General features: G+C 41.9%; 3 protein-coding genes across 3 annotated transcripts; 2 read left to right on the top strand and 1 right to left on the bottom strand.

Moving 5' to 3' along the window:
* Positions 1 to 13,333: 13,333 nt before the first annotated feature.
* asic4a (acid-sensing (proton-gated) ion channel family member 4a) lies at positions 13,334 to 87,672 on the top strand. The gene is made up of 10 exons (XM_062402273.1): positions 13,334 to 13,909; positions 76,301 to 76,445; positions 76,819 to 76,946; positions 77,077 to 77,230; positions 81,448 to 81,501; positions 83,861 to 84,014; positions 85,396 to 85,487; positions 85,645 to 85,724; positions 86,260 to 86,370; positions 87,187 to 87,672. The coding sequence occupies exons 1-10, from the start codon at positions 13,334 to 13,336 to the stop codon at positions 87,310 to 87,312; spliced, it is 1,620 nt and encodes a 539-aa protein (XP_062258257.1). The 3' UTR covers positions 87,313 to 87,672.
* A 4,689-nt stretch (positions 87,673 to 92,361) lies between these two features.
* Positions 92,362 to 101,948, bottom strand: chpfa (chondroitin polymerizing factor a). The gene is made up of 4 exons (XM_062402408.1): positions 101,449 to 101,948; positions 99,130 to 99,694; positions 97,146 to 97,328; positions 92,362 to 96,970 (listed from the first exon to the last, which is right to left on the bottom strand). The coding sequence occupies exons 1-4, from the start codon at positions 101,730 to 101,732 to the stop codon at positions 95,708 to 95,710; spliced, it is 2,295 nt and encodes a 764-aa protein (XP_062258392.1). The 5' UTR covers positions 101,733 to 101,948; the 3' UTR covers positions 92,362 to 95,707.
* Positions 101,949 to 105,269: 3,321 nt separating this feature from the next.
* LOC133967468 (pyridoxal kinase-like) lies at positions 105,270 to 112,308 on the top strand. The gene is made up of 11 exons (XM_062402937.1): positions 105,270 to 105,528; positions 106,505 to 106,559; positions 108,433 to 108,537; positions 108,631 to 108,714; positions 108,824 to 108,858; positions 109,039 to 109,124; positions 109,227 to 109,272; positions 109,382 to 109,493; positions 109,667 to 109,803; positions 109,923 to 109,989; positions 110,761 to 112,308. Exons 1-11 carry the CDS (start codon positions 105,448 to 105,450, stop codon positions 110,886 to 110,888), a joined length of 936 nt encoding a protein of 311 aa, XP_062258921.1. The 5' UTR covers positions 105,270 to 105,447; the 3' UTR covers positions 110,889 to 112,308.
* The last annotated feature ends 1,302 nt before the right edge of the window (positions 112,309 to 113,610 follow it).

Here is a 113,610-nt window from a genome sequence, read left to right on the forward strand (position 1 = left end):
ATTTTATGTTGTGTTTATGTCCCTATTCATCACGTCCCTGTAACCCTTCACACCGAAGGAAGCATTCTGTTTATACACACATTAGATTGACTTTGACCCGACACTTATAGCAGCGGTGGAAGTAAAGATAGGCTCCTTTGTAGAGCCTTCCAAAATTAAAACGGCCAGGCCGTGTGTTTTGTGAGTCCCTGACCTTCATATGCACTGGACATGTCCCTGAGCTCCCAAACTCTCAGAAAGAGCCTGAACTTCTACAGATGCATGATTTTGAAGTGACGACTGCTGTCTCAGCTTGAGTTATAGCTGACTTTGCTTTTGTTAAGATATGTATATGGAAACAGACGGAGCCTTCAGTCCATAGTCTGTGATCATCATTTCTATATGTCTTCTAAACGCTTTCAAATACGGACGAAACAGACGAAACAGATCAGTACAGCTGGACATCATCTGGGGACAGTGTAGCTAATAGTTCCAGCAAGATTAACTCAGGACACAAACATGTCAACCTTTGTGAATTGGTAGGAAACTACAGGCACCAACAGTATATGGTGTAATAGCTGCTTAACAACCAAACCCAAAATACGGGTGGAAGTATCTTTGAAGTGACGGATACATTGTTTGAAATGGACAAATCCCTTTTTGTACGCAGAAGCAGCATAAATCAGCCTCAACATGCTCCGTGTGTCTCTTACAGGACAAAGGGGTTTGAAGAGAAACAACATTGAGCTCCTGTATTCATGTAGGCGTACAGTAGATATGTTAAAATATGACTGGAGAAAGAATACAAGAAGCTAAATGTAGCCCGGACAAGTCCTTAACCATAAGACAAATCTACAACCATCCAGAGGATGTTGGATCCTCTGGATAAGTGAGGTATGAAGATTAATTTAAAAAAGGAAAAACATTAAAGATAATTTGAAGTGAGGTTATATGAGTACTTGAGTAATCCTGCCTGCTTCTCCAAACTGGGAGAGTGCCAACCCAAATATACTGCAGGCCATAAACTGCCTGGGGATAAGTACTTCATGCAACCCCACTTCAGAGAATCCAAACTGTCCTTTTCAGGCTCTTGTTGTTACAACCTTTTGCTAACAGCGTGTCTAATTTATGAATCAGTGTGTCGAGTACTACTCTTTGTAAATAAGAAAAGTAAGTGTTCTTGGTTTCTCCTGCAAGATGTTAAAAAGGTTCAATCTAAAAAGGGAATTAACTGATTATATCTTGTTTTCATTATGATGTCTTTTATCCAATAACGACGTCAGTACCTAAATCTACTCCTGTCCCCTCTCGACTTTCTTTTGGATATATTTTCAACAATTATTTGTGCCATTGATGGAAAGGTCCATTAATTTTGTCTAATGCAAGACTAGTCTCCCAGCTTTGGGTATGGAATTTTTTCAGACCTCAGCGGGTTGTTGGCGCTGTTCGATGCGGGTGGGGGGGGGGGGGGGGGGGGGGCAGCGAGCCCTGTTGTTGTGGGTGGCTGGAGGGCAGGCCCGCTTCCATCAGAGTCAAAGATGGGACGGACCCGTGATGCATGTGGCATGTTGTTAGTTCAGCTGGTGGGGAGGGAAGGGCGGTCAGTGGTACCTCCCAGGCTTGCCATTCTGTCAGTCCCCCCCATCCCATCTGTCCTGGGCTGACAGGCTGTGAGCAGAATAACAAGTCAGCATCTGTCCAGTAGTGAGATCCAACAAGTTATCTAATGCTCACCGATCATGATAACAATACGTTCTGCTCAGTTCAGTCACAGTGATCACATGCTCCTCTATGAAAAGTCTAGATAGTTCAGAATTACACTGCTTGATACAAAACAGTGACCCAGCTAAGTCACCATTTTTAGAAAGATGTAGACTCCTGTACAATTCAGTTTTACTCTGTAATTAATTATTGTCTTCAGACAGTTGACAGTTTTCTGGGGAAAGAATATAAAATACTTTAACAAGCCGCAGTGGACAGCTCTTGCAAAGTTTCAATTAGGGAATAGTTTAGTATTTTGGGAAATATACAGTATTGCTGTGTGCGATGAGTAGACTGATACTACTGTGATGTTTCCGTCTAAATTATATCCATGGTGGTCAGGGGCTGCATGTGTTCACAAATGCAATGTCGCTTTCATATCAGGTTCTCGTGTGTGAGTGACTACACAACTGCAGCTGAAACTATGAGCTCTGATTGTCTGCATTGACTGCAACAACTTTTTGGACAAGCCAGCAAACATGCGGAAATAGTGGTATATTCTTGACAAACAACCTCCTGTGTGACTACAAGATAAACAAGACTTGGTCAAAACGTAGTATGTAGCCGGTATACTAGGCAACTGGCCGGCTACAGGCAGTTTAATGCCTGGTTCAACTAATTTGCACATTTGTGGTGCACAGACTTCATCCGGGAAACAAACTGCTGCTCCCCCTCGACCACTCACTGAACACAGTAGGTGCAGGAGGAGGTGTGCCTCTGCAGGACAGCAGTGGTGACTCACTTCTAGGGAAAGCAGCTGAGGTTTGTCTAAAAGGAGTTAGATTTTTGCCTTAAAAAAACCCAAAGGGTCTTACAATGGAAGGTGACTGTGCCAATTCATTTTGAAAGAGTGACAAATGGTATGACTCACTCTCACACACACACACACACACACACACACACACATTCATTTGTATTTGTCTATTTTAGCTTATTTCAAACAACATACACACTTTATTCATGAATGAAATGTTTAAAACAACATCAGAATATAAAACAATAATGAATCTTCAATACAGTTTAAATATTAGTATAAAAGAGAGAATCAGTCTTAAAATAGTATAACAACAAAAAAACTGCAGAGAGGAGACTATATGCTATAAATACGGATAAATAACAGAATCTGAAAATTTATCATGAGATGTTTTAACTGCAGAAAAAATCCAGTAAATGTACACATGTAGTCACTGTACTGTCTTGACGATACATCTCCAATCTACTGTCAAAACTCAACTCACAACACCTGACACTGTGAACTCTGAAAGAGGAGGCAAAGTGTTGTTATCTTTTCTATGACGCTGTTAGGAAGCTAATTCATTATTCACTATAAACTACATATATTACAGATGTTTCGCATGAATGGTTTTTTGGTCCGAAAAGATTAAACTGGTGACATTTAGCTTTTGTTCCGCTCGCTCGTGGGAAAGAGAAATTTTCTTTCATTTTTCATGCAGGGATCAGTCGAGAGAACCAAAAAAATGCACTTTAGGAAAATAGAAAGCAAGAGCTCGCCTCGGCTACCTGCTTCGGTGCTGTGACCTTCAGGTATAAAGGCAGATGCCTGCTATTTTGCAAGTCGATTATTGGGTGCCCTTTGTCAACAGCCAACTTATGCTATTTGAGAGTTTGGATCAATAATTTTAGGTTAACCTCCGTTTGTTGTGTCCTCATGTGAGTAGTTTCCATCCGTTCAGGAGAAACCATTAATATTCACCTGGTGACAGACAAAAAGACCGGTTAAAAGCCAATATTCTGTGGCCTCCTCCTGTTATGACACATCTTTCCAGCCTATGGAGAAAGCGTGGCATATGCACATTTCACCTCTCAACTCCAGCAAATGTCCCTTTGGTCACGTTCATTGTTTATCTCCTTTCCGTGTTTTGCATATGGTGAGGGTGCGTATTTGCAATATGTTGCATTGCCATGTAGAGTAGCGTGCTGTGTGTGGACTTGAAGAGAAGTGATTCCTCTGGGCTATGGAAAATGGACTGAACCCTGCTCTTTGCACTCATGTGCAGAGCATGGAAATTCTTCAGTCCACTGCACAAGCTTCTCATGTTTCTTTCTCTTCCCTTTGGGCAGAATATGTTCTCACAAATACAGAAGAATTATCACCAATATGGTTCTTCAGAAGATACTACAGCCTTAATAATGAGAGCTCTCATTAGGGCAGTAGAACCTCTGACTTTCATCTACTATTACAGCATGGTAGCAGAATGAGTGAGCTACTGAACCACACCATGTCCATTCCTAACGCAAGCTGATATGTTACCTAGCCTTTTCAACATTTCATACGGATGAAAGCTACAATAAAAAAAGTGTTTGTAATTTGCAATGCAATGGTGAGTGAATACCTCCAAATCCCCTGTTTGAGTCTCACAGTGGTAGCACCCTAATCCCCCCCCCCCCCCCCCCCAAAAAAAAAAAAAAATCAACCGACATTTAGACTGTGCGAGTTCATAAAAGCACAACTGGGCTTTACTTTGATCATTCTTTCTCACAGTGTGTGTAGTCATGCCATTTCATCATCACGTTATCCAGAAAACTTACTTAGAGACTGGACATTACTTTCATTCTACTTCTTCTTTCTCTCAACTTTTAAGTCCAACTACTTCGCCTCTGATTGCTGCTGCTCATTGTTAATATCGGCAAGATGCAGAGTAGTTTCTGTTCCTTGCTTTGACCTCTGAGACTAGTGCCTCTTGCTACTTTTTTAGTCATGAATCCTCCCTGTCTTCCTAAATATAATATAAAGCAATAGTCATACACTCAAGAGCTAGAGTATTGCAAGTTTCCGCTTCAGTTTGTGTCAATATCAAAGGAACAGTTTGGGAGCTATAGCCTAAGGACGGGTGATCTTTCCCGGAAAAAGAAAATCATGCCACAACGTTTTTAATACACAATCTGATTTGCAATCTTTCGTCACAATTTTGAAATATTGTTGAGATTGCCCAGAGTCAAACCAGCCCAGGGACTTATCTCCTTGCTCCATTTAAAACACAATGGTCCGGTTAAGATCCTGGCAGATCAAACCATGCATCTAAAGTGCATCAGTATCTTATATGCTATATTGTCCTTAACTTTGAATTGGCAATCTTTAGCTATATAGATTGTGGCTGCCTCAGTCACTTGTACTATTGTTTTAGCAACAAATGACTTGTACTGACCTGAGGGAAACACTCTCAATATTGGTCTTTCTGATGCTTCTTTTTAAGCCGGTTGAATAGCAGTGCCAATTGATTGATTTCCATAGAAAATGGTAAGATACCTAACCCTGATACTGCCCTTTAAATATAATATTAACACAGCACGCAGCTATGTGTCCTTTCAGTTGTCTGTCAGCATGAGGGGTGAAAAGGTGACCATGAGAGGTGAGACAGAGCTCAGTCTGAAAGAAAGCCAAGCTTGTTTGCCAAGATTAGCAGGGCGCATTCTAAAAAACCAGGTGTTCACATCTACGTAAGTTTTGTAGATGAGGAGAATAATGTTTACATGGAGAGGAAATGCAATAATACGACTGCACATCAAGTCAAGAATGCTCCTCAGGATGTAGGCGGACATGTGTGCTCCTCAACGATTACGACTTCGTAACTTCAGTGAATTCAACACAAGATGCACAAAAACACAAAAACTGAGTCGTGGAACAAAGTCCTATGGATAGAGTTAACAAATGGGGATGATGATGGAAAGAGGAACGTGTGGATGGAACAAAGCCGCGACCTCATCTGTCAAACCAGATGGTGGTTCAGTTATGGCTCCGGCATGTATGACTCCAATGGACGTGGTACTTATTGATGATTTATGATAGAGAGGTAAACATGAGTATTGTCTGTGCTCTGATTCAGCCAAATGCATCAAAGCTCATTGGACAATAATTTATTATTCAGCAAGGCGATGATCCTAAACACAAGGCCAGCAACCAAAGAGGAAAAGTAGTGAGGAGAGTCAGTTACTTGAGATGGGCTGAGATGCCCTATAGAGTTCATATGGCATCTCCTTATTGGATACCATCCATGGAGGATACGCATTATCTGCTGGTGTCCAAGACCTAAGGCAGTGACTTCAAAGGATTTTCCTTAAAACACTAAAAATTATTTAGTTGACCCCCCTGAATATTTCACCAATTACTTTTGAACCCCTAGAGTTCGTAAGCATCCTGGTGAACAGAGAGAGCCAGTGTTGTGCCAAGTTCCGCCTGCTGAGAGCTGTATGCCAATGCCAAGTCCTGGTGTAATGCTGAGTTGTGCCTTCCTGGTGAGGATGTTAAAAAACGTTATCAAGTTCTCCGTCCGTCCACCAGGTCACTGATGTGGTGGAATTTCTCCTGTTGTTCCAGATGGCCATTCCAACAATGACAGACGGGGCGTGTGTGTGTTTGTGTGTTTGTGAGTGAGAGAGAGAGAGAGCAGCTATCTGTCTATGTATTTGATGGAAACACTAGAGTTTCATCTCACAGACATTTCTTTCTTTGCTAATTTGAACCTGCGGAAATCAATTCTATAACACACACTATCTACATTGGTAACTCGAGGGCGATGCATCACTTCTTTTGACAAAAGACTTAGATTTAATTGTTGAACCCACTTTTTCTATTTATATAACGCGAGCCGATTTCCTCCCTCCATGTTTTATTATGTTGCGAACCCCTCTGTATCGAGGATGTGCCGCTCACCAAATGAAGCCACTTTGTGGCTTTAATGTCATGTCTCTGGGACATCATGTGATCTGTAATGGATGGCGTACTCAGGAAATTGTCTCCCAATCAGGGTTAAGTTCAACTCAAGCTATTGCTGTTCATTAATACACATATGACCTATAAAGTACATGTATAGATGAGTTGCAGCAGTGCATAGAGCACATACATACTAGGCACATTAAATCCATGTTCACACAAGCGGCACACACGGAGTTCCTCGATACAGGAGTGATTTGAGTGTTGGACAGTGGTTGTACTGAGGACAGTGCTGTGTGCTGCATGGGGAGAAGAGGGGACAAAGCTTTTGCTGAAGCGAGCCTTCCTCTGCCTGATTGTTCTGTTCTTTCTGCTGGAGGGAAGGAGAGTGAAGGCAGCAGCAGAGCAGCAGGTGGCCGCAGCCTGTTACAACCGTGCACGCTGTCTGTGGTGGAGCACAGGAAGAGCGGAGAGACTGAACAGGTTGGCAGCTGTATGTAGTAATAACGCTGGGGCCGTGTTCACTTTGTGGTGACAAACCAGAACAAGGGTGGTGGGAAAAGCATATGGTTCCATATAATAGGACCAGTGGAGTAGTTACATTGACCATGACTCGCTTTAATTGCCCGTGACACAACCGTGACTTGTCAACCTGTCTGTGTAAAGTCCTTTGAAATTGAACTTTTGCAGATTTGCAGTGGTGGCTGATGCCGTCATCCCTGAAAGTCAGAACTCTTTGTGATTTTGCATGGACACGACAGGGGAGTAAGAGGGTGTTCGGAAATTTATTGTGGTGCCACCGTGTCATTGATGCAGATCAGAGCAAGCTGATAATAAAAATGGGCTTTAGAGGGCATGGATGTCGTCCTCTGAATTCGTCTTTGTGATGCTCTTTATCACGGCTTGTTTACAAATCATTATCATGCCTGCGATTTTATTTTTTGTGAACAAGAGAAAACCTCAAGGATCAGAAACTACAAATATTACAACATAAATGTACTGAAAAGACCTCAGTGATATTGATTTAATAAAAATCATGATAATTCTTAGTGATGAAGAAAGGTGGATATAATACTAAGGATACAGCTTATAGACAGGTTTTTAAGCTTTAATATTAGAGGGAAACACTAGATATCAGATAGAGGTACAGAAAAACCGTAACAGACATTAGTGTCTTCATTATGTTTTAGTACGTATCCTTATTTAGCTGTAACAGTTCATTCAAACTTGTCTTCTCATTGAGCCGAGATCCCTCGTGTTTGCTCGAGCAAAAAACTGAGCAAATATCAGCACAACGTCTGCCGCCCCGACAACTCCACGCCTTCAAATATGAAACATGGAGAAAAACAAGAAATACAATATTTTGTGGCTTTTATGCTAATTTGACATTTTCCCTGCCGGCTCCACAGAGCCAGGTTCTCTGTTGACCACAGATACCTGCCTGTGTTAGTGCTGAGGTGGCAGCCGCCTCTGTTGCATTGAGTCTTTATTATTTGTTATCAACAAATTAATACCTTTCAACTGGAAATTACACACATGCAAGTCTAAAAGTTGAGGTGCTCGTGAACCGAGTTATGGGAAGTGTATGTCAAATCTGTCACTGCACAGGCATATCTCGTGGCTGCACCTTGGGAGCTGAATCGCAGTGCATAGCAAGCATTATTTTTTTCCACTGAGCTCTATCATAAAAAGATTGAGGCAAAGATACAGGATGGTCCTAAAATACAAAATAACAATGTCACTGTGTCTTTAGAGCACACGTTTGTATGACTGTAAATGTGTGACTGGCCTTTTTCTGTTTGACATGTGAGCATTAGCCTAAACTAAATACAAATCAGTTGATAGAAATTCATCATTTGATTAAGAATTGATCCCTGCCAGTATCAATTTCATTCGTTATTTACATTCAAAGTGAGAACCACAGTGTTCAGCATTTAATGATTTGAAATATCGTTGCCAGCAGCTTTTTTCTAATCACATTTGAAAGAATAGCCAAGTCAATCTTGACCAGTTTAGATTCCATCCTGTTCCTATATTTTCCAGTCATCTGTGTAAGAGAGACAACCCCAGCGACCTCAGGCTTTCATAATCGGTAGATCGTCACTAAATAACGTGCAATTAAAGCTGCATTTGTGTAGTTACTGTTATATTAACAACAGTGTTGTATCTGTGTGTAAACTAATTTATTTACAAAATACTGTAACTACACAAAAGTGCCTGCAGAAGTACAGACTTTATAAAGATGAAAAAGATATAAAAGATAAATGCACCGTCAGTTTTATTTGAGGAAAATTGTCAGATCCGTTACTTGAGACCTGCGGGATTCAAATATCTCTTCATTTCTGCATGTCCAACATAGATTGTATATAAAGATGGATGACATGTTTACACTTCCTCACACAATCCAGAAATTAAGCCCAAAAATTCCAAATAGAAATGCTGCCACCTTACAAAAATGACATCATCTGGAGCGAGGGGGGGGGGGGGCGGGGGCATGGTAGGACCTTTATACCATGGTATAAAGGTCCTGCCGATACACACACTCGACCAATTGTGAATCAGTTATCCATGTTGCTTTTACATTATCAAAAAAACTAATAAAACCAACCTTATCCTAAAAATCTCTACTTAAATAAACATCAGAGTGATAGGGACGACTTAAGAGCTCAGAAACCATCTTTGATCCTAGGTTTCTATAGAATCAGACTTACTTTTTGCAACCAATGGAGTTGCCCTCTGCTGGTCATTCAAAAGACGATTTCACTTCTTGGGGCCAGTCTACATAAACAAAAAATGTATACAGTTAACTTCAGTTAATTTTATATGATCGTACTTCTGCTTCCTCTCAAATCTTCTAAAGATATAAATATGTGAGATGTTTAATCTAATACCGAAATTTCCCCAAGTTTCCCCAGCAAATTTCTGACAAAAAGATGATTCAGCTCACACTGGCACATGGATAGATGTTGTTAAATACGTTGAAGGATAACCGAAGCAAATACACTCAAATCTTCTGAAACCTTTGTCCAAAAACGTATTATTCTTGGATTGCTGTAAATTACTTTTGGGGAAAAAACAGGGGTGAATAATAATGTGTATTGATTTGGATCATAGCCTGTGTATGAAAACAACATAACAGCTCCACATAGGTGAAGCTAAATCATCTAGATGGCCCCCTGGAGGCTGGCTGCAGCATTAGTCGTGAACCCTGTTACCTCAATGTTAGAACACCTATTGATGTGATCATGACATGTAGCTCCAAGTTCTGGAGAAAGATGATGAGTAAGCCGCCATTTTTTTGTTTTTGACCCCAAACAAAAAAATTGATTTGGCAGAAAAAGTCACCTTTACCTAAACAAATACATTCTGTTTGACAGAAGACTATATAAAGCGAGACCACATGACAGCACACCAAAAGTGAAGACAATTCATCTTGATCGCCCCCTGGTGGCTGGCTGTAGTTAGAGTCATAAAGACAAGCTGTCCATGGTTGTGGATGAGCCCTTAACTAAACCAGTAAAGGTGAAATACATTTTTAGGTTGTTCTCATCACACTGATGCGTTTCAAGTTAAAGTTTGGTTTTAATTAGTTATTTGAAATGTTTGTGAAACGTCATGATTGACAGCTGAGACTGATTCGCAATTTGTAGAGTGCGTACATTGGCCAGAGCTCAAAATATCGCGGCTCCATCTCCTAATTGCTACTGCGCAGACTCTGGCTTCGGATTATGCCAAAAAAAGCCAGATGGCAGCACCTGTGTTCCTGAATATTTCAGCTTCGATTTTATTCAACAGGAAGAGGCAGAGAAACACCTTCATGGGCCTATGATCTGGATCAATATTTCAACATGTATCGCACGCTCTCTTAGATCCCCCTGTTGAAAACACAAACCTGCTGACTAGACTCTGGCATTATAGCCTGTTTCTTCTACAGGAACCTAACGCTGGTTGACACTAGTATATTTAAGGTGAGGGGTATAGACATTTTTCATTATTTTTACTGATGTTAGAACCAAAGTTGTATTTTCTCTGCCTCCTGACTCTCTCTGAGTGTGATACAGAGAGTGTTGGTGCGTGGACGAGAGAAGGGGGGGGGGGGGGGGGGGGGGCTTGCAAGTGAATAAGAGAAAACAACACAACGGAATAGAACGACACGATTCTGTGATGATGTTGTGTAGTTTGTGGGAATTGTGTTTCCCCCCCACAAAGCTGTTACTTATGAATCTGTTATTGACTGTGAAAGGGGAGGCAGTGGTGACATATAACCTGCAGAACTTAAATGTTTCCAGTTCAGATGCTGAGTTGGATACCGGGGGCTCTGACTGTGGCTTCTGGATTTACTTTGTTAAAAACAAATAAAAGAAGAGCTTTGTCTAAATTACTCAGAGCAGTGTGAGACCTCCTTCCTTCACTTCATCAGCTGCATTTCAGATATTCCCTTTGGAATCGGCCGTTATCTGTCGATTGCCAGATATCTTTAACTGTTGAGCTTTGTAGTGTCCACTATATGTTCACATCTACCCTGCAGCGTTTTACATTTTTTCAATTTCATATTTGGAAAAAAACAAATCTGCAACCAGTCAGGGATAATTTGTTTCTTTTGGTTGTGATGGGCGCCTGTCTTTTCTAACCCAACCCTTTGGACAGTGAGCTGAAGAAAAGCATCAGTTGACCACAGTGATAGACCGACTGTCCAATAGAAGCAGCTGTTGGCTGAGATGATAAGTGTCAGCCTGTCCTCTGATGGAGGACATCATCCCCCCCACACAACTCACCTTTCAGCTCAATGAACTGCCTTTATTTCTTGATAAACAAATAAAAAAGAGCACATTTCAACCTTCCCAGCATTTTTTATTTGTATTTTCTCAACACTCACAGCGCAGCCTTGTGTTTGAAAAGGAGGATAAAGGTGCTCATGGATCAAGGAATTCAGTATTTGTATAATGTGCTGTTGTGTTAGGAGAGACTGTGAGGCCACACAAAATTCCCTGCTGCTGGGTTTTAATGTTTGTGCAAAATTACATGTTATTCACAATGTCCAAAATAACTTGAAGGTCAGCAGCGTTTAATCCTTTGTATTTCATTTTCAGGGCATCAAACACAACACAGGCCCAGGGTTTTGGAGTATAACTGGCTCTGACAAACAAATACAATGCCATCCGCTCCTTGAATTATTTTCATGTGCCAGATGTGGCCGTGTGTTTTTTACTCACATTTGGTATTTAGTCATGGCGTGGACTGTGAGCTTCCATTCCCTCTGTGTGAGACTGTAAATAAGCCCAGGATCCTCTGGGAGCGACTACATAAAACACTGTGGTTAGCAGACCTCAGTGCCTGCCAGGGGCTGAGCTAGACCACGCACACTCCACTTCTATCAAGTAAAGGCAATATCCACCATATCTCTGTTTATCTAGCAGGAGAACAAACCATCCAGAGACAATTCTGCTGGATAGAGGTGTAAAAGGCAGATGTCGGATTGTCCTGACAAAAAGCATTGAGGGAAAAAAAGGCTTTCATATGGACGTTTTTCCTTTGGTCACCAACAAATATGCTGTTTTGAACCATCTTATCATTGCTAGCATTTAGTGTTCAAAAAGGCCCTTAGCTTAAAATGTTATAATATACTTTGAAAAAGGGTGAGGAGTAAAAGAACAAACCTGATTTCTTTTGTATCCGTGTGCATCCATTCTGCCTCTCTGAAGCTCTCTCCGCCTTGACTCGGCACGTGTGTTTAGAGCGGTTGAATTAACTTTTAAATATGCCTTTTCTCTAGAGGTCCCAGCCCCCTGTGATGTGACCCGCATGACTAATTCCATTTAAAGGGGAATAACATGCATTAGGGCGCTCCCTTTTCTGCCTCGCATTTGCATAATTTTGTTTGGCAACTTGGAAAAGGGCCATTAACAGCACCGGGACACACACGCTAAAGGGGAGGGACGGAGGCAGATCAATAGTTTATATCAACATCTTTTCGCAGCATTGATGTCCGGATCAGGAGACGTTCACTGATTCAACCCTGTGCTTGAGTCCTGTGATGCTGCCATTAGCTCCTGATAAGGGAACGCCGTTGTACTGCCTCTCTCAATCTCTGACGGACACGTTCGCAGGATCAATAGTCTTTTACTTTTTTTGGGTTGCAAAGACAAGATTGATTGCCAGTAGTTGCCTCGTGCTCAATTTCTCATCTCACGCTCCTCTTTATTGTTTCAATTAGGGATTCTCTAGAGACCTTATCGGGGGGGGGTTGCATTAAAAATCAACGACCCCTGTGATTTTCATCAAACGCTGCATGTTTGGAAGGAAAACCTTTAACTCCAACTTTATTCAGGTCAGGAAGTAAAAGCACCGTCCAAGCATGTGGATTAAGCAGGAGCGGGGGGGGGGGGGGGATGCTGTCTGCGGGAGGCATGTGGATGACCGGGGGAAGTTGTGACTCGCGTCAGTGAGGGGGAAATAATCACAATGCTACCTTCTCATGAATTATTAAGTGCCCTGTGTCTATTTTAGCCCGTCTCAAAATGCTGCATCTCTTTCCGTGGGTCTGAGGCAGCGTGGAAGCCTCTGTTTTTTGACAGCTGTATTAATGCTGATAAGCGAGAGTGTGTGAGCCGATCAAGTAGTGAGACAAGCGTTCGGAGCAGTAGCAGCACAGCACAGCACAGCACAGCACAGCAGCAGCAGCAGCATCAGCAGCGCACTAGTCACTAGGAGCCGTGGCGGTAGGAGCAGCAGCAGCACTATCAGTCAGAGCACAGGCAGCAGCGGCAGCGGCAGCAGCAACAAACTCTCCCCTGTCTCTTTCTCTTCTTTGTGGAGTTGTTTCCTGCTCGGAGGACAAAAGCCAAGGAAGTGGGAGTGAAGTGATCCGGGGCTGATAGCTGCCATTAAAATAAAAACCAAAACGCAGACCTGGCTGCCCCCATGCCTATCGAATTTGTTTGCAAAATCAAATTTGCAGAGGAGGATGAGAAGCAGAAAAGCAAACAGGATGGGGACAAGGAGAGCCTGATCGAGGAGAGCTGCACGCCTCCAGCCAAGGACTTGGCCGGGTTTGCTAACTCCTGCTCCCTCCATGGGATTAACCACATCTTTGTGTCCGGTCGCCTGGGCATCCGGCAGACTCTCTGGGCTCTCGCCTTTTTGACTTCCCTGGCACTGTTTCTGTACCATGCAGCTAAGTGTGCCATCTCTTACCTGGAGCACCCTCATGTCACAGCTCTCAACGAGGAGGCAAGCCCCGAGATGGTTTTCCCCGCTGTGACCATCTGCAACATCAACCGCTTTCGCTTCTCCGCACTCACTGATGCCGACATCTACCACCTGGCAAACTTCACAGGTCTGCCCCCCAAAAACCGGGATGGGCACAAACCCACTGATTTAATGTATCCTGCCCCTGATATGCAGGACATCTTCAACAGGACGGGACATCAGCTAGAAGAGATGCTCATGAGCTGCAATTTCAGCGGACAGAACTGCTCGGCCGAGGACTTCTCCGTGGTGAGTGCAAAAGTTTCTCAAAGTTCACATGATCTGATAACTCCTTCACCGTCAGTGGTTCCATCAAAGCTTTAGTTGACAAGCCTCGTATAAGTACAAATTCAAACATTTTTACATTTAGCCGAAGCATGTGTGCATAACTTTACAAGGTTGAGCTGGTTCATACCAAACTACAGAGGAGCATGAAAGTAGAATGAACACCAAGGAGTAAGAGGGATTGAAATTCTCTCTGTGCCTGCACTCATCCCCCGGGGCCATGTGGTTCCCACGATACATGTCTACATGCAACATTCATGGCTTCGGCTCAGTCATTGAGCTGAATCTCTCTTCAACCTAAGTTCTTAGCAGCAACAGTGTTGCTCTCCAGCCGAGTGTTACAGCCTGAACCAGAATCTATTATGTCAAAGAACAAAGGCGACTCCCAAGCCAGAGAAACAGAGAGCTGTCACATGTGGTTGGACACTTTTCCTGGGCAAACTGTGCTTTAATGCTGCCTCCAACTCGGTTTGCTCAGAGTGCATCGTGGCAACACAATTGTCATAGAAAATAGCGGAGTCTCGTCTTCCTCTCTTTTCCCTCTCTCCCTGTTGCTCCCCCTCTCGCTCTTTCTGTCATTGCAGAGCAGCTGCCTCTCTCCCCTCTCTCTCTCTCTCCCTCTGAGCTCTTGTACCTTTCAGGAGAGAAGGAGTGATGCCTCTTCAACGTTGTATTTCAATCTTGCTGCTGTTAAGATTAAATATTTAAAGACAGACATACATGATTTTTGCATTAGCCAGATTGACTAAAAGGGATGGAACAATCTCCATCAGAGGGAAAATGTGTGTCTCTGTGTGTGTGTCTGTGTGTGTTTGAGAGAGAGAGAGAGAGAGAGAGAGAGAGAGAGCGAGAGAGAGAAAGACAGCGAGAAAGAGGGAGCAAGGGATCAGGGGAAAGAGGGAGAGTTTGTGCCAGTGTTCTGTGCACTATTTATTAAAGGCACTGTCCTTGCAGGAGATGGATTTCCCCATCTCTCCTACAGGAAAAGGAATATGCAATTGCTTTTGTGATGACAAAGTGCAGGTGTCAAGTCTTAATAGGGTATGTTGAACATTGATATGCTCACCTTCCTGAGACCTAAAGGATCCGTCTCATCACATGGATGGCGCTACATTACCTGTGATGTGCCAAATTAGACCAGAGAAAGACACATCACGGCCTCTGGTTCGGTTTCTCTAACGACGCACGGATGTATTTATTTCTCCCAGTTGTCTTCAAAGACAGCCTCACATAGGGGACATCAAATCACCTGTGACATGAGAATGGATCCCCCTCCAACAAATCCTCAGTTGCTCTATCAGGCTCCTCAGGGCAGCCGGAAAACCCAAAAAGCAACACCATGACTCTAAAAGTTTATAATGTGCTTGGAGCAAGTTTGACAGCAATGTCCTCTGACACTTTGACACCCTGCCCTCCCTGAGTACATTCATTAGCGGGCAATTCTGACATCCAGGAAACGTCTGTCCCCTGTCAGTGAATGAAACGTCCGATCGCTCTCCGTGGACGGCATGTGACTTCATCACAGATTAGGATCCCGTTTAAAGTTCCCAAAGCTGCTGTTTTGTCTGCATTGGCGATGTGATCTGCATTTCCTGGGGCTGTCAGTGAGATTTCTTACAGGCTGCTTGCTGCCTCCGTGCATGACAAATCACTTAGTCTGCGGATGCACTTCTGGGAGTGCATGCGGAGGAAGCACTGGGAGGAAGAAGTCCTGGGAACAGAATGTAAAAGTCACGGTGCAAATGAAACACGCAAACATTTGTTTGCGTTTGCATACGTGTGTGAGTTGTATCTTTAAAGCCCACATCATTTAGTACGGCATGAAAAAAGCCAATATTACAGGTGTTGTGATATTAATCACATGCAAACATGTTCAAGCCCACATACAAAACCCTCTGTCATTTTTCTTCCTCCCACATCGGCTTCTTGTAATGTGTTTTCTTTCCATTGATCAATCTGGGAGATGATGAAATATAATTGAAATATTATCGACATCATAGATTTTCGGTTAATGGACCATTGAGGGCGGGGGGGCATTAGATCTCAGGTTTGCATTTTGCCGTATTCTACTCGTTACTAATGCTTATAATTTAATGAATCATTGCATTTGAATGAGATATGGATAAATGTTTTATGCTTTAAATACCTCAATTTCAAGAAATGCATGTATGAGTTTTTATACTTATATTGTAATATATTAGTTTATTCCCACTATGCATTCAGTCACAGTTCAAAAGGCTTAATTGAATGCTTACAGTCGTCTGGCTGCTCTAATTTAAGGGAGAAAAATACAGAAACCACACAGCAGTGAAATTTGTTTTCCTCTCTTCGGCATGCTGGACTAGCGTAATTATTTGACGTCGGTAATAAGGCCATTCTTTATAATTAAAGATTACATTATTGACTTGGATTAATCACAGAAGATAAAGCTGATTCAACAAGCCATGAATAAATAGATTAATATTTTTCTCCTAGTCTGACTCTGAATAATTGTTCATCTATTGTGCGGTGCTGACGCTGAGATGAGCAGTGAGCCCTTTGGCTTTTTTCTTTTCAAACAGAGCTCTGAATTGGTTTGCTCTGACTCTCAGCTGTGTTTGCTGCTGCATTATCAGATTTTGCTCTCAGCAAGGACAGATCCCTTCTGCATATATTCATGGAGATAGCTAAACAGCTATAGGGAAGCATGTGAGGTGATCTATAAAAACACGGGTTAACGGGGACAACAGCGAGCAGCTCTCCGCCTGCAGTCTGTCATTGTACCGAAGCCCCTGTTGTGTGTTTAATAGATAATTGAATGTTTAATAGTATACGTCACGGATGATGTTGACCCTGTTCAGCTGTCCTGTCTTCATGGCGTGAAATCCAAAACTACATTTATGTGAATCAATACTGTGAATAAATGTCACAAAAAGAGACGTTATTGAGATGATCTCAATAAATATTCTGCCCATTGTGTGGTTCACGTGGGGAAGAAAAAAACAATTGGTGAGCAAAGGAAAAATATTGCACTCAGACGGAGATGAGTCACCGAAACTACATACTGCTACGGTTTCCAGCTTTATTTCCACTGGGAAACAAGTTTTGCATTTGGCTGGCATGTTGACACATGCACACGGGCAGAGGGGGCAAGGTCACACCATTTGTCACGTCTCTTACCCGGGCGTGCCGTGGTGTGTAAGATGTGGTTTTTCGAGCCGATGCGTCTGTAAAAAGATACAAGAGTGTGGTCCTCCCTCTTATGTGCAGATGACTGTGAGAGTGACATCCACTTCCCCAGTGAGTCAAAGCCTGTACATCCCTTAATAGTACACCACCCACCCAACACACACACACACACACACACTCCTATACGCGTACACACACAAACGCACGCTGACACGTCTCGCACAGCCATCCTCCTTCCCCCTGGTGGAGAGCGAGGAGTGTGGGAGCGTGAAAGTGACTGGCTATCTGGACTGGCTTCGTCTCCAACAGGCTGTCAATTACCCGTCTGCAGTTCCACTGCTGTGGGTGTCCCTGCAGCTTAGCATGCTGTCTGATATCTGATCCAAACACCCAACCCTGAGGCCAGCGCCGTGCATTACTACACCACATCCAATAAACAAACAAAATACCTGCTCCTTTTCTCTATTTAACCCTTCTTTACCCTTCCTAATATGCAAAAAAAACAGACCACTGATTCCATATCTTGTCTACGCAATGAAGGCAAAAGGTGGAATGCTGCTTTCACAAGCCACTTTGGTCCCACTCTACTCCTTCCCCAGCTTCTCCTCCTCCTCCTCCTCCTCCTCCTCCAGCGTATCAGAGGAAGATGAATTACGGTGCAGTTGGTCGGCTGCTCCTCCTGATATGCATCAGCACTGTCTAATCAGATGAAACCCACCTGTGACCAGCCGCTGGATAACACCAATATGCAAACAGTTTATATCTGGGGGAAGATTTACCTTTTCTATCACTCCCTGAGCCGGTTTTAAAACCCCTCGCCGTGCCACGCTTTGCACTGTGGGTTTGATGAGGGGGATCTGTGGCTAAGGCATGGCTTTTAACTCCACGATAAAGGCTTCCGATGTTGTGGTACAGCTAAACCCCCTCTCCCCCTCTCTCTCTAACCCCTGGGAGTCTTTTACTCACACAGACATTTGTCTCTTTCTGACAAGTCATACACCAGGCTGTCGGTAGTGTTAATGTGGCTGCACACACACACAAACATGTGTATTCAGAGTGTGTAGAGTGCAGATGGAATGCTTCCCCATACAAACACACACAGGTTTCATCACAGATTGAGAGAGCCGGGCTCGCAAGATTGATCATGACTCCTGACTGGGTGCCCCTCCCTCTCAGAGGGATCAATACATCCCTCAGTCAGATTGCTTCCCTGCCCTTCCTACTCCGAGCCTGGTGTGACTAATTATCCTGTGCCTGTGTTTTGGGCCCGGTCTCAGATGCATTTGTTAATGCCGCCAGAGTTAGTGAAGAATTTGATCTTTAGAACAAGATATCTGTTTGTTTTAGCGTATATCCAGCCCAAATCAATCAATATACACTGTCTACCTTTTCCCTAAAGGGCGCTGAAATTATCGAGCAGCGCAAGATGACTCACAGCCCGGTCTCTGCACGGAGGGATGGGGAGGAATGAGTGTTTTGATAGAGTGAAGTCAAATTTAAAGTCGGAATCCGAAAGTCAAAATGGGTTTTTTTCATATGGGAGTTGATCGATGTCTAGCAGTGCGAGAAATGTATGTTTCCACCAAGGCAGCTCTGCCTGAGTAAGAATCTACCTAATGAAGAACAAACAGGAATAGATGAAGAATGCATTTATTTCCTTGATTAGATTAATCAGACATTTTAAAAAGTCAAATGAATTAGCTCTAATAAAAGAAGTGTGTATGTCGCAGTTTATTTTTTTCCTCCTGGATATAAATGTTTCTGACGTCCTCCTACAGCAACAAAGCTATTAAATGGTTGTGAAGGGGTCATTTTCAAAGTTGCTATATTATCAGTGTGAAAGGTTTCAGTTGCATCTCCTCTGCTTCAGTGACCCAAATACACCCAGTTAAAGCCACTGCCCACAGTCCTGCTGTCCGTCCCGGCTTTCAAATCGACTCATTAGCCAGTGGATGTAGGAAAAAAGACTTTGATCTCTTTTCTGGTGAAGCTTAGAAATTATTTTAGTAGAGAACATGCATTTTTCTTAAAAATATAAATGACTCAAACTTCATTTAGCCTTTTTTTTCCTTTAAATTGTACGTTCGCCGTGCAGATAGCTACGATTATTGGAAAGCCTTCAGCCAAGCACACTTTTCTTCTTAGTTCCAATGTGAGCTTTTTATTTTGTCAAGTTTCTCACTCTCTGAATACATTAGTGGAAAATTCCTCTGAAAAATTAACCAAGCTTGCTTTTAGACCAGTGCCACCATAATGGGTTTGTGCTTGTTCATTCCTCGTGCTCGTAAGGTTTAATTACTTTGGGGGGGATAGCGCATGCAGGAGATGGACAAAAAAATAGAGACACCTTAACGGTGTAATTCAGTTCTACGCAGGAGTGCAAAAAAATAGATACCGAAACAACGATAATTAAATGCTCCGGGTAGGGACGTGAACTGATACAAAGAAAAGTCAGCGTGATTTCTTCTGCTTTTATAACTCTTTCTGGAGTCCGACTGCACAGAAGTAACTCACAGACGGAGGGCACATTACAGATCATGGACCTGAGCCACTTAATTAGAGGCGTCAAACGAGAGAGCAGCATGTGGGATGATTTTGAGTTCAAACCAGAATTACTTACTTTAAAAGCTTAATGTCGTCTTGCAGACAGTTTCTAAATTTAAACTAATTGGGCCCAAAAAAATTAAAAATCTCTGCAAATATTACCCAGCTGTCAAAAGGGAAGATTAGAGATTTTAAATGAGGAAATGTCAGTAAGATAACCAACAATACCATGGTTAATGTGAATGAGAGAAAAGCGGTTAGCTAGCAGTGTAATGTCACGCTTCAATGAAGCTGCTGTGGGCCGAGCGGTCTGCAGAATACAATAGTGAGAGAGTCTGGGGGGGGGGAAGAAGCAGCAGTGGTGACTTTATATGTTAAATCAAGGGTGTCTGCAAGATTATTTGAGTCATTCACCTTCAAAAAGGTGAACTGAGCTGAGCTTGACTGAACATTTACAGTAATAGTGTGCTGGTTTACTGTTACGACCAAATGGAGGCAAAACTGAAGTAAAATACATTTCTGATTGAAAGTCAACTGATATAATCCAGAGAAAAGCTCGAGAGACTCACTGTTAATTCACATCCGGGGATATTTCAGATTTTCATCAAACAACACCTCACATTGTGCTGCTCCGTGTCCCCACGCGTTGTTGCCCCCCCCCTGTGTGTCTGATGTTTTCAATAGATTTGAAATGTAGAAATCATGTCCAGCGCGACGTGGATGAAAATGTCAGTTGGCTACAATTCCGCCGATGGAAATAGCATAGAGCACAAATGTCATAGTGAATATTTACCCCTGGCGTCATCTGAACATGAGGGGCTCGTCTGTCCGCTTGGCTGGACACTTGGCCTTTATTCTGAATTATATCTTGTCACACACTAGGCTGTGGCCCTTGCTGTTTGTCTTTATTTTTTATTTTTTATCTGAGTATGTAACCACACACATTTCACATAATGTTGTCTCAACAAATGTGCTTTTTAACTACCTTTTCTCTCTCTCTCTCTCTCTCTCTCTCTCTCTCTCTCTCTCTCTCTCTCTCTCTCTCTGGGCACTCCTGGCTACGGTTAATGAAAACAGGGTTTGAGCTACAGTACATAAACACTAAAGTGTCATGACAGGTGTGATACTTTGTCCAGATCTGTCTGGCTTTTTGGGGTGAACCACCGCGAGCAGGCCGTCCTCATGATGATGTTTGGCATACCTTGTAGCTGCCTCTCGGGGGGCGTATGCCATGATATGTCAAATGGCTCAGAGGTTGGGTCAGCAGCAAATGTACCAAATGCTTTTTCCCCCTTCCTGCGTGATGTTTGTACAGACGGAAAAACCCTGACATTCTAAATTACTTAATAATGCACACAGAGCTTATGGAACAATATGCTATGATAGAAAGCGTTAAATAATTCAACCTAATGCCTTCCTAATGTTGCTAGCTCCTACTGGGCGTCTTTGAGGCCAGTGGCTGTGGAGAGACCCTGGTTATGTCTTTATACTGTTTGGTAAATCTTAGTAGAATCAATGTTGGGTTAAGAATTTCCATCAGAATTGAATTTACTTCGCCTTTTTACCATTGCTGTTGGAGAGCTACTGCTGTGTTGCAGATAAAGATTATAGCCTTAGAGCCTCTTCAGTCACAATATGACCAACAACATTAGAAGACTTCATCCTGACCAACCAGCGGGCTTCACTTCTCATAAGGCTGAACACTTTGAGAAAATACAGGATTTTTTCGGACCAATATATGATTATTTTTATGATTAATTATGAAAGTTGTTATTTTGTCCTGATTAGTGTTTTTATGCTGCTATGGTGCAGAATACATTCTATGTATTCTGTTTTTTTACACTGGATTCATACAAACAGATTAAGCTTGATTACTTGTCATATATAACTTTACAATATTTACTTAACCAGTGTTATTTCAGAGTTCTGTTAAGCAATCTACACAATCTTCTAACCCGAGTTCTTTTCAAAATAACAGCTTTGTAATTCTGTTTGGTATAAAGCATTGCAGCTACAAAATAAGTGTGCTTTTACTTTGTAGATAAATTACTAAAGAGTAAGTGAGGCTGTCACCGTGACGGAGATCAGCACCCACAACACTCATGAACGTCTGTGTCAGTCCAAACTGGAGAAATAAGAATAATGAAATCATCACAATGATCTGGTGAGACAGATATTATTGCTGGCGGGCCCTTTTTTTATCAGAGAATGTAGAAGAAGATGATTTCAACTCGGTCTGTAGACTGAGCGTTGAGGCCCAGCCCCCCACTGACTGCAAGGCTCTGGTCAATGAGATGAGCAGTTCACAAGATTTACGTTCGTTCCACATACAGACTGACTGACGGGTAGATGGCTAGAATCAGATCCTGGGGTTGATACCTCAACCTGGGGTTGATACCTCTCATCCCCAAAATGAACCAATAGCTCTCCTTTGTTGGTTTTAAAGCTAAAATCACACTAAATTATTCCAATAAGTGACATATCTGCATATTTGCACTTTTGATGTTTTATTTTCTCCTCAGTTGTTTATATATATTTTGATATATATACATTATTTTCTTTTTTAAATTTGATATTCCATTTTATTCTATTTTACACTATTTCTATCTTATTTTATTGTATAGGTTGTAATAACTTGAGCATTGTTAGAAGAGAGCCTGAGACTCAAGCATTTCACTGCCAGCGACTTCTTAATGTTATTGTTGTGCATTTGACAATAAAAATCTTGAATCTTGAAATAAGTCACAACATGAAGAAGTGGTGTTATTTTATTATTGATGGAATCTGCAGAGTGGCCCACGTACGGTAACGACAAACTGCGGTTGAGTCACATCACACAGTGTTGTTTTCATTTGGGCTGGCAACAACGTTGACAGCGCCGCTCTGCATCTGCTGGAGCTGACGTTAGCGTCACAGACTGACAGGAGACACCGTTTCTTTACAGCTCCACCTTCTGAGGGTCCTGATTCAAAGCCTTCAGGGTGATGAAACAAAGATATTGTGTGCTCCAAATCCCCCCCCCCCCCTGCAGATTCCAGCAGCCCTGCCTGTTTCTGTCTCCGACACTCGACAACTCACAGATTTTTAGATTAGTAGCTTAGCCGTGAGCTGCTAATCTGAAATTGGTGTTACCTAAATTCTTTGTGGGTCTTTTTTTGAACAGCAAGAGAAAACCAACAACTCGCCAAGAAAATATAAACCTTTTTTTGGGCATATACAGAGAGCAGCATAGAGACAGTGTATTCAACAGATTTCTGCTTTATAGTTTCACTACTTTACTTATGATTACATATGACTGTGCATAAACTGCTGTCTTTCAAACTGTGCTTTAGATCAAAAAACAATCAATCACTCAAATCTATTGCAACGCGGTTTCATCCCGTTCTTCACTGTTAGTCGTCTCCCTCTATTTGTGTCTGTTTTTACAACTATCAATCTTTTTTTCACTCTGAGATTTAAATTATGCACATTTGCTTTTCACAAACTGAAATACAGAGCATTACTTCCTTTACACGTACACGCTGTGACGTTCTAAGAGTCTACATGCAAACCTCCACTGCAGTGTCAGGGTTCCTTTTCCCTCAACCCCCCCGTTCGCCAGCCTTTTCCCTTCCTCTCGGAAACGTTCACGCCTTGCTGGGATAACATGTGGACAGTAAATCTTTCACCTGATGTTGGCAGCTTTGTTGCCAGCCTCTGTCCACGCTGACAAAACACTTGACCTTCAGGAGCAGTGAAATGTCAGCTGATTTAGCACACCCAGTTTGAATTGCCACCTCTTATTTTGTCATCCGAGCATTTCATTTTGGTTAGGAGGCGTCAGGGCAAATCCATTACGGCGAGATGAGCTTGCGTGAAGGGGGAGAATCACGCGCGACAGAATTTGTGATATAATTTGCACATACAAAGCTCTCACTTTATATCCTGGTCTCTCATTCTATGCGATTTTAAAGAATTTGAACATAGATGAATATCCATTATTGAGGCCTAGCAATTTTTTGGGTGAATTTTTTTTTTTGAAACATCACAGATCCTAGATCAGGAACATGTGAGGTGGTAGTCGTGATAAAAATCAAGATTTTTATCCCAAATGACGAGGAGGGAGGCCATGATGCACCAAGGTCCTGAAAAAGTAAATATGATATTGTGCATTGCTTTATCATCATACTTGTATAGTGCGATGTTTCATTTATATTTAGAAAAACAACTCTTCCTCTTCAGCTCAACTCTTTTTCCTCTTTATTTTTTATTCATGTGTCCCCCTTCGGTAGCTCAGTAGCTTTCTGTCCAGTGTTACATCTGTCATGCTTTATTTACCTGCATCCCTTTTGTCCCCTCCTCACATGATCGCCCAGCCACACCGGGCGTTTGTTTGTTTAAACAAGCGCAAACTGTAGACGTGTTCCCCAATAGTGTTGTCAAGATTAATTACGTGTTTTCCTAATGCATGCTAATGAGAAAGTTGTGTGCGTTTGATTGTCAATAACGTGAAATACGGGCCTGCTCCCTAAATGCTGGCTCCGTTCAATAACCTATTAAAGTTGAATCACAGATAACTTGGCGCGCATCAGGAAAGCAATCTGAAATTTGTGCTGACATTGATCCAGCAGGAAGGAGACCTATTGCTCCGATTAACACTGTTGCCCCAGGAGAGAAGTACCTTGGCCATTAATAGCCCACTGTCCTAGATTTTACGTAGACCATATAAAATACTTTTATTTATGAGGCGTATAGGGGTAAAACATCCTGGACACGGTAGAACGGTACTAACTTTTTTCCCCCTCCTCTGGAAGCTGTGTTGTTGATCACAGGGTGTTTCATTTCCCGGTTTTACTCTAGCGCACACTACTTTTAATCTGTTAATGTAACGTAGTTTGCAGAGTGCACACTATGGTACAACGATTACTCTGGTGCACATAGATAAATCTAGACTGTGCACTTATGATAGCAGCCGGAGTTGTACCTTAAGGTGTGTGTGTAACAGATAGAGAGAGAGGGGGGAGCAAGAAAAATGCGTTGGGGGATATTTTGATGCAGTACTCTATGGGGCGGCACAGTGGTGCAGTGGTTGAGATTGTAACCTCACAGCAAGAAAGTTCCTGGTTCAAGTCCTGGGTCCGGTGGGGTATTTGTGTGCAGTTTGGGGTTAGTGGGGACTCCAGCTTCCTCCCAGGCATGCAGAGTGGGGTTTGGTTAATTGAAGACCATAAGTTTGAATAGTTGTGTCTCCAGTTCCGCACAGGTACATTTTTCAAAACCACGTTGCTCCATACAGGAACTGAACCGTTACCCTACGGTCAAATCTGGACCTGCCTGGACCTGTTAGTAAGTCCTGTGCTATATACACAGTCACTCCCATCACGTGGGTTATGGCCTCCTTGTCCTCTCGTTTTGGTGGCTGAGTTGTGTTTTCTTGAAAGAAAGTGTCTGTGAATTGTTGCAGCACCTGATGCTACTAGCAGCTGTTTTTCTCTACTTCCTCAGTGAATTAAAGGTAATACATTGTGTCTTCATTTTAAGAGCACTAGAGGCACTATGTATGCAGTATCCGTGAATTTATACAACTATATTTTTTACCCGTTACACAATTTTGTCACTTGTTGCAGGACTCAACTCAATACGTCCCCCTGACACTCAAATAATAAGAGGTGTAGATGATGGATGGATAGATGTTCGTGCTCTACATCTTGTTTGTCTCAGAACATTTTTCTCATAATCACAATATGGGAATTTATCTACTAATTGATGTAATTCTAGACAAAGTAATTCTAGACTTTGCAACAAACGTCGTTGCAAAGTACTAAGAAGAAAGTAATAATAATAATAATAAAAGTAATAAATGTCATCATTGTCATATCTGCACATTGTGTTAAAGATTCCTCTTACCCTCCTTCTGGTAAAGTAATAACTGCCTCTTCTCTCTTCGAATAAATTAATCCTCATATTTTCTTTTTCAGCTTTTTCCAGCCTGGTTCCTCTGCGTGTGTTAAATGAACTGTATTTTCGACCTCATCCGCCAACCTCTAAACCCCCACGACAATTGCAGCTCTGTCTTGTTGTTGACGTCTCAGCAACGGTTCCTAATCTTGAGGATGTGGCATTTGAGGTGCCCTTAACACCAGAATGAGCAATTTGAAGTTAGGGGGTTTGGATCCCCAGTCACTTTGGGTGTCATCTCAGAACCAGCTATTCAGTGTTTTGACACATTTTTAACGGTGCACAAGAACATCTGTAAAATGCCAGGGACCCTTTCTAAGCGTGCCAATTATTTGAATACCAGATGCCTGCGTTCTGCTGTAGTTTAATGCCAACTCATGGGAGGCTTCTATAATTAGACCTACTCAAACCGTGATTGTCTGATCTTACTGCGAAATGAAAAGCATATAACATGCATCGCGACCGGAGAAGACAAATAGCTCATCCATTAAACAGCCCCCGAGGAAGTCGGCTGGAGAAAATGACAGATCTTTTCAAAATTGCGGTCTCATCCATTTAATTATAAACACTGTGATAAGGGCATCTCCTCAGAATAAATATGACCAGTAATGAGGTATGGCATTGCTGTTTATCTGTGTCCTTGACATTCACTTTGAGAATAAAGAAAAGGGGTAATAGCATCCTTCTAAACAGATCTTGAAAGTGCATGCGAAGGGAGAAATGTCAGTGGACTTCACTCACAAATCACAGTTTTTCCTCCTTCTCTGACCTTCACTCTATGTTCTCTACAGAGAATTAGCAGGATATTAATAAATAACTCTATACTCCGATGAAAGTGATCCCCGGAGACACGCTGAATATGCCCTCAAACTCACAATTAATTGTTTAGTTTAGGTAACGATAATTAATTAATTAGCGTGACATTGAGAAACTTGTGGGACAGCGTGACAACTGGTTATATGAGCGAGCTTCGATGAGAGCTGTAAAAGCCTGAGTCTGCGGCACAGGCCACATGAATCCGTTGTGTATTTGAAAATCAGCCTAATCTAATTGGTGTCATCATATCTCTCTTGGCGAGAGCTTGGCCTAAGGATACCATTTGGCTGCTCCGCTGGAAGTGTACTGCGAACAGATCAATAGATGTAGTGGGCTTGATTATGTTACGATTATACACTGGAGAGGGCCTTGTAAAGCCCGGAGAAAGGTGATTTGAAGAGAGGTACCACACCTCTTGGCACAGTTCCTGCGGCTGAGGAAGGCTCAGTGGGGAACAGAGTGGTCGGTGAGATTGGCTGTGGCCCCGGCTCCAGGACCAGCTGGCTCGAGAGGGAAATTGCAGCCTCCCCCCTTGTTTCCACCTGGCGTATGCCGCTCAAGTGTTCCAATTCAAGCCATTATTTGCTTCATTTACTTTCTGTCTAACGCAGCATGCAAGTGAGCCGACTGCCGGCTCCTACAGCACGATCTGCCTGCTTGTATCTAAAATAAGAGTTGCACCTATTCAACCAATACATCCCGGGTAATTAGCATGAGATGGATATTTTTTTAAGCAGCATACCAATGAGAACATCGTGTCAACACGAATTTCACCCTTCAAATTTCCTTTCAAATATGAGCACAACAAAGCCAGTTTTTTTTTTTATTCCAATGCGTCTGAATAATTGAACTTACCACTCCCAGAATTTAGTTGTGATGTGCAAGATAAATCCAAGCCGATCCTCATCGAGCTCTCAAAGATACTCGGAAGAGGACACCTTTAACCGGGCCTCTTTCTATTGCCGGCTGTGCAAGACTTTGGCCTGATCTCCTCAGACATTGCCTGTGTACAGAGTGGATGCCACTGAATAAATAAAACCCTCACCCTTCCACACAGCAGCGTAAGACGCCAGGATTAGCATCTCATTAGACCCTTCGTGTGCTCGTGGTTTGTGGATAAAGGGGCGAGAAATGGAGCAAAAGAGGGACTGTGTTAGGTCCTTTTCCTAAGAGGGCAGAGATTTGGGCTGCCGGATACTGTGAGCTTGTTATGAGGCATGATCACCTGCTCGGTTACACAAACTGCATCATTACAGAATGCTGTGGCAGAGACGGTAGTGGGGGGGACAAGCCATCTCACAGAAGCAAAAATTCACCCCTGTGATTGTTAAAATCTGTTCGATAATTGCTTAAAAAAAATAACAAATCCTGGCACCCAGTCAAACCGGTGTAATGGAGAGAATACTTGCACTGGAAAAACTTGGTGACAGACGGCTCCTGAGATAAATTGGCCTCAGCAAAAGTGTCTCCTGCTGGTGACCAGTCTGTGTTATCTGTGCAATGAACATGCAATTTCCCCTTGATTGTGTTCCCCGCGGACAAGTAAACACGTTCAGCAGAGCAGTAAACTACAAAAGACAAGAGCCTGAAAGACAGTAGTAATAATCTGCCTTCAGAGATGGACTCCAACTCTAATTTATGGACATTATGAGGATTTCAGAACGGTCGGGCGGCAGTAAACGTGTGATCCTCGGCGGAGTACCTGTTTATTTAGATAAAGCCCCAAAATACAAAGCAAAAACAAAACTCCATATCCACACTGATTTCCTTGATATCTCAGAGAGATGTGGCGTACCCGACTGATATGAATGAAATATGAAATGTCTGGATTGCCTGCACAGCCCAGACTGTCCCGCCCCGGCACCTCAATTTAGCTGCACAAACAGCACTTTGCAGCACCGGATGGCCGGGTTAATGCTGCAGCCTTGCATGGAACAAAGTTTAAAAGGGAGGTTAATGTCGGTATGTAAATGCCATCCTCAGGTGTGCTGTTCGGCAAGTTGAGCCACAGCGTTGTGTTTCCAATATGGATTGTGAAACAGACATTTCCATATCTTGGGTGAAACCATATCTGTCCCTTTTAAAGATTTCCCTAAATGGAGGCTGCGGTGTGTATTTTGATTGAAATGGCAGTGCTTTGTGTTTTGCTCTGGCTGGTGATAGTCCCATAATCTCTTTCCAACTCCGAAGACCGTTCCTCGTTAGTGCGCCGCTCCATTGGAAGGATCTTCACGTCACTATGAGCGGTGCAGGAACTCACACTGAGAAGTTTACTGAAGGTAAAAACGCCTCGCCTTGTCATTGTGACATGTAGGCAATGTCTGAAATTAACTTTTTAGTTCACTGCCAGGGGCTGTAAACTAAAAGATTATACCTGCCAAGAATACCGGCCCTTATCAGCCAAAATATTTTTTTTTCCAGGGAAATATATTACCCTGTACGCTCTGAGCCCTTTTGGAACCGAATCAGCTATACTGCATGTGCATGAGTTTTAATACTCGGTCACATATTCATTTGTTTACATAGTTATTTTTGCATTTATCTTCTTATGTGCCACATCTGATATGTTCCATTGTGGAGTCGGTAGATGACATTCATTTAATCAACTGTCCAGACAATTGTACTTGATGTTCGCTGAACACTTGGCTTCCAGTTGTTTGAAATGTCTCATGAGTGGATTTCACTGCGAGGCATCCCCCCCCCCCCCCAACCCCCCTTCCTGCTGAAAGGTTAGAAAAGCTTTTCTATTCAGGCACGTTGTGAACAGTCTATTAAAGGTTTTTAAAGCTGGTGCAAAAGGGCAAAAATGACATGGATGTAAGCAAAAACACAAACTGTAGCAAGTGTGAGCACCGCGCACAGTTGTGTGTGTTAAGAAAACCATATACACTGTGATTTAAACATTAAAGGGCATAAACACTCTTACCGGAGAGCAAATAACAAAACACTGGAACCTTTAAACCTGTAAAAAACACATTTTTGACACTACTTTCTTTTCATATGTTGCAGAAAGAGAAATGAGAGGCCTGTGAAGATATACAGCAAAATAGTCAACTGCTAAAATACAACATATTTACACACGCACCAGCTTCTCAGACAACGTGAGGACCACACCACCTTCTCTGCCCACAGTAAGAAGGCCCCAGCTGTGACTTATCGGTTTGAACAACCACAACAAAAATGATGTATCGCTGTCATTGAGTCACGTCCATTTTTTAGGTCAGAGTGACATGGTAGAAACTAAGTGAGCAAAACAGAAAGTCACATAGACTGACGGGTAGCTCCTTCATTGGACAGATTCGGTGGCTTGTCATCCTGCATCATCGGCACCAGCAGGGGGGAAATCAAAACACAGTCTACTTTGTCGAATGGCAGAGAGTCTGTGCTCTGTGCTTTTATTTATTTTCCATGGTGGTCACCACTGAAGTCACAGGGAAATGGATGGCAGTAGGTGTTATTAAAGGAGTGCTGCAAATGGACTCCATGCGTCAGGAATAATGACAAACATACAAAGCTTGCAACTTCAACATTGACAACTGAATCCTCACAACATATATGGGAATAACAACGTCTTCTTCTTTGGACCAAACCATCACCAAGGACCCAGAAACCTCAGGGGGAGCCGCATGTGAGGGATCACTCTCTCAGAACGGACATGAGCACAATAGACGTCAGGTGCAACAGAGCACATCAACAAAATTATTTATTTTATTTTCAATTACAACTTTGATGAGAAATGTCAGAGTGTAACATAGATGGAGAGGTGCATCATTTAGGATTTATACAAGAAAATGTTGTGATGAAGGGAGCAGCAATGATAATTGTAATGATAGTTATTGTCCTAGTTTAAGGAATGATGGTTAAGTAGTCCAATCTGACTCCTTACCTTTGACATTTGACAAATGGTGACCCAAAATATGTTCACCTTAGACTGTTTCTATGTTCAAGATCCCGATGTTGGTTTTTCAAAAGTTAGATCAGCATATATATATCTACACACACATTAGGCAAAGTCAAACACTCTAAACAACCTGAGCAACTCCTCCAGTGAAATATGGAGAAGCGTGTCGGGGAAGCACCGCACCAGCACTCTCCCCACGCCGGAGAGACATCCGCAGCAGTGATTTACTCCCTGTTTTTTTATTTTATATTTTATCCTGTTGATCATCTATCTCAGCCAGGCACACAGAGCTGGGTTTTGCCCTCTGTATTCATTCTTCCAGATTAGAACAGGTTCAGCAGCCTGTCCGCCGCCCACCATTCAGCTGAGGCCTTTTGTGAGGCCTGTGGGACGATCCTGAGATGTTGCTGCAGGTTTAATCCCCACTCTGTGAGAAATGACGTTCTCCTGCTCTTGCTGCCTCTTGCTCCTGCAACTTTGATCAAGCCCTAATGTGATTAGGCAGTGACCCTGACATGACTGGCCCCAGAACTTGTAAAAGAAGCCGGTTGGGGAGGGGGTTGGCTGCTCTGATCTGACCAGTAAACCAAGAGAAGAAAGGAATTATTCTGAAGGTTGCGCCTGTGCCTTGTGGGTAATAAAGGTTTCATGTATTCGTTTTACACCGGCAAAAAAATCCGATCTATAATGACCTGACATTTCTTTTTTTAAACAAGCCAGGAAGCTCATGATTTGAATGTTAACCACGGTTGGACTTGATGTAAGGTGCAGTCTGCTGGGAGGAATCTTCTTTTGAATTCATCGGGATCTTGCTTCCTCTCAGTTAAGTCTTCATGGTGTATTTATGTAAATCTACCGCAGCTTGTGTTGCAGAGCAAAATGGTTGTAAACACATGCTGTCATTGCAGCACATCTGGGGGAATAATAGTCGCGACGGCCACATGAGACTGGGCCTGCACTGCACTGTAACCCCCCCCCCACACACACACACAGACAACTCTTGTTCAGCATCATGCGCTGAGCCTGTTTACTGTGTCGTGCATCGGACTGCTCCCATATGCGCCGCACACATTATTCCAGCCGTCAACTCGCTGGTGATGTGTGGGGTGAAACGCGGTGCCTTAACTTCAGAGGCCAATGTGTCAAGTCTCGATATATTAACTTCGCTCTAATGGACTTTATCAGCCATAGTGCAGAAAGTCGTGGAGATTAGAGTGAGAGGGTGCGGATGTTTGATTATTTTTTTGCATTCGGTTCCGTTCCCCCGCACCATGCAAGCAATTGCTGGGGATACTCAGAATGCCTTTTGGAATCTGTGGAACATGGCTTTATACTTTGTTTTCCAGGTGCCCACATTTTGTGTGCTGAAACAGAGGTCGGGCCACAGCTCTGTAATCCTCACTTGTAATAAGCCCACGGTGATTTAAGGCTTTGTTTTCCCTGTATGGAGCCCAAGGGTGTCCCAAACAATACATGAATGATGGAATATGCAAATAAGCATGTTCAATCACAAAGAAACATGCCTTACAAGTAGAGAAATACATCTTTAAATGTACACCCTGTTTTTAATAAGTATTTCAGTCAGCTACTTGCTTAAGGATCCACCTACGTGTTGCGTATTCCTCGCTTGCTTTGGCAACCCAAAAGGGACAATGTCAAAGAAGAGACAGAATGTGAAAGACGTCCTGTACAATTGGCAGTGAGATGGAAAAAAGAAGCTGCACCACAAGGGATCCTTTGCCATTAGTCTGAACGAGGGGGCTGGTGTGGAATGGGAATGGGCTGATTTGCAGACATGATGGCGCTTTGGATCAAGAAAGATGTGTCGGACCACTTGGCACTGTTGATTCCATCCAGCGTTCTGACCGAGCATGAAGAAAGTAAACAGTTGCTTGATATTATTTGGCAGAAGAAAAGATTAATGGAGCTCTAACAAAGCAAAAGACACTGTATAATTACATTGTTATAATGTTTACCCTAACATCGTGATTTTACTTTCAAATTGAATCATCTAATCATGTTTCTATGACTCTGTAGAGGTATGTGAAGCTGCCTGACAAGAGATAAAACAGCTCAACAGAGATAAATCACTCATTTGTACTGAGTAACTACTGTGCAGTTACTGTAATGGTTATTTTTGTTCTGGGGGGAGGGGGGGGGGGTACATTTACTGTGAAATTGACTCTTAAACACTAAGTGTTATCTGCAGATATGTGGAGAAGTTGACATGCCTCAAATGAGTTTTCATTTTGTAGAGAATGGAAAATGATGAGGGGGAAAACATCTACACACTTATCTCTTCTGTAATTTGTTTATATTTAGTGTAAAGGCGTTAAAGCACATATTTTCATGGTGTTTTTTTATGTTTATTTCACTGTAAGAATTCTTAATTTGCAATCGCTATCTAATCGGTGTTATTTTGAAGAAAATGCATCCATTCTTTTACAGATCTTTCATATTAAATGTGTAAGTGACAGGGGTGACGTGTTTATCACTTTCCTGTAGATAAGAAATCTAATATTTAAGTATGTGTTTTACAAACTCTGTGTTAACAACCAGAAATAGTCACGTGTATCGTTATGCTAACTTATCCAAGCTCAGTGTAGTTTGAACTGTGCTGTATATGTTTACAGCCTCACAAAGATTTTGTCACGCTTGTCTTTTGGAAATTGAGAAGAATGACAGAATGAAACCCTGCATGTCGGCTCGCTCCGGGCCGTGATGATACATTTACCACAAAGGTCACAATACGTGTGCACTGCAAAGCCGTTGTTTTGACAACAGAGACGTTACAGCCACTGTGTGCTGCACCTGATGGCATGTAGACTCAAAACTGTAGCGACTGGTACATTTGCAGATCCTTAATGGCAGGAAAAACCCAGACTGAGTTAGAACTGAAGACTTTTAGCTCTTGGAGGAAAATAATGAGCATTTTCATACTTTTTTTATGTATTTACAGATTTGTCTACACATTCACGATCCGTCTTTGTTTTTTAAAGATTCGTCTCAGTTGAGATATACAAATTCAAAATACTTGGAAATAAGAATATAGATTTAGAGATTTGTATGTTTGAGAGAAAACAAGTTAAGGAACTGGTCGTATGTCATATTAAGACGTATTTTAACCCAAAGCCTTGATCCCCAAACCAAACCAATAATCCAAGACTAGGGACCTCTGAGATTTTATTTTCTGAGGACTTAATGAAAAATTAGAACGGGTATGAACTGTAACTCGAACTCTGGCTCGCTCGACTCGCAGTGAGCAATCGACCGCCGCAGCAACTGAGAAGTGACATTTTTCAAACAGCATTTAAATTAAAGCTAAGAATAGCACATCACTGAAAAATCCATTCATCAGTCAATCATCAATACTGCTTATCCTTTTGAGAGTCACCCGGGAGCTGGAGCAAATCCCAGCTGACATTGGGGGAGAGGCAGCGGGCTCTCTGGACAGGTCGCCAATCCATCACCGGGCTGACGTATGGAAACAACCGTTCACACTCACAACTCAAGGCAATTTAGGATCTCTAATTAACATGTGATTGGGCTGTGGGAGGAAGCTGGTGCATTAAGAGGTAACTGGGAGAACACACCACAAACAGAAAAGACCCTGCCAGCCTGTGTAACCTCAAACTAATCACATGTCCCAGATCAGCACAAACTTCAAATTATCTTCAAGGAAATGATTTAGTTTATTTGGACGAAAGCTGTCATTGGGTTCTATCAACTCTTACCTTGCTACAAAAAGGTGGACAATGGTCAATGCAAATCACCTCATGATTATTAAGGTGATTCTATGGTGAGGCACGGCATCAAGCGATGAAAAGCAGTAGTGCGACTTTCTGACACCGACATCGAGGAGCTTGTTAGTGAGGTGGATGTGTAGTTAGACCGACTGTGAGGTGGCCACAGCATTGACGTCTTTATTCAAGAAAATACACTGATACACGGCTGCTGCGCCTGGTAATAGTGTGATCGAGAGAGTGAGTCCGATAGAAGGTTCGGTGCCTGAAACTAAATCAAATCTAATCCAAAGGTGGTGGCAAACAGATTATAGCTTCACACTATCAGGATGTGAAGGAACTTCTTGTATCGCCTGTATGGATTTTAATAATCTAAAAGTAAAGGATTTTTTAAATTCAGAGATAGATGTGTTATCCCCAATCTATAACATTTAGCAGAAATATTTTTTTTAATTGATTAAAAGAGGCTCTTTATAGAAAAGTAAATATTATACATCTACAGTGTTAACCATACCACACACGTACCTGTCGGCCTCAGTCGGTGGATCTGTGTAACACTGGACCCAGATCAGCACAGAGATATAAGATCACAGATCTATAGAGTCTATATCAGCTCAGAGTCATCATCATGCGCTCAGTGCGCCTGATGGCACAGTCATGTTCACTGCAGCGATTTTACACAGACACACTATATGAAAAATAAAGTCCTACTTGATGATACGGACACATGGTTAGAATATTAAAAACTATTCATGATTGAGAGAAAGATTGAGTCAAATAAAAAGAGAGCTCAAAGCGTCTCTGTTAGTAAGTGCTTGTTGTATTGTTGTGTTTATTTTGCAGTTCATCTCCCAGAGTTCAATTCTCAACCACTTGCTATGAACAGAGGCTTTTATGTAATGTTTCCTGGATGGCTCCTGTAGAGCCACTCAATGAACAGAACAGCTTCAGGCATATTTCAAACCTTCACTAAAGAAAACACACAAAACCTGATGCTCCTCTGCGATCCGGTGATGAAGACCCCTTGAACGGGACTTTTCCTTGAAAAGGATATTTAAAACCATAAATATACAAATATTCATTTAATGTTTAAACCCCGAAGACTGGAGGTAATCTGCCTTAGTGTTGAACAGAACATTACCCAATTTATATATATTTTATGAAATTATAAACTGTCATCATCTGTAAAACAGCTTTGTTTAAAGGACTTATGATCATAAAGGGAAAGGTTAACTTTAGGGTTATCCACACTGTTTTGCATTGATGCTTAGATTCCTGGCCTGTATGAGTCATGTTCCTTTTTTCTCAAAGTGGCTTTGTCTGTCAAAGATAGACCGGAGCAAGAGGGAGCAGTTATTTTGAAGAGATGGTAGCAGATTACTGGAATTAGAAGCGCTATAACTCTCCTTATGTTAATTGAGTTGAGCAGAGGTTCTGTGCTTAGATTAAAAACTACTGATTTCTCATGCGTAGGGCCGGGGCCAGAGATGGACAGATACCAATCACTGGATTTAATGCTTTTTACAAGCTTGTGTGATGAGTTTCCAGAAATTGGAAGATTTCCTAAGCATACATATATAAATATTTACTCACATTAGATTTCATGTGTTATAAAGTCAGAACAAAAGTATAAATGTGTCTCCAGATTTGAGGGTTTCCCTGAGCCGTGAGTAGTGTGTTGCAGCCACTGCTGCAGATCCAACTGCTGACAGTGTTGATAAGCAAGTCAAACTAATGCACTAAAAAACAATTAACCTCCTTTTCCCCTCATTAAATATCTTCATGTTATTTCCTCCACTCCGCCGTGCAACTTTCCTTTTCCTGTGCCCCGCAACGCTTCACAGTTTGAAACTCCTGCCTCGTACAATGGGGGGTGGGGGGGGAAGCTACAGTGAATCAGTTTGACTATACTGTGCAATATTGATTATCGATAGTAAGCATTCTTCATATGGTGTTAGTCATCTCTTTACCTCGTACAAACTTCTATCTCAACACTTTTTCTCTTCTTTCCTGCAACGCTTCTACTTTCCACGTTGGATCTCTCAACTCGCAAGTGGAGCACAAAGCCTTCCACTCTACCCAGAATAGAAAACAAGTACTGTAGTTTACATCCCACACAGAGTGGGTCAGGCTTCCAAGCCTTCTCCTGGGTTGGCCTCTGGTAAGTCTTCTTCTTCACCATTACATACATACACACGTAGAGTACCTGCTGTCCTTCCAGCTGCATCAAGGAGTGCATGCAGTACATCAACAGAGACCTCGAGGTAGATCCAAGACAGTGTCCTCCCCAAGGGAAGTCAATCACAGCCTCCCAGTGGTGTTCCATTTGTCCAGGCCCAGCTGATCATTTTCCCTCTTATATCCCCGGTCCCAGCAGCTCGGAGGCTGATCAATGCTGCTGAAAACCGAAAAACTGTCTGGCAGCGGTGGGGGAAGTGAAAAACACACTGAATTGATGACTTTGTAAACGGGAGCCAGGGTAGACTCCATGACACCCACGGTCCCCCCCCCCCCCTTCTCCGTCGTCCTCATCACAAACGAATTAGCAATTCAGAGCCAGGCCCCGGGGTTGCCGAGTGTTTATGTGGATGCCCGGTGTGATGAAGGCTCACATTTGTTTCCTGTCACTGACCTGTCACTCACTCGGCCATTGCAGGCTGAAGGCAACACTGATTTTAACCTCAAATAGTCGGAAAGATGTTGGCTGTGACCAATCAGAGGAGGATAGAGAGAGGCAAAACAGACGAGAGGAGAAATGTTTACCAAGCCCTTACGCTTCCCCTAATCATCCACACTCACACACACACACACACACACACACACACACACACACACACGCTCAAACAAAACCAATGTTATACCATCAAAGCGTTCAGGGAGCACTGCCCTTCACAAAAGTGGTGAGCTGGCACACTGCGTCTCACAGTAGATTACATGGTGAGAGACGCGCTCCCTGCTCTTTAACATTATTATATGGGATCGATATTCCTCATTAGCACTTCTAAAGGAGCCCAACGTATTTGTCAGATTTTCAGATTATATTTTCCGATGCACAGATCAATTAGCTGTTTGAAGCGTCGTCTCTTGTGAGACACTAATTCTCACCCTTGCAGTCGGGCCGGAAGGTGCAGCGCTGTCTTTTAAAAGAAACCCTAACTTAGTAACTTTGCTTTGACTTTGAGTCGCAAGGTGTGGCGGAGACTCGAGGCGAGCGTCTCCTGTTGTGTGATGCAGATTAGCAGCGACTCAATAGCATTTGATGCTGTACGTCACACTGATCCAAAATACCAACAGCAGGTGCTAAATGAGATTCAGTGCAAGGAACGCCAGTAGGTTGATGAAGGTGTAAATAACGCCTTGTTATGCAAAGGGGGGGGGGGGGTATATTCAGCCCTCACAGAAATACTGTTAGCTTTCTGCCTAATGCATGTTGGACATTTGCCATATGCATAAATAAAAAAAAAGTGGTTTAAGATTATATGTCAGCTTAATATCTGTCATAAATTTTCATAAATGTTTTCATTTTTAAGACACAATTAAATATCATCTTCAACGTATTTTTTTTCTGTGTGAAATATGCTTAAAATACTACAAAACACTAACTTGCACATTTGCCTTGATTTCCAATGAATGCATGGTGGTTGTGTCACATCAATATCAAAATGAATTTGACCCACTATAGTCTCACATCCATATCTCCTGCTAACTAACATTCGAGACAACAATGCACGTATGCATCAAGCTAGCACACACACATGCACACACACACACTCACACACAGGTAGGTGCCCCTGCTGAGGCAGCTGACACACAGTGTGCTTACTTTCGTTTTTTCATGGTTCTGAAAAAAACCTGCAGCCCTAATACCAAGTGAAAAGACAATCAACAACAGAGAGGGAGCGAGAGGGAGAGAGGAATTAATTAACATCTATAAGGAGAAAGCTTCTGAGAGGGAGAGAGAGTTTGCTGAGCACAAACAGGAGAAATAATGAGCATATATTATACCTGAAAGAAATTAAAATTTGATTATTTACACTACATCGTCATATGATTATGTATTTTATGTTTAACAACCCAGTTGTTTCCAGGTGGAAGAGGTGCAAAGAAAACTATTTCTCCATAGTTCCAAAAATTCTACATTTTAAATAACTTATTTTACTTTCATATATTTCAATTGCGAGAGAAAGGGGCGAGTGGATCAGCAGGAGAAGGAACCCGGCAGTGACATTAAGGACATTAAGTCAAGGGAGGGAATGTCTACCGGTGATGTTTATTGGGAAATTAAAGCTGAATATGTTTTGCTTGGGCAGCGGCTATGGAGACAGAGCCAGGAAGCAGATTATTTTTCATCTTTTTTGGGCTCGGATTCCAAGCGGTGGATTTAATCCCTCAACTGTGAACAGGCAAATTAGCCGTCCACATAGAGCCAAATAATGTCTTAATGTTTTATAAATAAAGACCATTTACCATTTTAAATTAGAGCTAAACAAAACTGCAGCAGAGTCAAGAGACGAAGGTGTTTTTTAAGTGCGAGCGACACCCTTCACGTTTGATAAATTATTAAACCGAGCACTTTTATGAAACAATCTGTTGTGATTCCTTGAAAAAACACACAAACTCAACAAAAGCCTCTCCTGAGCACGACCAGAGTCACAGAGCCGGAGCCACTCGACACACATCTAACAGTAAGTCGTTATATATTTTCATACACCACCAATGTTGGATTAGTCAATAACAGAAATACAAATCATGATATTATTCATAATATCACAGTTTTTAATGGTATTTGATTGTATTTGGATTTATTTAGTGTTTAGTGTTTAGTGTGGTATCATTTACCTTTTCTTAAAAAGGTGATTGGTGGAATTGTCCATAGATCAATAAACTATAGGAAAACTCAGTCGTACATCCTACAGTTCATACCTATAACCTGTTCCTACACGTTGCAATAACAGAGGCTTTTACTTGCGTTTCCTGGTAAAGCTTCCCGATGAAGGGGAATGACTGCACGCTGATTTATTTATTTATTCTTATACCGCTAACTAACCACTGACGGAAATTAATAGCATTTGCTGCATGTGGGCTGTGATAAAGCGTAATGACGCCGGCTGCATAAAACAGGCTAATCAGCATGTTATTTTCCAACACATTTTGTATTCACCAGTTCCATATAGGGTGACAGCTCATTGTGGCTGCGTCGTCTTATTAAATTCAATAGCGGTCGCGAGTCAGCTCGGGTTTTATATATGTGGTGTTTGTCCATTGCTGACCCTAATTATTTAAATGTAGCATTAATCCTCAGAATCCGGGGGATTGTGAAACTGAATTAGGGTCAGCCAGAGGTTAATGATGGTCCGAATTATCTGGGTGGTTCTCAACAGACGCTTTTCCATTTAGTGCAGCCGCTGTTGTTCGTGTCCTGCTCTGCTCATGTTTGTCGGACCAGTTTTTTAAATTGTATTGAAATATTCCCTGGTACATATATACACCCACTGTCGAATGTTTTCATGATTTGACTTCTTATGTTTGTCCAACAGTACCGGACAAACAGTGGCCCTATCAGAAAGAGCTGTTTAATAATACAGATCCCAGTGGTTTAAGTGTTAAGGTTTGACTGCTTTTGATTTCTGTCAAAGACTAAGTGTCGGTCTTTCAGTGTGGTGCCGTAGCCCAATCAATAAGAACTTGGGTGGCCACTTACATGTTCTGCATGAAAGCGTTCGCTCGGCGGCAGTTCTTTGCAAACAAAACACTGAGGTAATTGAGTGAAATGAATAGTGGGGGGAAAAAAACAATGAAGGTACTGTAAGTGTTGAAAATACTAACTCAATAGCTCTTGAAAGCTTTTGATGTCGTTTTTTGATGTGAGTTTTTCTTCAGGCTAAACTAGAATCTCTGCACACAGATTACTGGGAAGAAGTCGGGATGTGAAGTACTACTTATACAGTAATTTTCTAAATAATCAGAGTTCTTTTCCCAGATAAAGTAACTGGTTGTCTCCTCGTCTACAGCCTTAAAGTCTGAAGGGGTTGGGATGCAGCATAGACTGTATATAAAGATGGACGACATGGCAGTTCCCTAAAAGTGAAGCCGAGGCGTCTCGATCGCCACCTGCTGTTCATCTGGCTGTATAGAGCGAGTACATTTTTTCTCAAAGACGGTTTCTGCCATGTGAGGTAGTTCTTATCACACTAACGTATGTTCAAGTGCTATTTTTCTTGGTGAAACATCCTGATTGACAGTTGAAACTGACTCATGATTGGTCGAGCGTGTGGATCGGTGGGGCCTTGCTACCACGACTCCATCCCCAACATACTTTCCTCCGACTCTGACTCCTAATGCACAAAATAGCAGTGTTCATATCCGGCATATTTTGGGTTCATTTGTGGATAGTGGGAGGATGTTGAGACATGTCGTCCATCTTTAAATACACTCTGTACTTTAGACTGAATTATCTCAAGAACTATTAGACTGCATTGGAATTTAATACAGACATTCAAGGTCCCCATAGGGTGAACCGTAATACACCTTCAAATACCTTCAAATGTACTGATGATGAAGTGATATTGGTGATAATGATATTCCCATTAGCCTGTGCTTTTGCGCTAATTAGCAAACACCATCATTGAAATAGGTTACGCCAAGATTCTAACAGTGATACACACGGATGCGGTCCATCTTTATATTCAGTGTATGGGATGCACCTCATCAGAAAACACAATGAGAATGGTGATACTAAACACAGTTAATCAAGATCATCCACTTCCAGGATGCAGTCCGTATGTTTTAAGAATAACCCCGTAGAAATGACTTGTAATGAATCATAAATGAGAATCTCCACACTTAAATCTGCAGCACAACTCATAAGCGTATGCGTCCCAAAGTTTGGGACCAATTCCCATCCACTATTTTCTGTAAACACAACCTACAAAAAAACATTGAGTTCAACAAACGGTTTGTCATCAAGGTTTCGTCTTTTAAACTGTGAGGAACCAAAGTTGTGTTTGAACTCGGCTGCTTTCAGCTGCTGCTCGCGGTCGTGTTTCGCTGGCATATCATTACCTTCTTTCATGTGTGTTTTCGCTTCCCGTCGAGCCTACACTTGTTGTTGTCTTGTTGTCTCAGCCCTTGAACTCTGTGTTTTCTGCCCTGATTTAAACAGAATAAAAACAATAATTCACCAGCTCATATTTTCACACAAAAGTATAGAATACACAGCCATTTTGTCAAGAGAGAAATTGCTGAAAATATCATAGCATTTTGTAACTGAATCATTTTTCTCCCTCTTTCTCTAACATGGTGATGTTTTAGGAAAACTCTCAGTTTATCAGGTCAGTGCACACCGAGTGCACTCACCATGCTCGGAATGGGTGAAGGAGGCTGAAGCATCACCTGTGTGTGATCCTAATGAGATCAGGCAGCCTGACAGGGAGGGCTTTAACTTAATTAATAACATTTCATGGCTTAGCTGGCATACATGTAGTATGAGAAGCCCTGCAGCTCTCATCAGGTCTGACATGAAGGCACTGGTAGTCCGTGACTCGGCATAAGCAGTATCTAAGGAGGAGTGCATGGGGCCCAGGGGTGCACTTGATTTGGTCATCAACATAATGAGGTAATTTTAAACAGATTGCCACTGAGAGAGATAATAGGCACATCATCAATGTGCCGGCCTGACCTTTACTAACAAAGCATAAAACTGTCTTGCTCCGGCTTGATGTTCATGTTCTCAGGGTAGTAACCTTTGGTTTCCAGACGGTTTCTACTTATTTGATCTATTTAGAAATCACAGCAAATAATATATATTGATTAGTATTTTCTTTCCAGTCATGACACAGGATATTTTCTTTATTATTATGATGTAACAGACCAGAAAATGCAAACAGAAAGGCAATATAACTGTTTACATGTGGATAGACAGTTTTAAAATACCTAAATCTATGTTGTGACAGACTTCTACATGTTTTTAATTGTTGTTGTTTTTCTCCGTGAAATCCTTGTGTATATGTATTTTTGAAAATACAGGTTTCTATCCTGACCTTATTTGTCATTTTCTATTTAATCTTTTTAAACTGCAACTGCATCATTATGCAGGAAAGCTTCAGAATAGCAGCCTCATAAGTAATTCTTGTACTTCTTAAGTCAAACGGAGTTCAGAACCAAAATGTTCAACATGTTTCAATCTACCACACAGTTATGGACCCACCTCCCAAATTAACTTTCATGTTCACGATCAATCTTTTAAAAATACTTACAATGTGCCCGGATCCTCTTTTCACTGAAGGTGCTGCACATTTAAACGGTGGAACTAGAGCAAGCCAGATATTTACTTGGCGCTAACTGACGGTCTCAAACAGAAACTGTGTCTTGACTGATGTTCTCATCTAACCTTCCTACTCAATGAGAAACGTGGCACTCTATCTGTGGTCAGTGCTTTCGGGCAGATATGTCACCTGTGCACTGTCGAGTCTCTGCCGGGCTTAGACTGATCCGGTGGAGCCGCAGGATTTCATTTTGAGGATCCTTGGGATTTTATGTATCTTATTTATTTATTTAATCTGACCTCATGTGCACTCTCCTGCCAGGGTTCCCAAACTGGATCAATTAAACGCAGTTTGAGATTGATCTGCCGATGGAGCAGCTCATCTCGGACCTTTAGGCTTTGTGATTGATCCCCCTCCTGACTTCAGACTTCAATCAGCATCACATCATGTAAAATAATTTTCCATCGCATAGCATAACTAATCAAATTGCCAGAAGCACAAATATAATAACACAGCATAACGGTCCACATGCATCAGAGGTCGTTACGATGCCTGCTATCAACCTCTCAGTCATTAGTCATCATAGACAAATGTTCACTGTTTCTGGCAGCAGACATTAGTGATGGAGAACAGCAGAATGTACAATCCATCCATTCTTCTTCCAACAAACCTCTGAGTGATGCCTTTTCTTTCTTTGCCTAATTAAACCTTTTAGTTTGTTAAGTCTCAAGAGATGTAACAATTTAAGCTTCTTTTGTGTGAATATGACTGAATACTTTTGCATACAAATGCTAAATTCTTTTAAGCATAATGTTACATCTGAGATGTAATTACCTGCCATCAGTTTGTCCCACAGGGAGGGAATTTAGTGTCGCTCTTGCTAACTTGAAAAAACATTGTGTTTTTTTTAAATGTTTTTAATATCGATGTGTTTGCTAGATTAATGTCTGCTCCTCTCAGACCTTGTCAGCGGTACAGTAGATCACATCATGGGGAGAGGCACTGCAGATTAAAAATGTCAATTTCAAACGTCACAGTCTGCTCCATGATATACTGCCCGGCCCGAGGAACACACCCAGGAATCTGAACAAGGACTTGTGTGCTTGAATGTCACCGAGAAAACACCTGCTCCTTCCACAATCATGTGCACGCGCACACACCCAGGACGTGACTGTCCTGACTCCTGGTGACATTACTACACACCCTAATCTCGGCTGGGGTTCACCCAGTGTGCTGCGCGCCTCAGACTGAATAATGTTTCTTCATCTTCTGCCTTCTAAGCCAGGCTGGCCTTTGACTTGTTTACACAGATTAAAGATGTGATGTTGAAACATGCGCCGGATCAAACAGCGGCTCTGCCGAGGCGTAACAAATGTCAGCATGATGAAGGTGAGGACTCTAATGTTGTATTATCTCTGCTCCATTGTTTAGCGGATAGGAGAGGGGGAAGCAGGTGTGATGAATGTCCAGGAGAGACGCACGTACATGTCTACCTGTCTTCACCTGTCTGTGGTGAGGGGGGAGGGGGGGGAGCAATCTATTTAGCCTGGGGGGGTGTGGTGCGACGGGGGGGGGGGGTTGGGTCAGGCAATCCAATCTGAAGACGTTTGCAGGTTGACAGGCTGGAAGCAGTGAACAGACGTGGCACAGTTTGGCCCGGGGAGATTTCTGTCTGACACTGCCAGGGAGGATCGACAGGAGCGGGTCGAGGACAAAATGGGAAGGTCAGCGCAGGACGGGCAGGTGTCAACTGATGCATTGTGGGTTAACAGTCTCTGAATGATGTCGCCATCGGCTCAGGAGACAAGAGAGACATCTACGAGACAAGGCTGGAGTCTTATCTTTTCTATATTTGTTGATTAATGAAGTATTTAACAAATTTTTCTAGAAAATAAGTGCAAGAAATAATCACAAACAATTAAAGCAACCATTGGATTTAATGATGTGATGTTAAAAAAGCCTAGGGATTTAAATCACCAGCTCAATACAAGTCTTCAAGTCATATCCTGTTGTCCATCGAACCTTCAAAATAGATTTTTTTGATATGAAGAAACCTGTGGACTGTGTTTTTTTTTTTTATGGTTCCCAAAAAAGTAAACATTTACTGCAGTTCTGTGAGAGGACACACACTCCAGGCTCCTGTGTGAAAACCAAACAAGACTCACTCACTCTCTGCCAGGCCACATATAGGACACACTAATTCCTGCACTGGCACAGAACATTGGATTATAATGGGATAGAAAATAAATGCATTAATAAAGGCTTGACACTGTTTGTTCTCCCTTTTCGTTGTTTTGTAGTTTTATTACCCGACCCTCATGATATTTCCTTAAAGGACTTGTTTGATATTCCCTAAAGATTTGTTTTCTTGACTAAAGTTTCCGCTTGTTGCTTAGCAACCCTCACAGGAATGGCATAGGGGTCCCTGTTCCCTGACAAGAAAGAGTCCAGCACATAACCTGACCGAGTGTTTAACTGACCTCATCCTAGTCTCCCCCCTACTTAACCCACCATCTTAATTATAGTTTTGAAACATTTTGGCATTGGACATATAAAGTACTATCACAGAATCATCCAATTATCCTTGTCTAGTGATGGGGTCAGAGCCGCCTCAGCCTGTTGTTTTCCTCTTGGTCACGATACTTCCCGCTTCTCTCGAGCGTCATATCTCAGACGGCAGCTGCAGATCCTTGTCAGGTTCAACTCGCCATAGGTCTTATCTGTGTCTCCTGAGCAAATGACAAATGCTGTTGTTTTTTCCTCACGGCACAGCGTCATACAACAATAAATAATAGTTTCCATTAGTGAAATAATAAAAGATGAATTTCCCCCGCGCACAGCTAGTATTTAAAAAAAAATCCATCCATCACAGAGGTTGTATGAGTCAACAGTCCGTCAAGCACGGTAGATTGCTTTTTCAGACACTTCAGTTTTAGATAATGAATCACATACAGACGTGTGTGTGCTTAAAACTCCCTTCCTCCAATATGAAGCCGGGCTAATGCCACAAAGATTATTGGATCGTGATGGTGTCAGGTTTCTCAGAGAAAATCGGGCTTCGGTTTATAGATGTAAAATAATTATAATGAGGCACACTGACCCTTTCTGTGACCCTCGTTTTTAAAAGGATGTTCCGCTGACAGGCCCTAATTAACATTAGCCAGCTGACCAGTGTCTTCTGGGAAGCAGAGAACAATCCTGGCCGGGCTGTCGTCCTGTAAAACACAGCAAAAGGCCAGGGGTTCATCTGTTCAGCCCCCCCCCCCCCCGCCTCTCATCGCTCGCTCGAGTGAAAAAGACAGCTGGAAAAGATGCTCATTGATGTGCCTATTAGAGAGGCTTTCTCTCTGTTTTTTACATTTAATCTCTTCGCTCCATATTTACAGTCCCGTCGCTGACTGACAGCTCGCAGCGAGTGCTCAAGCATGCAGGGGAAGTGGGCAAGTTCAAACGGTTCTCGGGTGGAGCGAGCAACACGCTGGTGGTTTCACAGCCTGTTGAGTGGTGGTGGTTGAAATGTTGGTTTCAGGCACATGATCATTATCAGGAGACATATTAAGGGAATTGTTTAGAGAATGAATGTCACGTGGCATTTCAGATCAGTTTTGGTAGTAGTTATTGAGATGTTCTTGGCACCTGTTGTTTTCTGTGTAAGCCCACGCACCGGCAACAACCTAGACTCAGTGCCACGTCTGACAGTAGGTTATGTCTTATTTAGTTTTCTATCGGACTTGCGCTCACTATTTTGAGTGCACAAGTGAGTTTACACTAACAACTCCAATGCTACAAGCCACCGCCAAAGTCCAACTGCCAGCCCCCTTATGAAACCCCCTCATAATTGAGTAGATCCAGATTTTTATAAGATCTTCATAAATATCAGTCTCCTAAATATGCCATATTTTCTAAATCTATGAATTGTTCCCTGAGAAATCATGTAGTTGGAAAGTCCCTATCTCACAAAGAAGGTGATCAAGAAAGAGGCCCCCTGATCCAGATCCACACCAAAGTTTTTTATGGGTTGTTTCTATTTCCCCTCCACGAAATGTCATGGAAATCAATTGAGCAGTTTTTGTTTAAACATCAAACCCATCGTTTTGTCTGTCATCCTGAACTAATGGATGGATGACAATGAACCTGTGGAGGGATGTGGCATCTGTGAAGGAATAACCATTTAAAATTTGGTGAGGATTCGGATCAGAGGACGGTTCAAGGATTTTTTTCCCCCAAAGTTTATAACATTGTGAGACACGGCTGCTTTTCTTTTTTTAAATTTTCTTGATTTCTCAGATAATTCATGGATCTTGATGTATAATCAGCTTTTTTATGTTTTTGTTATGTTTTCTCTGCCAACTGTCTGTACTACAGAGATCAGAGAGAGCAACAACACACAATGCAGCCCGTAAGGCCTTTGTGTTCACAAGACAAATTCAGAAATCGTTTCAAATTAAAACCTTCCTTAGTTTGTATATTTTCACGCTATAATTAAGATGTCAAAACTCTAGACTGTTTTCAAAGCAAAGGCTGGGGATCAATGAATGTGGTCCAGTCTCTTTTCCCTCTGAAGTTTGATTCATTAAAACTGAAAAACAGGTAAGACATGGTCTTTTTTCACCCAGTCTCTGGCTAACAGTATGGTAGTTCTGGTTTGCCACAGAAATCCTCTCAATGTGGTTTTGGTGTCGTTAATGTCTGTTAACCCTTACTTGCATAGGCAGTCGTATCGGTGTCACCTTGGAGTCTAGATATGTCTGAAAAGCAGCTGAAGCCCAATGAGCTCTGTGGATCCTTTTCCCTTAACTGCCTGTCTGTGATATTTCCTTTTTTGCTTTTTTCTTTCTCATATGCTGAAGTCATATGAGAAAGAAAAAAGAGAGTGAGTTTTCTAATCTTTGATTGGCTCAGATTTCCCCGTCAAGGTCAACACTGCAGCTCCTCTCGAGGCATGCAGTGTTTTCTCTCCTTCTCTGAGATAAATCCAGCTCCTGTGAGAATACCAAGTACAAACGATTCCCCATACCCTCTGCGATTTGTGTAGTGCCGACAAGTACTCCTTCCGCACTCGCCATTTTTCACAGAAAAAAAATCAATCAGCTGCATCGGGGGGGCTCATTTCCATCATCACTTCATTGACTTTCTCCCAGGCTAAATTTTCTTTTACAACCACCGAGTGATACAGCCGGAGGCCGGCAGGATCACGGTACGTCTTAATGAGCTCGGGCGTGTGCGTGCGCCTCTGTGTGCCCTTCTTTCTCATTTAGCCTTGTTAGCTGACATTTGTGAAGGCGCTCACATGTTGCTGACAAACGCATCCTTAGTATTGCACTTGCTAGGTGAGGCACGTATGGATGGTTCCTTGATCTCAGAGGCCTGATCATTACAGCAGCGGTCCGAAAAACAAACCAGGCGACACAGGAGCTCCCTGCTGGGATCTGGTGCTGATTTAGCCACTTTATGAAAGTCTTTCATGTTTTACTGCTCATGACAGGAGAGATGGAGCTGGATAAAGCATGAAACTACAGAAGTGTCCATGTGGTTGTAGAGTTACTGTTTATGAATGAGACACCGTATTTCAGTACATACACTGAAACTGAAAACTGCAACATACAAAACAAAATTTGTAATGTATGTTAATATCATTCATTCAACTCATGAGTGAAAGACATCAGATACAGATAGAAACTTGCTAATGTTCTTTTGTAAATTATTAAAACGTCCTGATATATTCTACATGTAGGTATCGACATTTAATTAATACAATTATCAGACGGCCCAACTTTTAACACAATCTCCAAAGTAAGGTCCCCAATTTCAAATTATAAATTTATTTCATCCTTTGAAAGTTAAATTATATTTTTAATTATTACAATTGATTAGCAGGACTTTAGAATTATTAGTACAGAGAATAAATGCAATGTGGTGAATAACCCCAAAACATAAAAATTATTTGATTTATATCCATGTATTATATCTACATGTTAGTGCCTTGTTTGTGGACAAGAGGCTCTAATACTGAGGAAATGTTTGTTTTGCATATGATCTGCAGAAGCAGTGTGGGCAGGGTGTCAAACCCTTTAGTGAGGGAAAGGCAGCAGGACACGTGTGAAACGAATCAGGGCTGGAATCAGGGCTGGAAAGACCATCACACAGTCAGATACAGCAGCTCAGACAATGATAAAGGAAAAAGGAGCAAATGGTGACTTGCAGAAGCAGAAACATTCCCTGAGTAAAACTGTCTTTACCCTGGAGGCAGCTGGGGTCATCTAATATTCCCCCGTCTTAACTCCGATTCGTCCTTGTAGCCACTGAAGTCGTCCTCGCTTTTTTGATGTTGACCTTATTCCCAGTAACTGTGATGTGATCCAACATGACATTCAAGTATATCCCCTGGACCAGCGAATGGCTCTTAGTGCTCATCGTGTTCAGAAGATGCCTCGCTCTCCGGTTCCCTTCGCTATCCTACGGGGAACCATCCGATCGTCTTGGGTGTTTCCAAATGGCCGTTATAGGTTTCTTTGCACTAGCTGTAGGAGCACCACTACAGCGCTGCTCCTCAGGTAGACGGGAGAAAGAGTGAACGAATGTCACCGAAGAGAACAAACATGTCAGATTTCTTTAAATATACATCCGTCCAGTTGAAGCGAGGGACACTGAAGTGCACCGTAGGACCATGTGATTTCCTAGTGTGTTAAACAATCCGAGCATGTAAATATCCTGACCAACACGGCCACGGCGTGTCCCAGGGGATGTGACCCACGCTATTGGAAATCAATAAAACCTGCTGGCATTTCAAATGTGGCCTGATGAGATGTGTGAAGTAACCAAGAGAAAAAGGAATACATTGATCCAAAGGATAAATTGATACAGGCTGAAGTGATAAGCCGTGAGCTGCTGTTGTGTAATGTTTGTCAGAGGGATTGGCCGTGAGCCAAACTCGGGCTGGGTGACCTGTAGCAAAGCATCGTCCAGCACAGAAAGGCCCGCTGCTAAATATTGCCATGGGGGGGTGCTCCAGCCGAGTGCTCACACAGAGCTGATGCCACAGAGGTAATCACAGGTACATAACACCAGCGGGAACAAAAGACAAAGAATCAGGGCAGGATTCTGTGAAAACGTTAGTGTGTGATGTTACTTGCCAAGGTACAGATCTTAAATCGTACTCAGGTGGGTGTTGGATGTGCTTTAGAAGGTTGCCCCATGAGAGCGGCGGTGAAAAATGTTCTTTGCCGAAGGGAAGAAAGAGAGTGAGAATATGTGTTTTTTACCTCTTTTGTCATAGATGCGCAGTTCGAAGGTGAAGGGTCTCCTCACCGCCGTCATGATTTCAAAACAAATAACATTCTCGATGAGCAAAAACACGAAAATACAACATTTCACTAGTTTTTTGTCTTTATGTAACACCAGTGATTTACAGTGCAATGCACATTTATCATGCTCATTTATTTTTCAAATGAATGTTTCCTAAAGGCATGTCTGCATCCGAATCTGCTGTTTTTGAATTTCCATTTGAAAATATGCTGAATGAAAAGAGGACTAATATATACAATGCAGTCACATTTCTTTGTTTTGCTCTGATAAAACATTTTTTTCTCCGAGTGTACTGTAAATACGCTGATGGCTGATTATATTAGCAGTCACTCCTAATTATTGAAAACTGCTCTTATCAGCATGTTGCAGGGTCTGAATCAGATAACAGGGATTAATGGATTTCATTAGCTCGCTGATAAACTAATAGGCATCGTGCTTCGCTGCATAAATATGTGCACATCGTTCCCCGTGGTCTTCGGGCTGGAGAAACCGAGAATGGCAGTCTTGTTGAAAGTGCTTTGATAGAGAAATTACACAGTGCCCCTGTGCACAATGGAACAAATGCACTATAAAGTTCAATGTGTAGGTTGTGCAGTTGGTTGAAGAGAATGAAGTCAAAGCACAGAGCTGCCCATTTGGCAGACAGGCAGCTGCTGCTGCAGCTCCCAGCAGCCGTCTGTTAGATTCTGCTTTTGACAGCCAGGGATAAGTGGCCATTAAAGTCTCATGATCACTTAATACACCTGTCATTAGCCATCAACTGTGCATTAACACTGCCAGCCGGGGCCAGCCACACACAGAGCAATACAGTCTTGCCACAATTAAAATCTGAATCACGGCCCCACATTTTGCCAATTTGTCTGGTCTAGTGCTCTCTTAAGTGCTCTCAGGAAGGTTAAATAAATGTGTATGTTCAGGACTTCGCACATAAGTGAGAATCCAACGATTCAGTTGGTTAGACTTAACATATTCAGCCTCCATCGTTTGTGAATAAAAAAAGTCTTTATGCTTGAAAAAGGTCGAGCAGCGGTTTTCAATGCTGAGTTGTGGAAACGCAAACGAGGAACGAGTCGTAGACACCAAACTCGTGAGTGAAAGACATCAGGTACAAAAACACAGATAGAAACTTGCTGTATGTTCTTTTTGTAAATCATTTAAGGACTTAGTGAATTCTATGTATCGACATTTAATTAATACAATTATCAGACGGCCATATCGAGAAGAAATAACGTGAGTAAATCTTTAACATACTAAGTCCTGGGTCAACATATTTCGCACAAAGCTCACGTCAGGTCGATTTTCCTCAGCAATGATGGTGGAGACAAAATCTCCCATGATGCCAAGCTCCTGCAGGACGTTACATATTGTACATTTAAATTAAATTATAAGTATCATTGGTCACGTCTTTTTAAAACAAGATTATGAAAAATGTTTCCTCTGACTTTATTGCAATCAGATTTTGTTAAATTTAGCTAAATCCACAGAGTAAAACCTTTGGGCAAATATTGAAGCGAAAGAGAGTGTTGAACAACCTGGCTGCCGTTCTCAGGTAAGAGCATTGGAGAGGACAGTGTCTGTTTTTTCCCTTTCCACCTCTTCACCTCTTCATGTCTCCTGTCTAAAGAAAATCTTGATGCCTGTGTTGTTGTTGTTGTTGTTTCATCAGGTGCAAAAATTGCTCCTCAGAACATCAATACACTTCAGTCACTTTTTAAGATGAGAACAGTCTCATTTGTCCAATTTTCTGTTTGTAGATGCATTGGAAAGAGCTCCTGAAGTCTACTCCTCCTAGATATGTTTGTTTCAAAATGGACACAGACAGAACCACAAGGGGGGGGGCATATTAAAGTATCTACAAATCTAGCGACTCTGATCCTGTAGCTGTCCTGATTCTGACATTTGGATGAAGTTGTCTGTGTCGTGAACACAGTATTGACTGGGCCGTCCAGAATCTCAGACATTCTGACGCACGGCTGCAGATTTCATTGCAGATCTGCTCTGTAAGAGCAGCAGGCAGTTTCCATCATAACTGACTTTTCTCTCATTTTGCTCCATAAGAATAAACACAATGGACAATAGAGCCGGGGCCTTGGCCAGTCAATTCAGTGTTATCATTAATAGAGTCATTAAAACAATCGGAGGCTCAGAATGTATAAATGGATGTTCGGGTAATTGTTTTTGTTGCCCGAGGCGCGGGATGCAGATTTGTTTAGTTGGTCTGTTTATTTCCCTCAGTATCAAAGCGAAGAGTTTCCCATTTTCTGCATGAACCTGCTGTTTGAAAAGCACAAGGATCGGCCCGTTTTAATCAGGTCCAAAAGTCCAGAACAAGCCACCTCTCCTGCCAACGTTTGTAACTCTTCCCTCTTGTTCTGTGAGAAACCGATATGCAAAATAGAAAGGGCCCATCTAACTGCTGATCCAAACTCCACCGAGTCTCTTAACATCTGGCCGTGGTACAGTTGCTGTTAATAAAAGAAAAATTGCTAAAACGAGCCATGAGTTCTTAATTTCCGATGGTTTCTGGCTGGGCTATTGTCAAAGTTTGAGAAACTACAAAACACAATGACCGTCTGTGCTGCAGTATATTTGATGTGGCGTATTTCAATTTCAATTTGTGGTCTGGGAAGGATAATAATTTACTGAGTGTGTGGGATTTGTTGGAAGGGAATTTAAATATGTGGATTTGAGCTGCTAACACAATGGAAATAAGACCCAACCCAAATTAAGAAAAGCACCACATACAAAGGAAAGACTATCAATTTATTTGACATGGTTTAATGAATTGGTGATTTTAAGGAGATGGATCTTTTGATGTTTTCTCGCTCTGGCTGCTGATTGTTATAATCCTAATGCCAATCAGTGACTGCTGTAAAGACAAAACTCTCTGCTTTTTCATTTTCCTGTTTCTCATGTGGAGCCCTGCAGGGGAGTTTGTTGAGTACTGGGCTGAAGCCTAAATGATGGTTATGGGGTCAAGTGGAGGTCGACATCAAAAGCTGTGTGTAAGAGCAGGTCAGTTGTTTTGTGCTGTTAATAACGATTGTGTTGCTGTAGGCCCAGAGTACGAGCCGCCCTTGTGCGTGTTGCACTGTTTCTAATTAGAGCCGTGGACTAAACTGCAGTGAGATGTGGTTTCTTGATGAATATGAATATGCTTGTTTCTGTATATTTTGTTTTACACGCTTGCTAAGATTTATGCCCATGTGGGATTTTTTTTGCTTCTTTTCCGCCTGGGGGTGTTGGACAGCTGGTTTTCCAACAGACTTGTCAGATTGCAGGCCAATGAGCTGCACCATATCTCCGCCGGTGTCTCCTCTCGCCGCAGTTTCACCCAAACAAATTTGGAAAAGAAGGTTGTCGGTGGCATCTGAGTCTCTGCAGTCATGGTGCAAGGTGTGTGGCAGGCGCCGCTCCTGCCAGGGAGGGGGGGGGGGGGGGGGGGGTAGCATTGGTACTTAATGTGCCGTTAGCTCGCCTTCCCTCTCTTGCTTTCGTCCACCTTACCTCCACCACCCAAAGCCACACCACCCAAAGCCCCATCACCGTCACCACCGCCACCCAGTGCTGAGTGATGTCAGACAGTCAGGGATGCTGGATGCTGAGAGCACAACGGCAGCAGGCGGCAGAGATAAGCCACCCCCCCCCCCCCCCCATACCTCCACAGATTAAACAGCAGGATTAACCTCTCTACTCCACCACTGCCACAACGGTGTCTTTCACCCCCTTATCTACACCCACCTCCCCCCTTTTCTCCTCCAACATTTGCCACTATACATTTGTACAGTTGTCATGATGTGGGAAATTGCTTTTTAACCCTATGTGGCTTTACCCTGTCCTTGGCAAATGAAACATAAGATGGAGCAGGGGGACTGACTTGTTTCCCCACAAATGCTTTGTGGTCTTGTCTTAACGTCGTGACTTGCAATAGCATGTCTGCAGAAATAAGGAGAAAAGTAAACCCTGTTCTCCTGTGCTTCTTTGCACTTCCCAGATTTAATAACTTGGCGATTCAGTTGCAACATTTGAGTTATTCATGTTCAAGAAAATAAGGGAAAGCAGAAGCACCAATAAATACTCCAGCAGATAATGTCCTCGGCTGTGCCACCCTGAAGCAAGTGATTTGCAGATATTTATTCATTTCGTGCTCAAGTGTTCAAGGTTCCAAACACGATCCTGACTCTATGAGCTCAGATCTCAGGTTTCATGGTTATTGGACAGCAATCAAAAAAACATATATGTTTTACGAGTTCAGTAAAATGAAATGACATACTGTATATTTCCATAAATTGCTTGACCCACCATCGCCTCAGCTGGTGTCCAATCAGGAGTGAATACATTACAGCTATCTTTGCCCAGGGCTTATTTTGCAATTACATAAAATCTGCAATTTAAAACACCTTAGTTTTGTTTCTTTTGCTATTTGTATTCTTATACATTTTCTAATCTAGCCTCTGGGAGCAGGATTGAGTTGTCTGGACGCATTTTCCAGGACAAATTGGATTGAATTAGAATTTTCTCCTGTTTGCATGAACAGTCTCAAATAAAAGGAACTTGGCTGTTCACTGAAGAAATTATTCTTTGTAAACAGCACAACGCGTCGAGTGAACATTCCATCTTCACACCTTTAGGCTTTTGTTTGGCAGGAAACAACCTTAATCAATCAAATCAAATGTTTTGCTCAGGCCGAGATGGACGGAATGTAGATCCCCGGCTCTCCAAATCAGCCAATTAGCATAGCATCCCTCTGCCTTAGGTACCTGCGATAAGAGGCTACTGACCAAGTGAGCTATGACATTCCATTGATCCAGAAAATTGCTGCAGAGCCAGCCTTGAAATTAGTTTAAATTGCTGAATCAAAAAACGTTTTCCTGGATTCTGGCGAGGCCAGCGTAAACCTTAGGCCTCTAATCCCCAGACGGATGTGGAAAGTTGTCGCGGATCGTGTCGGCCCCTGTCACGACTGATGGGGGAATCTGGATTCCCTGTGACAGAGAGGGACACATGCAAGCGACTGGGATTTGACTTGGATGGCACTTATGGCTACCAGGGTCGTGACTTGGTTTCAAATCTGCAGGCTTTGGGAATTTCCAGTGTGACCTACCTCTGGCTTTGTGCTTTTCAATTCAATTACACGCCAACACTTTACTCTGGGACAATGTCGGATCTCGAGCTCTCTTGGATGTGAGTAGAGTCATAAATCTTGAGTGTTGATGCCCAGTTCAAGGATTGTGGGGAATAATTTACCATCAGTCAGGTGCCTCATTTCAGCCTCCTTCGATACTCAAAATAGCTTCGAACAGCAGCACTGGAGCTGTAGATTGACAGAAGGAGGGATCAGGCAGGAATGTGTCAACTCTAAACGCCCTTAATGTGGAATAAGTTCTGGTAAGAGGATCACTGCAGCAAACACAGCAGTGGATTTAAGTCAAATATATTCTGTTATAAGCATAATCACTCATCCTCCCAGAGCCGGCTCTTGACCGAGAAAACTACCTGTAGTGTAGGAAATTGTAGATCAGGGGTTTTTTGCTTTTCGGACAAGAAAATGAACTCTGGCTCGAGGTGATGGGAATATTAGTGTGTCAAACTCAGAGGGAAGTTGTAATTTGAATTTTGAGGACTCGCCCACACATTGGATGGCACATAATATTTTTCTCACACCTTTCCCAGATGTGCTGAGAGTGCCCGAGGATGAACAGCACTGGTGCACAGCAGTATGTTGAAACCAGTGCATACAGTGAACAGAGTGGAGTTATATGGTTAAAATACAACACTGTCCACCCTCTGTGGAACATCACTGCAGCCCACTCCTCATTTATTTAATGTTTCTGTCAGTAATTTGTTGGCAGGATAATGCAAAAACGACTAAACTGATTTCTACCAAACTTGGTGAAAGGGCAGGGCCTGGGCCTGGGCCCGGGAAGCCATTACATTTTTGGTACAGATACACAATCAGGGTTGGACGCCAGGTGGATATGTGCTCTACTAAGTGCCATTCAAACTTCTTTATTTATTTATTGTTAAAGTGGACTACTGACGATTTGGTTTCACATTAAAATCGTTTCCTTGTCTCCACCATCGAGTTTTCGAAAAACCAGCTGCCATTTTATCTGCCTCTTTGACGGGGCAGTAATTGTCTAGCCCCTGTTCTTGGCTTTATTTTTTACCTCCCACTAAGTCAGCAAATGTGAAACTGTCCTTTTTTAACTTGGTCTTTTTTGCCTCGTGGAAAAAAGTTAAACTCTAAGTAGGTGAAGCTTTAAGTATTGTACATAATCCCTCTTACGTCTGACAGGAATAAGAAACTCGCCCTAAAGACCACTCACCGGATTTTTAAGTTAGTGTGTGAAAATCCAGCAGGATAAGAGAATGCCCCACTGGATACAGCAGGATTAGTATATCTATTGATTTATGTCATCGTGAGCGACATGCAGTATATTACAAGCACATTAGAAGACAGTATCGCTCCACATTAAAATGTAAAGCAAGGGGAACGGGCAAATAACGCACTTCAAACAGCTGCTTAGCAGCTTTACTGATTTGCTGAATGTGTTGCTTCCCAACAGGTGGGTAATACTGTGTTCTCATTAGAGCTGAACATCAAAGCCACAAACACAAAACTCCACTTATAGTAACTCGTAAGTGCTGAGGACGTTCACAGATAAAACTTTAAAAGCTTCAGATCACACGTGGGGCAGAGATGGCATCTTAGTGACCAGTGCTGTTACTCTTGCAGTCATCAGGGCTTTGTCATTTTTTAAATCTCCCACTGGGGAGCAGAAGCCAAGAGGCCTGACGGTGTGTCGACTCCGCAGTGTGTAGACTCAGTGCCGTGTGACACACCAGCACAGTTGCTGAACTAGTGCAAAAATAGCCAACGATGGCACGGTCAATGTCCAGCAAAGCTAAATAATTACTATCCTCATCCCTGCGCTCCCCATGGCTTGAAAACCTGTTTCATGGGTGACTAACACAGAACACACCAGCACATTCTACTGTGAAAGGTGAGAAAAATGCAAGTTAATACAAAAATACATATGTGGTGAAATAAAATCCCACGCATAGCTAAATCATGACAGGCCGGTCTTCAGCTTGTCCCTAATAGAATTAATACCCCAGCGTTAAAACACAGCTCAAACACTTCATGCATTTGCCCAGTGGCTTGTAATTGATTTACAACTCTGATAATCCTGAACACACACGGTGCAAGCAGAAAAGCCCAAATGTGGATTAATACAATAAAGTTTTGATTGACGTTTTGATTTACATTGTTATGAAAGTGGATTACCATCAACGATATATAAAGATAGATGATGTGTCTTGATCACCCCCTGGGGGCCAAAGTAAAAAGTCAAACTACACATCAAATACATTCTTCTCAAAGTTGGTTTCTGTCATTTTAGGTTCTTCTTATCACTGCACAGTCTGGGCACAAGATGTCAGCATTCAAATTCTACATATTTGGTCCAAAGCTCTGCACAGTGGTAGCAAGTCGAAACACGTCCTCCGTCTTTATCAACAGTCTCTGTTGATGACCCACTGCAGGTTGTTGGTGCGATAACCAAACTGAGCGAACTCAATGTATCTCTGTCCGGTTAAGAATGAGGCTGGTAGTCTTATAAGCAAGGTCAGACTGCGGGGGGGGAGATGTTAGGATGGGAATGTGAGCTCTTTCATATCATGCCGTACCCACAGCCTCAGATAGGCCGAGCTCCTGTGGTGACACCGTGTGTCTCTCTGAGCTCAACGTTAAATCTTATCTGAGAGATATTGACAGGACATCTGTTAAACTGGACTGCTGGAGGAACCCTTTCAGTGGGACTGAGAGCAGCAGGCTGCGGGAACAGATGATGGATGTGTCTTCAGACTCTGCGCTAAAGATGAAACACAAAGACAAGACATTATCACGGTTACCAGACCTTAACCAACCCCCATGGGGATCTAAGTTTTTGTGGGAAGTTACTATCAAATCTGAATGAATCGGAGGAACAGACAGGATGTGGAGAACAGCCTGGTTATAGCTTTGGTTACTCCACAGTCACGTTGAGGTGTCTCATTAAACCTCATAACTTCAGTAAGAGAGCTCTTCGTCAAGCAAGCAGAACAACACAACGCAAAGCAATCAAGCAAGAAATTAGACTTACTTGTCCAGCAACAACAAGGCTAGGTCAGAATCCGTCGTACATCTGTTGGTTTCTTTTAGCTCTGGCCATCAATGTTGTTCGGTTTCTTGCTCTGACTCACTTTCACTTTTCCTCTTCGCCGTTTCCCCCTGACGATGTCCTCTGCAGTTTATTGTGTTGCTCTGCCATGATTCCACACTGAGAATGTCGAGCTAGTTGTCGCCAATGGCCTGCAGCTCTTGTTGTTTGTGTGTGACGTCTGCCATAAAGCAGGTCACACAAAGTGTGGTTCCAGGCGGCACTTTGGCAATGACACCTTCTATTCTCCCTATTATAAGTGAGTGCACCATACACATGAATTTGAAGCTGTTTTTTTCATGTGTAAAGAGCAAAGTGTTGTTTTAAATAGAGACAAAGTTTTTTTTTCATTGTTAATTCTTTTAGTCTGTGGATAAATTGCTTTGTTGAAAATGTTGTCAACAATGGCTCAAAGTAACTTTATTTTCTCTTTTGTTGTTGACAAGTGGAGCCTTACTGATAGGAGAATAACTAGGGTGCCACTGGGAAGGACAACTGCATGAGCACCAAATTGACTGGAAAGTCAGCGATCTGACTAACCTTGGATCTGTTTTTCAGTCACTTCCATTTTTTAGCTTGAAATATCATTTGAAGGCTGTTGCAATTTTCTGGTTTTATGTTGCTTTGACGGCTCTATATGATAACAGCTTGAAGGTCCACGTCCCGGAAGGAAGACAAACTACAGCTGACAAACTCTCCGCACCCGTTGGGCGTTGTGTTGGGTTTGAACCTCATCTTGTAAAATAGCAACTGGAGTAGCTCAGGTGGTTACCCTTGAAGGACAGAGGCGTACAGCCACAACACGGTGTGGAACATAATATTTATAACAGCAGAGAATCTTATCGAAGGCCGAGCTGTAAGGTCTAACAGCAACATAATACCTGTTCCTGTGAGTTCTATCATGGAGCCAACATTGTTATCATGCTTGTTCAATTTGTGTTAATTTAGTTTTTAGATTTCTAAGCATGATGATAGTTCCCTACTCCACCATCAAACCAGCTCATGGATGCAAAGAGCAACAGAGGAAATAAGTCGTGTAGATTTGGGTGATTTGATTCTTTTCCTGAGCTGAAATCACTTTCTTTCACTTTTTAATGTCGGTTGTGTGAAAATCTGCTTATCGCATAATTAAACGTCAAAGAATTACAAATGAAGTTATCAGAACGTGGCGTCTCCGAGATAAAAACCAGTAACGTGTGATTTCCATTTGATAGAAGCTGTGGCATTGATTCAGCAGCACTTGAGTGCGTGTCCCAGCGGAGGGCAAATAGAAGAAAGTAATACACGGCTTTGAAGAAGAGCAAGTGTGGACCATGCAAACAGGCAGACTATATCATGTTAGGGCCAGTCATAATGACAAAAGAAGAAGAAAAAAGAAGCATACCTTTTAGTTTCATTCAGCAAAGCCGCTCTGTCGTTAAATAGTTGCTGCGCCAGGACCTCCTGGGAAATTAAAAACATATTGTGCCACAATTTCCCTGCGACTCCCGGGATCCCGAGGGAGAGCACTTTTAAAATTTCTAATAAAGGAGACTTCAAATTACAGAGAGGGGACCTGGCATTAATTAAACTGGGGATTTCTGTAGGGTCAACGTCTCATATTTATCTGTTTACAGCCACGGGTTGGTCCTCGGTAAAGACTGTTAAGAGTATTGAGGTCACAGCTCATGGGTAAAACAAACATGTGGGTGTTCACAAGTATGATACAGAGATGATTTATGTGTTACAATAAACTAAAATCATACGATGATAAAAATGTGTTGCAGTTGAGGGGGGGTGGGGGTGACAGTTCTATTATTTCTCTTCTTTGACATTTCATTAAGGAGCTTTTAACTGTAGGAAATGAACTGGTTGCTTTTTTAATTGTCAGACTTTAACGTCGTCACCTCAGTTGTCAGATTAACCTTTTCCATAAGAGAGTGTGTGTGTAGAGGACGTGTGATTTAACAAGGTTTCTCTCGCTCTGCGAAATGACCTGCACCACTTCGAGTCCACCATTATTCCTGCTGCACCAACCTACAGGTGATCACTCACCAACACTCTGCAAATGCCAGTAAATTACTGTCCCAGCACTGCAGACTGCTGTGAATCTTTTTTATTTAGTGTATTAAACATGCAGCGGATGCAGTCATGAGCCAAATTGCAGACTGGTTTGAAGGCAGCCCAGTGAGGTTATATACTGTGTTGTATCCGACTAATAATCTACCTTCTGTTGCAGGGTTTTTTGGCCCCCCTGTCATAGAAACTACCTCAAAAATGATATTAAGTTCTGATTTCAAATTATTTTAGTGAGCCATACTTCTGTAGTTCCCCTGTCATATCGAAATTCTCTAGTACCACTCATCCAAATAAAGACCAATAATGTTTTTAGGGGCAGTTATTGTCTTCAGAATCCTAATCTTTGAATGATCAGATATTTTGTCTCTTCCTTCTATTGAACTCTGCAATTGTAAAACACTCATGTTCCGCACCTAGCTCATCATTGTCATTCCTACATGAATCTGCTTGTGTTTAAATTTAATCTTAATGTAAAAAATTCAATAACAGACAACTCTGCTAAATCCTCTCACTATATTCAGTAACATTTTAAAGCTGCTTTGATCGATATTGCTTGTAACAATGGATTTAATGAAAAAAGTGTTAGGTCTTTTTTTGCTGAGACAAACCATAGACTTTATATAAAGATGGACAACATGACAGCCCCAAAAGCAAGGCCAAATCATCTTGATCGCCCCCTGGTGGCGGGTTGCATTACAGACCACAAACTCTGCCTCCTCCAGGTTAGTGGATTGGGCATGGGCAACACAAAAATTCAGGATTGGTAATAAGTGAGACTTAACTGGTGCAACTACACATTGGGATCACTACTGCACAGATTCTGGCTCTGAATGGTGTTAGAAATGCAAGATGGCTGCCCCACATATCTGAGATATGTTGGCTTCATTTTTGCATAATGAGAGGAGGTGGAAATGCATTGTCATTCTTCATTTAGAGTCTTTGTGACAAACACGTTGAGTATTAGCACCCGGTTCTGTTTGTTTTGGTTTTATGCCTCACAACTCAACAGTCCTCCTTCACTGTCCCCACTGTCATGAGACCTCGCGGCAGGAGGCTGTTTGGACCTGTACACATCCTGCCCATCACCGAAATACACTCGAACTCTGTGACAAGCTGGTGAGAGAAGCTTTTAGCAGATATGGAACTCGAGATTGTTTGGGCCCAGCTGTCATCTTATTGTGTGTGTGCGTGTGTGTGTGTGTGTGTGTGTGGGTCCGTATTTGTGTGTGTGTGTGTTTGTGTCCCTGTGTCCGTGTGTCCGTGGATGAAAATACAAGGATTTAGCTTGGACTTTGTTTTACATCATAACTAGTGATCCCAATCATTAATTTCCTGTGTTCCCACAGCGTTGCCTCACTGGAGGCTTTAGTCAGTCTGGTTTTATAGATTTCCTGAGGAACTACCATGAATTCAGAAATTTAAAGCCTCCTGCACGGCTTATTTTAAATTATATGGCTGAGTAAATAATTGATTAGAAAAAATCTAAATAGAAACTAAATCAAAACATTGTGTTTCCATGTTGTCGAGTATTTGGTATCTGGTATCATTTGGTTGTAAACGTTGAGACGAATCCGATATGTACTGCATTCTCAAATGTCACTTTTAAACAATCAGTGTTGTCTTGCAGAAACAAAACAATGGACAGTCTGTCTCTCTGCACACAGCAGAGGAGCCAGAGAAGAAGGACGTGGCTACATGGGCCTCAGTTATGGTACAAACCATGGTTGCATGACTTTAATTATATTGTCTGTTTGGCAGAGCAGTGGCACATCAATCTTATCTGCTCAGCTGCTTGCGACAATCCCAAACCCCAACAAAAACCTCTCAGCTGACACATGACCCACAGAGGAACAGCAGATACGATGCTCTGCGCTCTGCTGTTATAAAATGAAAACATTTATATTATTCCACGGCATATAATGTATGGGGATAAAGCGATCATGGTGCCCATCTGGCCATCGGTTACAATTTCATTTCTGGAGCGGAACTAAAAAACCATTTACAATTTCTCATAAAATGGCATAATTATGTTATCCATGTAGTTAAATGATGCCTCTTGATATTTTAATATTGGTTAGGGGGGATACGTCATTTCTTAATCATCAAACAGTATTTCCAAATTATATTTATATTTATAGATTTTCATACGCAAATAAGGTAAAATAAGAACTTTCCCTCTTCCACATTACTGCAGATCTTTTTTAGAAAGGGATATTTTGCCCATTTAAATAAAAAAACTAAGACTTGTACATACAAGTCTTAGTTTTAGTGATGCGGTTTGCACATCCAAAGGTAAAAGTAAATTTGACTAAATATCCACAGCATTTATCTATACATAAGAGAAACTTGGCTACAGCAGGGAAATTCAGGACAAACACATGTGACCAGTTTCATTTCCTCCTGAGTACAGCATTGTTGATAAAGTTGCATCAGCATTTTACTGCAGGATAATAAAGTTGCATTTTTCGATGTCTTCCTTTGACAGTAACGAATGTCCTGTTTATGTTGTTTAGCGTAACAGATTGGACCTAAACAAAGTCTGATCCTGCCCTAATTGAAGATAAGGCCAAACCTTATCTCCATCTCAGCAAACAGCAGGGTAGAGCCAAGTAGGAGTGATGGATGGCCCCTCTAGCTTCTCGTGTTGTTTGTTTCATCCCTCGCTGTGTTTAAAAATGACCCTTCAAAACTGTACCAAGGGGGGAAACTAGTGTTCTCGGCTGGGCTGAAGGAGGACATGCTTGCTTGGGTGATCCTTTACAAGGGCTTTTACAAGGGCCTTTCTTGGCACCAAGGCAACCCCTAAAACACAAAAATATCTGTAACCCTTTGGGTAGGTTCGGTTGACGGCTTTCCATCCTTGTACGAGTGCTCGCTGGTAGAGATGGAAGCGCCACGGGAATGCACTGACATTGATTTCTTCATCCCAATGCACACGCTGATGTATCGACTGCCATGCCAATCAGTTAGAGACATTCTGTTTGCCGCTGTTTGGTGGAGCTGAAAGACGGTGAACAGAGTTTTATCAGGCCGAGTCACACACTGTATGCATGACTGTTTCTGCATGTGAAATGTCGGTTTAGAGAAGAAGTCTTGACTTTCTGTTCAACCCATGATGACCACCAATGTGATTGTGCTGAGGGGAGGGGTGTCTGAGTGCAAACAGTGCAGCACGCTCTTCTGTGTTGCACTTACTGTCATTCACATGCAGTCAGCTGCTCGTGTGCAAAAACGTCGAGGAGGAGCGCTTTCTGCACCGTCGGATGATCCTTCCCTCTTCTATCCTCATAATGTCGGGGACTCTGAAATCGTGATTAAGTCGTCTCAATGGTGTCTCCTCGCGCTAATGATAAGTAATGCACCGTGCAGAATTCACAGCCCGCAGGACGTTCAGACGTCTGAGGTCTTCAGAGGTACATTCTGCAGCTTGTTGTCACCGCGCACCTAAAATAAACATGCTCCGCTTCTGACATCTGTCAAAGTGAATTATAGATCCCGAGAAGAAGTCACAATTCCTCTTCTTGCTTTACAGCCTTGTTTTTTTTCTAATAATAAATCATGTGTTTTTACTGCCTGGCTGGAAACTGACTTAAACAACACGTGCTCTAGAGGCAGAATTCATGAGGAAAACACTGCAGCTGCTTCCACACCTCAAGGTAATAGAGTTGATAGTGTGTGTGTGTGTGGGGGTTAGGGGGGTTAGGAAACAAATAACCTTGTAGCAGGAGAAATATTAATGCATATATCAAAATGCAAATGCTAAATTAATTATATGTACTGGATCATGACCCTAAATCTATTAAAGCCTGGTAATTGAAATAGTTTGTTAACAATTCAAATGGCAGTGATCCAAACTGATGATAGATATGTAAAGTGTTTGCATTATATCATCTCGCTGTCTGCCTGCAGCAGCACTCATCGCTGGAAGTGTTCAGGTTGGCTTTGTGTCTGTTAAATGCAGGGAAATTGCCCCAACTTGGGTTAATGGAACCGAGTCACAGCTCTGGACAAGGGCAAAGTCGAGGCCACCACCTTTGGAATTGATTTGACACAGATTCAAGCACATGGAGCTAATGTGTCTTTAAAAAATGCATGCCTTTTGATATTTTCATATCGTAAATGTTGGAGCCACAGTCACCTGTGACACGGTGAAGAAATAAATACATTCATCTTTTTACTCATGGGAGAGACATTTTATTAATACCGCCATCGGTATGACAGACTAAACAAAACGTGGTTGTCTGTTTATTTTGAAAAAAAAGATGTATCTGCAGCCTTATGGATGACAAAAATAAATACATTTTTACTGTTGACTTAGAGTTTTCTGTCTTTAAAAAAAAACATTTGCTTTTCTCTTATTTTTACAAATGTTGAGAAAGGTGTGTGTGTATATTAGAAATTCTCAGTCTAACATATAAATACATTATTCTAATTTGTTCAAGTAGGAATGAAAACATCACTGAAATTGTAACAAACAATATAAACTTAAACCTATTGATTTACATGATTTACATGTTCCTGATTCATAGATAAAAACAAGCTACATTTAACATTAAGTAACCTATTAATAACCAAAAGTCAAATCTGCCCAGTCATGGTAAAAAGACTCTGATGCTGTGTGAGGCTGTAAAATGACACTGAACTGTTAAATGGATTAGAAAAATTCTACTTTACAAGATAAAGTGTTTATCTTGCTGTAGGCATTAAGATGTAAAGACGTGGAGTCATTAGAGAGATTTAATGATACAGTATCCTAGAGTTGGATGAGCAGAGATGTGCTGCAGAGGAGATGCAGGTAATACAATATTTTCTGTTCTGTTTTGTGTTGAGTATTAAAGTATTAAGTGTTTATAACACGAAGCCCCTGAATCATAATCACTGTTTCCATCAGTGTTTATCACTGTAGCTGTCTGGATGTGACTCGTGTTGATGTTTCCTAATCAGCACAAAGCTGCAGACGAGACCGATGGGAATCCCATTATTATCATTATAATAATCGCTTATTTTAGATATTATATTTTATTTTATTTATTACCTATATCAGCCAGCCTCCAGGTGGCGCTCCAGACGCATTGACAATTGAGTCTGTAGATTTGACAATGGCGACGGACTAACTGTTGGCCCATATTGACTTATTGAGCCAGGTCTCATGATTTATTTTATTAAATCTGGTAAATCTTGTGATTTCGGTGTCACACTGTCACAGAAGAGTTGAGGTCAAGTCATGTGAGGATATGAACATGTGACCACCTTTCATTGAATGTGTGTTGGTCTCTGCTCTCACTCGGAGGCTCTGGCTGTATAAGAACAAACAAGCTTCAGAGTAGGTAAACTGGGAGGAGAAGAATGCACGTTGACAGTCCGGGCTGAGACCACAGGAAGCCTTCCTACATTTTGAGGCCCCATCACGAGCGAGTCCGTTAACTGACAGTCAGAGCCCAGCAACAGGCACAGCAACATCAACGCCTTCTTATCCACACTAAGCTCTGTGGCCTCTGATGCAGGATATCAAAAGTGCCTGTTAAATTCATAGAACATTTAAATTTAAAAGTGAGGCGGCTGTGTCATCAACTTCTGAAGGCTTCTTGAGCACATGCAGTCACCTTGTTAGCAAGGTGTTAAATGTATCTTTTGAAACTGTTCTATGAAACATTAACATGGAGCTTGAACAGCATACATATTCCACAAATATACAAGGATGGAGAGATCTTTCTAGAAAATTATAATAAAATCCAAATAGATAAATGACTGCAGGCTTGTCCTTGAAGTTTGGGAGCCTCGGATGCTTCCTGGAAGGAGTCCTGTGGTCCCATGATCCCCATTTGGCAGAACTCCTGCCAAACATCTGGGCAGGTGGCATGCAGCCACCGGGCTAATGGCAGTCCAGATATCTGCTCCTGTCTTTGATGTGCAGATGGGGATTACTGAGGTCCTCTGTACTCACTCTTAACATCCTGGTATAAAAAGGAAAGGGGCATCAAAATCATCTATAATCTTAATCGGCCTCCATTGGCGAACAGTAGGGGTTGAAACAACAAGATAGTTGAGCCTCAGGCTCACAGAGAGACGGAGACGAGTGAACCAGACACATATTTTAGGAAAAAGAAGAAGAAGAGTAATTACACTGCAGAGTTACATTTTTTTTTGCCAGGGTGTTTAGTTTTAATGAAATGTGTGGTCGACAGTGCAGCGATGTGTTTGTGTACGATGTGTGGGTGGGTCGGCGGTTGATTCAGCTTGTGGAGGTTTTTTTTGTTCCAGAAAAGAATAAGCACAAGACAGTGAGTTTATAATGTGAGAAATGTCACCACTTAAAATGTAATCATTAATTCACTGAAATTAATCACCCACTCTATCAGTCCCCTGCAGACACAGTGCGTGCTGCAGGAATGTGGTGATTTTGTCCGGGGGAGCGTTTCTTCCACCGCGACTTTGATCAGTCAGTCAAGGACAGGAACAGCGGGTCTGGGCTTTTTCAATTCCTCTTCGATCTGCCGCTCCTTTGTGGCCTCGCTGCATTATCGCCTTTTCCTAATTCAAACATTTGGGAGGACTGTGATTAGAGGCCAAAGGAAACTGGGTGTGTTTTGCTGTGCGGTTTAAACCTCTGTCTCGACCACACTTCCTCAGGCTCTGGCTTTAGATCCAGCTTAGTCTAATGGACTGTGAGATCTGCTTTTGACTCAGAACACGCTCTTTCGCATGAGCAAAAACACTAATCAGACTTGTTTACTTGGATGATTTATGTAGCATGAAAAACACAAATCCCCGCGCTCATAAATGTTACACGGTTGAGAGGCGAATACTGTTTCAGTGTTGCACTCAGCAAAAGGAAAGGTTGGATAAGTGAGTCAATAAGTTAGTAAGTAAGTGCACTTATTGCACCATCTTGTGAAGAAAGCAAGTGTTGCATGTCGTTGGGAGTCCCAGGACAACAGGCGTGTTGCCATGTGGAACAGATAAACACATTTATTTTGTATTATCTTGTCACATTTGCTAAGAGAAAACAAGCAATTTCAATCATTTGTATGTGTCAATACAATACATACGTATGAATAATATGTCACTGAATAACAAGAGCTAGCAGCTGATTTTATGCGTATCTGTATTTCTCCCATATCCATGAAGGGATGTCATAGTTTATAGTCATGATTCATGACAGGAGATAGTGGACCGGGCGCTTTTCCTCCCCACAAGTTTCATCAACTTGAGCATGTGGCTTCGATCCAACAGATATCATTTCCCCCCCGCAGTTCCCCTGCAACAGAATAAAAAACAACAGCAAAGCAGGTGTCTCAGTTATGATGAATACTAAATAAAAGGTTGGCCAGGGAACTGTGACGGCTTCTCTTCAGGGGCGTTGCAAGTGCTTCGGGGCGGGTGCCAGCGCCGGAGAGAGAGGGACGCAGAGTGGTGTGCGAGACTGAGAGCTTAGGAAATTAAATCCTGTGTTAATGACAGAGGTACCTTAATTAAACCTGAATATCTAAATGAGCGCGGGAAAACAAAGTCGACAGTAAGACAAATGCCTGAGGCGGGACTGTTTGCTGGTGCGGTGCCCAGGGCGGATTGCTCCTCGGCTGTATCAGTGTCTGCCACGCAGAATGACTGATCAGACCTGTGGGCAAAATGAGGTGAATTGCAAAGGGAAAGCACACTTGGCTCTTGTGTGGCAGAGGCAATATGCTCCTCTGATATCATGAGAGCATCATTATATCTTACATTCAGCATGACTGTACTGTACCCCCCCCCCCCTCCCCCTTTGAGGCATGACCTTAAGCTCTGTAGTGGAATAAACAGCCTGGCATAGTTCCCAAACCACCCAGTTCCCACAACATATAAACCAAATACACGTGAATATAAGTGTGAATATTTGTATGTTTAACATTTTAAACATACAAAATCTTTAATACAGTCTACATATATTAGTATGAAAGAGAAGCAGACATGTACATATATAAGTAGAACAAACAAATACAGTGATTGAAGAATATGTGCAATAAATACAGGATGAGTAACGGAATCTACAAGAGCTCATTGTCCTTGCAAATCAAATGTTGAGACAGCAGAACATTTGTAAGGCTCTGACAAAGAGGAATCAAGTAAATGAACGACATCTTCATCCCTTTTCAGCCAAGAAGTCGTCTTTAGAAACTAGAAGCCACGACCCCGGGCTTGATATGTAGACAAATAGTGCAGTAGAATAAACTGTGGTGGTGTGTCTCCAGATTAGCAGCCGAGTGGAGCTATTACAGAGGGTTAAGTTGATTTTAGTGTGGATTTTCTCAAGGCCGACTTCTAAGGAAGGCACAGTGGCTCTCCTGGTGTTTCAAGGTTTTCACGGAGAGTCCTGAAAAGCTGCCTCGAGACAGGATCTGAACTGCATAATGAGCCGATGGGAGAGTGCAGCAGGAGATCCTCTGGAGGGTTCACCGTGAGCGAGTGGGTGTGTGGATGATGTTTCTAACACACGACCAATGTAAAGACGACGAAAACAAATATCTCAGGATGAAAAAGGACCAATGTCCACGTCTCACATCACACACCAGGGCTATCAGCAGTTTTCTTGAGAGGTTAAGTCTAAAAATCTTAGGTTGACTCACTTAAACCTGGAGAGATGGATCATGGCAGCTGCAGTATTTCCCCCTCTGGAACAAATTAACATGCCATGTTCCGTTTGGCTTTTTCAGATCAAGAATTACCTGACCATTTATGTTGGAGCCGGGCACAAGCTCCAGCTGCTGGAAATGAATCATCCCAATTACACGTAAAGACTGATTTGGGACCTGTCTCTCCACGGTGATCCAAATGAATTATCCCCATTATGACAGTAGTTTCTAATCACACTTATAAAACCGTGGCTTTATGGGCCCGTAGCCGTGCTGTTAGTGCACAGTGCGCTCGAAAGGCAGCTTTCACATCTCAGTCCTGAATGTAGCGCACAGTTCTATTCATGTGTTGCTGCCTTGTGCTGGAGAGTCCGTCCATTTTCAACCTCCAACCTTTCTTCTTTTTTTTTTTTAAGAGCATCTCTCACTGCTCCATTAGCTGAGTAGGCTCGGATACATGGGGAATAGCAGCATGAGAGGAGAAGAGGAAAAAAGGGGGGGGGGGGATACTAACATTTGAAGAGATAGAGGTTTGCTGAGTGCACTGTTCTGACTTTGGTGCTCCACTTATTTCCGATGCTCCGTTGCAGGAAACCGGAAAGAGGGCAGCGGGGGGTGGGGGGGTGGGGGGGGAGATGAGTCAGAACTCCTACACTAATGACTGAAACGTGCCCTGCAGGTTTACATACCAGATCATCATTTTAATGTACGGTATTTAGCGGAATATAGGGCGAGCATAAAAACATAAACCACTTACAACGGTCAGGACAATAAAACCCACCTCAGACTTTAACCCAGAAAACAGGGAGCTAAAATTAATAGGTTATACTTTTTCCTATTATTAATCAGAGGGTCTGCGGGGAGCGCTCATTACTCACCCGGCATTCATTTACATGTCTTAAGACAGTTCGAGGAAATCACCCCTTATTTATTAAACATGTTATTCCAGCCGGCAGCGAGAGCGAGACAAACCGTGATGACACCCGGCTGATTACACAGTATTTACCTCACTTGAATGAGTGTAATAAACTCACATGGAGATCGCGCCACTCGGTTGTGTAATGAAGACTGGAATTCATATACAATAACTGTTATGTGTTGAATGGCACTCCAGAGTACGTGTCTCTCTCTCTCCCCCCCCCCCCCCCCCCCCGCTGCTGCCACGTTTCTTCAGGGCCCGACATTGAGACGGCTGGGTTAATGGTGCAAAACTTGTGTGCCTCACATTCCAGTCTGCGTGTTCGGGGGCCTCCTCTGTTTAGTCAGACTATTATTGGCTCATTATCTGTAAAGGGAGAAGAGGGGGGGGGGGGGGGGTAGGTTTGGCTGTTGGTCAGATTTGTATTTACTCCCCGCTGTCTGTATGCAGAGATTTCAGAGTGCTGACCGACGATGAAAGTAATCTGCTTGACATTTGACCGAGGATTATTTATAAATTATGCAGCTTAACTGTGATGCCCGAGAAGATGAAAGATGTAGTGATGACTTCCGATCACTCGGCGGCAGTTTCTAAGACACGACCCCGAGTTAACACATCTCCGTCATTCTTCTTGTCTAATCTCGAGCGGAACAATGCACGGAACATCTGCGACCTCGCTTTTAGCCTTGTGCCTGACGTCTGAAGATTCCTGACGTTCTTTTTTAAGAGGGATGGGTTTTTATGGAGTTTTTGTATGAGGGGGAAAAACAGGGATGTATGACACATCTCATATACAATGCAGTGGCACATTAAGACATATTATCTTAAGTGCTTTTCAGAGCCCCGGGGAGTCGTGGAGATTCTCAGGTCAGTCATCTGCAGGGCTTTAGGTGTGTGTGTCGGGGGGGGTTCAGTGTGTGCAGGCAGGACGTAACGCATCAATTCCACTGTGAAAGATCACGTGATTTTGTTTACAGCAAATCAACACCCGGATCTCCTGCTGTGTTCTCGCACGGGCTCGTTTTGACGTCATGCTGAGTTTCTACTACGGGGCTGGCCAGAGAATCTCCTGATGATGTTCAGAGCCTCTGACTTGGAGATTTGTGTTCTCACATCGAGCCCAGAGAATGTCAGGAGAGAAACTGTGGAGTTCAACACGTGGCTAAAAACAGATAACTTCCTCACATTCTTGTTCTTCTCTGCCGATAGGGAACCGAGGACAAAGACATCACATCGTATTTGTGTTTACCTTCTAATGCCCGTCGGCAGCAACGGTTATGACTGAGCCGAGGTGTCTCCTCGAGTCCTTTTCAAGTCCTCCATGTGGCTCTCCTTTCACTGTTATGTCTGTGTCTTGTCCTCCAGTGTAGGTCAGGCATAGAAATGATGACACGAAAATGATGTATATACTGTTGTGGCGACGCTGATTTACTCATTTGTCTGGTTGTTCATCAAGGACATTTCAGCATCAAAATTCAGTCACCTGTCCGTACACTGCAGATTAAGAACAGACAGGATGAGGCTCCATGTTGCTCTGTGCTGTTTGACCGTTTGAAAACATTCGGCACATGTGTGAGGGAAGAAAACTGTGAACGAGGATCCTCTTAGCTGCAGCGTGAATGTGCCTTTGTGGAAGAGAAGAAAGGAGTGTTTTCTCTCATTCTCCCTCTTGCTCACGGCTTGTGCTGACACCAAATGATGGTAAATGTACTCTCCTGTGTATGTGCCATAAGTAGTTGGTGCACTTTTTCCCGAAAACAAAAAAAACACATTACTATATATTCTCCAGTCTTTTTCAATGTTCAGGAAGTAGACAAAATAAATAACAGGTGACAGAGGGATTATTTCTCTGACTGGCAGCCTTGTGTCACAAATCCCTGGTCCTTAGAAAACATCCAGAAATCGGAATATGTAAATATTCAGATTCGGGAGTTGGGGGTGGGGGGGGGGGGGGGGGGGGCGGTGTAACTGAAGCCATTAAATCAAGGAACGCTCAGTCTCACCCTTAAACCTGCGTGAGCCGGCCTTAATGGTTCTCAACTGCCAATCAGCGCTCCGGTAAATTCTACCATCCTCCGCAAATGAATTCAAATCCTCCGTCGTCCTCCTCTGAGAGGCTCCCGGTGACATGCGGGCTGTCTGGAAATGGATGTCCTCCGGAGAGGCACTCAAGTGATTCCTGCACGTTATTGAAAGGGAAATGTGCAGAGGGACTTTAAGGTCACAGTCATAAAGAGTTCACCTCACCAGGGCTTATGTATTACATGGTAAGGTATTGGTTTCTTAATGCGTTTAGCATGGGGAGACAAAGAATGAGGAGAGGCACTTTGGAAAGAAAGACATAATTAGGTGACATTTAAGACAGTTAAGATATGAATAGTAAGATACAATATCTGCTAAATGACATGCAGTCGACTTTATTTCCATGATGCCGCCGTAGATAAGGGTTTCATCTTTTATACTTTCACTGGAGAGTCGAGTCGAGATGAGCAAACTGGTTTTATGTCGCCCAGAGTCACAGATTTGTCACAGTGTGAACAGAAGACAACCTCTATTCTTCGACACTTGATTTGAATGGGCAAACATATTCAACAAAATTTGTTTAAGGTTTTACGAGAACAAAAAAACGAAAGGAGAGGAACCATCTTCCTAGACAGATCCAGTCAATCATATGTTAAACGTAAGGAGCAGACAGAAGTAGCAGTAGCACCAGGAATGAAATTGGGACCCCTGTTCTTCCCCCTTTTGGACATTCGTGTATCCTGCATGGTGCAATTTATTTATTCTCGAACAATCGTCAGCGCAAACTATAATAACAAGGGAGAGCTTCCCCTTCGAATCTTCCCAGAGAGTCACTCGCTTGTCAAGCTAAACTTTGAGAATTTGGAGGCAGGGACAGTGGCTGATGCTCCCCTCCTTCGATCGGTCACGTTAACCCTTCCAGTTCCCACACTAAGGGCCCAGTCACACAAACAAGAATGTGAATCGTACATCGCGTGTCAAAGTTCACCAGAGGTCGAACACCACGTGAAGCCATGCTGCGATTCGCCTCGCCTCAGAAAGCGAATGTGTTACTCTCCTCCTCGCTCTCACAGATTGAATGGAACGTGGCAGTTTGCCTCTGAAATATTTACGAGTGACCGGGCCCCAAACTCTGATCATCTAACCTTCTTCCCCTTCTTTCTGGCAAATGTAAACTTCTGTCGCTTGCAGAGTAGAAATGCTCCTTGGTGAGTAATAGTTTTGCCCTCGCGCGGGTGTGGTTTCTGTACGTGTGCATATTGTGAGACTAAATGAACGCCATCATCCTGTCAAGGGCCCATCGTGTACAGTGCACACAGCAGACTGCACATGGCGGCCTCATTACACTTTATCCAGACAGCGAGAAACTAACCGCTTATCTTATTCTGAAATATTGCCCCTCTCTGCAGCTGCATCAGCAAAGGTGTTGGAGGCACCTTTCAACACGGGGCGCCTCTGTGAGACTGACCTGAACCTGACACGAGCTCATTGTCTGGACACTTGCTCCTCAGTGGTCACCAGCTCTACTCACTAATTGGGTCAGGTAGCATACACTGGGGGTTCAGGGGGGTTTGATGGCAGAGTAACGAAATGGTCCCAACAATGGTCCTGTTACAAAGAAAACTTTTCAACATGTCACAGTCGAAAAGCTTCAGTGTTAATAATCCAATTATTTTTGTTATAAATGGTTAAAGGATTGGATTTGTACAGCGCTTACCTTGTGTTTAACTGCCGCTCAAAGAGCTATACACTATGAGTCATATTCATGCTCATATGAACACATACATTATGATGATCATAGCTCTAAGGCCTATTGTATAATAGTAACAATATTGCCCAATTAAACATAAATGATCATCACCATTGATAATCTATTAGGCTAATTGATGCATAGTGGGCATCATTCCTGAGGTTTGGAAACCCCAGGGGGAGTTTCTTCTCCCAGTTAGACATTTAGCCTTTGACTTGAAACTTGTAATAAACAGCAATAAAAAATGTCATGTTCTTACTACTGTATTCTCGAACGTACTGTGTAATACTGTGCTCTGTGTGTTATCAGCTGCAGTAAATGAGAGGGTTTCAGTTCAGTTAAAGTGTTTGTGCTCTGGCATAATCATGCCGAACTGGAGCACATGTTTTGATCGCTTTTTCATTACCGTCTGAAAATCTCTCACACGTTGTGTCGCACATTGTCGAGTTCAATATGACAACAAAGCCAAGAATGCTGCATTAAGTGCCACAATAATAAGTGTGCAGCTTGAAATACTCGGAGGGGTACAATACCTCCTTTCATTTGGTTGGTAACTACCACGCTGCTGCGTCTCAGCTTGTCAACAGCGGTGCCAAGTCCCCGCTTGGGAATTTCCAGAGTCAGTCCTGTTACCTTTGCTAAACTCGGTGCAAGATGTAACAAAAGAAGAAATGCTCCATCAATCACTTTGCAGATGCAGGAAGTGAGAGTGCGTGTGGAAGCTGAGAAATAAACCAGGGGAGGCTCTGCCAACAGGCGTTTCCTGCGTGAGATGATGGGAAAACTTCCCAGAGCTCTCCGGGGACATTATTTGTGAGAGTTGCCAACGTCCTCCAGAGCCCCCAAAGTTTCAGAGCGTAGAACCCGTGCACTTGGTCGAGGTGTTTTGAGCGTTTCTAAAGTGAAATCCTCTTTTGCCTCTGTTGCCTGCTCCATCAGATAAAGTCGGCCTGCCGAGGCTTAAGTGTGTCAATGAACAGGGAGGGGAGGATCAATGATAAGTGCAGCTTACCTTCTCAACTGCTCCGCACCAGCCAAATAGAGATTAAACCATTTCAACCTAATAGCACATGTCAGTCAAAAGTCATCCCCCCCCACCCACTCCCCTCTGCACTCTATCTATAATTGTCTAAATACGCAGGCTGGAAAGATGCTGCAATTTACCTAAAAAAACAACAATCAGAACAAACCGAACAAATGCTCAGCACGAAGCCCCCTTTGTACCACGCAGATCTCTAATTGTATCGGCTGCTTCTCTGAATCCTCCGCACTTTGAAGGTTACTGTATGTAATGTATTCAAAACACGACCCAGATCAAAGGCGCTGACGTCTGTTATTACGTTGAATGCAGCCGCCTGTTTAAACAGCAGCTTTTGTAAATGCTGGTCATTTCTTGCTCTAATCACTGTTGTGGACAATGCTAACTCACTCACTGTGATCCAGGAAATCACTCCAATGAAACCCACAGCCGCCGCTTTGATTTGTTGTTCAGCGGCCTCAGATGCGAATACACCCCGTTGTCTGTAAATGAGAGCGTGTGTTGTTCCACCAGTGTCCCTTATTTAGACATCACAGTGCTCATTAGGTGGATCAAGCTGATATCAAAGACTGAACACAGACGGACGTCAGTGTTGTGGAGAAGCTGGGACTGTCACTGTGGCTCTTTAATGATACATCTGCCGTCTACTCAGCTTCATTGTTGTTTCACTGTCATTTCTCCCTCTTTTATTTGACATTTTTTCCTGCAGGTACACAGTAGTTGTTCAGGGGATCTGTTTGGCATAACACTTGGACTAACTTGGATGGAGGTTGCAGTTTTGTAAACAGCCTAAACTCTGTATCTGTTACCCCACAAGCTAATGTGGTTAAGTTTGGTCCTTGGCAGTAACATTACATTAGCAGCTACTGTGGGCGCTAAGCTATTTAGCTCCACATGCTGCTCACTGCAACTATCTTTAAGAAGATAGATTTGAAATGCTTGAACATGGTGGGAAATCCAATCTTAAAGGTTCAGTGTGTAGAATTTAGTGACATCTAGTGGTGAGGTTGCATGTTGCAGCTGAATACCCATCACCTCACCCGCCACTTCCAAACATGAAAGAGAACCTGTGGTAGCCTTCAAATATTTCTACTGGCTACTGTAAAAAACATGGTGGCCTCTGTAGACAGGAACCCGCTCCCGATGTAAACATAAAGTAACAAACACATAGATATCAGGTCCTTTTTTGGGTAAGATCTGTTTTTTTCTCTTAGCAATTGGTGAAAATGTAAAAAAAAAATCCCTTTCTCGAAATGTTAAAGAAAGTTATTAAAGCAGATATTGTATTTGCCTCTTTTTCCAAATCTGTGCCAACATTTAATTGGTTCTTTCATGGACTATGTCCCATCCTTCCACAAGTTTTGTGGAAATCCCTTCATTAGTTTTTGCATAATCCTGCTAACTAACAAATAAACAAATAAACAGGCCAAAGGACAGGGAGAGAAACATAACCTACTCTGAGGAGTTAACTGACATCAGTAGAATTGTGGGGTTTATTTTGTTGTAAAGACTTCAATTACCTTGTGGATCCCGGGTTATGCCTTTAAAACACAGAGGAGGAAACAGATAAACGACTTGTGAGATGGATATTTTCTGCAGTGCAGAGGTTTAGAAGAGAGACGTAAACAAAGAGATGATGTGTCACCCACAGAGACGGCTCCTCCGATAGGTGGTAATGTGATAACTCATTTAAAAAGCCTCTCTCTCTTATTGTCTTTTGTTTTCTTTTGAAGGAAGATTAAAGACTCTCTTGTGCTATTTGATATCCCAGCGTCTCGGTGGTACTATTGAGCAGCATTGTGCAGGGTTCATGCAGTGGGCGCTGGGAATTCATTCAAATGCAGCTTATCAAAGTCTGTGAGGGGACTGAGCCGAGCAGACTGCATCCGGAGGTGTTGTGGGAATAATGTTCTGCAACTAGCACAGGCTCGGTTTGTTTATTTATCTTTTTTTTTTTTTTTGTTCCATATCTCTGCCTCCATTTCAATGCATCGCCAGCACAAGCCTGTGTCGTCCAGCAAGTGGACTTTGTCATGTTTATGGTGATTGTCCTGATTTGAATCTCTACTCTTACAGGTTTACACCAGATATGGGAAATGCTACACTTTTAATGGCAACAAAAGCACATCCAGGAAAAGCAAGCAGGGTGGAATGGGAAATGGTCTGGAGATCATGCTGGATATACAGCAGGATGAGTATCTGCCCATCTGGAGAGAGACAAGTAAGCCTCAAAACTATTTGTCCATTGTAATCCTATCCTACGCTACTGCAGAGATACCTCCACTGGGGTTTGAATGAAAAAATAACCTGCCTCTATTTCTCTGGGACACGCACTGTAAATAATGCAGTTTTTGATTGCATCCCTGACACCTGGAAATTGTGATTCGTAAAAGGAAATTCCTGAACAAAATATACCACCGCAGACACTGCTTGTCACATAAAATTATTCCCTGCTGGCCTATTTTTCAAACCTGACTGAAATATGGTTCGCAGTTAACATCAAACTGAGTCCAGGCTGTCAGATGAGGCAGCAATCTGAAATTCCCTTGTACTCTCCCCTTTGCAACGCTCTGTGCTCTTGTTTCATCCCGAAGATGAGACGTCCCTGGAGGCCGGCATACGAGTTCAGATCCACAGTCAAGACGAGCCTCCCTACATCCACCAGCTGGGCTTCGGCGTCTCTCCGGGCTTCCAGACCTTTGTTTCATGTCAGGAGCAGAGGGTAGGTCTTCTTCATCAGACGCACACCTGCCTCCCGTCTCCCTTCCCCCCACCAGCAGATTACTGCTCTTCCTCAGACCGTTCACCCCTGATGGTTGAGGCTGGGGTCTAATAAATCTCTGTGTGCTTAGCTGACCTACCTGCCCCAGCCCTGGGGGAACTGCCGCTCCACCAGCAAGGAGAAGTTCCCGGGATACGACACGTACAGCATCAGCGCCTGTCGCCTGCTCTGCGAGACCAACGAGGTTGTGCGAGTGTGCAACTGCAGAATGGTGCACATGCCTGGTAAGATCATCCCCTACAAGATTTGAATTTGTGCACATAAATTGCAAATGCACTCAATTTAGTATATAATCATGTAGTACTAGTATTAGTTGTATCCATGCTCTCAAATGATGTCCTGTTACTATAACAACTGGAAAAACAGGGAAGCCTGTCACACGATCATTTGTGTTTCTCTAATTATTTGGGGATCTGCACCACATTCAAGATCCATGAATTATTCTCTGGGAAGATCAACAAAATGTTTTTTAATGAACGTTAAATGAAAATAAATTCTTGCAAACTCAGTATAGGGTCATGGCCCCGACCCTCCAAAGTTTAGAGTAGTTTTTGATTCATCTTGCAAACAAACACACGCAGATAAAACTTGGTGGATGTAATTATAAACGGAGGAACACAGATCCTGTGGCAGCCTTAAGGTCATGAAATAGCCTTTCACAGTGAAAAATCTTATATTTATATACAGTGACTTCCTGGTTTTCCCTGTTTTAACAGTGAGTGGTCTTGTGTGATTTAAAAAGCAGCCGGCCCACTATACCCCGATGCTTGATAACTGCAGTGGGATGTTCCTCAGCAGTGCTGCCAGCGACTCATCAAAATCAAATCAAAATTAGTTAGTTTAGTTGTTTATTTTTGGGCTTATTTAGTCTAATCTATGTTTAAATAATCAGGTTTGATTTCATCTTTAGGGAAATGGAAACATGAATTGGCCCAGTTTAGTAGAAGGAATCTGTGACAGTATTTGATATTAAAATATAACTGCATGAATGGGTGAATCGATCCCTCCTTAACACGGACTGAAATAAATGCAGACTATTTTAACGAAGTATTTTAACTACAACATGAAAAAACATTCATATATATGACTCTATGTATATATTACTGAAATATGATTCAACCATTTATTCAATCATGTTTATTGGCATCGAAGAAAGCAGACATTATAATTCTGCACTTGTCTCTGTTCTGCTTGTTGTAAAGTGAGTCTGGTACAACACAAAGTTAGATGTCTGGACACGGTGTGTCATCATAGAGTACATGAAGTCAGAGTGTTGAATCACTGAATTCACGCTGTTTGACTGACGTGTCTAACGAGTCGCCATGTTTAGAGAAGCAGCGTTTGAAGTGAAGGCATGAAACCCACAATGAACCTCATGACTCACTTCCATTTCCATATTTACACTGTGCACCGGACATTTGCGGCTCTATTTAGCACAGCTAGATATAAGAAGATATATGGAAAACACAGTGTCTACTTTTTGCTCTAAGGTGGTTTTGATATTGTAGAGTTTTAACAAAGGAAAATCTCTTTGCAAGGCATTACCGTATGTGTTTCTGTGTATGTGTGTGTTCTTTTTTGTTGCCTATTTTATTATATTTTATACTTTCACATGTTCTATTGTCTACCTCATTCTGCTGCTGTAATTAGTCATTTCCTGGCATGTGATCAGTAAAGTTTAACTTACCTAATGTATCCTCTGATGTGTCTCACATTCGTGCAAACCCGGCTTCCCAACATTATACCTCAGATCCAAGCCAGTAAAAACTCCTGTTTCATCAATTAGCTGTGTGGGGAGAAGTGCACCTCTTTCAAAAAATATTCTTCACTGCAATAATTATTCAAACGTATGAGACAAGTAAAAAAAAAAAGGGCTCTAAAGGGGGAAACTTTGGAATGAACAGATAGTGAGGAATGTTCCCAGAGCAGAGGTGTTTATGGGGCGGCAGAACCACTTTACCTCCCATGATGATGTATTACATCAGATTAGATATTTATTATATAAGATATATTAAACACTGAAGCTTTTCCAGGCCATTTGCCCATTGTAGCTTTAGCAGAGGCCCTCGGTCGCTCGCATTCGTTGACTGCAATTATCAGCAGTGGATATAATTTACTGTTGCATATCAAGTGCACTGAAATTCCTTCAGTGGGTTCCAGGGAGCAATTGCTTCTAAAGCTCGCCCAGGGAGCACGAGGCCGAACGGAGAATTGAAAGAGCTTCTCACAGCCTCGATGTGACAACACAGTGTCGATGGAAAATCAAAGGAGACCAAAGCCTTTTACAATTCACCGTACAGATCTTCTTTCTCCTCGGTGGAGCGGTGTTAGATCGCTGCTACAGATTTGTGTTACTCAGATGTACACATTAATAACGCTAGTTTTTGCGGAAACAGCTCAAATGTTTGTAATTCGTTTCTCCGTTTCTGTATCGCACTCACTTACACAATCCAGCTGCTGTTTACAGTCGACTCGACATGGCAGCAGATTCTCATTAACGTGTATGAGCATGAAACCGCGCAGTCGGCTGCTTCTCGTTTTTCAGCTTGTTTGACTTCTGTCGGTTTCTTTTCATAGCTTTGTTGTGTGTTTGTTTTCTTGCCATGTAAACAACGGAACCAAGTTATGTTGTTCACAGATCACACTTACCTTCGACAAGGAGGTTATGTTTTCATCCCTGCCCGTTTGCTGGCTGGATTATTTTTTGTCAACAGGATTATTTACAAATCCAATCGATCTAATTAAATTTGTATAGCCCATATTCACAAATCACAATGTGCATCATAGGGCTTAATGTGGTGCTACATCCTCTACTACCAATAAATTACACCAATTATTTTTTTTACATTACTGATTGATGGATTTGTTGACTAATTTATCTATTTATTAAATGATTATGCAAAATAACTTTCATGTATATTTATATCATATCATATTATACAAACAAAGCAGCAGATCCTTTTTTATTAGGGTCTTTAACATTGCAAAATTTTCGAAATTTTCACCAATTTCCCAGGTGATAATTTTAAAAGATCTGGCATATTTAGGGGACTCATATTTATGAGTGTGTGCAATGTGCCGCTTTATTGAATTTAAAGGTTGGCTTACGTTGATTCTAAAACACTGTGCTGAAACTCTCCTGATAAACGTGTCTGTCGCCCTCGCAAGACTGTAATAATAAGACCTGTCCGTCACTTACTGACCTACCTGCCTGTGCAAGTCAGTCACAGAAAAGTTGGCTTCTAGCAGTTTGTTATTGAGGGAACATTAATTTGTTTTGGGTATGTAGCTTTGACGAGAGGACCAATGGGAAGGGGTGGGATGTTTCGGTTGCATATTTACGGAACAGCCTGCTCTTGCTAGTTTTCCAAGATTACCAACCCTAGCTTTAGGGCATTGTCGGGCCTTGGCGGAGGTGTGTGCTCTACTGGGTGCCATTCTCCTCTTTCCTTCATTCGTTTGTTATTACCTCCGTCTTGAAGATTATGTTTTCAGACATATGACATATGTACAAACATGTTTGTTAACTGGGTATCACTTAATCACAAATTACTAAAATGTAAGTTCAGACCAAGGAGCAAGCCTTCACAGTTTGAAGTGGGGTTCACCAGCATGTGGCCAATAATAAAATATAAAAACATTTGATGCACATAACTCCTGCACTCTGAGGCATAGAAGCAAAACTGTGTTTCCCCCGATTTTTTCAGTTCCAGATAAATATTTTAGTGTTCCACCCTATTTCTATATTTGGATGACCACCCAAAAAAACACTATTAAGTTGTTCTTGCTCTTGATATGTAGACAGCATACACAGACACTCCACTGCTTCTGCCTCCACACTCAAAATATTAAAGAAATATCTCTCCTTCTTTTTTGTACAATCAGTAAAGTTTCACAATCATTTATTATGCTTTAAAGCAATGCATTTTTACTTTTTAAAAAATTGTCTAACCATACAAATTATAGAGAATGACTAAATGAGTGCAAAAGTGCATGAAAGACTTGTGCGTAATAATTAACATTTCTTAGTAACGGGGACGGAGTCGTCCACAAAACATTAACTCACGGACATTTCACACACAGACAAACACACCTCTGCCAATTAATAGTGCTTCTGATGAATACCTGTCATTAATGGTGAGTCCAATATGTGTGTCTGCAATAAAGTGACTCATTGATTGCTTTTTAAAGACCTTCTAAATATGCCTCGCGGGTGGAGCCACCATGCTCCATTTCTCATAGCAATCAAGGACAGACGTCCAAGATGGTCCAGTCTCTCTGAATGGAAGCCGTCCTCTGCCTGTGTCTGCCGTCATTTGGAGATGAATGATAAGCTGCGGAATGTTGTTCACAGCCGCGGCTCCTCATCGCAGCAGACACGGGTCACTGATCATTTTGCTTCTGATTGATCAGACTCATTTTCTGTTCATTTTCTCCCCAGGAACCGCAGATATCTGCCCGCCCAGTAAAATCTACTGTGTTGACAAAGCACTCGGTAAGAAACAATCTCCCTTCATTTCTTTTCTCATTACAATAGATAGGAAATGGAAACAGAATCAGTAAATATGATAAGGATTTTTTTTTTCTTCTGTCATACAAATACCTGCAGGTAGACGAGATATTTTCAAATGACTTTTCCTCAGTGTCATTTAGTCACTTTCGTGCGCGATGGCTGTGCCGCCACTATTGTTGAACTGTTCATAATTAACCGACGCTCCATCGCTGAAGATCTGCTCCCTCCCCCTCCACCCTCAGCCCTTTGACTCCAGCCCCACTCCGCTCCACCACATGCTGAATGAACCAAGAGGTCTTAGTTTCAAAGGCATTACAGTCGCAGTAAAAAGGGACATTTTTATGGCAGACATATAAGTAAAAATTATCATCTCTCGGCCAAATAAGCCAGAAAATTAATTATGCCGCTCTTTGCTGAATTCAAACCCCATTTAGAATATGGCTGAGTGAAATCTTAGATATATCTTACAAGAAAGAGTGGCTCGTATTCATGTGGGTCACATTACGGAATCAAATAATGTGGATAAATTCCCCCTTATTGAAATGTAATAGTTAAAATCATTCATATATTTATATTCGTCTTACATCAGACTGAGAATAGCTGCCACCGTGCTCATACGTACAAATTATCTTATTGTTCGAGTTATAAAATACATAAACCATCAAATTATTATAACTTGCTTACACTGCCTGTTTGTTGTTTGGGCTGAATGCATTGAGAATTTGAAAAGAGATCTATTTACCCTCCTGTGTACATAGTGTTGCTTTAGAATTTGGATTATGTATGAATTTCCTACTGTGTAAGCAGTTCATGTCTGCATGGTAATTGGTTGAAAGCTAAGTTCCCCGGGCCCTCGGCCTCACTTTACTGCACTTCATTGTTTATTCTCGGCGCAAATGCTGTAATTAAATTACTGTTACTACAGTCACCGCCCAATAAAGTCTGACATTACCTGACATTTTGTGAAACGTATTGTCCATGAAATGATTTTGTAAACTAATTCATTCTTTATGAACTATAATTAATTTGTAACATCACAATTATCAATACCCTTCACTGTTAGTCATTTCCTGGCCATGGAATTACATTTTAAGGTCGTGAGTGGGATTTAAGTGGATCTATTGGCAGAAATGGAAAATAACACTCACTCATGATTACTATGTTATTTGTGTGTAATCAGCAACATTAAGAATGAAAGTGCTTTTGTTACCGTTGAATGAGCTCCTCTCTTCTTTCTAAACCAGAATAATGTACAAACCAAGTGTTGGCTCTATTGAGGCCGTTTGGCTTTTCTGTGATACCTGAATAACCCCTGAAGATTCTCCAGCCTCCTTCTAACGTCCTTCGAGGGCCATGCAAAATAATTGAGCGCATATATTGTAATAATCTCTCTGATGCGATGGCTGGAAGCTCCTGAAAACTCTCACCAAATGCCTGAAGAGTAAGAAAATATACAGTGGTGCTACCATTACATTGGCACCTTTCTTCAATATATACATGTCAGCAGTGATGCCAGACACAAAAATGACTAGTTGTGTTTTCTAAGGATCAGTCACTTGTTAGTTGCAATCTGCAACCTGACCACAAGATGTCACTACATCCTATACACTTTATTGATGCTGAGGGCTGAAACAAAATCTGCTTCTCTTACTGAACATACTCTCTTCATTTTATCCCTCATAAAAAAGAACAATACAAACTGTACTGTACTTATTTGTAGTATAACGTAATATATACCCTATGTACTGTTGTCATGGTAACTCTTAGTCTAATTTACTTCCTGCATATATTTAGTTAGTGGATTAATCTGTTGACTTGGCCTCATGTTAAAAATCACACCTCCCACGATTAGAAACATTTGCACACAAAGATTTTTTGTGAGCCTGTTTGAGTTTAATAGCCGACAACTTAACTATTTAGGTTCGAGCCTAACCACCCACCACCAAACGCTACGTTGACAAAGTTAGCAACTACCTGATTCTTTTTTTTCCTGAAAAGAGGGTGGAGACCAAAACAGAGCTCAATAGCTGATCCGAAACATGACTCCAAATGAACACTGATGCTGCTCAGTATCTGCGGGATGAGTAAACAGACGACCATTTACTAACAACCATAAAAAGTGAGATAATATGAGCAGAGTTTACAGCTTGTTCTGCTGCCCCCAGGGAACTATAAACCTTCCCACTCCTGTCAGACACTCATTCTCACACATGTTTTTCCTTGTTGAAGATGGTTGGTTTTTCTATAGACTCTGTTGTTGGTTTCTCGTGACCACCACATATCACACACTGAAACTGACCAATTTAATATCTGTAAAATCACTTTTTCCATTGTGCTGCAGCACAGCAACAGAAGAGCACGGGGGAAAGCTGTCCATGCGAGACGCCCTGTAATCTCACCCGTTACGGTAAAGAGCTCTCCATGGTTAAAATCCCCAGCAAGGGCTCGGCTCGCTATCTCTCCAGGAAATACGACAAGACGGAGGACTACATCAGGTACGACAGGGAACCGTCAACACGACCAAACTCACTTATGAGCAGTGGTGTTCCATCAAAAGGGTCATAAACTACGACCTCCAGTCTGTAATCACAAAAAAACAACCGTAAATATAAACAATCACACAAGCATCAAGCGTTTAGTTCAGTAATAGGAAGCTGATTGTCAGACACCAGAATATACAGGTCTTGTTTTTTTCATTTAATCTTAAAATGGTTAATACAAATTTTCTCCTCTTTTTGTCTGATTTTCAAGAAATTTGGTGTGTGGGGGCGGGGGGGGAGGGGGTTATGGACCAAGGACAAAGGGACAGAACCAGGAGTTTTTAGCGCTTTCTCCAACATTTGCAAAAATTAATTTTAACTAGGTGATTTAAGTGCCACCATTGGGACAGAGTTCCTGCATTTGATGGCCTTCAGAACTGTGTGTTTTTGTACATTATCATAAAAATGGGGATGATAAATAGATAAATAACACAACGATAACATAATTATCATTGAATGATTCTTAATGTTTTAGGGGACCTTGCTACCTTTCTAGTTCCAATATCACAGAAAACTAATTATATTTAAAATAAAGTCATGGTCTCATATGCCAATTGTTGAATTAATACTAAAATGGTCCAAAGAGAATGAAACTTTTCAGTTTTGTTCACCCCTGTAATCCCAGATGTGCAGGTTTGGGACAAACCACTATTAATGTTACATACCACAATCATCAAAATGTTTAGCGCGTAAGTTTATTCTTTTAAAGAAGTAGGATGTTATAATCGTAACACTATGTCTGCTCACTTTATTATGTGGGGCTTATTCAGCATCTGCCCTCGACTCGATTATATTTATTTGGTTCTAAGGTGTAACGAACATCAAAACTCCCCCCCACTTGCAGGGCTTTAACTTTGTTTCTGTTCTTCAATACATCTCATGAAGCGTTTGCTCATATTTTGGTTCAATGAATTCCGTGCACTAACAATGTGCTTATACTCTAATTCCTGTCTGTGTCTAATCATCGGGGGTACGTGCTATAACGCAAAGACTTCTAAACCAAAGAGCCGATGATGCTTCTCACACTTAATTTTGCCAGACTATCTAAATCCAAAGAGATCAGAGTTGGGGGAAGTGACGGAGCACGCTGTCAGTGCTTCTCTCTGCTCGTCTCAGTTTAAACCCTGAAACACCTCATTATCTCCCGGTCGCTGGTTAGGTCTGTGCAAAGCGCTGTCGGCCCGACAATCCCATCAATGCAATTTACAGCGAGCACAAAGATGACTTGGTGTGGTATTTCTTTTTTCCCCAAAGATGTGTTAGATTTGTAGAAAATGATCAAAATCACCTGTTTTTCTTGTTTTCTGCTCCATTCACTCTCCGATTGTTTTTCCAGAGACAACTTCCTGGTCTTGGACATCTTCTTTGAAGCGCTGAACTATGAAACAATTGAGCAGAAGAAAGCCTACGATGTTGCAGGTTTATTAGGTAAGAGTTCTGTCCGACAGTTTCCTGAATATCATGTAGACTCGCTGGTGCAGAGTGAAAGGTGTTGTTGTTACAGCAGCGGCACTCACTTTCCGTCGCAATTAGCAGGAAAACAATGTGTCCATTGTGCGTTTCCTTAAGTACTCTTTCTTTCCAGGTGACATCGGGGGCCAGATGGGCTTATTCATCGGAGCCAGCATCCTGACAATCTTAGAAATCCTGGATTATATATACGAGGTACTGTCCCCACACGGCAGTCGGTCATAATATGAATTCAGACCCACAGTAGCGGGTGATTAATAATAATTAGCAGCTATTGTCCGGAGTCGTGTCCCAAGCAACAGTCGCTATTTACAAAACACACATTAGTGCTCCGTCATTTATTCAAGTTTTTCTCAATATCGACTTTGTTTGTTTTTTTGTAAATGTTAATCGCTGAGCGTGTTTGTGTGTGTGTCAGTGTTGTTTCCAGATGTAATCCTCAGAATGTTACCACTTATTATTTAAGTGAGAAGTTTCAGGCAGGAGAAGCTAATATCCGCTCACTCGGGTGTGTGTTGAGGACATGCCACTAACTCCTGCCTCAGCTGATTCCTCCTAAAGCCGGCTGTCTGCTGACTGCCTCACATGTATGAATAAAGCCCAGTCAGAGGTGGTGGTGGTGGTGGTGGTGGGTTGACTTTAATGCAGACTTCATAGTGAATAAACTCCTAACTCTGCTGCGTCCCTTATCTCCCTCCCTCGTCTCTGCTCGTCCTCCGGGGGAAACCAGGGGATGAAGCAGCGGCTACGGCGTCTGCTGCGGCCGCCGAAAGAGGAGAAGAAGAGCAAGCCGCCGACCAGCACAGTAGCAACAGTGGGCCTGGAGGAAATGAAAGCGAAGGTGCAGCACGTGCATATTGCTCCACAACAAATGATCGCATTGTTTTCATGCCTCGACTTTCCCTGCGTCACTGTAGCCGCTGTGGCTGCATTAAAAAAATGATGAGGAGAAACGAATTCAGGGAAAAGCTAATTAATGTTTTTCCACTCCTGAAATAATGAAGAGTGTAATGCTCCTAATTAATCTCCCCTGGAGCTCGCAGTTGTCTAACACAACTTTATCTGCGATGCTTATTTTGTATTAGATTTCATGTCTCACGTCTAACCACAGCTCCACAGAACAAAACAGGGTTTTTCCTTTTTAATCAAGGCCGCCAGAGGCACTAAAAAGGCAATCTGTTTATTACCATTCAATTATTACAGTTCTGATTCAGTTAAGCTATAAGACTTTGGCTCAGATCAAATTTCACTGTTCAGTTTAGTAGTCGCCACACAATTAGCTCAGAGTACGAGCAGAGAGAACCCTGTTTCATTTCAAACATGTGATAGAAATGAAAATGAAAATCACAAATGAATTCTGTTAAGATTCAGAGAGGACAGAATTACCCTCTGTGTTAATGTAAATGATACAGTAAAATATGTGTGTGTGTGTGTGTGTGTGTGTGTGTGTGTGTGTGTGTGTGTGTGTGTGTGTGTGTGTGTGTGTGTGTGTGTGTGTGTGTGTGTGTGTGTGTGTGTGTGTGTGTGTGTAACCCTATAACCTATGCAGAGAGAGAGGGAGAATAGTAGTCTACGTCTCAAAATGTGGAGAAATTTTTATTTTAAAACACAAAATGATTTCTTCTCTAAGAGTCGACTGTCTACCTCCCTCCAACAGGAGCCTCATGACGTGACTCGGACTCACCCGGAGGGGGCGTACGCCAACACGATTCTCCCCAATCACCACGTCCCTCACCACCATCACACTGGACACCACGGCGTGTTTGAGGACTTCGCTTGCTAGAGCCACAACCACCGTTCCCAGTCCTGGTGACAACAAAAGATATGAGCTGCCTGTGAGATTCATCACAGAGCCTCGGCGTCTTCTCCCCTCCTTTGCTGTCACCGGTGAAGAGCTACAGCCAAAGTCAGACAGCCGAGCTGTGCTGCTAACAAACCACTTGTATGTGCAGTATGTAGGCACAAAATGGACACAGCTTTTTTTTTCTGTCCTCTCTTTCTTTCTCTCCGTCTCTCTCCCTCTCCGTCTCTGGATGGGACCCCTCTCAGCGTTGTCCTGCTTCACGTAAGAAGTCCAGGGGATTCGGGATTTCAGGACCAAGTTTCAGTACATGATCACTTCAAGGGAACAAGCGGAGGACTGCATGTCACCTTGATCCAGTTTATAATCGAAAAAAGAAGGGAAATATGATTTATTTATTCAGCTAACATCTCTTCTTTTTTTTCCGTCTGAATCCCTCCTTCATCTCTTCTTAAACTAATCCTCCTCTTTCTTGGATTAGAAAACACACTGTATCATACCAATTCATCTCACATTATAAATTATGTAATTATTTAAAGAGAAACTATTATCTATATGTTCTATATTGTATACAAGATGAGAATACTTGAGTAAGCAAATCTTCTTCATGTTAAATCCATCAAAAGTACGAGGGGGGGGGGGGTATTTAGGTAAAAATGTATGACCTCGGCCTAGAATGTGCTAGAAGCATCTTTCCACATGATACATTTTGTCTGGTTGTGGTTGAGGTGTTAGACAGTAGCACTGTACTTGTACATAAAGTCCAACTTTAAAATGAGAAAGTTCTAAAAGTTCTGTTTGAATCGTCGTTGTTTATATTCAGTTGATATATGACTTAGGTAAGTTTAATTTTAGTCATTTATACATTTTAGGGAAAATACTTTTGTACGACAATAGGAATCACGATTGTAGCAATTTCTGTACACAAAAAATCTGCAGCTATGTCAGAGTGCCACGCGTCACTAAGTTTTTGGCCGGGGTGAAAAGATCATGTCTGTTATTCACCTTCTGTTTATGTGTCACCGGAACATTTTAACATACAAGTCGGCTGCACACGGACGAGGAACAGGTGATAGATTCCGATATTCCAATCATTTCTCACTTTGGCTAGCATCATAACTTTAAGCTGACTGAAGCAATAAGAAATACATATTTTTTGCCAAGTCATCTTCCTCAGCTGTGGGCCAGAACCACTGTATCAAAGCGTAGCATCTTTTTACAGTGTGGACCTGGCATCTGTGTGTTTTGGTCTCCATGTGCACTTTAACATTTTGCACACACGACTGAGCACATTGGACCGACGCCGCTCGGCCGAGCTGAGCCGTGAAAGGAGGAGATGGTAGAATCAGAAGAGTTAGAAAGGAAGCTCAGAGAGTTTTATCGCAGCCGAACAGTTTCAATCTAATACATCTAGTTCTACAGCCGCAGAGAGGAGTGATGTGTAAACAGTAAACTCTGGAGGCCGAAATATTCTTATTGGTTTACTTCAGGCTAAAAGGGCGAGACAAGGTCGCCACAGATTTTAAGAGCACAAGGTTCACAGTGTGTGAATAAAACTAAAAACCTTGCATTTATCCAGTCATTGTAATAGTTGTTATCATGATGGAAGGTCGGCTTGTTCTCTAGCAGCTGTTTTCCACAGCATGAAGTGAAATCCCTTTAACAATGAGCATCAGGTCACCGGGTCTCTGAAGAACTTGGGATGATTTGGTTCAGGGTTTGAGTGGATTTTCACTTTTAAAAGGCAACAATACCAACTATACTAATGTGATCTATGTGTAAATGGCTGTGAGGAAGACAACCAGAAATTAACACAAAGACCAGCACAAGACAGTTTTTCTGTGGTCCCGCTTCCTATTGATGCAGTAGTGAAATGAAAGCTGCTGTTGTTGCGTTTGTTGTTGTGATGTGACACAACATCGGATTGATCAATTCTAATCATCAGCTCAGCAAAACCTAAAGCCACAGGTACATACTTAGAGTTTATTTGTGCATTTGCGATAACTTGAAGCATTTGTAGTCCACTAGAGGGCACACCACAGAACTCAAACCCAGAGACTGTATATAAAGATGGATCACGCGTCTTCAATTTCTTCCACTATCCAGAATATAGCTAAAATATCCTGTGTACCATCGGGGATGGAGCGTTAGTGAGGTCCCTTCAAAGCACATGCTCGACCAATCACATGGGTCAGGCCCCGGCTGTCAATCAAGACATTTCAACTCGTTTCCATCAAATCACTTAAAAAACTCTGTGTGATAAGAGCTACCTAAAATGACATGAATGTATTAATTTGACAAGTAATTTAACTTTTTACTTACTTTTTACTACATAAACATAGAGGAGGCGGGATTTATGACCTATACTGCAACCAGCCACCAGGTGGCGATTGAGATGTTTTGGCTTCATTTTTTTGGGAGCATTTTTGTCATCCATCTTTATTTACAGTCTATGCTAAGACCCTATAGAACTTTTGGATTTGACCACATACTGCCCCTACGCTGCCCCTGCTGGTCATGTGTGTAACAGGTGCAGAATTTCGCAAGGCAGCCATGAATTAGAACAAATCTATCTCTGTCCTGAAATGACCCTGACTACAGTAAAGTAAATTACTTTAGCGTGATTGTTCCACTTTGTTTCGGAACTATTCCCCAAAAAGGCAATGAGTAACAGTGGAAGTAACAATTAGCTAAAACTGCAGTTCTAACACTAGCTGGTCAACAAGGAAAAGTTTTGTCAGTATATCTTTGATGAGTTCGTCTCCACTGAGAACAACGTGAAAAATGTTCAGTTCGATGATCTCTGACCTGCAAAATGTGAGAAATGTGGCTCTGAGTGTATTTCTGTTGTTTCATCATTCATTTATATATTTGACAGTGTTTGGAAAACTGCTGACTCAGCTGTCACATAGGACTGCATGTGCTTAATGACAAGAGGGATGGTTTTTCCTCGGTTGAGACCTTCATACGTAGCATGCAGGCAGCTAATTTGCGAAAGTGCAGCAGTTTGTGTGAAACCGACCTCAGCTGCTTGTTTGGTTCAAAAAAGTGCGACAAACTACATTTGAACCTCAGTGAACCGATGGTAGCAGACAATCCACTCTTAGGAAACTCATAAAATGCTTCATGTCACAGGATATCATGTTGACTAAGATAATATAAATACGTTTCTGTTAATTGGACTGTTGATTTCTGTTTCCATAATTCCGCCATAGATCACATTTGCTCACGGTGAGATTCCAGACGCCTCCATCTGTCAAATCCCTTCCTCCCGTCAAGTAATCATGGGCTATACATGGCTGTTTAATATTCATAATCATGTGTCACTTTGACATTTTCAAAAGGTTCCCAATCACAGTCCCTGATGGCACGCTGTACAGGCTATGCATAACAATCTTCTCCTCTGTCATCAATAATTGTAGCTATCCTCAGACAAGTCGCACGGGGGGCTGGTGTGTTGAGATGAATACGAGGCTGAAATATCACTGTAGAGTCGTGTTTGAATGGTTCGGCCTGGAGTCGCTGGAAAGGGGATTTTATTTTTTTATCCTCATGAGGCTGTGTTTATGTGCACTGTAAAACTCGGTCGGGAGTAATTCTGTATCCAAAAGCATGAAAAATCACAGATAAGTCGATTGGAGAGAGTTGGTGCTACATCAGGCAGTGTGTGTGTGTCTGTGTCTGTGTGTGTGTGTCGGTGTGTGTGTGTGAGGTGCCATGGGAGCGAGCGACTCTGTAGCAGACGGGACAACGTCCCTGCTTGATAACATGTAGCTCACATTCCTGAGATTCCTCCAGCCTCTGCTCTATTTCCATTCTCGCTCAGCTCCTTAAGGCCGCCCTTTTTTTACGGCTCTGTGACATTCAGCCTTTGCTCGCTTATTGCATTATCCATAGAAATCAATTTAATGCAGCCAGCCACCGATTATATGTTTATGAATATCTTGTTATTTTGTCCTGTATTATTTTTTTCCAGCTGAATATGTTTAAGCCGAGCCCTGAGAGGTCATCTGAGAGGGGGGAAATATAAAGAGCAGGGTGATGCAAGCGCTTGTCAGGAATTTATAATTTCATCCCATCTCTGACAGAAATGGTCCTTCACTGCAGTAACAAGGAAAACTTACATTTTGTACAGAAATTGTGATCTTGTTATTATTCCCTCTGTTAGGACACGTTTTATAAATGTTACATATGGTAAATACGATGACTATTAAAGTTTAGATAAAAACCAGTGCTTCCTAAATCAGAGCCTAGTTCACTGTGTAACTCCATGTTTGTCTTATTATTTATTTATTTAGAACACGTTTCCACACATTTTAAGGTATTTCCACCTGTAATCTAGTGATAATAAAAAAAGATTTAAGAGACTGAAAGGGGACTTTGGGGACAACTCATAGAGGGTATTTTAAAATAAGAGATTTATTAACCTCTCTTCTTTCTGTGATTCCACTTCTTTGAATACCCTCCAGGTCAACCCAAATTGTGAAAACATATATCTACATTTTTCTATTCACAGTTCCTAGAAGTCTTGAAACGCCCGTGTCGCCGTGTGGGAGGAGAAAGTCCTGGGATCGAACGTAAAACGAAGTACAAAATAATGACTCACAATTACCTCCCAGCTGCTCTGTAGTTATGTGGTTTTTACTGCGTGCCTCAGGGTAGTGCGTACAGACCCCTGAAATAACTAAAGCTGTAATTAAGGTTTCAACGTTTTCCCTGGTTTTTAAACCCAGCCCCAGACGTCGGGAATACCTCGGCTCTGACAGGAGAAGGAATGTTAACTGCAGCCGCACTGAGCACATCCTGAGAAACGAGAAGGAGATGAGCGGATCATCTGAATCCAAATATGATTTCTAATGTTCACCGGGCTGCTCTCCTCAGCCACCAGCAGCCACCAGCAGCCAGCCCTGGTCAAGGAGCCGCTCCGCACTCAGACGGCAATCATGCTCTTCTGCTGACACCTAAAGGACAAAGTGGATTCTGGAGCTGCAGCGTAAAATCCACTTTTTTCAAAAAACAAAAAACAGGATATTTTTTTGTTCAAATATTCTTTATTTAAAAATTACAATAATTCACAGTTCATTTGGGAATTACAGCACACAATACAAAAAACTTACAGAGCGTGAATTTAAACATATTGCTTTGGTTATATTAGTACCCATATATGCTTCAAATAATGTAAACCAATGAGTCAGAACGTCGATGGAAATTAGAAACCGGAGCTCATGTATTTGCCTACTTTTTGAAAGGATTAACTTGATTCAAAGTGTAAAGGAAAAACACACATTGTAAATTATCTTCATGGTCAAAGGACAAGATTTTTCAAAGCACAAAACACAAGAGGATACAGCACATGATTGATTGTGTCAACAAGGAAATAAAATATTATTGCTGTGTAAATAAAGCTAAGAAAAGCCATAAAAATAGTCTATAAAATATGTATACATGTACAGAGGATGTCATGGAAGCCTCTGATAGTGCAGACGTGTTCAAAATCTGCTAAATGCATAGAGAAATAAGTTACAGACAAAATACTCTGCGACGGTGGCTGTGTCAACTACACAGGGTGAGGAATCTGCCCCTCAACCTCAGGCCTCTCACGTCTACAGAAGGCAAAGACGACGCGGTTCACCAACGACTTCGTGTTCACAAATCTCTGCCTTTCACAGTGGTTCGTTTTTTTGGAAGATGCAGGTCTTTTTTTCTATTCTGCACATTATTAATGTCGTACCCTTGAAAATCACGCCGGACGCGCTCGCTGTCAGCTGGAGCACGGCCGCCGTGAAAGACTGCTCTCATCAAGATAGAGATGCGTCATGAATATAAAAGGAAATTATATATATATATATATATATATATAGAAATGCAAAAAGTCAGCACCAACTGACTGCGGTCTGTGTTCACATGAAAAAAATTCAGCAAACACTGCTGATGATCACCACTGTGGATGTAGTGTCTGCTTTGAAATAGGAATACAGTTAAAGTGACTCACCTTAATCTTTATCTATTTCAAAGTTAATTTGAGGACAAAAAGTGTCTAGTGTCTGCAAAATACATTAAAGTTCTTGTCAAAGTGATTACAGTGTATTTACTTAGCAATAAAGTATGAGTCCTGAATTAATGTAACATCAGGAACAGTATTGTAAAATACACACATTTGCTGTACTTGCAGCAAACATCTTCGACAGTAAAAGTCCTGTCCTCCATCAGACATCGGCCCAGGCCTGTTTTCAGTAATATTGCACAAAATGATAGAACATCAGAACTGTCTGGTGTTGAGTACCGCTGTGTGGTAACGTGGAAAAAGGCCTCCCATTGGATTGTACTGCAACTAGGAGAAAGTAGCCAGTAAGTGGAGGACGATGACACCGTTCAATAACTTACAAAGTCTTAAACTCTTTTCAGTGTCTTCTGGTGACACAGAAGAAATCTTTCATACATTCGTAACTTCAGTCATTTCTAAACTAATTAAATTCAGTTTTTAAGTACCGCTTACTTCAATGAGGACTCTTGAATAAATGAATCGCCTCGGCAATCACTTCAGACATTTTAGAAAGATGATTTTACCCCCATTATTCATAATCATCCTTTGACTCTACGAGTAAGAAATGGTATGCAACATCAAAAGATTTCAAAGATGAAGACTAAACGTACTCTGTTGGCGGACTGTGACGACATCTCAGGACATTCGATACTTTTCAGGAAGCTTTTCCTGCTTTGAGGCACATATACAACCTGTGGACGCCTGGGATCCTGATATTTCCAAGTCACCTGTTCTATATCAAGTTTTTACCAACTACCCATTCAATTCAAAGCTATGTAACAGTCTCTATCCTCAGTGAAAGTGAGGCTCTCCAACCAATGTTTAAAACTATTATTAATGATGTAAAAATAGCAAAATTCTGATGAAAAACATCCGATGTGCAACATCCGAATGATTAATAAGATAATTTCAAAACAGCCAGCATATGAAAACATCAGTGTCAAGGCACATACACAAACATGTGCTTTTAAGAATACTCAAATCAGTAAATATTAAAAGCTCAACGTTCCAGTGCCCTTCCATGAAAGGGCAAACAAACTATGGCGCAATGGGCCTTTTTCACGGTGGACATTTTGAAATGTCACGGTGCAAAAAAAGCACTGGTGTAAATAATAAGTGGAACGATGGCTGAATTCCATTTAGCTGCTTTCAGTTCCAGGGGACCTGGTGTCGTGCATGCTGACTCACTGTCACACAGACTTAGTCTTACTGGCACAGATGAATAGAAGAGCAGCATCGTTGATATCAGTTGTTCATTACTTCTTCTATTCTTGGAGAAGCGAAGTGTTTTACTTACTTAAAAAGTAATTTGATAGGCAACACACATGTTAATTAAGTTGTTCAAATGAAAGTTTACAAGTTATTTCCACATGATTCACAACTTTGATTTAATTAATTTGCTTGCTACCAATCTTAATGTATTTTAAGTTGGTAAACTATTTTCTTTTCCCAGTGTACTTTCACAACAAAATGTCTGCCATGAAAAAGGCCTGAGTATTAACATGTATCTATTGCAACTTTACTCTAACCCCATTCAAAAATATCTTTGACATTAAAATCAGATTAACATTCTGTAAAATAGGAAAACGTTGCTGCTCGTTCTCCTGATGCCACCGAGAAGCAATAACCCGCTAAAGCTTTCTGCTATTTTGAACTCATTGTATTAGTTCACTTGGTTTAATCCTCCGACTGCAAACAAATCAACGAGCAGCTGTACCATGCACACTAATTCAGCCAAGCCTCTTCTGAGTCTTTATTCCAGGAGTTGGTGGATTAAACGAAGGTCCCTCTGAATATTGGAATTTCACTGGACTTGTGGAAAGTAAAGTGACTCAAATCACATATGGCGCTGTCCACTGGAGGATTGGAGGACACCTTCACAACGGGTAAAGCTAACCGTACCTCTAGGCTCTGCTGCTTTGATTTCTGCCCTCTAGTGGTTAAAAAATAGCTTGACGCACATTTTAAAATCGTCAGAGTAGCAAAAGCATTTTGGTTCTAGGAACTCATCTGTATGGACAAGTATTGTAAACATTTGTATTAAAAAAAAAAAAAACATTTTAAAAGAGTTAATGAACGTACTGCATCGGTACTAACTACCTAAAAACTCGAACAGACCAAATAACCCTTGATGCACAAGATGGAGAATGTCCGACGACGAGGCCACTTACAGTTCATGACCACATCTCCAAACATGGGCTGTGTTTTGGGCAAATTATACTTACGGATGGAACCTCGTATGTTCTAGCTTGCATCAAAACGCTGTCTGAAAGTAAGACACCGCTTTTAATGTCTGTTTAAAGAAGTGCAGTAGCCGACAGGTCAGTGGAAATTTCAAGTGCTGTTTCCTTGTTCTTGCTCAAACAGCAGCATGGCGAGCTGCGAGCGAGAGCCGAGCCCTTCCAGGTTACTCTGAACACACCTGTGGTAGATGTCCTCGCTGAGTCTCGGGTTGCAAGTTTGGTAGCGGTACTGCTGGTGCAATGCTGGCTCCACCGCCCTGAAGACGTGCAGACCCGAGTACTTCACGAACATGTCATAGATGTCCGTGGTCTCGAGAATCTCCTCGTTCTCCTGGACGTCCGACACCATCCGCGTGCGCGTGGACATGTAGTCGGTGTTGTAAAAACAGGACTCTTCAAATGACAGGCGGTCGAATTGGCCCGCGTCCTTGATCAGATCGACCGTGGCCGGATGCGGTTGGTTGTGATAGGCCACGTCAGGATTGTAGTCCTGGAAATGGACGGGGAAGAACACCTGCCAGTTGTTTATGGAATTCATGCGACAGCGGTTCAGGAATTCAGTGTTGATGTTTGTGTTGACGCCAGCCAAGAAGAACAGCGTGTCGACGGGGTGCTTCTTGGAGATGATGTCCATGAACTTGATCTGGGAAGGCGTCTCCGTCTTGACACTTATCCAAGGTATTTTCACCGTGGGATATTTTCGCTCATAAGTATTAATCTGAGTCTTTACACTGGCGAATATATCATTCTGATTCACCTGTTGCGCCTCCACTGGGTCATAAATAAATAAGAATGTTAGAATAGCATTTTCACTTGTCTCAAAGGCGTTGGAGGCAAAGACTTCAAGGAAATGCTGAACAAAGCCCTGGTCCTTCAGAGTAAGAGGTATTATGATGTGAACTCTTGTGGCTTCAGTAACATAGGGCATGGGAATTATCTCTATTTGGCTCAAAGGTCGCACCAGGTGAACCCTCTTAGTGATGGAACGGCTGTGACCTTTCTGGTTTACAACCTCTAGCTGAAGGTCCAAGGTGTACTCCATGCCCCGGACGGGGTCGAAGCGCCTGTAGCCGTTAATTAGCTGCTGCTTCTTCAGGTGTAAAACAGGCTTGTACTTCTTGTTCAGCTCTCCGACGGCCGTGTCGATGACATCAGCCACATCCATGCGGTCAATGCCACGCAGCTCACACTTGGGAGCGCCATCAATGCACAGATATATCTCCTCCTCTGTAAAGTATTCCCACTTCAACACTTCAAACCGGGATTTGGGCTCAAAAGGTGGATTGATCCCCACGGGCCACTGGGAGCTTCGGTTGCCATCAAAAGCAACAACACTCACGTTCTTTATTTCTGCCTGTGGCAAAACAAAAAAGGGTTCAGACAGTTACAGTTAACAACCTGTTAATCACAAAATAACACAACGCTAAAACCTGGAGCTGCAATACTGGAGGCCAATGAGGAAAGAGAGGCCAGGTGTTTCTTTTTTACTGAAACTAAAGGTGATTTGTGACTCTTGGATATCAGCTTACCTGCAGCTTAGCAATCTCATCGTAAGTCTTCTGCAGCTCAATCTCAGTGAAGTATCTGTGCAGCCGGTACATCTGTTCAGGGTCAGACACTGGGTGGACGGTCAGAGCGTTCTTGAAATGTTCGTTCTGCTCTTTACTGGGATCTGAGTTTTTTCCCAGCTCGTAGTGATGGTACTGACGCTCCTGAGAAGAAACAGAGAGATCCTTTCATGAGCTGTCTCAAATCTGCCATAACAAAAAGATGCCCTGGGTTATTTAAAGCTTAGTTGTTGTACTGCCTGTGCGACTTCCATTCAAATAGACTTTACATGTGATCCGGGAAGCATCTGGCTCAGGTCCACTGCAAACAGCCTGGTTTCAAACCATAATTACAAAGTGCCGAGTGGACTGGGCTTCATTTTTTTGAGAACAGAACACTATTGTTCTACGATAAGTTTTATTGAGTAATTTTCAGGACCTACAGTTGTTCTGGGAATAAGGGCTATATTTTAATTAATTCCACCAGAGGGTATATTTGTAAACTGATCACTGTTGCCTCAGAAAAGCAACAGTTAAGAATTTAGAGGTGAAACATGCAAACTGGCTGACACTGGCGGCAGAATCCCACTTAAAGAGCCGGTAATTTAGACTGAAAACACAGTAACCACCTAAGGAGCTTGAGTGATTAAACAAGTGAATCCAATCTGATCAAGCTATTAAAAGAACAAGGAGCGGAGACGCTGCTTAACTGAGCAATGAGGCCACTCTGGCAAATGTTTGCCCACAGCTCACAGCCTGCCATGGTGTACTTGGTGGAGAACTGTCAGGGCCTGATTGTCAGCAACGTTCTCTCTGAACAGAAACCTCAATGACTGGCTCTGTGTTCAAGCTCTCTCACCCTCACCAGGCCTTTTAACTTTCCCCTTGCTTATCAGCGGGGCTCTTCTGGCTCAGGGAGGTAGACGTCACCATGCAAGTCACTCTCAATTGCGAAACAAGATGGTTTCCTGCTCTGTGTCACGGCCAAGGAGGAGAAAATGGAGGCAAAAGGCATCATAATACCGATAAAATATATATAGCCAGACCTGTGTTTATAACTAGTTATGAGTATAGCTACATTTTGTGGTAGTTTTCTGCACAGTGCATTTTTATAAGGTGTCAAAAGAGACGACAAACTGTAGCACGAGGAGTGAAAACTGCTGAATGCAGCAAACAGTCACCTCAGAAGGGCACTGGGGCAGATCAAGGTGCTACTGAGCTTGTTTGACCTTAAATGCTAATGACATTACGGGAGCACAGCATGTTGACCCACAGGGGATTTTCACACCATTGAACCCGAGCAAGACTGATCTCAGCTGTGCTCGGCTTTGCCTGTTTACCCGCTGCTGGGATCAATGGAAAAGGGGGAAAAAATGAAAGGGTAAAGGGTATTAGCATCCCACTCTGTTATATAAATACCACCTCTGTGCTAACATGGTAATTATAGTTTTATATAGCCTGTCTGTCAGTTTTAAGTGCAGTCCCAGAGGCCATGCATGATTTCTGCCATGAGCGTTTAGTTTCTGTTCAAGAAGGACAACCTGGGCAGTAATGTGTCACACAGCTGTTCTGAATGACAGTGTTAGAGCAGTTTTCACTTTGTAGCTGCTCATAATTCTAACTATGTTACGAGGCAGTGAAACAATTTCGTAAAAATAAAAAAAAATATATGTATCAACTAAAATGGCAAAATACACAAACACACATAGAAATCAGAAAATTTTTGGAAAATGCAATATCTTGCAATATTAAAGAAAGGGATAAAAAATGTCCCTGCTTTCTGATGTCGGATCCACACCAAAATAGTACCCATACCACATAATCCCACCATAAGATTGATGGTAATCCTGTAGTTTGTGTAATCTTTCTTAGAAACAAACAGCCAGGGGTGAAAACATGACCTCCTGGGCTGAGGTAATGAAAGGACACAATCTTTTACTTGTGGTGAGGATGACATTGAACCTACCTCATATTCACTGACACAGTTTGTGTTGGTGTAATCGATGATGCATCTCCCGAGCCACTCGTCAGGCCTGGCGCTCAGGATATCGTTCCTACAGTTTTCCAAGAAGGGCTGGAGTCGCAGGAGCAAGGAACGCGACAGGAGGTACCCAAACCCCCCGTAGCAGTACTTCCCTTCCATCTCCCCGCCGATGAACTCCTCAGGACTTCCCATGTAAAGCTCCCTCTCCATACTCAGGTGATCAACCAGGGTCTTGATCCGGTCAGCCTCCGTGTAGGTGTCGTCTTGGACGAAGTAAAACCAGTCGTACTCATTGATGTAATGGTCTAAAATATATCTGATGGTCTGGAACATGTTCCAGATCAGTCTCTCGTCCCCATGGGAAACCACAAACATGCCGTGGGGAACTTTGCGGTTGCGCATGCCGGTGAAGAAGATGACAGAGTCCAGGTGATGGCTGATGGTGCGATTGACGGCTACGCCCATGGTGTTGATGGTGTTTTTGGATGTAAGGACCCCGACAAACAGACGCTCACGTATCCCCAACTCTGTGCTTATGTACCTCGCCCTGAAGAAACATTAAAAGAAGCTGCTGATTAGGACAAACCTCCACAAACATGTCTGTGAAGCGTCTCAGTCATCCAGGTCATGTTATCTTCATCCAGGAGGCTTCTTCAACTCTGAGTCTCGGGACTGAAGAAGCCTCTCGGATGTGAGGTACGTAACCTTGTACAGATTCTGAAGATTCTACCAACAATGCTCCACCTTACAGTCCCAATTTTATCTATAAATTCCAGGTATAGTTAATCATAGCCGTAGAATACATGGGAATAATAATTGAACCCCAGTTTATCGAAGGAGAAAGAGACAGAAATCTGTAGATTGGTCCAAATCATTTCATGGAAATTGTTATTCTAGTTGATACACACAACTAACCAGACTAACCAAAGGCCCTGTTCAGGTAAACATGTAAGAACTCGTCAAACAAACATGACCAAACCTAACTTTAATTTGTATGTGACACTGCATCAGTCAGGGCTAGGGTTACAGATATAGATAAATAGTTAAGTGGATTAAAGAAAGCGAATGTGAAATATTGGATAAACAGGGAATAATCTCACAATTTTTCAAGCAAGAGTTTGAGGATGTGACACTGTTCTTTTCTTACATGATAATAAATGAAATACATTTGATTGAACCAAATACATTTGGGCTCTGGTTGGTTGTGCTGGTAATTTTTACTACTTTTTCACATTCCAATCATTAAATCAATCCAGAAAGCAAAGCTCTGATCCATAATCATCAGATCAATAATGAATGTGTATTTTGTGTCAGCTGTACCTCCTACTGTACAAACTGCAGCCTGGCATCGATTCGAAAAGAGGGGTTTGACACTTACGCCGCTGACCTAAGCAGAACTTCTCTATGAGGAAAAGCTTTTCTCAGAAATGTTGTGAAATACAAGCACTCTGGTTGAGAGGGCTAACATTCACACAAGGGCTCTATCCAGGAAATCTTGGACGTGTTTGCCTGTTTACAAAGAGAATGTTGAGTCAGGTTGCCTTCGGCATGAAGTGTGGGAGTCAAATATGTATTTGATATTATTTCTTTGGCATCGAATGTTACCTGAGCAGAAGAGTATCGGAGGCCGATGACATGTCATACAAAAGAAGAAGAAGAAAGCCTTTGATAAATAAAAACATAGTTAGCTTTTTTATACTGCATGTATATATTATGTTGTATTAAACTTATATTGCAATTAGGTGTATTTACTTTATCTACTTAATGGGATAATATATTTAGTTACTCTTGTCATTTCGTTTTTTTAAAGGTTTCTTTATTTGTTGTTTAGAAACAGTCATTATGATCATTTAGTTTATAATTATTGTGATGTATCAGAGTAAGTCAGCTTTACATATTATGTTGTGTTATACTTATTATTCTAGTTTACTCTATCATGTGAAGTTTGAATGTTTACGTTATGTTGTTTTTTTTTGTATTTGATTCACTTCTAACTGAGGATCTTTTTATGTGTGAATTCATAACTTGACATGAATACCAGTGAGATATGGACACACACACACACACACACACACACACACACACACACACACACACACACACACACACACACACACACACACACACACACACACACACACACACACACACCCACCCACCCCATCATCATCATAAGTTACACAGCGGCATGCTGCACTGTAAGACACAACACTGAGTACATGTGTGTGTTCAGTCATGTGTGTGTGTTCTACGTGTATAGTGTGTATTGACAGTGAGCTGACCCGGGACACACACACTGACCTGAACACTTTCTTGGGGGTGCCCTGCTGGACTTGTTTATACGGGACGATCCTGGGTTCGAACTGCTCCTCGGACTCCCCCTCGCCGAGGCTGGAGATGGAGCTGGGCTTCCGGGCTCCTCGGAGTTGTCCGTCCGGCGCCGCGGTCACGTCCTCCGCCTCGGCCGCGCGACACGCTTCGTCCGTCCAGTTCACGCTCAGCAGACTCAGCGTGAACCCCAGAGAAATGCCGACGATCACCGGGCCGACAGACCGCAGCACCGACATCAACGCTGAGAACCTCATCTTGTGAGTCGGGCTCCTGTCTCCGCCAGCCCCGGGTATCCTCCGCAACAGCCCGAAGAAGAAGCCTCTGGTCCCGGACAGGTCAACCACACATCAAGGCCGAGCAGCCGTGTCCACTCTCCACTTCAGGGAAAAAGATGCGGCGCCTTCCTTGAAGTTTAAGCAGGGTTGTTACGTGTCAGTGCCGCGGCTTCATGGCTCCTCCCCGGCAGGACGCTGGCGGAAGACGAGGGTCTAGTTCCAGGAAGTGTGGATGGACTCAAGCTGCGCATGGCGGAGGGATATTCAACGATGCTTAACGAGGGGGAAATGTGAACTTGAACGTAACCGAAGTCCCTGTGTCCTTCCGAGGCCAATGCTCATTTATACTGTCGCTTCAAGATACTGTATTTCTACAAATTCTAAATATCGCTGTGGTCGTTTATTTGTTACAAATAAGGAAATAACAACATGGACAAATTCAAACCATTATATGTGTTAGTATATATTATAAAATAAGATAACATGATCCTTTATAAGTCTGACAATCAGGACATTTGCAATAGAACAGCAGCAAAAGTAAAAAAAATAGGCAGCTGTAAGGAAAAAAAGAAGTCACATGCAATAGTTAAGTGTGAGGATAATAATACTTAAGTGTAATGATGTGGACACAAATGCATGTTGTGGTTTTTTACACTTTCAGATTACTGCAACCCTAGATTTATATATATCTATGACTGCAACCCTTAAAGGTTCAGTGAGTAGAATTTAGTGACATCTAGTGGTGAAGTTGCATGTTGCAGCTGAATACCCCTCAGCTAACCTCCCCTACAAAACATGAAAGAGAACCTGTGTTAGCTTTCATTTGTTATCAAAACTCAGAGGGTGTTAATTTTGTCCAGTTTGGGCGACATGGCAGCCACCGTAGAGAGGACCCGCTCCCGATGTAAATATAATGTATTTAGATATAAATAGCCCATTCTAGGGTAAATAAAACAACAATTCGTATAATTTAGAAGGTCATTTAGGGTCCTATCAGTGAAAACATAAGATGATTATTTTCTAATCAATCTCTGCCAATAGATCCCTATCATCTTAATCTGGACCTTTAATACAGTTATTAACTTTTGTTCCATTTTCATTGGATATGTATTTGCTAGTAATGTGCAATATTTTCAACTTACACTACTAAACCTTAAGTCTTAGTAAAAGTAATATTCTAAAATTGCCCTTGATTTTTACCCCTATTTCTCAAAGTTGTCAATTTATGGCATCAATATTTTGCATCTTCTTTGTTCTTCATAAAGATTCAGTTTACTTCTGTTCGTTTATGTTTAATCTATTCTAACTTTGTAAGGGTATGTTCATGTTTAGTTAGGATAAGATTTAATTAATTATGAAAGAAAGGTTTTCACCAAAGATGCTCAGTAGACATACAGCAGTACATGTAGATTCATTTTTATACTTTCTATACTTACATAAATAAGATGACAATAGAAATATACAATGTGTAGAACAGAGGTGCAAATAGCTGTATGTAATATAAATTTCCCAGAGAGTTTCGCCATCGCTCTCTGCAGCTGCTCCATGTTCATATCAGTGATGATCAACTTTCAGCCCATCCATCATACTTATCCCTATCAGCCTCGGTGTTATTCACCCAGGTGCCAGGAGCACTGTGCTTTATGCTGAACTTTATACATCTTAAAAGTCCTTGCTCTGTTCACTAAGACCTCCATCACCCCCCCTGCCTGAGCCCCTGCTCAACGCACAATGAGCAACATCAGCAGAATAGCAGAATATAAGAGAACTCCTCATTAGGCATTTACAGATCTCAACACTGGTGCATTTGCAGAATTGGCACGTTTTAATGTTCTCTATGCAGCTGTATTAATTAAGTCAAGTATTTGTGATTGGCAGTTTGAATAGGATAGAAGGGGTTGAATCAATGAGGCCTTTGTGCTGGTGAGATGGTGCAATGTATAAAAAGCTGGTTTACTTTCTTTGTATGCATTACATAAAGTCACAGCTTTACATGTATGGTGTTTGAACATGCGTTTATCGACAGGAACACCCTTAAATGTATTTATATCTCTAGATGTGAAGGGGAACCTGCGACTATTATAAGTCTGATTTAAGTGAATAATTTTGTCTAGCATAATGTCATCACTTTTATGCCCCTTTTACACTGGAATGTAAATAGTTAAACGTGAAAATTCCCTTTTTGGACATTATGATTGTCTTTTAAATTTCATTTGATTTCACAGTGAAATTAGTAGTTTTATCCCCCCCATTTATACAGGGAGCAAGTAAACATTCGTTCTCTTGTGCCCCCTAGTGGTGATCTAGACACACACCTCAATTGTTTTTTATTCAGATTGATTGAATATGATACAGGGTCAGGGTTGAGTCACATCTTACAATAATTTACTTTTGCTTACATGCACTAATGAATACATAATTTCATTTGACATGAAATAGCCAAATGAGGCTGAGTATTTTTTGTGTTCGACCCATATGTGTAAATGTATCTTTGTGTATTGTGTGTTTAATTTAAAGTGTCTTATAACCATTTGACAGAATGCATAAAAAGTATTTTGGTTTCCAGATATGATATAAACACATATGAGGAAATGGAAAATTACATGTTTGTGTTTTAAAGAAAAGTCAATGTAAGGTCAGCTAGTTTCATAGCATACGTAGCTTTCTCCTATTAAATATTATTTTAAAAAGTCCTTAAAAGCTGCCCAAGATTGTCTGTATGCCAAGTTTAAGAGTAACGTACAAATCATCCCCCTCAGGGGTTAACATTAAATGTGAAATATTAGTCATGGTCTCAACTTTCCTACTGAAATATAACAAGTAGTGATTTTGCAGGTATTTTCAGAGGAAACAGCCCAAAGTTATCAGAAACGGCTTTATGAAATCTAACTCAAGAATAACAAGGAGGGAAAGCGTCCCTACCATGCGAGTTCCAGCAACACTGAGCAGATACACTGGAAAAAGTAAATGAACCAAGGGGGGCAAAACACAGAGATATTTACATTCAATACAAACTGAGTATAGTGAAACACCAGAGACAGTTGATCTCAAATCAGTTTAACTAAATTTTTCAAATAAATTTAACTTGACTATTTAATTCAATACAACTCAATTTTTCAACTAAATTTAATTAAATTGTTCAAATAAATTTAACTAAATTTTTTAATTAATTTAACTCAAATATTTAAGCCTGTGCCTTCTTTCCCTCTTCTTTCTCTCTTTTTCTCCTTTGATGACTATGGTTACAGATGAATAGTTCATCAAAGGTGCCTTGATAATTTAGGAGAGCTGTATTCCAAGACACAGCCACCGCTCCAGCTTGATCCTGTAGAAGATAGTCTATGGCCTCATCATCATTCAGCAAAATATATTTATCTTTACAAGACAGTTACTTCCTTCATAAAAAAAGTTGATTAATTTATTAATTCTGGTAAGAAACTAAGTCAGTGCCCCTTTCTCCCACGTTTATCGCGAACCCTTGAACGCAGCAGTGTAGGTGTCCTCACAGTTGCCTGAGAGGAAACAGCAACTGTCTGTCAGAAGCAGTAGCAGTAGCAGCAGCGCCGCTTCCTCTCCGTCCGTCAGTCTTTGGACTTGTCCGTCACACGCCGAGCTGCGGTGAACCTCTCGTCCTCCGCGCGTCTTCAGGCTGTAGCCGCCTGCGCCCCCGTCCCGTGTGTCCTCAGACGCAGTCATGGAGTGTCGCGTGCTGTCCATTCAGAGTCACGTTGTCAGGGGATACGTCGGGAACAAGTCGGCATCATTTCCTCTGCAGGTGAGAACTGGAAACTGCTGCTGGGATGGGGGGGAACCAGTTCAGTCTGTGCTGCTGGGGAGGGGGGGGGGACCAGTTCAGTCTGTGCTGCTGGGGAGGGGGGGAACCAGTTCAGTCTGTGCTGCTGGGGAGGAAAACCACCAGGAGAACACTGAAGGGTGTAAAGTTCCACTTCCTGCTTCGAGAGAGAAGTCATGCATTCAATATAACGGTGTATTAAACAACACTTCCCCTGCTGCTTGAAAACACCACAGGCCATTTGTTTATATTATGTGCTTTCAGTCACTAATCTTAATCGTGTTGTGGCTGTAAAATAGCTTAGGGATCAGCAAATGTGCTGTTTACTAAATGAGGGAAATGCCCCTTTGCAAACAGCACGTTCAACATATGGTTACAGTCAGGTGGTCTTTTACTATTTCAACTAGTCCTCAACCGGGGAAGCTACAGGTAGCAAACCATCAAACGAGAAAGACCAGTAATATGTATGGGTCTATGAGGCCAGGGCAGATGATCATAGTGTAATAATGAGGGGACTGTCTTCTTTGTTAGTTACCATCAGTGAGAGCTTTGTTGTTGACCATGTTCATCCCTTTATGGCCACAGTTTAAAATCTCCAATAAGAATTGATATTTTCATCACAGTATTGTGTTGACAGTGGATATTTTTGTGAAATGATCTAAATCAGGGGTTCCCAAATCTCTTCAGCACCTGAGACCCCTTTATCCCAAAGTACATTGACTTGAAAACTAGTGAACTTCATGCACACGTCACAATGTGTCCTGTTCTTCTAAATTGACCTTAATGCGACTGATGCTTCCTCTAATTTGTCATCTTCACCGTAGAGGTCATGTGGGGAAAAAGCAAATCAGCAGGGGTAACAACATGTGATATCTAAATTGTATTTGTAATTCTTCAACCCCTTCTCTCAGACGCTGCTCTGTTTCACTCTTTAACTTGTTTATTTCTCTTTTGTCAGGTGCTGGGCTTTGAAGTGGACTCTATCAACTCCGTCCAGTTCTCCAATCACACAGGTTGAGTGATTTCATGCACGCATGACAGATTGAAAGGAACACAGCAGATAGTAAAAGAGCAGAGGACAAATACTAGAAGCTCATATAACCAGTGCAAGTTAGGAAATCCTTTGTTATCCAAGACAATGATCAGAAATAGATACATGTTAGAAGCAGTAATTGGGTTTTTTAGGAGTTACACAACTTGTAGGAGATTTGGAAACAATGAAGACAAACAAACCCTTTTGATCACAGGAGGACTCCACTGTGAACCTTAACCAGGCCTCTTAGGTGTCGGGGCAAAGGTGCAATGTGCAGAGTTACTCACTGTCAGTGTAATTTGCCTTGTTTGTGTAAACACCTTTTGATCAAACTCGGTGGAATACAGTCACATCATTGTGGTCCATTCAGAAAATTAAACCCCTCTTCTCACAGTTTACAAAACTACATAGTCCAGATGGGGCCAGGTCCATTTGAGTATGTTGTGTCATATAGATACTGTTGTGAATCATTTACTTTTTAAATTGTATAGTTTAAACAGTTAAAGAACAGCTGATGCATAGTTCAACACTTGAGCCGTCAATAATGTGCTCTGTAAGGAGACTACAATAGATAGAATACCTTTTTAAAATGAGTCTCTAATATATGTTATAATAATGTAACAGTGTTCCATGAGGACCAATATAAAGAGCTTCTAGCAGCTGCCTCATTGTTGAGATGCATTGTGACAGAAGTTCAAGTTAATTAAACTTATATAAGTGGATATTATCCTAGGCTATCATTTAACACAAGGTAGATTATCATACAGTCATGTCTGAAAGTCTGGATTTTAAAACCTCTTGTATTACGTCTCCGTCACTTGTTCATCAAGTAAAGAAGTTTTGAGTAGGCAGGAGTCGTTTCTGTCAATCCTGTCGATCATATGTGGAGGTTGATGAAAGACGGAGATCTTTACCTCCTGCCTGTTGGTTTACATTATTCAGTAACTCTATGGTCATCCCACAGATATACAGTGTTAGCCATTTTGAGTAGTTGGGCAGTCAAAAGGTCAACGTCTAAAGTAACACGTGAACGTCAGAAAAAACATGTGACTCTTTATTTCTCAGGATTATGATCTGAGACCCATGGGCCAAAGTATGTGAAGAATGTGGTTTCACCACAGGTGCATTAAACATGATTTAAACATCAGCTCCTCTGACTGGGAGAACTGCTCAGTGTCCAGGCTGCAGTCCTACTCCGAGTTCATTCTAGTTTGAGTAAATAACATTAATATTCATAAAGTTTGACTTTCAGTGGGGGCATTAATGTTTATATTCCCCTCTAATTCCAACGAATGCCTCTTCTTGTGAGCTGTGATTTTGCTTTATTTTAAGCTTCCTCTGCAGTGGGACCAGCTTTTCAGGATCTGTTCTAGGTTAAGGTTGAGAGGGGGACAAACACAGTGGGAAGCTAGCAACCAGGACACAAGCATCCTATTGAGTCTGGGTAGAGGCCCCGTTTGGCCCTGGACAGCACACAGACGAGGGACCACAGCTGAGGGAGAGTGGGGGATGGGAAGAGTGAGCAAAGAGGGAATGTTTTCTTAGAATTTCTTAAATTTCATCCAAGCTGGGATGATACAGTGAAGCTGTGTTTGTATGAGTTTAAGTAATACAAAAGCTTTTTTGTCATGGTTTCCCACTGACTCTCAAAAAGAAAAAGTTTGAGTTCAAAATTCGAAATCTTTGACCTTTGAAAAAGCTTGAATCCTTAAATCTACATTTGTCTCATCACAATGTTACAGCAGCATTTTCTTTTAGCTGATGTTTTTGCACATTTCAGCAGTATAAGTGTTTTTATTGAATTCCAAACAGCATTAAGAACTTCCAAATGTCCTGTATCTCCTGAATGTCAGGCTACTCCCACTGGAAGGGACAAGTGCTGACAGCAGAGGAGCTGAACGTCCTGTATGAGGGCATCAAGCTCAACGAGGTGAACCACTATGACTACATCCTCACAGGTGAGTCAACACATGATAACGTTGATCCTGAGCAGCTGCAAAAGCTACAATAAGTCAACTAGACCTAATTTTCGTTTTGCCTTCTTTCTCAAGGTTACAGCAGGGACACGTCCTTCCTGGGAACGGTGGTTGATATTATTCAGGAGCTGAAGCAAGCCAATCCGAGCCTTGTATATGGTAAGTGTGAAATTGGGTTTTTCAAATTAGAAGGAACGATGTTGCATTTCTGAAAACATTTTTTGATTAATGTTCTTCAAAATCTGAATTTGAGTTTTATTCTCCACAGTTTGTGATCCTGTTATGGGCGACCAGGGTGCTATGGTAACCAGTGACTTCCCATACATCTTTCTTCCACATCATTGATAACACTTGCATCTTTGTGTTCTTTTGAGTCACACATTTCACAAACACTTTTTTTCAGTCTCTAAAACTAACTTCCAGGAATCATAATAATGTTTGGTCATGCAGCTTTTCTCTAACAGGGGTTACTTTTCTTTTTAGTATGTTCCAGAGGAACTTTTGCCAGTCTACAAAGACAAAGTAGTGCCTTTGGCTGACATCCTCACCCCCAACCAGTTTGAAGCAGAGTGAGTGCACCTTTTGACGTCATCACTGAAGAAAGTACAGAATTAACAATGCAATCTGTCTGTCATTACTATTACATCTGAATAACATTTGTTTTTCCACAGGCTATTAACTGGGAGGAAAATCCAAACAGAAGAAGATGCTCTTGAGGTACATATCATGCGCAGCTCCAGTTTCGCTGCATTTGGATTTAATTTGCGTCACCTAGAAGCAACATTTTTGAGAAAATTAGACGTGTATATTTGTGTATATTTTCCAGGTGATGGAGCTTCTTCATAAAATGGGGCCAGACACTGTGGTCCTCACCAGTACGGACCTCCCATCAAAACTTGGGGACCAGTTCCTTGTGGCCCTTGGGAGCCAAAAAATAGGTAAAGTGCCAGAACAATGGTCTCCCAAAAGAGTTCTTTCTTTTAGCCGTTGCTATTTAGCATTATAACACTGTGAAGTTCAACTACACAACAAGCCACTAATGCTTAGTGCTGTTTAATCACTGCCCCTGCCAACTTTGATATCACTCCGCCGTCTGTCTTCCTCACTGCAGTGAAACCAGATGGGACCAAGACCACTCAGAAAATCTGCATGGACATCCCCAAAGTCGATGCTGTATTTGTGGGGACAGGAGACCTTTTTGCCGCCATGTTGCTTGCCTGGACTCACCTTCACCCCAAGGACCTGAAGGTCTGCAACACATTTGTCTTTTCGGTCAAACAGTTTAAGGAATCTCATCAATCTTGTTGCCCTGTGTAATTAATATATTCCACCTCAATGTAAACAAGTGTCTCTTCTGTTTTTCACAGGCTGCCTGTGAAAAGACTTTGTCAGTGATGCACCATGTCATTAAGAGGACCATTGCTTACGCCAATGGTAGATCTGACTCTCTTCTTGGATATGATTGTTGTTATTATTGTTTACCTGACATGAAGGAACAGTGTTTGCTTGCTTTTGCTGTAAATATGTTTTAAGTCATACAGTAGTAATGTCTGCCCCTATTGTGATTCATGATGTGGTCACTAGTAGTATCTCAAAGAAATAATGTTCACACGCAGATTATAATAATCCACATTGTTTTTTCTATAGTGATGTATCTATTACAAGTAAATAACATTTTGAGGAAGGCAAACAAGTAATGTAATAACTGTTTTCGTAAATAATTCTTTACAGTATTTACAGAGAACAGGATTTAAATTTGACTGCAAGGTTGACCCCAGGGTTTTTGCAAGGTATTAAAAAGTCATTTTTAAGTAATTTTAGGCCTTGGAAATTATGTCACTATATATAAATGCATATTGGCAGGTCTTAATGTTTAAGCCCATTTAAAATTACTTGCATCAGAAATTAAAATCAGCTTTAATGAAACTACAAACGATACCAACGTGGAACTGACAAATGTATAGTCTGTACCTGCAAGATATTTTGAGTGTTATTCTGTACTAAGCCACTTAAACTTATCTTCAATTATTATGGAGTATAAATATTTATGGGTCTCTGATATTCCTTCATATCTGTCGTCCTGAATTTCATTATTTATGGTCACAAAAGTCTTACATTTAACTTGTTGAAACATGCAGAGACTCTGGACCAGTAAGTCTGTCCAAACCCTGGTGTTTTACTTAAGCCTCTCTTTATATCTTTCAGAGGTTGCTGGTCCCGGGAAAAGGCCCAGTCCTGCACAACTGGAGCTGAGAATGGTTCAGAGCAAAGCCGACATCGAGAATCCTGCCATCGTAGTGGAAGCAAAGGTTGTAGAAAAGTCCTCTCAATGAAGGCGGTAGCATTGTGTGTGTGAACATTCACATCGTGCTGGTACGAATCGGTTTAGAATTTGGGCGCTCCGTCAGACACATGTAGGATTTCCACATCAGAGACTGTCACATGTCTCTGCCTTACTCTCCGAGGGAGTACTACTATGTTTTGGGCTCAGAAGGATTTTTTGTATGCACATACTGGAATCACTGCCATATGTCTGTACTATAGCCATTTTAGATGGTACCTACTATGATCAAGATTATTTTGTGCGATTAAAACATTTCATCTTGTTTAAAGTATTTAAATATAAAGGGCCCATTCTGGGGTAATGAAAACCACAATTCGTATAATTTAGATGAAACACATTAGTGAAAACATCACTAGGATTATTTCATATTCAGTTTCGACCAAATGATCCTTTCCCCTAGATCTTACACACTGACCCTTTAAGCTCAAGAGAAAATACACAACTCCAGTGTCTACTTGTTTGGTTAGGATAGTTAGTCAGCCTTCATAACATGTACTTAAAGTGTGATGCTCACAAGGCATTATAAGCACAGCCGTGTTCTATAATATATTAAGTTAGGTCAGAAGTAATACACAATTCATGAGCAAAGAGGTCTCTGTCCCCTGGTGGGGAAGGAAAAAAGGGGTAAATATACCAACCATTCTAATCATAGTGATGATGTCAATGTCCTTTTACCGCATTGTGACTTTTCTGAAATCGTGATAAAGATATGAACGCATGCAGTGTGCTTATATTGCACTTGGGTGTTTATCATGCACTTTAAGTCCTTAAACATTTAAGATTGGATGCATTAGCCAATATGAATTAACAGTTACGTGATTTCAAACTTATTTTTGTAGTGCAATTTATTTTCCATGGTTATCTAAAATACAGTGTCAGTAATTGCTGAGGTAATATAACTTCCATCTCATGCAATGAGTATGTAGTCTTTAAAGTTTTAATTAACCCAAATGATGTGACTTTGTTTAGTTTTAGAGAAATCGTTACTTACTAATTATTCATGAATCTAGGTTGTCTAAGATTTTTTCAAACGGTTTTTCACCTCCTTTATTAAATTATGCAATGCTTTCTTGAACTAGCGGATGTGTTACATGTTAGTTTAATGTCTTAAGCATCTCAAATTGAGGTATTTGCACAGATAATCTTTAAAATATTTACTAGTTATTTTCATGTTTGACTTTTTGTCATATCTCAAGGAAAGAGTCGGTTATGTGAGACCATGCTGTGTAATAGCCTTAACAGGGTTAGGAAGGAGAAAGAAGACATTGGTTGTGAATGTTTTTTGTGTCCCGATAGCTGATCACCAACAACATATAATATTAGAAAGTCAAGTGCCAAATTTTTAACTGCTGCTCTGATCTAGATGAATATAAGAACAAGAATAATAAATGATTAATCTTTTACTGAAACTGTGTTTTGATATCCATCAATTATCTATAGCACTTATGTTTTGAGGGGTGGGGAGCTGGAGCTAATCCCAGCATGTACTGATGATTAATATTATTAATTATTATTATTTAATCATTGTTAAGTTTCAAGATAACCCTCCTGGGGGAGCAGTGTTTCTTTTAAAGATTAAAAATAATGTGTCTTATTAACAACATAATATAAGAATTTTATTGCTACTCTGCTTTCTTTTCGTTCCTTTTCTAAATTATAGGGTCTTTGAAAAAGTAAAGAAATAAAAGCATAAGAAGTGAAGAATAAAGACTAGCAAGTCAGTGTTTGTAAGCTGTGCTGCCGGGTACTTACTATAGAGAGGTAACACAGCTCTGTTTTCTCGACACTAATCCACAGTATTAACAGCTAGCATTAACCCAAATAACCAGACGGGACGAACGTGTCTGCTCATCTGCATTCTGAACCCACTGAACCAAGTTAAAATGTGTGCATCTTTTGTGTGGCCGGTATCCTCAATGTAATGTGAACGGTTTAGCTGGGAAATTAAAGAGTTGGTTTTGCTGTAGTGGCTGGTTGGTGTCTTATGCTGATAATTCCAAATGCCATATGTTATCAGCCGACACACCAGACTGCTCTCACAGGAGGCCCCAGAGGGTTTTTACCCGAACAACAGGACACTGTTCTCACAGCTGTGGTCTCCAAGACAACTTCAGCTGCAACTATGCATATGCACCAGCAGAGGGCTAAAGGGGGGTAAAGGTAAATCAAGCAAACAAGCCGCTATTCAGGGACTGACGCGTCTTAAAGTGACACTGCTGTGTACAGATTCAGCCGAAAGAAATTTGTTTTAAAAAATCACTGAACTTTTCACATGCAAGGTTAAGACAAATAATAACTATGCGCCGATTGTAAAACAACAAGTGCAATTAAAGTGTGATTTAAGTTATTTAAGTGTGTCAGAATCCTTTTTAATCAAACTGCTGAAGCACAACAAGATGAGTTAAGATAGGAGATAAGATAAGATAATCCTTTATTACTCCCTCAATGGGGAATTTTGCAATATTTCATCAGAAAGAATAAAGAAAAAGTAAGCAATAACAAGTAACTTGCAATACTTAAGTGCAAGGAAATATAAAAAATATAGACAAATATGAATTGAATAACAACTGATATATACAGTGTAAAATCAAACTGCCAGACGTTATAAATGAAAGGTTGCTTTTAAATGATGTTGTTTGATTTCAAATGAAATTATATTAGCTTGCTTCTTGCCTTTGATATTTATGTTTTCAATTATTTTCATATATTTG

This window comes from Platichthys flesus, chromosome 13 (genome assembly GCF_949316205.1).
Source record: "Platichthys flesus chromosome 13, fPlaFle2.1, whole genome shotgun sequence".
In the NCBI taxonomy this organism is placed as follows: domain Eukaryota; kingdom Metazoa; phylum Chordata; class Actinopteri; order Pleuronectiformes; family Pleuronectidae; genus Platichthys; species Platichthys flesus.

What these genes read in the sequence shown, in the direction of transcription:
- asic4a (XM_062402273.1), top strand. Translation starts at nt 13,334, where the DNA reads ATGCCTATCGAATTTGTTTGCAAAATCAAATTTGCAGAGGAGGATGAG. An exon ending in TTTCATGTCAGGAGCAGAGG is followed by an intron (nt 76,947 to 77,076) that starts GTAGGTCTTCTT and finishes CTGTGTGCTTAG; the next exon opens with CTGACCTACCTGCCCCAGCC. An exon ending in CTGTGTTGACAAAGCACTCG is followed by an intron (nt 81,502 to 83,860) that starts GTAAGAAACAAT and finishes ATTGTGCTGCAG; the next exon opens with CACAGCAACAGAAGAGCACG.
- chpfa (XM_062402408.1), bottom strand. Translation starts at nt 101,732, where the DNA reads ATGAGGTTCTCAGCGTTGATGTCGGTGCTGCGGTCTGTCGGCCCGGTG. An exon ending in ACCCCCAAGAAAGTGTTCAG is followed by an intron (nt 99,695 to 101,448) that starts GTCAGTGTGTGT and finishes ATGTTTCTTCAG; the next exon opens with GGCGAGGTACATAAGCACAG. An exon ending in ATGAGATTGCTAAGCTGCAG is followed by an intron (nt 96,971 to 97,145) that starts GTAAGCTGATAT and finishes GTTTTGCCACAG; the next exon opens with GCAGAAATAAAGAACGTGAG.
- LOC133967468 (XM_062402937.1), top strand. Translation starts at nt 105,448, where the DNA reads ATGGAGTGTCGCGTGCTGTCCATTCAGAGTCACGTTGTCAGGGGATAC. An exon ending in CGGCATCATTTCCTCTGCAG is followed by an intron (nt 105,529 to 106,504) that starts GTGAGAACTGGA and finishes CTCTTTTGTCAG; the next exon opens with GTGCTGGGCTTTGAAGTGGA. An exon ending in CCAGTTCTCCAATCACACAG is followed by an intron (nt 106,560 to 108,432) that starts GTTGAGTGATTT and finishes CCTGAATGTCAG; the next exon opens with GCTACTCCCACTGGAAGGGA.